General features: G+C 43.9%; 2 protein-coding genes and 1 pseudogene across 3 annotated transcripts in view; 2 read left to right on the top strand and 1 right to left on the bottom strand.

Moving 5' to 3' along the window:
• The window catches only part of NR2E3 (nuclear receptor subfamily 2 group E member 3), a 38,747-nt gene extending 37,724 nt beyond the window's left edge, over positions 1 to 1,023 (bottom strand). The window contains exon 1 of the mRNA XM_069067283.1: positions 59 to 1,023. The gene's annotated coding sequence lies outside the window, so the exon portion shown is untranslated. The remainder of the gene's footprint in view (positions 1 to 58) is intronic.
• Positions 1,024 to 30,251: 29,228 nt separating this feature from the next.
• On the top strand, positions 30,252 to 32,740 carry LOC138145487 (uncharacterized; annotated as a pseudogene).
• Positions 32,741 to 36,813: 4,073 nt separating this feature from the next.
• Positions 36,814 to 89,710, top strand: AP3B2 (adaptor related protein complex 3 subunit beta 2). Of its 2 annotated transcripts, none has more exons than XM_069067269.1 (26): positions 36,814 to 37,078; positions 58,805 to 58,880; positions 59,528 to 59,602; positions 59,879 to 59,974; positions 61,782 to 61,942; positions 62,202 to 62,268; positions 62,474 to 62,656; positions 63,051 to 63,337; positions 63,587 to 63,641; positions 64,669 to 64,740; positions 65,749 to 65,811; positions 66,284 to 66,416; positions 66,862 to 66,971; positions 67,163 to 67,339; positions 72,399 to 72,585; positions 77,974 to 78,092; positions 82,438 to 82,546; positions 83,165 to 83,330; positions 84,848 to 85,040; positions 85,200 to 85,260; positions 85,939 to 86,045; positions 86,331 to 86,562; positions 87,641 to 87,725; positions 87,995 to 88,092; positions 88,386 to 88,524; positions 88,760 to 89,320. In XM_069067269.1, exons 1-26 carry the CDS (start codon positions 36,966 to 36,968, stop codon positions 88,908 to 88,910), a joined length of 3,315 nt encoding a protein of 1,104 aa, XP_068923370.1. In that variant the 5' UTR covers positions 36,814 to 36,965; the 3' UTR covers positions 88,911 to 89,320. The 2 variants fall into 2 exon arrangements, with proteins under 2 accessions (XP_068923370.1, XP_068923369.1); XM_069067268.1 differs by lacking the exon at positions 36,814 to 37,078 and adding an exon at positions 41,726 to 42,134 and having other exon boundaries at positions 88,760 to 89,710.
• Positions 89,711 to 113,611: the final 23,901 nt, after the last annotated feature.

The following is a 113,611-nucleotide window of genomic DNA, read 5'->3' as shown; positions in this document are numbered from 1 at the left end:
TGGATCACAATTGAATCTACCCCAGAGTTACATCAAGTTTAAACACAGCACTTAATACCCAAATGGAGGTCTTTTCTTCATCTTGACACGAGGCAAGTTCTCAGCAATCTTAGTTCCTGGGGAGACAAGGCTTAGCAACGCCATAAGATACATTGCCAGTCCCTTCATGAATTTATCCTCTGTCTGTAGAACAGTCCTAGAACCCCTGAACACATTAGCAAAGCCCTCTCCCAGGATTTCTGTAAACATACAACAAGAAAATCCTTCTTCAGGGCTTCTGAACCAACAGAAAGGCTCCCAGACCCCTGCAACAACAGCACTGTCCTTCACCAGTGGACAGTATTCATTCTGTCTGCCGGACAGTCTCCAGACCCCTGCAACAACAGTACTGTCCCTCACCAGTGGACAGTATTCACTCTCAGTACTGTCCCTCACCAGTGGACAGTATTCACTCTCTGTCTGCAGGACAGTCTCAGGCCTTCTTAACCAAATGCCAGGTTCCAGGACTTCTTCAACAGGACAGTCTTTCACCAGTGGACAAATCTGGCAAAATAACATCAAAACAGACAGACAAAGTACCAGCAAAACAGCCATGTCTCCCCAGTCCTTGGCAGCTCAGGGGGCAGGTCTCAAAAGTCCAGGGCAATTCAAAGCGGCCACCAGCAATCTCTTAGTCTCTCTCCCTCCACGAGGTGCTGCTTCCGAAAAGAACTTCCGCCTCTCTCTAGTGTCTCTCCAAATCTACATCACCAGCTCCTCCCAGTCAGGACTTTCTTTTCACATCAAAAAGTCCATCCCACAGGTGGGATTAACAAGCTCTGGGTTTTAATACAATCAATTTGAAAACCAAGCCAATACAGGGGAATCTTTAATTGCCATTACTATCACAATACGTCAGGAAGTGTTGATGATTTAAAAAGAAAAGATATCAATTTTTTTAAAGTAAGTGTCATGCTTCAAAGCTGGTTAGTCATAGAACAAAGGCTAGAACTTGTATCTCTTTGACTTTCAACTCAGAGAGCTGTTCAGTACATGATACTGTTGTGTCTATATGTGCCTAAGGATCTGGGGACACATCCAGATCTTGGCAAATTAAGGGGAACACATCATACTGATCATGATTAAAAATGATGATGGCAAGGCTGCTAGGTCATTGCATGATGGGGGGTAGGGGGAGAAGAGTGCCAGGAAGGAAAGTGAAGAAATAAGGGAGTTGGGGGGAGATCATATGTACTGTTTAGGGGAGTTGTTCTAGGCCGGGGGCTTAGAGAGTAACCATAAAAAATCAAAGGAAGATAAGGAGGTGGTGAACTAACCACAAATATGCAGCTGATCCCAGCTATCCCTTTACAAAGTTGCATGACTGAATCAGAAGGAGACCCTGGCTTTTAGCCAGGAAGGATTGGTCACACCCCACAAGTGTCCTTTAAAAACTAGTTGAACAGTTTTAGAGTGAATCAATTTGAAAGCATGAAAGCCAGGAGAAATTCTGCAGACCGTGACACCTATGTCTATACCAGAAGGCAAAATAGGAAAAAGAAATTTGGTCTACTCTCCCACACACAGCAGCCTTGGCATGTAGTGGAGGGACTACTGGCCCATCCAGTAATTAAAGGTTCATTTCAATAGAGTTCAAGTTGAGGTGCATCCAGCAGAGAGTAGAGACACATATTCAGTCTAACATAAACACAGAGACTTGGTCCCTTGAGAGAGAAAGCAGTTTCAAGGAGTATGGTCCCTAGCAACAAAAAAGAGAGTTGACTATGGATTCAGAGGAGAATTATCCCTGTCCAAGAGATGAGCTGGGTAAAGATTCCATAAGCAGAGAAAGAACAGCAAGGTCCTGCAGAATTGGAGGTATTAATTGCCTTTGCCACACGTATTCCCTCAACGTATGCCTCGTTACCATTGTACTCTGTGCCTACTCTCCCCACAAATACTGTGTGTGTGCGTGAGAGGCATGCACTCCAGGTTTATGGGGGGAATGTTTTGTGGCTACTCTACAAATTATGCAATCTTAGCAAATGTCTTTGCCTTGAGCTAATTGTGTCTACCAGCTGACTGTTAATAGAAAGTTTACTTACTGGGGCTCATGAGCCATAATCTTAGGAGTGCAGACTCACAGGGTATCCTATAACCAGCTACCCTCTGGAGATCCAGCACTCAAAATGTGAGTAATAAATTGAGTAGGTAGCTCCCGGGGAGTGCTACAAGTGTTTTTCCCAGACTCTGGTTTGTCGTGTGTGTGTGTGTGTGTGTGTGTGTGTTAATACACAATACAGATTAATGATATATGTATATATAAACATACACATGCATATACTTGCACGCACACACGTTCATATACATACACATAGAGTACATAGGCCAGAGCCAGTGCATCATTCTATTTTTTGTAGTCTGTACTTCAATATTCCAACCTTTAAAAACAGTTTATCAACATGGGAGCTCCCTCCATCCATGCAACTCGTAACATCTCCACACCTTAGAAGATGGGTTCCAGAATAGTCACAGCAGCACTTTTTGCAGCAGCAAAGAACTGGAAACCAAGAAGATACCTATCAACTGTGGAACAGTTAAGCAAGTTGTGACACGAAGATGTGTCACTGCTCTGTAAGATATGGTGGGTACAAAGGATTGGGAGGAGCATGAGAAGACACTGTGTATGAACTGATGCAAGGTGAAATGAGAATCAAGAAAACAATAATAACATATTCAACTGAATGCTGTGTACCTACAATGACCAAAGAAGAGATAAGACTGCTCCTTGTTTCCACCTTGCCCTACTGGAAAGTCTGAGGGGGCTGGGGGAGGATATAGGAGAGAGCAGATTGTGGGACGGGGTATACAGTGGCATGGCTGTTTTGGGGTGGGGAGTAGGGGAAAGATGGGGAGAAAATTTGTAACTCAAAATCTTGTGGAAATGAATGATGTCAATAAAAATAAACATAAAATGTAATTAAAAAAAAAGAAAGAATGCTCCTTATTCCCTACACTAGAGAGATAAGGGTCTATGGCAGTGGAACATTGCATAGATTGCCAGGTTCAGTTGTGTGTTGGTTAGTTTTGCTGAAACTGCTTCTTTTTTTTCTTCCTTTTTCGCTCTTTGTTATGAGGAATGACTGTCTCAGTAGGGGAGAAGGGAAGGACACATTTGGGGAAAAAGGTCATATAAACACAAATGATATAAATAGGAAGTCCATAAAGGTTGTACATTGCACATATTTTCAGACTTTCTCAATATATTCAAATCAACATACAGATCAATTACACTAATTTTTCCCTTGTTCATTTTCCTTTTTGTGTGTCTTTATAAAATACTGTCTATTATATTAGATAGCTCTCTGGGGGAAGAAGAGACAGTGATACCAGGGAAAATTATGGTGATTTTTTAAAAAAGTATCAATAAAACATCATTTAAAAAAGATATCAATAACATTTAAAAATATGATTTCTGACAAAAAAAATCAGATAATGGCCAGCAGTCTGATGATGAGTCTCCCCAAATTTAGCTAAGCTGCTTCTTAGAGCACATGTATACATTTAATCATTGGGCTCATTGTTAAAGCCCTTTTAGCTGAGTAGGGCCTGCCAGAGTTTTGTGTCCCTTGGTACAGCATTAAAACCTAGGCTCACCTGCACACCATGATGAGGAATCAAAGGAAAAAGCTTACTTCAATGGAGACTATATGCACATGCATATAGTATGTTGTAGCAGCAAGCACCCCGGCGTCCCCAGGGTGGCTGCTCACACAGGTTCTTGGATCTGCTTTGTTAAAGGAAAGCAACTCAAAATGGGTTAACAAGCTTACTTTAATCAGTCAGACATATATCGTTTACCTTGTTCAGGAGAAAAGGTAAGCACCCCGAACTTCAAAGTATACAGGCAGAATTATCAAGACAGAAACAGATCAAGTAGACAGATTTCCAAACTGTCCAACCATTACATCCATACCCAGTCAACATCTGGGTTTCCACATCTGGGTTTTTCAAAGCCAGGGGGGCCCTGGACAACGGCTTCCCAGAATACAGATCAAATCACAGAACACTTCTCAAAGTGAGCCCCCAAAACAAAGCTACACATCAGGGCTTATATAGCCTTCCCCTGGCTCAGAGAATGTAACAACCTTATTGACCCACTGCCCAATCAAAAAGTATCTACTGAAAAACAAGCCTCCCACCCCAGGCTTCAGGTGCACTTTAGCCTAGGGGCAGGGAAGATCTTCCAAATTTGCATTCCCATTACATATGTGAACTTTGCAAAATGCACAATGGGGCCCATGTCACACATACACATACATGCATGCACTCATGTACACACTTGCACATATCTGTGGTCTTCTAAGCACACTGTGATCGGCATTCCTGTCATATCGCTGCCACAGCCTATTCACTGATCCATACACACTGGTGTATGTGCTACACATAAGCCACACAGTCTATAATCCCTACAGACCCTGCATGTCACAGGAATGCCATGGTTGTGTGTGCTGTTCCACTGTGCCCCAACTTACACACATGCCCCATATGTCCCCATGTCACAGTCTGTGCACTGTGTTATGCAGATACCTAGACATCATCTCCCAAGAACACTTCACTCTATACACAGTAATACATTCCTTTGTGAGAGCCCAGGGATAAACCAGTCAAGCACTGGCTTGTTCCGCTGGAATTCTCAACATGCTGAAATAACTTGAAAAAGGTCCCCCACAGGTTTTTGTTTGTTTTAATTTTTTTTTCACTTAATAAGCATGTATTTTCTTTCTTTTTTAAAGTTTTTGGTTTTTATTAATTTGTTCATTTACTTTTAGTTTACTAGATTCAGTTCCCCTGTTCTTTGAGTTTCAAATTTTCTTCCCCTCTCTTCCCTCCCCTCCTCCCCATGGCAACTTACATTCAGGTACAGGATCTGCAGATATTTTCACATTAGACATTAGTCAGGTTATAAAGAAGGATTGTATCAGATGGAATGAGCAGTGAGAAAGGGAAACAAAACCAAACAAGAAAAAGAAAGAGAGCAGGTAGTTTGCTTCAATCTGCATTCAAACTCTGTTCTTTTTAGCTCTTTCTCTGAATGTAGACATCTCTCTCCATCATGAGTCTTTTGGAGTTGACTTATAGCCCTGTATTGTTGAGAAGAGTCCAGCCTATCAAAGTTGGTCATTACACATACATTGTGTCTGTAATTGTGTACAGATTTCTCACGGTTCTGCTCTTCTCACTCAGCATCAGTTTGAATAAGCCTCTCCAGGTAAATATGAAGTTCATCTGCTCCTCATTTCTTATGGCACAATAGTATTCCGTTACATTAATATACCATAACTTGTTTAGCTATTCCCCAATTGATGGGTATCCCTTTAATTTCCAATTCTTTGCCACCACAAAAAGAGATGCTATAAATATTTTTGTACATATGGGTCTTCCTCCCACTTCTATGATCTCTTTGGGATGCAACCCTAGAAGTGGTATTGCTGGGTCAAAGGGTATGAAATTACTTATAACTCTTTGGGTATAGTTCCAGATTGCTCTCCAGAATGGTTGAATCAGTTCACAACTCTACCAGCAATGTATTAGTGTTCCAATTTTTCCACATCCTCTCCAGCATTTATCATTTTCCTGTTTTGTCATCTTAGCCAATTTCACTGGTGAGATGTGGTACCTCAGAGTTGTTTTGATTTGCATTTCTCTAATCAATAGTGATTTAGAGCATTTTTTCATATGCTTATAGATATCTTTAATTTCTTCCTCTGAGAACTGCCTTTTCATATCCTTTGACCATTTATCAATTGGGGAATGACTTGTATTCTTATAGATTTGACTCAATTTTCTGTATATTTTAGAAATGAGGCCTTTATCAGAGACATTGGTTGTAAAAATTCTTTCCCAATTTTCCACTTCCCTCTTAATCTTGGTTACATTGGCTTTGTTTGTACAGAAGCTTTTCAATTTCATGTGATCAAAGTTATCTATTTTGCATTTTATAATGCTCTCTAATTCTTGTTTGGTCATGAAGTCTTCCCCTCTCCATAAATCTGACAGGTAAACAATTCCTTGCTTTCCCAGATTGATAAGCATGTATTTTCTCTTCCTCCCACCACTACTACCCCTCCATAAAGGAAGGAAGGAAGGAAGGAAGGAAGGAAGAAAGAAAGAAAGAAAGAAAGAAAGAAAGAAAGAAAGAAAGAAAGAAAGAAAGAAAGAAAGAAAGAAAGAAAGAAAGAAAGAAAGAAAGAAAGAGAGAGAGAGAAAGAGAGAGAGAAAGAGAGAGAGAGAGAGAGAGGGAAAGGAAAGGAAAGGAAAAAGGAAAAGGAAAAGAAAAAGAAAAAAGAAGAATAAACCCCTCTGAAAAATATGCATAGCCAAGCAAAACAAATCCCTACATTGGTCATGTCCAAAAATATGTCTCATTCTGCATTTTGAGTCCCTCACTACTCTATCTAGAGATGGGCAGCATGCATAATCAGTTCTTTGGAAACATGTCTAGTCATTGGAATACTCAGAATTCTTAAGGTTGTCAGAGTTGTCTTTACATGTTGTTGCTATCCAATAAATTGTTCCCCACACCCAGTACACTGAGTAGGCTCCCTCTGGCAAACTTATAGGAGAGCTGTGACAAACTTAGGAGAGCTCCCCAGGACAGGCAGGCACGGATGGGTTGCCATCTGCCACTCAGTCACTGTGGAAATCCCAGATGCATTGGAGCATTCTCCATGCCTAGCACAGTACTTTGCATAAAGTGGGAACTTAATAGATGTTTATTGAACTGAACTGAATTTCAATTGCAATGACATTGTTCAAGTACCAGGCTTACTTTTCAAGACAGCCTCCTGAATAGGCCAATAATGTCATTTTAATTCCATTATATTCCCTTTCATCCCATTTCATTCCATAAGCATTGAAAAATTTTCTTTTCAGGTTTGGGGAGGGGAGAGGGGAGAAAACAGCGGAGGAAGCCAGCTGCCTTTGGCTACCCTGCTGATGAGTCTCTCTGAGCTTAACTGTAAAGTGGCACACAGCTCTGTGATGGTCCATTTTTGAAGCCTTTCCAGCTTAGTAGGACTTGCCAGATATGAAACTCCACTGATACAGTGTTGGTTGTCTTTGCAGTACTATGTCGCATGAGGGGGAGACTTTAGTGAAGTAAAAAGAGTTAAGCCTTGAACTGAGAGAAAAGTGAGCATAGATGGCCTGGCCTCCTTACAAAATAGTGCTGCTGGGTAGGAACTCACCAATTAGAGGAGGGACCACAGGGGTGGAAGCATCTTTAGGGCGAGAAAGCTATTGGCAAAGACTGCAGAATTAGGAGCAGAGCTGGTAAAGTTCTGTCTGTCTCTCTGTTTGCCTCCCTCCTCAGGGAAAAGAGGTAACATGTTTGTTCTTTCACCCCTGAAACTGAGCACGTCAAGGATGGAGAGTGTTCATGATTATCTTATCTGCTCAATCTATCACAAGCAATCACAAATATTCACTTGAATACAAGGTTGGGGTGGAGTGGGAGTCCTCACTCATACTGACCAGCTGGAGAGGGTCTGGAAGAAGGAAGAAAAGAAGGAAGAAGAGAGGAAGATAAGGAAGGAAGGAAGGAAGGAAGGAAGGAAGGAAGGAAGGAAGGAAGGACTGAAGGAAGGAAGGAAGGAAGGAAGGAAGGAAGGAAGGAAGGAAGGAAGAAAGGGAAACAAGTATCTATTAAGCATCTACTATGTGCCACACACTGTACTAAGCCTTTACAAAGGGCTGTGTGTGTGTGTGTGTGTGTGTGCGCATGTGTGTGTGTGTGTGTGTGTGTGTGTGTGTGTGTGTGTGTGGTGTTGTGCTCTGAAGTCCTGTTCTCATCTCTGGACAAATCCAGTGGTGAAAAGGGCTATCAGCTTAAAAATCTTATTCATGTTGTTTTTTTCCAGGCAGGATGGATTGAGAACAAATCCTCAAAGGCAGAGACTGTTCAATACAGGGGCAAGAGCACTGACTCTAAGGTCAGAGGATGTGGGTTCAATCCCAGCTCTGATTGTTACTGGGTGACCTCAGGTAATTTATTGAACACTCTGAGCCTCAGTTTCCTTACCTATGAAATGACTAGGTTGGACTTGACAGTCTCCTAAGTTGCTTCTAGTCTTTTATGTTCTATGACAAGGAAGAGATAGACAGACAAAAACATAGAGACATAGACTTATAGAGAGCTCTCTCCCAGACTCCTTACACAGGGAAGCTTGGTCTGATGAAGGGAGTTCCATAGTACAGGAGCCCCCAGGGACCTCGAGCCCATCAAGAAAGCACCACACTCGGTGGCTCCCATGAGCCACGCCCTGGAGCTAAGCTGAGCTGACCTCCTAGGGCTCTGATCTAGGGTCAGTGAGGGGGTAACCTCAGGGGGGAAACACAGAAGCTGACCCCTACTATGGATCAGCTCAAGTTAGGCTTAGAGATTGCTGGGGTGGCTGATGCCTTAGAGTGCTGACACCATTACTTTCCCAGCTGCCACCCTCTTCCCCCACTCCCAGCCCAGGGCAGTGCCCCTTACATAACCTGCCACTAAACCCTTGCTCTGACAGAGAAGCACTATTTGGGATTTAGAACATCAGCTTGAAGGCTTGGTACAGTAATCAGGGCTATGCCCAGGGCAGCTGGCTGTGTCTGCCCTGGAGGAGGACGGTTAACACTGATGCTTTAGTCCTAGAGAAGGTCTTTAAGAATATCACCTCATGATTCTACTAGCATCAGCTTCAGGAAGTGCCCACAGAACTGCCACCCCCCCCCCCCCCCCAAACTTGTACACACAGAGGTTCAGCTCCTGTCCTTGGAGGGGACTTGGTGTCTGGTTCCAGGGCTCCATTCTCTCCCTCTGTCCCAAGCTCCAACTGCAGAAACCCATCCATGAGAAATAGGGGTGGCCCTGGAACCTTACTTATGTTCATCCACATTTACTTTCTATGGACATTAGGACACTGGCCTCTGGGGATTAGTTGCCCTAGTCAAACTCAGGCCTCAGATATGACCATCTTCCCCAGCTTCGGGGTCCCAGTTGTAGAATACACTTATTCCTTTGCAGGTGGAGACCCAAAGGCCCCTGGGGTATGGGGGGCAAGGATTGTAAGCACAGGCTTTCTTCACAATTGAAAGCTAGATGAGGCCATCAAGGCATAAGATGATAGATTGAGATCTGTAAGAGATCTCAGTGGTCAGCTAGTCCAGTCAATGAAACAGAGGCTGAAAGAGATTAAATAACTCATCCAAGGTCCCACAGATCAGATTGTCACAGAACCAGGAGGGAATTCCGGTCCTCTGAATCCCCCACTTTCCACTCTGCCTGGCTGCCTTTTCCTCCATCTCCATAGAAGCAAGCTCAAAGGCAAGAATCCATCCAAATGGATCAGCCACTGAGCAGAGAAATGAACTACATATGCTTGTCCCCACCACCACCTCCGCAAGTATGTGGGGGGTATGTTCAAGGAGTCAAGTGATAGGAGAAGGCCGTTCTTGGGCCTCTGACAGTGACTCCTGAATAGTTCTGTTTCCACCCACCTGTTCAGTGTTTCTAACTGAATAGTCTACAGCACCTAAGATTATAGTGTCCAAAATGGCACTCAGCGCCTTTCCCTTACCCCATCCCCATTACTGACCTCCCTGTTTCTTCTCCATGGAACCATAATCCTCCAAGGCTCCTAGACTCAAAGAAGCAGAGCCATCTCTCCTACCCCCTCCCAAATATGCATGTATGCATCCACATAGCTAGGTGGCATAGACCATATAGTGGATAGACCTCTAAGCCAAGATTCAGGAAGACCTCAGTTCAAATCCTACCTTTGACACTTGCTAGATTTGTGACCCTGGCCAGGTAATGCCTCCTTACCTTGGTTTCCTCATCTGAAAGATGAGTGTTGAACTCAGGGACCTAAATCTATGATCCCATGATTCTGTCTCTAAAATATCTCTTTGTGTCTTTCCCCTCCTCTCCTACCATTGTCCCACATTCATCCAGGTCCTCCAGGAACTCTCTTCAGGTACTCAACACTTGTTGAGTGGCTTCAATTGAGTCTTACAATTCTTTGTGACTGCATTTAGGGTTTTTTTTTAGCAAAGATATTGGAGTGACTTGCATTTCCTTCTCTAGCTCATTTTACAGATGAGGAAACTGAGGAAAACAGGGTTAAGTGACTTGCCCAAGGTCACACAACTAGTAAATTTCTGAAGTTAGATTTGAACTCAGGTCTTTCTGACTCTAGGTCAGGCACCAATTGTGCCACCTAGCTGTCCTCAGGACCTCAGCCTTGAACCGTTTTAATTGTCTCTAAGTTCAGGGTTGTCAGCCTGGAGTATGTGTGTTCAACAGGGACTCAAGGAGCTTCTCAAAGGCATTCAGGGAATATTTGGTAAATCACTATATATTGTCCAGTTGAGTTCATTAACGTTTTCTTCTCTTAACATAAATACTCATCATAAGCTCTCCAATTTGTCAGCTTTCATATTGAATAGGGGAGTACAGGAAGGATTACTGAAAACCAAGGGGCACAGGGCCTGAAAGGGGTTGGGAACTCCTGCTCTAAATGATTTCAGCCCAAATAACTCATGCATCAAAGGAAAAATCAGAGAACAAGACTGTTAAAGAGAATGATAACAGTGAGTCCACACACCAGAACTTAGCAGACCTGGGAGGAAAATCGGTATCTCTGAGAACACATGAACAAAACAAAACAAAAAGGATTGATTAGCTAAGCATGCAATTTAAAATGCTATTTAAGCCACGTCCTGACTAGGCGTCCTCTTTCTCTAGCCCACCTTTCACAAAGCTAACACAGTCCTCTTCCTGATGACCATTTTCCTCGACTGCTCAAGGGCCTGTAACTGGATCCATCGGGGACTGTGGGCCCAGGCCCTACTCCCATGCCCCCACCCCATTACAGGCTACTTCTCTTAGAATCACTACGAACTCAGCCACTCTTCTCACCAGCCCCTCTTTTCAAAGCTATGCCCAGGGGCCCCCTCTCCCCTGCCCCAGGCCATGCCCAGCCTAAGAAACAGGCCTCCTCAATTCACCTCTGCTGGCTCCCCTGCCCAAAGCTGCCTAGCCTCAAGTCCGACCTAGATCTCTGACTGCCACCATCTGTGGCTACAGCCCCCTTCCTGACCTCAGCAGATTTATGGCCTGGCTAGGCTGAGCAGAGCACCGGCTGTCAGATTGCTCTTCCCCGATCCCTTTGATGGGGCTTAGCCTTCTTGAGATCATTTAGAATGTCCTGAGCTTCCACGCCATCCTTCCCCTTCCTCTGCCCTCCCCACCCCAAAGACATTCTTCTCTTAAGCCCTTCCACGAAGAGCACAGGAAGGTGTCTCAGTCTATGTCAGGGTATCCTTGGCTTCTCCCCAGGGGTCAATTCAACAATGCTACGAAATAGTATTTTAGCAAATGACAGAGGAAAGGATGCAGCAAAGTGGTTCAGAGGATGATACTATGTTAGATTTCTTTTTTTTTTTTTTGAGGGGGGGAAGGCTGGGAAATTGTAGTTAAGTGACTCCCCCAAAGTCACACAGCTAGTAAGTGTTAAGTGTCTGAAGTCAAATTTGAACTCAGGTCCTTCTAACTCTAGGGCTGGTGTTCTGTTCACCTAGCCTCCTCAGTATGTTAGATTTCAAGGTAGGAAGACCTCTATCCAAATCTTGCCTCAAAATTCTACTGGCTATGTGACCTTTGGCAAGTCACTTAACTTCTTGAAGCCTCAATTTCTTCATCTGTAAAATGGGGATAATAATAGCCTTTACCTCACAGGGTTGTTGTGAGGGCCAAACAGGAATGTGATGGACTTGATTTATTGTATTATGGATTATTTAGACTTAAAAATGTTAATAATAGCAAATAAATTTTAAAGTATATGTGTAATAATAAATTTTTTAAAAAATTGTGTATGTGCATACTTTTTTTTTTCAGAGAACAGTTAAAAATTTTTTTTTTTAGAGACCTGTTTGTTAAACACACCTCTGGAATTAAATGAGATAGTATGCATAAAACCCTTTACAAACTTTAAAGCCCGAGTAAAATGCGAGATAGTAATAATAAAAATAACAATTCTACCTAAATTAATCTATTTATTCAGTGCCAAACCAATCAAACCATCCAAAATATTTTATAGAGCTAGAAAAAATAATAGAAAATTCAGATGTAAGAACAAAAGGTCAAGGATATCCAGGGAATCAATGAAAAAACATGCAAAAGAGGGTGGTCTAGCTGTACCAGGTCTCAAACTATATTTATTGTATTATAAAGTGGTGATTATCAAAACAATTCAGTAATGGATAAGAAACAGAGTGGTAGATCAGTGGAATAGAGTAGGTACAAATTACATTATAGTAAATGACTTTAGTAACCTAGTACATGATAAACCCAAAGACCCAAACTTTTACAACGAAAACTCATTATTTGACAAAAACCGAGGGGAAAACTGGGAAACAGGATGGCAGAAATTAGGTGTATACCAAGATAAGATAAAAAAGGGATCATGATTTACACATGAAGGGTGATACCGTAAGGAAATTAAGAGAGCATGGAATCATTTATCTGTCAAATTGATTGATAAGGAAAGAATTTAGGACACAAAAAGATATATAGAAGATATGCATTACAAAATATAAAATAGATAATTTTGATTATATAAAATTAAAAAGCTTTTGTTCCAACAAAACCAATGCAATCAAAATTTATAAGGAAAGCAGAAAACTGCGGGGTGGATTTGCAACAAGTTTCTCTCTGATAAAGGCTTCATTTCTCAAAAATATATAAAAATGAGTCAAGTTTATAAAAATATAAACCAACTGATAAATGGTCAAAGGATATGAACAGGCAGTTTTCAGACAATGAAATCAAAGTTATCTATAATCATATGAAAAAATTCTCTAAATCACTATTGATCAAAGAAATGTAAATTAAAAGAACACTGAGGTACCATCTCACACCTATCAGACGGGTTAATATGACAAGAAAGGACAATGTTGGATGCTGGAGGGGATATAGGAAAACTGGGATACTAATGCACTGTTGGTAGAGTTGTAAACTGATCCAAACATTCTGGATAGCAATTTGGAATTATGCCCAAAGAGTATATCTCAAAGACATTCAAAAAAGGGGGAAAAGATGTATTTGTACAAAAATATTTGTAGCAGCTCTTTTTGTGGTGGCAAAGGATTGGAAATCAAAGGGATGCAAGTCAATTGGGCAATGGCTAAACAAGCTGTGGTATGTGACTGCAATGGAATATTATTGTGCTTAAAAAAATGACAAGCAGGCAGATTGCAGAAAAACCTGGAAAGACTTATACAAACTGATGCCGAGTGAAGTAAACAGAACCAGGAGAACATTGTACACAACAACAGCAATATTGTTTGGTGAAGAACTGTGAATGACTTGGCTATTCTCAGCAATGCAATGACAATCCCAGAGGACTAATGATGAAACATACCATCCACCTCCAGAGAAAATTGAATACAAACTGAAGCATACTATTTTTCACTTTCTTTTTTTCTTTTTATTTGATTCTTCTTGTACAAATGACTAATATGAAAATGCTTTTACATAATTGCACATGTATAACCCATATCTGATTGCTTACCATCTCAGGAAGGGGAGAGGGGAGGGAGGAAGAGAGGGATAGAATTTGGAACTCAAAACTTTAAATAAAAATGTTTAAAAATAGTAATAGTCATAATAGCTAACATTTATATAATACTTACTACGTGCCAGGCACTGTGCTAAGTGCTTTATGATTATTATCTCATTTGATCCTTATAACAGCCTTGCAAGGTGGATGTTACTATTATCCTGAGGAATTTGAGACAGACTTAGGTTAAGTGACTTGCCCAGGGTCACACAGCTGACCATTCAGTCACACCAGAGGAGGGAGCAATTGGGATAAATTAGTCAACAAGCTCTTGGTGAGCATCTGCCCTGTGCTAGGCAGGCACTGTGCCAAGGGCTGGGGTACAAAGAAAGTTAAAAACAGTCCCTGACCTCAGGGAGCAAACACTGACATGGAGTTAATGTGCAAATAGCCAGGTAATGTAGAATGTGAGTGGAAAATAATCTCAAAGTGAAGGCAGCAGGGGATAATGGTGTAATGGGGAAAATGCTAGGCTGGGAATCAAGAGATCATGTGTGGGTTAGCACCCAAACTGCCACTGAATAGCTCTGTGGCCATGTATGAGAACTTAACTTGAAACAGCTAAAAGGCACAGTGGGCAAAGTGTTGGGACTCGGAGTCGTCAAGATCTGAGTTCCAATTCTGCCTCAGAAACTTATTTTCAGTGTGACTCTGGGCCAATCATTTAAATCTCTCAGCCTCAGTCTCCTCATCTGTAAAATGGGAGCTATAACAGAACCTTCCTCATGGGGTTGTTGGGAAGATCAATCGAGACACCAGGTATTAAGGGCTTTACAAACTTTGAAGTGTCATATTAATGCTAATTATCACTTAATCCTTCCGACCCTCATGAGACTCCCTCACCTTTAAGACAGGAATGATAGTACATGCACTACCTACCACATGGCTCTGGCCTGAGGAAACTGTATACGGATGTGATTTCATTCATCCAGTGACCTGGGCTAAGTCACTTGGTGCTTCTGGACCTCAGTTTTCTGATCTGTAAAGTAAAGGGACTAGATCTCTAACGCTGCTTCTAGTTCTGACATCGTACACTTCTATAACTCAAATTCTAAATAAAAAAAAATATATTCTGATTTTTTTTTACAACATCTCCATTTCTTCCTTCTCAGTGGTTATTACAAACCTCATCTCTCCTCAAGCTTCCCACACTATCCCCTCCATTCACTCCTCTCTGCTGAGGATTTTGCCTCATGTTTCCCTGAAAATGCTATTCTTTGAGAGCCCCCACCTCCTCCTCCTTCATCATCATCTTCTTCCTCCTCTTCTTCTTTTATTCTTCTTCTCCTGTTCCTCAGACATCCTCCACCACCTCCTCTTTCACTCCACTCTTGGAGAATGAGGTGGCCCTTTTCCTTTCCAAGGCCCATACCTCTACCCTCAATCTCACCCCCGCTTGCTTTCTCCATCAGATTGTCCCCACTATCACAGCTCCCCTCCCCTTCATCTTCAGTCCTTCTGATGGGGTGTTTGGGGTGTCTGTGTTTGTAACATCAGTTTGTAAAATCAATTTGTAAAATCACATTCCCACCCACCCCCAGCCTCAGAGCATTAACTCTGCCCCTTCCCCCTGCCAGCACTCTGCCTAGCAACAATTCATGAACTGTTTATCTCCCCTTAGTATAATGGCCAGCTGCACCTATGAATCCTTCAATTCACTATTTGTAAGTTAACTCCTCAGTCAATTATACATATCCTGAATCCGTTAGCCTTGGGTCCCAACATGACACTGATGGGTGGCAGACTAGGCACTTCTCAGCCAGTCCTGACCTCTAGCTGACTTACTGACATTTCAAGCCTAAAACCACACCTCCAGGTAGCCCCCCACCTTGGGCTATTTCCCAGTGAATTATGGGCAATACGCCTGCACAGTTGATATTAAAAGTGCATGTTCTTTTAAGCACTGACCACTCCTTAACTCCTCCCTAATCCCACCCTTACTCATCTAGTTAGCAAATTGACATCTGATTTACTATTGTAACTCTTTATAAACTACACCTACCACTTCTTTAAGTTTGCAGGTTCCCTAAGAACCCCTGCCCTCTGTAAAGCGTAACAATAAACTTTTACAATCCTGACTTAAAAGATTGCTTGGGTCCTATGAATTCATTCCAGACTGTGCCCACTCAGGGACTCTGGTCACTGGAGCCCCTGAAACAATTATCACCCTCAGCCCTTGTCATTTCCAGTCTTCTGGCTCCTTCCCTGTTGCCTGCAGATATGATCATGTCTCCCCATGCTTAAAAACAACCCTCATTTGATCTGAACATCTCTACTAAGCACCTGCTTTATATCTACATCTACTAGCTACCTATATCTAGCATCAGATATATCTTGTCCCTCTCTCAGATAGACGCCTAAGCAACTAGGGAAAGCCACCTACAATAGTTGCCTCTGCTTCCTCTCTCCTTGCTCCTAAACTCCATGCAATATGGCTTCAGACTTCATCGTTCAACTGAAACTGTTCTCTGCAAAGTTAACAATGATCCCTCAATTGCCAAATTTAATGGTCTTTCCTCAGTTCTCATCCTTTCTGACCTCTCCACCACTCCCCCTTAGAAGTCATGGGGTCTGACCTCCTCATTTTACAGATAAGGAAAATGAGGGTCAGTAAGGTTAAATGCCAACTCAGGGTCACACAGCTGCCAAGCGTCTAAGGCAGGATTCAAAACCAGGCCTGCCTGAATCCAAGCCCTGTACGCTGTCCACTATAGACCACAGTCTATCACGAATGCATGAAGCCGTGAGGCAAAAGGTCAGAAAATGGCTAATTTGACTGGAACATAAGAATTTAGGATGGGAAAGAGAATGATAGAGAGTTGGAAAGATAGATAGGAGCCAGATTGGGGAAGGCCTTAAATGACAGGCCAAGGGGTTGTTTTATTCCAGGCCAAGGCTGAAGGGATCATGGGCTGATCTGTGACTGACATCTGCTGGGGCAGACGCCAAAGGATTACCCTGGCTAAAGCTTTGAATCTGCTCCTAAAAGCTGTCAGAGACCACTTAATTACTCAATTGCTAATTACCCAGCAGGTCTAGACATGACTTCCAGGAAGCCTCCCATATCTGGCATTTCTTGAGGGGCAGATGGTTAAAGACAGCAGAGTCAGCCATTTGGAGGATCCTTAGAGGGTCCCACTCATAATGAGCCCCTCCCCTCATGGTTATGGCCCTAGTCATCCTTCCCTTCCAGTCACAGGTTCATTCCTTGCCCCCTACCTGTTGATAGGGCCATAAGCCCCTCATCACAGGCTTCTCCTAGTTCTGAGCTCCCCTGGTAGCAGGTTCCCTAGCTATGTCCCCTATCAACACCCCCCTGTCACAGGCCACTTTGGTCATCCCACCAAATCGCAGGGCTTGCTATCCAGAGAACCACCCAAGTTATAACTTAATCTCGATTAGTATCTACCTTTCCACTCACAAATACCTCATAGCGACCTCATACCTGTCCCTGGTGACAGGTCATCCAGTCATAGCTTCTCCTGGTCTTCCCCTTCATTAGCACTCCCACCCCCAGCAAGGCTCCTTTCCCACAAATCCCCTCAGCTATGGTCCCCATAAGCTGTCTTCAGCAACTTTGTAGTCATAGACCATCTTGGTAACATATTCCCCAAAGTCATTGGTCTTTTCTAGTTATAATAATTCCTTGAAGATCCCCCCTTTACATCATGACAGTGCCCATTAGTTACCACTTAATTCATAAACCGGCTTCATTACCTCCCACCTAGTTATAAATGCCATCTGGCCATAAATCCCCCTGGTCATAAGTAGCACCATCATCTTTCCTTGCTCATGCACCCTCCAAATCAAGGGTCCCCTGACTGTAGGCCCACCACATGACAAACTATCACCACAGCCCCTGGTAATTCTCCATCCCCTCTTCTACCTGAAAGTCTCTCACTTAGATTGCCTGGGAAATGAATGCAGGTTTCAGCTTCTCTTTCTTGGCTGAGTGAGTACACAGCATGCATCAGTGTCTGCCTCCATACCTTGCCACCTTCTCCTTGGCATGCTGACATCCTACCTACACCTGGAAGCCAGGTGACATAACTGAATGGAAGTCACTCCAGTCCTAATGACACATCTTATTGAGGTTTCAAGGCCAAAGGCTAGAATTAAAGCTCAACGAGGAAGCTATTGCTGACTGACTTCTGGTCCTATGGGACAAACCTAGGAACAAAATATACCAAGCAGGGTGGTATAGTGGGGAGAGAAGCACTAGATTCACAGTCAGAAGACCTGAGTTCAAATCGGACTCTATTTCTGACTGCCTACAGGGGTGGGGAACAATAAAAGGATTTGTTCTGTGAAGTTTAGATTCAGTCAAAGAGCAGCACTTGAGGACCTAGAGGGCCACATGTAGCCTTGAGGCCGCTGGTTCCCCACACCTGCACGACCTAAGGGGAAAGCGTAAGTACTCTCATGATCTCATTTACAGAATGGTCTGGCCTAGACCAGAGGTTTGTAAGCTGTTTGACCCCTTTGGCAACCTAGTAAACTCCTAAGAATAGCTTCTTAAATAATTGCATGCACCCAGGTAGCACAGCGAGTAAGAGCACTGGCTCCAGTGTTAAGAAGACCTGGAGATCAAATCCCAGGCTCAGACACTTAACACCCACCCAGAAACACCTGGCCGTGTAACCTTGAGCAAGTTACTCAACCCCAATTGCTTAGGGGTGGCCAGGTGGCTCAGCGAGTAAGAGCACCGGCTCCATTGTTGGGATGACCTGGATAGAATCCTGGGCTCAGATACTCAGCACCACACCCAGAAATAACTGGCCATGTAACCTTGAGCAAGTTACTTAACCCCTATTGCTTAAAAAAAAAATAATAATAATTGCATGCTAACTTCTGGCTCAAGATTAGGGAGAATAAAGATGCCATTTTTTTTTCAAATCCAAATTTATGGGCCCCTTGAGATCTGAGATCCTTTGGGGTTTAATAGGAACCTTGTGGGTTTGCCGATCCCAGGCTAAGAACCCTTGACCTAAGTAATCTCTGGGGTCCCTTTCCCAGTTGTCTCCTGAGCCTCTATCCTCCCTCTGGTGGCCACTCTAAGCAACAGCCCCAATGTTCCTTGCTGATGTCCAACAGCGAACAATACTGCTCAGGCATTACCATTAGCACCCTGTTTTCACCCACATGGAGCAGGTCATGTTTATCAGAGGACTCTGGCTCCAAGCCATGAGTCTACCTAATTAGAAAAAAAAAGAAACAAGCCCAGCTTTAGAAGAAAGCCAGTTTCACGTCAGGAATCAGCCAGTCATTCAATAAGTGTTGACTGAGCCCTGGATACCCAGCTCCCCTGTGGAGGAAGCAGGAAGAGGAGGCACCCTGCCCCCCAGGGAGCTCAGAGTCTCAAAAGGGAGATAAGATTCACACTCATGCAAAGATAATTCCCAGAACAAGGAAATGTAAGATTAAGTGTCCAAAAAGCAAGTGAGATGAGACATCTGGAAAAGGGAAAGAGGCACGTGGGCTGGGGCGGTGGTCCAGGAAGCCTTCACAGAAGAGATGAGGCTGGACCTGAGCCCCAAAGGAGAGCTACTGTGCCTTAGTCTGAAAGCAGAGGTAGGACTTTATGATCAGCTCTGAGCGTGATTGCTTTTTTCCCTTAAAAAACAGATAATTGGAGTGGCTAGGTGGTGCAGTGAATAGAGCAGCAGTCCTGGAGTCAGGAGGATTTGAGTTCAAATTCGACCTCAGACACTTAACCCATAAACTAGCTGTGTGACCTTGGGCAAGTCACCTAACCCCAATTGCCCTGCCTTCCCCCCTCCAGAAAGCAAAAAAGAAGAAAACAAAAATAGATAATCAAGACAGTGCTCCAACTCCCACTGTTTCTAATCAACCACAGCAACATTAGTCTACATTAAAAAAAAAAATTCAAGCTCTGGGTTCATATTGGTTAGGTTCAACCTTGAAGGTTTCTCAATAGTAATTCTTTTGGGTTTTGTTCAAATTGCTTTTATTCACTTCAATATATATATATATATATATACTCTTTGCTACTTTACTTAGTTTATTTAATATCGAGGGTAAAATCACCTACTCTACTTCTCATTTCACATTCTGAAAATCATCTGAGTTCATTTCCAATAGAGAATGCCCAACCTAACATCACATTCAAAGTGTCCAAAACATCTTACCAGCCTAAGATGGCAGAAAGGACAGTGGTGATTGGCTAACCAGACACCCACACACTACAAGCCTCTGGTTATTGGATCTACACTTATTAAGGTTTTTACACACTTAGGTGTCTGGAGACGATTAATAGCATCAGTAAAGAATAGGATACAAAATAAATCCACAAAAATCAACAGCATTTCTATATAGAAATAAGAAAATTCAGGAGGATATAATAGAAAGAGAAATGTCATTCAAAATAACTACAAAATATGTAGAACATTCTGAGAATCAAGGCAAATTCAATAACTATACAGATACAAATAGAAGTCATTCTTTTAAAAAGTAAACAAATAATCAGAAGGATATTCAGTGCTCATGTTTGGACTTCTTTAATATAATAAAAATGAGGATTATGCTTAAAGTAATTTGCAGCTTTGGTGCTATAGTAATGATACTACCAAGGGGATACTTTACAGAATTAGACAGAAAAAAAATCACTGGGGGGGAAATGTTCAAAACCCCTTAAAGGAAATAATAAAATTGGTAAAGAAGGGGAAATAATATTTCACCATAAAGCAATAATCACCAAAACTATTTGGTATTGGCTAAAAAAGATCAGTAGAATATAGTCATAATCGTAATTGCAGCTACATAAAATTTACAAAGCCCTTTACAAACATTATCTCATTTTGTTCTCACAACCCTGGGAGGTAGGTGTTGTCATAATCCCCAATTTATGATGAGGAAATGAAGACAGACAGAGGTGAACTGACTTTCCCAGGGTCACACAGCTAATAAATTTCTGAAGTTGGATTTTTAATTCCGTTCTTCCTGACTCTAGCTCTAGCACTCTGACCGTGGGACAACCTAGAATTAGGAATGAGGAAGAATTAGAAATAAATGAACTCAATAACATAACCCAATGTTCAATAAACTTGATAACAAATTGGGTTTAGACCAATATTTCACATTGTACACGACAATAAGTTCACAATAGATATGATAGCTAAATATTAAAGATTATATAATTAAAAGGAATAAAATCATGCCTACCATAGCTATGGCTTGGGGTAGAATGCTTAGCCAAATACAAATTAAAGGTGTCACAAAAAATAAAATACATCATTTCAATTACTTGCAATTGAAAAGATTTTGCATGGATAAAATAAACAAAGATGGCATGGGGAGGAAAGTGGGCAACTGAGAAAAGATCTTTGCATCAACTATCTTTGATAAAGGTCTGATATGTGATAGATAAGTAACTGACATAAATACATAAGACAATGAGCCATTCCCCTAAAGAATATGACCATTTCTCAAAAGAAGTACAAACCATCAACAACCATGTGAAAGATTGCTCTGATTTATTAATAAGAAAAATGCAAATCAAAACCACTCTAGGTTTTTGCCTCACACCCAGTAAGTTGGTAACAACAACAAAAGTAAAAGTCAATGTTGGAGGAATTATGGAAATAGTCCAGGTGAGATGTAATAGCAGCCTGAACTATGGTGGTAGCAATAGTGGGTGAGATATTGGGAGAGAGATTATCTCGGCAGAGGTTTTTAATCTTTTTTGTGTCAGTCTGGTGAAGCCCTCGAGCTCAGAATAATGTCTTTAAAGACATACAATATAAGGCATAGGATTATGAAGGAAATTAATTATATTGAAAGACAGTTATACAAATATTTTTAAAAAATAAATTGATCAAACAAGGGTAATAACCTTTGGTTTAGATAAAATAGGTAGGATTGGGCTGCTGATTAGATGGTGAAGGCAGAGAGAGAAGGATTAATCAAGAGTGAGTCAAGAAGGCTATAATCTATCAGCCACAGACACAGCCCCAGAAATCCCTTGGTCACAAAGCCTCCCCTACAGGAAAATCAGAGGCTCTGCCTGTGGCCCTCCATATTCCTATAGGTGCTGCTGAGGAGGTAAATGCTCTAAGGAGGCCAACCTTCAGTCAGGTCAAAGTTTCACACTTGGCTTAGCTTTCCCATGTTGGCTTTTGCCCCTGATGGGCAATGATTTGTATGAACATGGCCTTGGGCTTTCCTGGTTTGTCCTCTTATCTGCTGCATCCTTGGTGAATCTGGCTTCACACTCAGAATTCTGGATCCCCAGGATATCGGTACAGCTCGGCTCCAGCTCCAGCTCCCTGTTTACCAGAAGGGGCTTCTGCAAGGCTTGGACAGGTTTGCAGACAAGGCCAGGGGTGGACCCCAGGGTTAGGAGGTTGGAGGAGAGGGGGATAGCTGGGATATAACTCGCTGGGGAGGGAGGGTTTCTGTAAGGATTGCTCCCAGGCTCAATGCTGCACCTGCCATACCCATGCTATGCCCTTATTCACTTGGATACTGCTGCAGCAGGCTGGTCTGTGTAATTGTGACTCTATGGGGAAACACTCAAAGTGAGTCTGTGATGAGACTGAGAAGGGAAGGTGATAGTGAATGCAGGAATCAGTCAGGGGGATAGAACCCCTGAAGTGAAAGAATGGGGGCCTGAGCTAAGGTGGCAGCAGTAGTGGGTGAGATTTGGGAGCAGGGAGAATCATTGCATGCAGACACTATAGACAAAGAAGTATTGGTTGATGGAGTCCAGAAACATCTGGTGTCAGCATTCATTGTCCCTGATGCAATGCATCCCTCTGTGGCGATGCCACCTTTTCTTCCCCTTAAAAAGGGGGAGAGTCAGCTGACTCCCTGGCTAAAATGAATGGGGTCATCCAGTGAAAACCAAATGAACCAGATGTTCCTCTACAGTACACAGAGAAGGCAAGAATAAAGGGCAAAGAGAAATCTTAGGAAGATCCTTCTCCATCCCTTGAGCAAAGAATGTAGCATATGCAGAGGTGGAAGAGACAGTCCTTGAATAAAGGCTTCCTCCATGAGACAGCCAGGTAGTGCAGTGGTTAGAGTGTTGAATGTGGAGTTAGGAAGGCCTAGGTTTGAATCCTGTCTCATTGCACTCACTAGCTATAAGTGCAGCCAAACAACCTCGGGCCAGCCATTTAACCTCTCTAAGCCTTGGTGTCCTGACCTGTAAAATAGGATATATTTTTTTAAGCAATTGGGGCTAAGTAACTTGCTCAAGGTTACACGGCCAGGTGTTTCTGGGTGGGTGCTAAGTGTCTGAGCCCGGGATTCAATCTCCAGGTCTTCTCAACACTGGTGCTGGTGCTCTTACTCACTGTGCTACCTGGCCGCCCCAGAACCTGTAAAATAGGGTGATAATACCACCCACCTCACAAGCTTTTTGTGAGGATCAAACGAGATTATCAATGAAAACTGCTTCTCAAACTTTGAAGTATTATGCAAATTCTAGCTCTTATCATTCCACCAATGTTTTCTACTTTTCTGTACAAATCCCACTTCCTCGTCTCAAGTCCGGGAGCTGGGACCGTTTCAGCCACTGGGGGGATACTGATCTCACTCCCTCACTCCCATATTTTTTCTTCTGAGCTTTAGCTGAGGCAGAATTGAGAGAGAGAGAAACCACAAGCGGTCAGCCCATCTTTGGTGTGACCAGTTCAAAATTGGGTGCATCAGAAACATGTGCTTTGAAAACTCATTTCTCCTTTTCCCCTGATTCCCTGTAGTTTGCAAGTAATGTTTTTGTTTGCTTTTTTGAAGGGGAAGAGGTGAAACAGGACTTAAGTTAAATAAAAAATCAGGTATCAATATAGAGGGAAGTCAGGGCTCCCCTAGTGGCCAAATATGGTAGTAGTTGCAATGGGCCCAATTCTGAAACCTCAAGGAAGGAAGCACTTATTAAGTGGTAACTACATGCCAGGAGCTGTGCTAAGTGCAAAGCTGTAGGGGTGGCAGGGATGCACAGTAGATAGAGCACCAGCCCTGGAGTCAGGAGGACCTGAGCTCAAATCCAGCCTCAGACACTTGACACTTACTAGCTGTGTGATCCTGGGCAAGTCACTTAATCCATTGCCTCAACAAAAAGGGATTGGGGGGATGAGGGGGGGATTCATAGATTTGTGCATCTAATAGTCTAGTTCAACTGTGGGGGAAGGATGGGAGACAGAGAGAGAAAAAGAGACAGAGAGAGAGAAGGGGGAGAGTGTGGGGAGAGAAACAGAGACAGATAGAAACATAGAGAGACAGGCAGAGAGAGAGAGACAGAGACAGAGAGACTGACAGAGAGGGTGGGGGGAGGAGATGTCTAATCTAGATCTAAGAGGGACAGCTGGGCTTGACACAAACACTGGTGTTTGTGCCTTCTTATCCCACCTCATGGACACAGGCCGAGGGTCACTCAGGAGACAGCCTGCTCAGCAGACATACTCTAAGGGCCTCCATGGGGTGCTGGGCCCCAGAGGTTATGAGAGAGGGAAGGCATGACTTCTCATGACCCTTTCCCCTCTCCCATCCCCTCTGTGATCTTGTGCTGCTGGAGGGGGCTGAAACTCCACGTGAGGTAGCACTAGTGCCCTGTGTGGCTTCATTGTTTGGCCCCTCTGAACCAGCCAGACCAATTTGGATGAAACAAGCCTCCCTCTGACCCTTCCTTCCCCCTTGGGACACTTTGTACCCATCCCAGTCCACTTATAATCTCTACCTAAGGCTGAATGAATTGACCTCGCCCAGCTCCCCCTCCCCACAGAGAGGACAGTGCAGAGTGAGCCGCTGCAGGTACACGGGGACAATTAGGGCACCAATGATGACAGAGCAGCTTTCCCAGCCTGGGATTTTTCAGTGTCAGCACAAGTTATGCCCCCTCCAGGGCTGGCAGCAATCTACGGTTTCACAAGTGGCCAGAGAAAGTGACTCTGCTCAACTTAGCTAAATTGCTCTTTGGACAGCAATCTGGCACGAGGCCATAGGACTGCTTAGAGGTTTTGGCACAACCTTCAAGAAGCCAGAGTAGTGGCTGCCACTCCAGACCGAAACATCAGAGACGACCTGGAGGGAAGCTACGCTTAATATGACTCAGTAAAGTGTTCAGGCACGGCGTTCATGGTCTTTCATCTGAGTATCACCACAGCCCTTCAAGGGAGGTAGCACAAGTATGACTGCATTTTAGACAAGGGAAATGACTTTCCCAAGGTCACATACCTAAATCCAGAAGTCACATCTTTTGACTGCCTGTATTCTTGGACATAGACAAATAATAAGAGCTGGCTTTAAGGGTGGCTGGGTATTTGGTCCTCTCAACAAGCCTGGGAGGTAGGTGCTATTATTGTGCCCATTTTACAGATGAGGAAACTGAGTCTCAGAGAGGTTGAGTGATTTGCCCAGAGTCATACAGCTAGGAGGTATGTGAGGCCAGCTTTAGACCTAAGTCTTTCTTATTGGAAGCCCAGATCTCCCTTCACAGTACCATGCTGCTTCTCTCTCTCTCTCTCTCTCTCTCTCTCTCTCTCTCTCACATACACACACACACACACACACTAGAAGATTCCCATACATATGCATGTATACAAAACGCTCAGATTTCTATTACTCTTGCCTATTTACAAAGCCCTTTATGCATATTCTCTCATTTTCTTCCAATAACTTCACCCCATGGATAAGGACAGGAGTGTTATTATCTTCACTTTAGAGATGGGGAAATGACTCGCCTATGCTGATATGATTCACCAAACTACTAAGGACTCCAACTCATCTTCTGACTCCAAACCCAGCACTTTTTCCATTATATGTCATGCCCTCCCTGACACAAAGACAAATTTACTTGTATTACTTGTAAATGTTTAACAACCGGCTCAGGGTGGGGTATGATCCACACACTTTAAAGTCTGAACAATCAACAAAACAATAAATCAAGTTTTGGTTTATGGCGCTTGACAAATTCCAAGCTACGAATTCTCAAATCAGAAATTTAACAATCAGCTCCCTTGGCTGGGTTTGAATTAGCTTCAGCACAGCCTTGCTTCTAACCCCCTGGAGGTAGGAAGTTAAGTAGCAAATCAGCCAAGAAGCATTTATGAAGTGTCTGCTCTATGCCAGGCCCTGTGCCAAGCACTAGGGATACAAAAAGAGGCAAAAGACAGTCCTTGCCCTCAGGGAACTTACGATCTAAGGGGGAGACACAAACAAGTATGTACAAACCATCTGCATACAAGATGAATAGGAAATAATTAACAGAGGCAAGGCACTAAAATTAGGAATTGGGAAAAACTTCCTGTAGAAGATGGGATTTTTGTTGGGACTTGATGGAAGCCAGGAAATCAGGAGGCAGACCATTCTAGGAATGCGGAACAGCCCAAGATGCCGCTTGGAGTCAAGGGATTGTTCAGGGAACAGCCAGGAGCCGGTGACACTGAATCAGAGTCCATGGAAGAAAGCAAGGTATAAGAAAAGCAGAAAAGTGAAAGGAGGGGCGCCCAGGTTATGAAAGGCTTTGAACACCAACCAGAGAATTTTATATTTGATCCTGGAGATAATAGGGAGCCAGTGTAGTTTATGGAGGGGAGCCAGGCTAGAACCCCTCCACTGGGTTAGAAGCAGGACTGGGGGGGGGGGTGGCTAGGTGGTACAGTGAATAGAGCACCAGCCCTATAGTCAGGAGGACCTGAGTTCAAATCTGGCCTCAGACACTTAACACAAAAAATAGCCGTGTGACCTTGGGCAGGTCACTTAACCCCAATTGCCCTCCAAAAAAAAAAAAAAGAAGCAGGACTGGGATGGAGCCAATTCAAAACCACTCAAGGGAGTTGATTCTTACATTTTTGATGTAAGAATCTGCATCTTGGAATATGTCAAATTCCATAAACCAAAGCTTGATTTGTTGTTTTGTTGATTGTTCAGAGTAAAGTTTATTGATGTCTTCTGTTTTTTGTTTTCAGTTTTTAAAATTTTATTTATTTATTTTTAGTTTACAACATTCAGTTCCACAAGCTTTTGAGTTTTAAATTTTCTTCCCCTCCCTCCTCTCAATTGTTCACACTTTAAAGTGTCCTGTTCGTTCTTCCACCCTTCTTCCACCAAGAGCTGATTGTTAAACATGTATCTAACCAGTACACCCCTGATTAAGAGTATTTATGTACAGATGTGTAATACAAGTAAATTTGCCTTTGTATTAGGGAGAGCATGAGGTGACAGGGTGTGAATGATCAGACCTGTGCTTTAGGAAAATAATTTTGATGGCTGAATGGATGATGGTTTGGAATGGGCAGAGACTTGGGCAGGTGGCCCTAACAGAAAGCCATGGCAATAGTCAAGGCATGAGGCAATGAGGGCCTGGACTAGAGGGGTGGGAGGGTCAGAAGAGAGGAGGGTCCACCATCTAGAGGTGAAATCAACAAGCCTTGGGAACAGATTGGATGTGGAGGGGGTGAACGATATTGAGGAGTGGATGATGCCTAGATAGCAGGTCAGGATGGTGCTACCCTTGAAGGTAAAAGGGAAGCTCGGAAGTAGGGAGGGTTTAGGGGGAAGGTAATGAGTTCAGTTTTGGACACGATGAGTTTAAGATTCTACTGGATATCTAGTTCAAGATGTCTGAAAAGCAATTGGAGACTGGAGGTTGGCAGAGAGGTTAAGCTAGGACCGATAGATTGAAGAATCATTAGCATGAGATGATAACTAAATCTTTAGGAATGATGAGATGACCAAGTGAAAGTGGTATAGAGGGACAAGAAGAGGGCCCCCAGGACAGAGCCCTGAGGGATGCCTCTGGTCAGAACTTGTGAACAGGATGAGGATCCAGCAAAGGAGACTGAGAAGGAGCCTTCTGAGACAAAGGAGATAGAGTGGTGTCCCAACAGCCCAGAGAGAGTATCAAGGAAGAAAGGGTGATCTGAAAGGTCAAGGAGAATGAGGGTTGAGAAAAGATCATTAGATCTGTCAACAAAGAGATTGTTGGGGGTGGCTAGGTGGTGCAGTGAGTAGTACACCAGCCCTGGAGTGAGGAGGACCTAAGTTCAAATCCGGCCTCACGCTTAACCTTGGGCAAGTCACTTAACCCCAACTGCCCCCCCCCAAAACCAAAACACGAGATTGTTAGTAACTTTGGAAGAAGCCGTTTTGTGGAATGATAAGGTCAGAAGTCAGACTGTAAACAAAGGGTTAAGAAGAGTGTGAGAGGAGAGAAAGTGGAGCCTCCTATTGTAGATGGGCTTCTCAAAGAGTTTAGCCAAAAAGGGCAAAAGAGTTATAGAACAATAGATAGCAGAAAGGAAAGGATCACTTGAAGGCTTTTTGAGGTTGGGGGAGACAAGGAAATGTTTGTAGGCAGCAGGGAAGGAAGGAATGAAGATAGACCATTGGGGTTGTTGCTTGAATTCTGCCTCAGATACTGACTGACTAGTGTGACTATAGACCAATCACTTAACTAAATCACTTAACTTGTTTGCTTCACTTTGCTCATCTGTAAAATGGAAATAACAACAGCACCTATCTCACAAGGTTATTTTGAGATAATATATGTAAAGTGTTTTGCAAATCTTAAAGTTCTGCTGTGTCAGTTATTATTTTTATATTATTATATTTTATTTTTATTATATTTTATTATAATTACCCACTTCTCCTTGCCCTTCATGCTGTGGTTTCAGGGCCACACAAAATGTATGGAAGAAGTGTACAGGGAAAAAGGCCTTTGGGCTTCACCTGCCCAGGTCAGGCCCCAATTCTCCATTCATCTTGTGGAAATGGTAGGAGGAAACAAATTTAAACAATCTGGAGAGATAACCTTAGCACTGAGGAAGACAGAGTGCTGGACTTCTCTCCAGTAGGAAATCAAGTATAGAAAGAGTCATTTCAAAGTAAGACAACAGATAATCTCAGCAACCACTAACTTGGGTTTTTCTCTTCTCCCCAGATGAGTTTTCCATCCCAGGTAAGTAACAATTGTCCCAAAGATTTCCCTAGCTTTTCACCTCTTCCCTTCTGTTTGAATAAGAGTCTGAGCTTGTCTGGGATGATCCAGTCTCATGCCCTCCCCCTGTGATGGTGTTAGGTCATTGCCAAAGGATACAGGCCTCCCTTAACAACCTCCAGCAGCTGGCTGGTCCCACAGGCCTCCTGGTGCTGGTCATGGGGAGTAATCCCGCCCTGCTGACCCAGATAACTCAATCGAATTTAATTATTCCAAAGTGGTAGAGCAGCTGCTAGTCTCCCCCCTTCCCCCACCCACATAACAAGCACACAGGAGACATAGAGTCCCACCTTTTAGTACAGGGTTCAAGGTACAGCTAAAAGCAGAATAAAGGGAGAGGATGGAATGAAGGTAGGGAGGAACAAAGAAGCCTTTGTCTCAGAGAAATGTGGTCATTGTCATTATACTCAGTTTCCAGCTATTAGCATGTGCAAGGCCATCTAAGGGGAGAATTCCAGGGGATGAACACCTGAAGACACACTGTGGTAACCAGATTTAGTATGCCCTGAAAGTGGAACAAGACTGCTTGCCCAAATAGAGAATACCAGAGGAAGCGATCAACCATCTGATATTTAATCTCTCACACACACACACACACACACACACACACACACACACACACACACTCCTTTTTACACTTTGTATCCTGTCCTGTGTTAGGCACTGGATGGAGAGTAGATACATTCACCACCTCAGGAGCTCATAGTCTAGATGAGGAAAGAAAACTACCTATACAGCAGGGGAAAAAAAGAAAAGAAAAAGAAGCTAATGTAAGGCTATATATAACTGAGAGATGGGTAGAGGATCAGTCTGGCCTTCAATAAAGGAAGGCTTCATGGAGGAGGTGAGCCTTTAAGAAGTGTTTTTCCCCATTAGTGCATTCCAACATCCAGTTGCTGAAGAGAAGTCAGAGCTGAGGATATACACAGCCTCTCCCTTCTTCCTGGCCACCCCAGTCCCTAGGGGGCTCACATCCAATCTAGTCACTTATATTTGTTTTCCTTCTGCCCCAGACACTACGTTTCCCCACCTAGGAAGCCTTTCTTTCCCTACTTCCCCATCCTCATCATCTATCCAGGCTGGTCTGGTCCTGACAAACATCTTCCTCTCCATTTAGATATCCTCTTCATCCAAGGTATTGGCAGTTGGACAGACCACCTCACTCTACCTCCAAAGAATGGCAAGACTGGGGGAGGAGGGATAAGAGAGGAGCTTGAAGACAGGGAGATGAGGAACCCAGGGTGGAGGCAAAAGGAAAAGAGGCCTGGAGATGGGGATGGGCGGAAGGGTTGGGGACTAGAGATGGGGACCACCACAAGACATGGAGACATGAAGAAGAGAGGAAAGGCGATGGAGTCCTGGGGATGGAAGCCTTGACCAGGTAGTGAAAGGGGAACTGGGAACAGGAGTTGGGATAGGGGGTGGCTCATAAGAATGAATGAGGTGAACAGATTCTACAAAGTTCCAGAGAGATTTCCTGACTGATGGCCAGGGAATGTGAGGTTTCCACAAAGGAGAAACTGGAGGCTTTACTTTTGAATATACCTTCCTGAAAGCTGACCTCCTAAATCATCATTTGAAGTCTATTCTGTCTCTGCTCACCATGCCCCCTGGCCCTGCCCCTGCCCCTCACAGTAGTAGTCCCATCCATGGGGACAGGTCTAAGTTCAAGAGGAAGGCAGGACCTTGTTTCTACCTAGGTCATGTCTGGTGCTCTCAGCACTGTCCACTTCTTCCTGTATGAAGCCTTCTTGGGTCAGCACTTTGAGGCTGTGGAACTGGAAGAGAATGATCCAGAACCTGGAGACCTCTTCTTGTTCCGGTTAACGTCACCTGCTGGAAAATGGCTGGGGGCCCACGTAGGTGTGTACTGTGGACATGGGGAAATCATCCACTTTGAAGGTGAGTGCCTCAGAGGGGCTCAGTCTGCTGGTTTAGAGCTCAGAAGGGAGGCTGGGAATTTAACGAAGCGGGGGGGGATTGTGAATCTTGTGTACAACTCTGTTTATTTCATGCATACATATATGCACACACCTACATACACAAGGCATAGTGTGGGCCCCAGAAGCCCAGCTTCCTGCTTAGGGGAGAAGAATTCAAATCCAATTTAGATAGTTATGTTGAGTGGCTAGTACTGAGCAGCTAGGTATTGTGGTGGATAAAGTACAAGGCCTGGAGTCAGGAAGACTTATCTTCATGAGTTTAAATGTTGTCTTACTAGCTGTATGACCCTAGGCAAGTCATTTAACCCTGTTTGCCTCAGTTTCCTCATCTGTAAAATGGCAAAACACTCTAGTATCTTTGCCAAGAAAACTCCCCAAAATGGGGGCACAAAGAGTTGGACTTTCCTGGAAAAAAAAGTGAATGATTGAATATGTGTTCAGCCCTGTTCTAAGGAGAAAACACTCCCCCCCCCCAATGATTCAATTCAACAAACATCTATTAAGTGCTGACTGTGCCACACGATGTGCTTGGTGCTTTTTTGTAGGAATCCCAATCTGTCTCTGGAAGACAAAACTAACACATGAGAAAACAAACAGGGCAATGTGTGATTAAGCGCCTAAATGGCGTAGACTATAAATACTGTAGGACTGAGGAAGGATGCAGGTGAGGGGGAAATGAGAGACAGGCAGGGCAGAGGGAGTGAGGAGGGAGTCATAAGGAAGTTAGGAGTAACAAGAAGGTGGTGGGGCAGAGATGTTGAGTGTAGTAGGGAGAGACATTCGGAGCTTACTGAGATGGGAAATAGGTTTGAAAGAAAAACAGAGGTTGGGAGAGAACAGAGAGTGGAGATGGTATCTGAGGATGGATTTTAGGGGGGGATGGAGATGGGAATAAGCCTGGTACAGGGGAATGGAGGAAGTTGGGTTGGGGAAATGAGGATTGGGTGAGGATGGGAGATGAGAATTCAGTTCAACACACATTTAATAAGGACCTGTCATGTGTAAGGCCCTATACTAGGCATGGGGGACACAGAGACAAAATGAAAAAGTTCCTACTTAGGTGGATAAGGTTTGGGGGGATACTGGGAGTTGGGGGTGATGGATGAAAATAATGAGGGGGAATGGGACAGGAATGAGGAGGTGGTCAGGTCAATGGGGGTTTTGTAAGTGACAAGGTTTGAGGAAAGCTGAAGGAAGAGATGCTGAGAAGGGATGGCAGAGTTTGGGGGAAGAACAGGGTTGGTAGAAGCTGAAGATGAATGAAGATTAGAGGTGATAGAAGGATGGGGATGGAGTCTGAGGACTGAGAGAGATTGCCAAGGACAGGAGATGGGGATGAGGAGGTTTGGGAGTGATAGGGGATGGGGATGATGAGGGGTGATAGGGGATGTAGCTTGGGGGAATGGCAGGGTGAGGGATGGGGCTTGGGAAGAGACAAGGTTGGAGCTTGATGGCAAATCCCACTGAAGGCTGACTGAATTGGAGATAACAAGTGGCAGTATAGGAGGGTGATACTGGTTAATGGGCACTGGAGGTGGAAGCAAGAGGGCTTGCCCCAGCCACACAAACGACATCTTTCCCTGCTTCTCCCTCCCCCAGGCAGGCCTCCCCCAGGACCCCAGGCTTTCTTGGGTCCCTGGGAGGGCCTGGTGTCCAAGCAGGGCCAGCGGCAGCTGCTGCGCTCCCGCTCACTTTGGCGAGTTCTTCGGTGTAAGGGCGGCGTCGACCGCAAGGCGCTGAAGAGGAGGGTGCAGGAGGCCATGAATGCGGACTCTCTTCTTTATCACCCGACCCACAGCAACTGTGTTCACTTCGCTTTGACTCTCCTCGGCCAAGGGACAGCGCTGCAAGAACTGAGTGTCCTGAGTGAAAGTAACAAGGTGGGATCCGCTCTCGCCCCCCAGGGGCGTGGCCCCACTTCCCACCTCCATCCTCCGGCGTCCGAAGGGCTGCTAGGCGAGGGGGAGATCTTGGGGGACGGAGGAACTCGTGCCCGAGGAGGCAAAATCAGGCAACTGAAAGCACCACCGAGACTGCTGCAGGCCAAGACCTGGGTTGGAACCCTGACTTTGTCATTACGACCTATGAGATTGGGCAAGACACCCCCCTTCTCTAAGGCCTCAGTTTCCAATATTTCCTCCTCCCGCTCGCGTCTGGTAGGTGGAGGGAGGAGTACTTGGGATCATAGACTATAAGGGACACAACGTGACTCAGCCCCTTCCTTTCCAGCTGTCTGTGGACGCGAAATTTGGACCTGGCTTTGAAGGTGACCTAGCCTCCGGATCTTAGATCTCTCAGGGGACCTGGAATCACCTCATGCTTTGTCTCCTGCGGCTGAAGGAGAGGCTTAACAGGATGTCATTAAACTGTTCTCTGCAGTCTTGGTGTGGGCTCTCCATTCTCAGAACCTCAAAGGAGCAAGGGGATCAAAGAAAAGGGCTGGGGTGTTGTGGGGTCCCGGCCCATTCCTTCATGCCATTTTTGAGGCAGCCAAGTGGGTACTTGGCTTTCTTTTCCTGGGCTAAGGCTGGTTGCTCAGCTGAGCTGCATCCAGTTTGGCAGATTGGGACCACCTGGTTATGTCCCCGTCTGTGAGCAGCTTCTCTATTCTCTTTGCCTTCCGTCCTCACTCTTGCAGTCAGCTTCATCTCTTGTTCCTATCTTCACCTAGTCATCCCATCTCCCTTGGCTTCCAATGTCCCAAATTGGGCCCTTCCCATAAATCATCTCTAACTTGTGATGTGAAACTCAAAAAACCCTACCTCTGTTAAGTATGACCTCAACAGTAAAGATATAATCATCATCTATTCCCCCAAACGGTTATTTGATTTATAATTTATCATCTCTATCTTTCCAAACCCTGAAAATGGTCATAGGTAAAAGGACTGATAGGCCACGATACCCTACAGCCATTTAATGCTGTTTACAAACAGGTCCTCTCAGCACATTTATATGATGGGTGTTTTTTTCTCTGATCCTCAGAACAGTCTGTGTCTTTCTTCAGGCATTTTTATCTAAGGGGCTTTGTCTCTTTTCAAGCTGTTTTTGTCAGAGTTCCTCATATAAATATTCTTTTCCATCCCCTTTTGGGAACCAAAATATCCACATGACAGAGGCAATACCTTACACTTCAAAAGGTGTGTAACCACCTCAGGCTGTAACTACCTAATGAGCGGCTGTGTCAAGAAAACCAATGAACTCTCCTTGGATAGTCAACCTTAGTACTTAAAAATCCTTCCAAATTCTACCCTATTCAATCAATCAGTCAATCAACCAGCATTCTCCATGAAACCTGGACCAGGGAACTCCAAGTGATAAGGTCTATGTGTCACCAGAGGGCATTGAAGCTCTTAGGGAAATCTCTATTTCCCAAGGGGTCATGGTAAGGGTGGAGAAGGAATTTGATGAACCCTTTGATTCTGAGGGATTGGGATTTGTTTGGGAGGGGTTCCAACGGTCAGATCAGTGCCCTCTAGTGCCAGCATGCTCAGCTATCTTAACCTTCAGTTTACTCATTGGTGCCCTATTTAGGAAATTAACTTGAATGTTAATCCTACTCATCCGGATAAATATGAGTGTTTCCACATTAGTTGGACCCAGGGACACATCCTAGGTAGGATATTTTGTTTGTACTGTACTTGGCCCTTAGCCAAGGACATTTTTCTTAGTGTTTTTGGGAACACACGTACACATGCCCCTCACATAATATGTGCTTAATAAATATTTATTGAATAGATAGATGGAGGTCCCTTGAAATTCTATTAGTTCATCTGCTGCTAGGACAGAGAAAAAGCTGAAGTATAGGGAAAACAGAGTGGGGAGGAAGTATCATTGAATCAAAGTAACAGGATGTCATGGAAAGAGCACTGGCTTGAGAGATCAAAAACCACCACCAACAGAAACCTCAAGATGTGAGACTGGGTTTTTCCATTAAGGAGGTTCTACCTCCTTACCTTGGGTAACTTACTTCCCCTCACTGTGCCTCAGTTTCCTCATCTGATCCTTTGGTTCTTCCAGGTCTATTTACATTAACATGGTTCGACAGAAGACCAACTAGTTGGCACAGTGGATAGGGCACCAGGCTTGGAGTCAGGAAGACGAATTCTAATCCAACCTCAGACACTTACTAGTTATGTGACCCTGGGCAAGTCATTTAACTTTGCCTCAGTTTCCTCCTCTGCAAAATGAACTGGAGAAGGAAATGCAAACCATTGTAGTATCTGCCAAGAAAACCCCCAAAAGAGTCATGAAGAGTGAATGACTGAACAATAAATCAAACTCAAATAGAAACAGGTCAGGATTGCTGGGGGTTATATTTTAATCTGAACTGTTGCCAGCAGCAAGTTTGACAGGTCTGAACCAAATAATCTCCCATGTCCCTTAATCTTTGGATCTATGTAACCCAGGTCCCCCTGACTCAGAAGAGGAAAGTTTAGAGAGCTGTCTTCATTTTCATCTCCATTGTCTGTCCATCCCCCATCCATCTCTCTTATCTTTCAATTTGGAATTTAGAGCCAGAAGAGATCTCTACTCCAGACAAGGAAAGGCCCCGGGAAGTCCAGCAATCCATCTGAGATCACATAGGGACTAAGTAGCAGAGACATAACTTGAACCTAGGCCCTCACTGCTCAACTATAGTATTCTTCTTTTCTCTGCATTGTCTCAGGAAGTCAACTTGGAATTCAATAAAGTTTCTTTATTTTAATATAAAATTTACTTGCATCTGTATTGACAAATACAGGTATTCCACTACAGAGCGAAAGAAAATAAGAAAAATGAAATGCAAACCGAAAGGGGGAGGGGAAGGAGTCCTCCTGCCCCCCTCCACCCCCAGAGTGTCAATGATTATGAATCCATCTAACTTCCACTATTTGACCATCTTAATTAGCTCAAAACAAGTGAATATTGACATGAACACAGAACCCATATCCTCTTTATTTCCCTGAATCTTTTTAACCTTCTATACTGTAGGGTATTCATGACTCGAATTTATTGCGTTTTACAAGGTAGTTCTGATCAATGTGCCTATTATTCTTTTGGCTCTTCATTCTTCAATAGATATGTATCAAGCACAGGAAAGCCCTGTGTAGGAAGTTCCCTTATCTAATATAATTTTATCTAATAAAAGCCCATGGAGTCCCCTTATCTAATGAGAAGGCACCCTCACTAGGTATATAGGAGCAAAGTCCTCAGGGAGGTCCTGACTTGGTGACTTGGGGAAACTGAGATAATGACCCTTCCAACCTGGTAGGGAGAGACCAACAATGAGCTAGGACCCCAGTTCAATGGCAATTAATCATTGAACCTGGAAGGAAAGGGAATCCTAAATGTAAGCATCATCTTTCAATCATATAACCTTTGCCTTCCCCCACCCTCACCCCCACCCCAGCAAAAGACAACTAAAATTTCAGTGTGAGTGCCTGGTTTTCATGGTGACGCTGAGATGGCAGATATTTTCTGTAAAATGAGGGAATTGGACTAGAAGACTTCTAACACCCCTTCCAGCTCTAAATCCTCGGATTTTCCTGAAGAGCAAAGGAAGCCTTGTTTAAACAGTGAGGGGTTTTTTTGCACTACATGATGAGGGACTGCAGAAGAAAGGTCCAGACCTTATCCCATACCAATTATAACCCTGAGTCACTTCTAACGAACAAGATGAGCTTCTCAAGGATGAAAGCAAATTGGTGAAAACAATCATTTGAAGACTGTTTTTCGTTTTGGTTATTTGTATCCTTAGCTGCCTAGCACATAGTAGGGCTAAGTGATAAGTAGGGGTAGGTGGATCTGTAATTTCATTGTTAGGAAACTCTCAGACGAGGGAAACTCCGATGCCAATGCAAGCCGGATCTTCTTTTGCTAGTCTTAGAAAGTTGTCTAGTCTACAGCACAGAGGACTCTCCTAAGGTCTCACAGGCAAGCAGGTGTCAGAGGTGAGACTTGAATCCTGTCTTTCTTGCATCACTACATCGCACTGCCTTCTCACACTTAGAAACTTAATCAATTCATGGTGTTCCTCTTCCCATGATCATAGGATAGCAGATAGCTTATTCTTTCCAAGGTCTCCCTTTCCCTTTCTCACCGGAATAAGTGAAGAAGCCGGTAGTTGGGAATGTTGGGAACCTCCTTCTATCACTTTAAGAGGAAGGGACGCCCTTTGGGGAGGGGGGTTTCCTTGTTCACGTGAGGATGACGTCACAGCTCCTCTGTTGGGGTGGGGAGGAGCCAGGTGCCTGCTGCAGTAGCCACACCCCTCCCCCCATATCCCCTTGCCCCCTCCACTTCCTTTCCGGGAGCCTGGCCCTTTAAGAAGCTCAGCCCTGATTCTGGATTCCTAAATCCCTGCTCCAGCAGCATCGCCCGGCACACCTTGCTTCCTTCAACCTCCTCCGGCCCGGCCTTGCTCCCCCGACCCCGATCACCATGTCGGCCGCTCCAGCCTACAGCGAGGACAAGGGCGGCTCTTCTAGCCTAGGGGAGCCCGAATACGGCCACGACCCGGCCAGCGGCGGCATCTTCTCCTCCGACTACAAGCGGTGAGGCGGCGCCCGGGAGGATGGAGTAGGCTGGAATGCGGGCCCCCAGCTCTAGAAGGGAGCCCTCCCTGGCAACGGAGCCCGGGATTTGTGGGGAGGGGGCGGGGCTACCAACCAGGATCCCCTCTAGCAAATGGGGCCGGGAGGGTGATGGTTTGCACTCGCAGCTCTTAGAGGGAAGGAGTCATTCTTGCCCCCAGATTTGCTACCGAATAGTGCACCGTACGAGGAGCTACAGAGCGCTTCTTCACACCTGTCCTCACCCCGCATCCTTGTCTCAGTTTCCTTAAGAGGCCTCCTCCTTCTTGGTGGAGGGAACACAGATCTCGGCCCCAAATTCAGGCCCATGGCCCGATTAGGAAAAGGGACAGGGAGGACTGGAAGAATAGGGTGAGACCCAGGGCCCAGACCAAGAAAAGATACTGCTCCTCTAGAGTGGGTTGCCAGAATCTGGGAGGATAAGCCTGGAGACAGGAGAGCGAGGAGATGTAAGGGCAGAGGAGAGAGATCTGGAGTGTAGAAGGGGTCCTACCTCGGGAAAGGCTTTGCGGGAAGGAATATATAAGGCGACCTGGGCAAAGGAAGCATGGGGACTGGTGGAACAGTTTGTGCTTTGGCAGAAAGGAGCCTGGGATGGGGATTTGGGGGAAGAAGACACCTGGTGGGGAGGATGGTTGAAGACCTGGTTGGATGGAGGTAAATGAAGACCCTGGGGAAGATCTGGGGGCAGGAGGAAACCTGGAGGCCTGCTGGGGGAGGAGCGAAGGGAACACTGGTGGCAGGAGTAGTCAGGTACCTGTGGTAACGTGACAGCAGAATATCTGAGAGATTGTGTTAAGACCCTAGATTGGACGAGGACAGGTGTGTACCTGGAGACTGTAGTGATGGTGTGAGGGTGAAGGGAGAGGGAATCTAGAAGCGCAGAGTTGTGGGGAGAAATAGCGGAAGATTGGAGATCTAGGAGCAGAACCTCATTTCATCTCTGGAGTAAAATACCTGAGCCCAGGGCGTGCGAGGGTCCTAGCGACTATCGAGAGCTATCTGTTTGGGGCCTATCAGCCCCGACCCCCATCGTGGCCACCCCCACCCTGAGGTCTTCCCGGCGTCTAGAGTCATCACCGGACCATGGACAGCTCTTCCCCCGCCCCCAGCACTCAGGCTCCACCCTACAGCTCTTCTGGCCTGTGACGTAGGGGGCGTGGAGAGAGAGGGGTAGCTAGGGGGTGATGTGGCTTTGAGGTGCCTGCTGTAGCGGCCTGCTTTTTGTCCTCCCTGGCCTTGAGTTCGGCTCAGCCTTGCTCTGGGTGACTTACCTGACTCTATCTCAGCCAGGTTTACTGTCGTGAGCTGGGACTTAGGATGTCTAGGTTCATAAGGAGGCGCCGCTGATTAGAGGGACCATCCCTCCTCTCACCCGAACTCGTTATCTTCCCCACCCTATGGAGGGCAGGGCCTAAAATGAGGCTGGTTTTGAAATCTTGGGATTTCTAGGCGACTCCACTCTACTCTGGGAACCCACACTCAAACTCCTTCCTGGATGCCTTCTTTGCCCTTTATAATATATGAACCCCATTCCCAGTTATTCCTCCCCCAAAACCTAAGAAAAATTCCTTCCAGGATCCCCCTACTTAACCTCGACTTCAAATGTCCCTCGGGATACCCCCCAGCCTCCATGGAGTTTTCCTACCCCCAGGAAACATCCTTTTTGCTTCTAAGATCATTCTAAGCAGTACAATAGAGTTGAAGGAGGAGCAGTGAAGGGAAGTTAACAAACCCCATTAAATGTCAAAAGTATCAGGCTCTCTACTATGGAAATCTCCATTCCCAAGCCCCCTAATGCGCTATTTCTATAAATTTCTATAAATTAAATGACATATATGTCATATTCTTTGCTTCTCTGACCACCCCACACCTCCATCTTGTTCATGCCTCTGGTTCAGTCAATCAATAAACATTTAAGTGCCTACTATGTTCAAAATACATAAATTCTAGGGATACAAAGAAAGATGAAGACAGTCCCTGTACTCAAGGAGCTCACAGATTAGACTGGGAGGAGACAACATGCCAACTACTATGTATTTACAAACAAGTTGAATATAGAATATGAATAGAGAATATATTAGAAATAATTAAGAGAAAAAAAGTACTCGAATTAAGGAGGACCAGGAATTGCTTCCTGTAGAAGGTGAGATTTTGGCAGGGACTTAAATTGGAAGCCAAGGAAGCCAGGAGACAGAGAGGAAGGAGGGAGACCATTTAAGGTAAGGGGGACAGCAGGTAGACATTACCAGAGTTAGGAGATGTAGTGTCTTGTTCTTGGAACAGCAAAGAAACCAGTGTTAATGGATTAAAAATACATTGTGGGTGAGGGGAGATGAGGTAAAGAGTAAGAAAGAGTAAGAAGACTGGAAGGATGGAAGAGGGGGAGGGCTAAGTGTGGAAGGGCTCTGAATGCCAAACAGGGTTTTAAATTTCATCCTCGAGGTGAGGGGAGCCATTTAGTGTTCACTGAGTAGGTAATAAGGTCAGATGGGGCAGTTAGGTGGTACAATGAATAGAGTACTGGGTCTGAAGTCAGGAAAACTCATATTCCTGAGTTCAAGTCGGGCCTCAGATACTAGCTATGTGACACTGGACAAATAATTTATCCCTGTTTGCCTCAGTTTCTTCATTTGTAAAATGAGCTGGAGAAGGAAATGGCAAACCCCTTCAGTATCTTTGCTAAGAAAACCAAAATGGGGACACAGAATGTCAGAGACGACTCAACAACAACAATAAGGTCAGACCTTAAATTTAAGAAAAATCATCTCAACAGCTGAATGTAGGATGGTCTGGAGTAGGGAGAGACTTGTGGCAGGGAGACCAACAGGCAAGCTATTGCAAATAGTCCAGGTTTGAGCTGTTAAGAGCCTGCACTAGGATGTCAGAGGAGATAAAGGAATGTATTCTATCCTTTACAAAGGTAGGATCAACAGTACTTGGCAAAAGACTGAGGGTGGGGAGAAAGGGAAGGTAAAGAGGAGAGCCTGTGAGCCTGGGTAATTGGGAGGAATGTGGTACTCTCAACAGTCATGGGGAAGTTAGGAAGAATGTTCCTTTGCAAATCCTTTGCCCAATAAAACTCCATCTTATCAGAACTCCTATCTACCTCATAGCTCCAGTTGGGAGATTAATTGTGCTACCTTATGATTCCTAAAGCTGTGTTCGTGTTCTGGGTTACCTACCTCGAAGGGTTGTTATAAGGAAAGCACTTTATAAATGTGAGCTATTATTATCATCATTATTGTTATAATGTTTTTATCCTACTAGTGATCTCTCTCCACTGCCATCTCCCACTTAGACTAAGGTGAGGTTATTCTGTTCTTCAGGACAGGAATAGCACATTCTCTGCTCATTTATCTCTCGGACCTTGAAATAGTCAGTTACCCCCTTTGAGCTTCCTGAGGGTTCTACTGTCCTTGACAACAGGAGACAGACAGGCAAAGATCATTTAACAAACAAGAGGAAAGTTGCAGACTAACATAAAATTTCTGAACTCTTAGAAGGCTCGAACTAAACCTGCCCTTTGGAATGTAAATGAAGCTTAGTCCTTCCTGGGGTCCTTTGTCCCCTCTGGAGCAATCAGGGGGAGAATTCTGGCCCCATCCCCCACGTCTTTTTTCCTGTGGTTAGTGCTCAGAGTCCTATGCCCCTACCTTCTCCTTTGCACTGAGCCCTTCTGGGGTCAAAGGAAAGGACTAGATGATAATGTTGGATCCTTGGTCTGAAATAAGATTCATCTGCAATTCAGAGAGAAATCTAAACTCAGTAACTGTCTCTCAGGTGTCTTCCTCACTCACAAAGGAACGCCAATGAGGGCCATGGAAACAGCACGGGGTTTGGGATTTGAGAGACCAGGGTTCTACTCCAGAGTTCTTCCACTAACTAGATGTGTGACTTCATGTTGGCAAAGCTTTCTAGGTGTCTGTAAAATGAGATAACAGGAGTTATTTGTGAAGTCCACACATTTCAGGGGATCTGTGTACTTGAACACAAAAATAATTACATTTTTATTTTCACTAACGTCTAACTGTAATTTAGGATTTTCTTTAATTATAGATTTAAAAAAATATTCTGAGAACGGGACCATGACACACAAAAAAAGAAGGCTAAGAACTCCTGATCTAAAGTCTCTTCTGACCTACAATTTTATGATTCACTAACGTCCTCATGGGTCATCAGCTCTCCTCTGCCATCATACCCTATTCCTCAGAATTCCCATCAATATCTCTACCCTAAACTCCCTATATACCATCTTGATTTCTTCATCCCTCATTACCATCCCCCACTTCTTCTGTCCCTCTTCTTATATCCCTTTTCTTCCATAGCAATATCTGCTCATATCTTCCATTTCTATTTCTCCCCCTTCCCCAAAACTCCCCCCCCAAATCTCATGAGTTTTTATTGGAGGGTACTTTAGTTACCGAATAATACTCACATTCTTCCCCCCCACCCACCACCCATAAATCTTCCCTCACAGTCTCAAAGAAGAAAAGGAGAAATTGGAGCTGACCCCTGCTGCCCTCTCCTCCCTCCCCTTCTCACTGCTTTACCATCCAGACTCCAGCTGTCCCACAACAGCATCACATTTCTGAGTTTCCGTGGAGCTTGGGTGGGTAGAGTATCAGTGAGGACTCACTGAAGCAGGGACTGAGTCACAGATCAGCTGGGGAGAAGAGAGGAGGGGAAAGAAGAAGGAGGCGGATTCTGTCTGCCTGGGGGGGTGAACTCTGGTGTCTGGGACCAGATTTAAGGGTCTCCAGGGAATCTTGGTATTGGAGGTACGAAACCTGATGACGCCAATGCAGCGGTTCCTGCAGCTCCCGCAGACGATGGTGAAGCCGCCGGGGAGCAGGGGGGGTGAGGAGGCAACCAGCCCTGTTCTAACCCCTGAGGGGGGCACCCCAGCCTGGTACCAAGCCCTGCAACCAGATGAGCTTCGGCAGCTCCAGACCTCTGAACAGGATGTGTCCCCAGAAGGTGGCTCTGATGGGGCCAGCCACAGCCAGCCTCTACGGTACGGAGAGGGACCACCCACAGGACCGCCATAAACCACAGGGGATAGCAAGGATCGCTTTTCCAGGCTATAAATCCCTGGAGCTGAGCTGATCTCACTCTCAAGGGGAATCTGGTTAGGATGTGTGAAGGGAGGAGAGAAGTGTTAGTTTGGGTGTGGAGGTGGGGGGGGGGGGTTTGAGAGAGAAATCCAAAGGGAAAAGGTGTCTGGGTACAGGGTTGTGTTAGAGGAATAGAACACGGGGTGGGAGGGAGTCCTGGTGTGTATATTTGTGCATGTAGAAAGGGGGCAGTTCCAGATTTGAGGAGGATATAGATTTGTCCAGAGTGTATTTGTGAAAAGAATTCTGAGATAGGAGTTGGGTTGCTCCTGATGACCTTTGGGGTTTCCCCATGTTGGACTCAGTATGAGGACTAGGGGTAGCTGGTAAAAGCTTGTTGCAGGTTGAAGGACTAAATTCTGGGGGGTATCTTTCAGAAGAAGATCTCAAAAAAATTCACAGAGAACCTTCTCCAACTTATATGATTGAGCAAGAGAGCAGTTGCTTGGAAAGGCTATAAGAGGAGAGTATTTACCTTGCTATAGAGAACAGAGAAGGAGTCTTGGGGAGTTGGCCCTTAATGTCCCTTAATGACCCTGTACTCACTGATATCTGTCTGGCAGACTCTATCTACCCTTTAGAAAAAGGACTAGTGATCTCTCTTCCCCCTGGCTAGGATGGGGTTAGAAGTCAGGAATGGAGCCAGAGAGCCAGGGGTCAATACAGGGTCAGACTGGACTGTAAAGTGATCCTTGTATAGGAGATTAATATTTCATGGCCTTAAGGGTATCACTGATTCCATCTCTCCCTCCTACATGACAGCCTACAGTAGGCAGCAACAGGAGGGAGGGGGAAAGAACTGGAGGATGTGTTAGGGGCTGCCAGATGGCCCTCCATCCCTCTAATAGACTGTGGCTATTGAGGAGGGTGGGCCAAGGGGAAATCTGTGCACCTGCTTCGACACAACTCAAGCCCAACAAATATTGATGAATACTTTACTACATATAAGGAAATGTGCTAAATTCTGGGGGTTGCAAAAACAAACATGAAAACCCATCCCTGTCCTTACTCAACAAGCATTAAGTGCCTACTGTGCCTTGGGGATAGATACAAAGAAAGGCGAAAAGCAGTTCTTGCTCTCAGTAGGTCACAGTCTAATGGGGGCGGGGGGAGATGACCAAATGCAAACACCTATGCACATATAAGATATATTCAAGATAAATAGCTTATCAGCAAAGGGAAGGTACCAGCATTAATAGGGCTCAGGAAGATTTTAGGTATGACTTTGAAGGAAGTCAGAGAAGCCGGCAGAGATTAGACATTCCATTGGAACATGTTGTTGTTATCTGTCTTTCATTCTCAGAGAGGACCAATGACATGATGTCATTGTGGGCTAACCACCCTGGGAAGAAACTACTAATAACGAGGGAGATTCAGAAAGGTTTCCACTAGAGGGGTGCTCATGAACTGAGCCTTGAAGGAAGGAAACCTGGACTTTTAAGAGGGAGGGATAAGGAGGGAGTGAATTCCAGACACGGAAAAGAGCTAGGAGATACATTATTGAGTTGGGGAATAGTAAATAGGTCAGTTTGACTGCAAAGTAGGGTATGTGAAAATGGAGTAATGCAGAATAAGCCCGGAAAGGTAGTTTGGCACCTGGTTATGAAGGGCTTTAAATACCAAGCGGAGGAATCTGCCTTTTATCTTGTAGTCAATAGGGCTCCCAGGGACTATGGTGAAGCTGCCAGAAGCGGGCGGGAGTAGGCAATAGGCAATCATTTCCACTGATGCTTTTTGAGCAGGAGAGGAGCATGGTCAGATCTTACTTTAGGAAGATGTTTTGACATCTCTATGGAGAATGGATTAATTTAAAGAAAGACTGGTGACAATTAGGGGGTTGTCTTTGGTCATACATCTAATAAAAGTCTGAGGTGTTAGCATCAATCAGTAAGTATTTATTAACTTACAAGGCATTGTGCAAAGTGTTTGGTATACAAAGCCAAAGATTAAAGTGTGTTCTTAAGGAGCTTACACTTTATCAATAAAGAAACAGAGGTTAATGACTTCTCCATGGTCACACAGGTTCCAAAGCCAGTGATCTTGTCATTGCCCCACCCCACCAGTTGCTATCACTCTTCACAGAGCTGCCAGCCCAGACAGTGAATCTTGTGGGCTTCCAATGTTTAGACTGTTTAGAGAAAATGATTTTGGGCAGTCAATCAGCCCCAGTAAAGTTCTTCTCTAATAGTTAGCATGATATAGAGGGGGCGCTAGACTCTCCCAGACTGCTCTGGTGGAGCAGGTGTCCTGACAGGCCTTCTAGTATACACCTGGCAACAAAATGTATACCTGTAATCTGAAGACCACCTGAGCTAAATTTAGAGAAGCTTCTCTCCACTATAACTTCCAGGGAATGACTAATTTTTAAGCAGCCCCAATAATCTTACACTATCAAGCTAATCCAGATGGATCTCAAACTGCATCTGTGGAAGAAAAACCTAAACCAACAAAATAACTGCTCCTTGGGGCTTTGTAATAAGAACTGAATCCATCAGGATTCTCAGCATCCTGATCTGGGCTCAAAATGTCTTAAAGCTTGATGAGCCCTAAAATTGGGTCTCCTTCAGCAGCAGAATAGGTCAAATTGGGACTGGCTGGCAGTCACACAGATTTACAGGGACAAGGCAGGTAGGTGATCACACATATCATAAGAGATGTCAGAAGGAAGAAGTCCAAACAAGCAGGTAGGTGGCATCAAGAAGTCCAGTGTAGGGAGGCAGTCAAGATGGCAGAGTAAAGGCAAAAAGTCCAGTGTCAGGAAAAGGAGACCCAGGTATAGGGACTGGGGTTTAGGGTGAGACTTTTGGTGTCTGAAATAATTTTAGGTTCAATAATATATTTGCTGTATTTGACTACATTAATTTGTTAAAAGGGAGGATGTAGGTAAGGAATATGCCATTGGGAACTAACAGTGATATGATTTTTTAAAATATCAATGAAACATCTCAAAAAATAACTATAGAGCCGAGGTAGGACCTTCATCCCAGGGAAACTGAATAAATTTAGGTGCAGGGGCTCACTAGATAAGACAAGGACCCAGTTATGCAATGTTAGATAAGGATTAGTCACACATATACAAGAGAAGAAAAACAAAACAAGTAAAGAATGCTATATAATTATAGGGAAGCTAGGAATTCAAAGAGGGAGAGGGAAGGAGGGGGTACATTTCAGACATGCAAGGGAGCTAGGAGATGGTATTGAGTTGGGAAACATTAGGTAGACTGGTTTGTATGTCACACACATACAAGGAAAAAAAAAGTAAAGAATGTTATATAATTATAGTGATTTTTGTTGGCCTAAAAAAGAGAGGGAAAAATGAATCTTCCTCCTTTGTTTGAAGAGGTGGAGGACTATGGACATGGAATGTTGTATGTGCTGTCAGATGCGTGCTGAAAAGTTTTTGTTGTTTTTGCTTATTATTTATTTGGTAGAGGGGAAGGGAGACAACATATTCAGAAATGATTATTATGTAAAAACAAAAGGCATTTTTATACAATTTTGAAGATTAAGAACTTAGTCACTAGAAGTGGGGAACAAGGGGCGGCCAGGTAGCACAGCGAGTAAGAGCACCGGCTCCAGTGTTGAGAAGACCTGGAGATCGAATCCCGGGCTCAGACACTTAGCACCCACCCAGAAACACCTGGCAGTGTAACCTTGAGCAAGTTACTTAACCCCAATTGCTTAAAAGAAAAAAAAAGAAGTGGGGAACAAATTCAGAGCAGGAACCAGCAGTGCAACAACTGGATACCAATCCCCAAACTAGCAGTTTGGGGTCCTTTATATTCCCCCCACCCCAACCAGTAACAGAATTCATTCCAGAGTCTAGAGTAGGAATGAAAATTATTATTGCACCTTCATGATCCCCCAAATCAAGACTTCTTTTGCCTCATGAAATTTATTATTAAATGTCTATTACGTATAAGGCACTGGAAATTCAAAGACAAAAATGAAATAATTCTACCTCTCAGAGAGCTTACAGTGTTTTCACATACATAATTAAGCAAATATTAAATATGTAACAAATAATACGAAGTAATTTTGAAATGGAGGGCATCAACACTTTAGGGTGTCATCAAAGACTGTAGAAGACGACCTCAGAGCTCTGTATCTCAAAGGATGCTGGGGTTCTTGGAGATAGAGATGAAAAGGTAGTATGTTCTAGGCATGGGGGACAGTGGGTACATTAAATGTCATATGTGTACCTGATCCCAGCTCCCTTGAGGGGACTTCCCTGGCCACCATTTACACCAATACAGACCTTTGTAAGAGGTATAACAGAAGTAAATGATACAAGCAAAACATGAATACTGAGGATAGAGTGATGCTGTCTGGATTGCGCAGGCCTCCGTTCATCTTACCACATTTTATGAATGGCTTACCATCATGAGTTGGTGTCAGTCAACTTGTGGGATATCATAGCCAATTTTCTTGACCATAGATGACATTATTCACGCATAGTTTTGGAAAGACTTAGTAACTGAGAGAACTAATGATATTCATCTTGGAAAAGAAAAGACTCAGTTGGGTGAGGATACAGTATCTTCAGGTATTTAAAGGGATTTTATGTGGAAATGAGATTCATTTTATTTTGCTTGCTTCCAAAGGGCACAGTGATGTTTACTGGATGAAGTAACACAAAGGGAGATTTTAGCTCAACATAAGGAAACTTTTCCTAACAATTAGAGCTGTTCGAAAATGAAATGGACTACCTTGTTGAGGACTGAGCTCTCCATCAATGGAGGTCTTCAAGTGGAGGTTGGGTAGGCCCTTGTCAAGAATGTCATAGAGGGGAGGGGGCTAAACTCTAGGTGTAGTCAAATCAAGTCAGCAAGCACTGATTAAGAGCCTACAGTATGCCAGGTACTGTACTGAACCCCGGAGGTACAAAGAAAGGCATAAATAACCTCTGTTTTCAAGGAGTTCATCATCTAATGGGGAAGACCACATGCAAACAATTATATATGAAATACATACAGGATAAATCAGAGATGACCTTAGAAGCACAAGAATTAAGGGTCACTGGGAACAGTTTCTGACTTGGGGCTTTATCTGAGACTTAAAGGAAGCCAGGAGGCAAAGAAAAAACGGGGAACACTCCTTACAGGCAATGCCGGGGGGGGGGGAGGGTCAGTCAGTGGAAATACATGGATTTTGGAGAAGTAGTGTCTGGTCTGAGGCTAGTGTTGCTGGATTGCAGAGTATATGGAGGAGAATAAGGAGTAAGACTAGGAAAGCAGGAAGGGGTCAGGTTAGGAAGGGCTTTGAAAGCCAAATGCAGGATTTCATATTTGATGGTGGGTAAAAGAGAGTCACTTAAGTTTATTGAACAGGGGGAGGAGGTGGTGTGACAAGATCAGATCTTTGCTTTAGGAAGATCAGCTTAATAGCTGAGTGAGTGGGTGAACTGGAGGGAGAAGAAACTTGAGACAGGGCAACCAATCAGCACATGACTGTGGTCTGCACTGAGATGGTGTTAGTGTCCCCATGTGGGAAATATGTTATGGAGATATGATGTTGAGAATCCACAGGACTTGGCAATAGATTGGCTATGGTAAATAAGCATGAGAAGCAGAGGAAGACAGCTAGGTTGTAAGTCTGGGGGATTGGGAGGATGGGGGTGCCCTTGACGATAGCAGAGAAGTTAGGACGAGAGGCAGATTTGGGGGAAAAGATAAAAGACATGGTGAAATTAAGATGTCTAGGGATTATCCATTTGAGGTGTCCAATAGGTCTGTCTGGAGGTCAGAAGAGAGATTAGGGCTGGGTAGATTTGAGAATCATCTTCACATAACTGAATCCATGGGAGCGGACAAGATGCCCAAGTGAAAAAGTATAGAAAGAGAAGAGGGCCCAGGACAGAGCTTTGAAGGCTAACCACAGGAAGCGGCCACACCCTGGATGAAGATCTAGCCAAAGAGACTGAGAAGGAGTTGTCAAATAGGAAAGAGGAAAATGTCAATAGTGTCCTGGAACCTTGAGAGAACAGAGTATCAAGATGTGGGCGAGCGACCAGGTCCACAGCCGCAGAGAGGTCACGAAGGATGAGGACTGAGAAAGGGCCATTGGTAACTTTGGAGGAAGCAGTTTCTTTTAAATGGTTGGAAGCCAGACTGCAGAGAACTAAAAAGAGTGTGAGAAGAAAGGGGAAGTAGAGACACCACTTGTAGGTGGCTTTCTCAGGGCCTTTAACCATGAAAGGGAGAAGAGGGAAGCAGGATCATAGTTAGGAGGGATTAATGGATCAAGGCAAAGTGGGAGATTCTTATGAGGGGTAAAAGCTAGTAGGCAGAGGGAAATTGAAGATTAGGGAGAGAGTGGAAATATTAGAACTATCTGCTGGAGAAAATGGGAAAAAATGAACTTATTTGTGCAAGGGTTTGCCTTGGCAAGAAGCTCTCCCCTAGATGGCCTCCGAGGTTCCTCCAACTCTGTAATTCTACGAATCCGTTGCCATGGTGACACCAGTTCCATGCCAAGCTAGGAGCATCCTCCAACAATCAGAATTTCTGGGTCACATCCTTTCCCTACTTGACAAATAGTAGATCTCGAGGTGAGCACAGAAATGTGTTGAAACCAATGGTAAATTTTCAGTGTGAGTAATTATACCTCAGAAATTGGCAAATGCTGTAAATCAGGGCTTGATTTGTTGTTTTGTTGATTGTCTCTGGGAGTAAGAAAGTGATGGAGAAAATGTTTAATAATGTGGATTAAACTTAAAAGTATGCCATGCTTTTTCAGTGTTCCACACTATTGCATGTTCCCATAAATTCCAAGGCCTCCCATGGTCCTTAGCTTCCCAAGGGTATTATTAAAAGCTCACTTCACAAACTGACAGAGTGATATGTAGTACTTGCGACAAGTCTTTCATTGAAAAGTCAAGCCTGGGGAACCTCAAAGCTCAACAGGCTTTATATTACATGAATAATGTTAGCACACACCTTCTTGGTATGCCTGGCACACAGTAGGTATTTAACAAATGCTTAATTGATTACTTGCTTAATGGCTTCTTGACCTTGTGTCACCCCAGTTCTTTTCTCCCCTAGGCCTCAAGGACTGGCCCACCTGCCTTTTTGTCTTGTCTCTTCTTTTCAACAGGGATTTTTCTCCTTGACCCAATGCGGAATGAGAATCAGTCCAATAGCTTCTTCCCTATGTTCCCATCCCTGAAGCAAGTCCCCCAACCCGTTCAAGGGTTTTTTAGGGCTTCTTATTACTAGTAACAATGAAGAAATAAGCACAAGCACAAATAACAAAATATGAGGAAAATTATGAAAAATCTTTATTTTTTTTCTCATTGACTTAGATAAGGGCATAGCTGGCATCCTCATCACATTTGCAGATAACAGAGTTGGAAGGGATATCTAACACAGTAGATGACACAGAGCCTTTGATCCAAAGGAATCTGGATGGCCTAGAATATTGGGCTGATATTTCACTCCAATAGGATGAAACTTGATAGGCATAAATATAAGGTCCTATAGACTTGGATTCAGAAAATCAACCTCACAATCATAATAATAACTAATATTTCTATTGTACTTTATAAGGCACTCTACAAACATAATCTCATTTGATTCTCACAACAGCCCTAGAACATATAGGTGCTGTACCTCTCCCCATTTTACAGGTGAGGAAATGGAGGCAAGCAGAAGTTAAGTGACTTGTCCTGGTTACACAGCTGGTAAGTGGCCGAGGCCAGATTTGGGCTAAGTCTCCTTTACTCTATGCCCAGTGCTTTATCCATCTACCTCTAAAAAGTGGGAGAGAGGTGTGGTTAGACAGTAGTTTATCTAAAAGTATGGAGTTTTTAGTGGCATGCGAACTCAATATGAATTAATGGTTTAATACAAAGCCCAAATCAACTAATTAAACCCTAGCCTGCAGTGTCTAGAATGAAAGGGATGGTAGTCTTGTGGTGCCCTACCCTAATCAGACCACATCTGGGCTATTGGATTGAATATGTTTAGTCAGTATTATTATATGCAGTTAAGAAGGACATTTGAGGAAATGCATTGGTAAACTGGAGGCCATTTAAAGGAGCACAACTGGGAAGGACCTTGAGATGACAATCTCTCAACATCATTATAAAGGAAGTGGGAACATGAAGCCCAGAGAAGAGAAGACTTGAAGGGCCTCCCCTTGACCATGTGGACATGATGTGGTCTTCAAACATTGTAGCCCTCGTCACATGGGAAAGAGATTCTTCCACTCGGTCCCCAGATGGCCTCTATTTCCTCATCTGGAAAATGGAGATAATGACAGTATCTACCTCCCAGGTACACAGTACCTGGAACACAGTAGGTGTCTTAGTATGCACTTGTTCCATTCCATTCCATCAGGATTGCTGGGTGTTCAGATAAAGCACAACAGAATTCGTCTTTAATACAAGCTTCTGTGAGTGCTGTCCCAGAGGTATCATCTCTGACACTTCCCTGCCCTCTCTCTGTTGGCCGCCATATTGGTCATATACTTAGGGAAATCTCAAAGATCGAAATTTATTTTTAAACTGCGCTCAGCTTGAGAAAAGAGACCTCTAAATCACAGGCATCTTCAGTGGCCAGGGAAATTCCTCTGGGGCAGGGAAAAATGTATTTGTTTTCTACAGGCTATCCCTCATCAAGATGTTTGGCCACATACTCCGCAGAAACTGTCTGGGGAAGCATTGGCTATCCCTATGTGATAATCAACCTTACTGTGTTTCAGCTAAGTCATCCTACGAGCATTCTACATTGGTCCAAATATGGACTTCACCTTATCCCAAATGTGGCTATAAAACTTGAATGCGTGCTAAAGGCTCTTTTTTTAAGCATGTGCATGTGTGCATGCACACACACAGGGTCCCCTTTTAAAGAGATACCAGTTTCAGAACATGGTCCATATTTGGACTACACAGATATTCCACATCCCACACTTTCTTCCAATGGTTTGTGGAGCAGGACACTGAAGTGCAGCCATACCTTCTGTTGTTCAGTCATGTCTGACTCTTCATGACCCACTGGACCATACTGTCTGTGGGGTTTTCTTTGCAAAGACGCTACAGTTGTTTGCTATTTCCTTCTCCAGTAGATTAAGGTTAACAGAGGTTAAGTGACTTGCCCAGGGTCACACAGTAAGTGTCTGAGAACAGATTTGAACTCAGGTCTTCCTGGCCCTGACTCCAGGCCCAACACTCTTGTGTTAGTGTCCCCAATTAATATGGAATTCACTGAATCTACATAGAAATTATAGAGTGTCAGAACAGGAAGGAACTGAGGGATCATCTTGTCCATCCCCTTATTTTTCAAATGAAGAAACTGAGGTCAAGACATGAAGTTACCTCGCTCAGGTCACATAGTTAATAGCAGAGCTGGGACTGGAACTCAGATTCCCTTGACTCCCATTCACTATATTTTGCTGTCTCCTGCAAAGCTCAAGAAATTTTGCACTTTTATGCTTGTTCAGTGTGTGTGTGTGTGTGTGTGTGTGTGTGTGTGTGTAAATATGCCCCCCCCCCAAACTTTGGTTACATATGTTTATATATGTCTAAGAAATTCTGAGCATACACATATGCTGTACATATTTTCAGTATTGTGTCAACTGGAAAAACCACAGGACTAAGGACTATTAGTAAGAACCTGCCAGTTATTTACATTTAGCCAGGCTGATCCAAGTTTTCATGGCCATCTCACCTCCTGGGACTGCACCATCAAGCCCTAAGTTCAAAACAGGGCTGGTGACAGATATAATGGACCAACTGAGGCTGGAAAGGGTCTGAGAGAGCATCTTGTCCAACTTCATTTTATAATTGAGGAAACCGATGTTCGTTATATATAACCTGTGAGTTCCCAAGAGTGGTTCTGTGAGAGGATCCTGGAATTGAATGGGCTTGTAATCTCCTATGGACCTCCTCACAGTTCATACCCTCCTGGGGACACTTCTGCTTTCTAGGGTGAATGTGAGCATACTTCACTGTCTTTTCTTCCGCAAATCTTAAAGCAAGCAGACAAATCCTTTTGTCAGACCTTGAGGATACTGTTGAAGGAGTCACATTGCAGAGGCATGCATTTATCCCTCAGGCTTGTCTATTTATGAAGGAATGTGATATGAATCCATCAGTGGTGTTAGATCTAGCAAAGAAATCAGCCCTTGTGTATGTGGAAAGAGGCTAGGAGAGTTAGCACTGGGACTCAGAGTATGTTCAGGAGACGCTGAGTTTGTTCATAAGAGGAATGTGTAGGTGCAGAGTGTGGAGTAGGAGGAGTAAATTGTGCAAGAGAATTGGCCTGTGTGGAGTCGGCAGCCCCACTGTGTGGGCTGTGACTAAGTGCAAGTGAGAGTGGATGCAGTAGGGGGCTGGGCTTTGTTCTGGGAGGTGGTACCCCCCTCCACACACAGTGATACTAGTATTAGAAAGCCACAATGAGCAATCCAGGCACATTCAGTATTGTACATATATCTGAATGTCAGTGAGCTCCCTATGTTTCCTTACAGTTTATTATCACCCAATAATTTACATTTTTAGAAAAGGACCTGGAAGAGGCACTTCAGGTGACCTGGGGTAGAGGCAGTGACTGGCAGTATAAGGCCCCAACCCTTTACTTTTTAGTGTTAGTCAAAAAGCATTTAAGTGCTTAGTATATGCCAGGCATTGCATTAAGTAAAGAAAGATAAAGGGGCAGCCAGGTAGCACAGCGAGTAAGAGTACCAGTCCCAGAGTCGGGATGACCTGGGATCGAATCTGGGCTCAGACACTTAGCACCCACCCAGAAACACCTGGCCATGTAACCTTGAGCAAGTGACTTAATCCCAATTGCTTAAAAAAAGACAAGAACACAGGAGCCCCCAAAAGGCTTACTTTTTAATGGGGGGAGACAGGATGCAAAGAAAATTGTACATATAGTATAGATATGGTGTAAATGGAAAGTAATCTCAGGGAAGAAAGGTACCAACAGTGGGGGAGAGGGGAGGAAGACCAACAGAAGGTGAGATTTGAGCCAAATCTTAAAGGGGGCAAAGGAAGCCAGAAGGGTGGAGGTGAAGAAGGAGAACACTCCAAGCATGGGTGACCATTAGTGAAATGATACTGGGTCAGGAGATGGAGTGTCCTGCATGAAGAACAGCAGCAAGAAGGTCAGCATGCCTGGATCATAAGAGTTCATGGGGTGACAAAGTGTAATAAGACAAGAAAGGTAAGGAGGGCCAGGTTGTGAAGGGCTTTAAATGCCAAACAGGATTTTATTTCTTATTTTGGATGTCATAAGGGGCTACTGGAGTTCACTGAGTGGAGGGAGGGGGGAGGTGATGTGATCAAACCTGCACTTTAGGAAAATCACTTTGCTAGTTGAGTGGAAGCTAAATTGGAGGGGGAGAGATTTGAGTGAAGGAGCTCAACCAATAAGCTATTGCAGTAGTTCAAGAGACAGGTGATGAGAGTGTAGGCTTTGTGAGTGGAGAAAAGAAGCTATGTATGAGTGATATTATGAATGTAGAAAATGCAAAACTTGGCAATGGATATGTGGAGTGAATGAGAATTAGGAGTTGAGGTTGACATCATGATTGTGATCCTGAGTTACTTGGGGTCATGGTGATATCCTTGGGGATAATGGGGAAGTTTAGAAGAAGGGAGGGTTTGAAGAGAAAGATAATGAGGTCTATTTTGGATGCTGAGTTTGAGAGAAGGTTCAGAATAGAGCCTTGGGGAAACACCTACTGGTTATTGGACATGACCTGGATGAAGATATGGCCAAAAAAGCTTGAGGGGTATTTAAATATATAGGAGGGGCAGCTGGGTGGTGCAGTGAATAGAGCACTGGCCCTGGACTCAGGAGGAGCTGAGTTCAAATCTGGCCTCAGACACTTGACACACTTACTAGCCGTGTGACTTTGGACAAGTCACTTAACCCCAGTTGCCCTCCAAAAAGCAAAAAACAAAAACAAAACAATAAATCTATAGGAGGAGAATCAGCAAACAGCAGTGTCATGAAGACCTAGAGAGGAGGAGGTATTAGGAGGAGAGGGTGATCAGCAGTGTCAGATGCTGCAGAGAGGTCAAGAGGGGTGAGGATTGACAAAGGCCATTCAAGTTGACAATTAAAAAGAAAAGCCTTAGAGAGATCACTTTAGTCAAAGCACCTCATCCCCCTCAGGGTCCCCTCATTCCCCTTCTATGACTTTCAGCTCTGCTTGGTTGTTCCTTTATTCTGTATAGAAGTCTCTCCTTAGTTCCCTGTCCTTATTTTAGGGATAGGAGAGGGGAGGTACTGCTCTCCTCCTAGGGGATCTAGGGAGAGAGGAATCTGGCTGAAAGAGCAGGTCTTTAGAACTGACAGAGAAAAGGAAATGAAGGCACTGATTCTAGAAGGCTTTCTCTAGGAATTTAGCCAAGAAGGGGAGGATAGATATGGGACAATAGCTAGTGGAAATGGATGGTCGAGTGAGGGTTTTTAATGAAAGGGAGAGATGGGTGTGTTTGTAGATAGCCAGGAAAGAGCAAGTAGAAAGGGGGAGCGAGGTGATAGAGTGGGCAATCTGAAGAGAAAACAGGGTGAAATGGGATCAAGGGTGCATGGAGAACCATTCTGAAGAACATTTGAGAGCTATGTCCAAAGGACTATATAAGGGTGCACACTTTGTGCCCTGTCAATGCCACTATTAGGTCTGTGTACCAAAGAGATCAAAGGAAGAGGAGCTATTGGCACAAAAATATTGATGGCAGCTCTTTCTGTGGTAGTAAAGAATTGGACATTGAGGGGATGCCCATTAACTGGGGAATGGCTAAACAAATTATGGAGTATGATTGTGATGGAATACTATTGTGCTATAAGAAATGATGGGCAGGATTGTTTCAGAAAAACCTGGTAAGACTTATATGAACTGACACAAAGTAAAGTGAGTAGAACCAAGAGAACACTGTACACAGTAGCAGCAATATTGCATGATGATCAACAGTGAATAACTTAGCTGTTCTGATCAATACAATGATCTAAGACAGTGCCAAAGGACTTATGATGAAAAATGCTATCTCCAGAGAAAAAAACTGATAGCGTCTGAATGCAGATTGAAGCATAATTTTTCTATTTTATTTTTCTTGTCTTTTTTCAACATGGCTAACATGAAAATATGCTTTGCATGACTTCACATGTATACTTGATATCACATTTTTTGCCTTCACTGGAGGTGGGAGGGAGGAAGATAACTTGGAACTAAAAAAATTGTTAAATTTAAAAACACATCACTAACATTTAAAAAAAGTTTTTTATTTTGCTTTTTAGAGGGGGGAAGGCAGCTCAATTGGGGTTAAGTGCCCAAGTAATTGGGGTTAAGCCCAAGGTCACAAGGCTACTATTAAGTGTCTAAGTCCAGATTTGAACTCAGGTCCTCCTGATTCCAGGGCTGGTGCTCTATTCACTGGGCCACCTAGCCACTCAGTAACAATTTTTTTTTATTTTAAAGCAATCGGGGCTAAGTAACTTGCTCAAAGTTACATGGCCAGTTATTTCTGGGTGTGGTGCTGAGTATCTGAGCCCGGATTTGATCCAGGTCATCCCGACACTGGAGCCGATGCTCTTACTCGCTGTGCTACCTGGCCGCCCCCCAGTAACAATTTTTAAAAGGATGCATATAGAGGTGTTTGCCTTGACAAGGAGAAAGGCCACTTCTTAAGGTGAGACATGAATCAAGGAAGAGCTAGTGGGAGAAGACATCTGAGCGATTGGACAAGAGGAGAAGTAAAGAGGAAGTGTTTGTCTAATACCTTTAGTGTTTCTATCAGCAACTACAGAATTATAGGATTCAAGGAAGCAAATATAGAGTGTTTGTGCTGATGTCTCTTCATGGTGTGGACATCAGGTTGTCAAAGGACAAGCAGTACCAACTCTCAGTGATGCAGTTGAGGGACAGCAGGCTTCTCATCACAGGATCACAGACTTCGAGTTGGATGGCAATGTAGAGGCCATAAAGCATGACTCATTTTTAAGATGAAGAAACCAAGGCACAGACAAGTTAAGTGACTTGGCCAAGGCCACACAGTTACTGACTGAGGGTGAAATGTGAATCTAGTTCTCCCTGACTCCAAGGTCATTGCCCCCTCCACTCTACCAGGTTACTTCCCTCAGTTTCAAGTATGGGAATGGCTATCTGTCCTCTGAGGACCAGCTGACCTGAGTTTAGAGACTCTTCCAAAGGACTGGCTACCAGGTGGTGATCTTTTTTTACATAGCAACTCTCCAATGGGCAGCTAGAGTGTCAGGTCTGAAGTTAGGAAGACTCTTCTTCCTGAGTTCTAATCCAGCCTCAGACACTTACTAGCTGTGTGACCCTGGGCAAGTCACTTAACCCTGTCTGCCTCAGTTTCCTCATCTGTAGAATGAGCTGGAGAAGGAAATGGCAAACTGTTCCAGTATCTTTGCCAAGAAAACCCCAAAATGGGATCACAAAGAGTCAGACATGATAGAAAAAAAACCACTGAACTTGAGAAGACCATGCAGGTCTTCATCACCACTCACTTGGATAGTACAATAGCCTCTTAATTACTCTCCTTACCTATGTCTCTCCTTACTTCAGTCCTATCTCTAAACAGCTACAGATTAGTATTCTTAAAGTCCATGTCTGACCCTCTCTCACTCTTCTACTTAAGAAGCACCAATAGCTTCCTATTATCTCTAGATCAAAAACAAACTCTTCTGTTTAGCATTTAAAGCCCTGTACAATGTCTCTGGTCAACTTCTTTAGGTTAATTATTTATCATTCTCCTTCATACACAGTGGCCTAACCACGGTCTGCTTACTGTTCACCAAACATGACAATCCACGTTCTTTCACCATTCCTTTGTTCTGGTTATCCCCCATGCCTGGAATGCACTTCCTCCCTCGACCTTCAGGAACCCCTCATCTGCCTCATAGCTCAGCTCATGTCATGTCCCCATCCTCTCCTTCCCTATTCCCCCATCATTGGTTTTTACCTTTTGTGTCTGTGAGTGTGTATCACATTCATGTTTACAAATTGTTTCCCCACATAGAACATAAACATCTCAAGGGAAAGTACTGTTTCATCTTTGTGTCCTCAGCACATAGTACCATGGTTGGCACATGGTTGGCAATGAATAATTGCTTATTGATTCATTAGTTGGTTGATTGCTGTACGAAGGCAGAAAACCGTCATAATCTGAATCGGTATGTTATGTACACCAATGGAATTATAAATTCTTGAAGCATCGACGTATAAGAATTAGACAGTGTTAAGATGTCTTAAAGCCCCCAAATCAATACTGCCAATGAGTTTCATGGGATCCTAAGTGATATTCAGGCTGATCTCTCTTAATTCTCTACAATGCCAATATTTGTCTAGAATAGAAGGGTCCCTCGTGCCCCTTTTATAGCTTCTAGCCCTGGCTTCTGGGTTTGCCCTTTATTCTATACAGAAGTCTCTCTTCCTAGTTCTCTGTCTTATCTGTTGTACTGCGTATAGAAATATTCAGAAAGCCCCAAAGGGACGTTGTGATTGTTTTATAGATAGGAGAGACAAGCACCAGGGAAAGAGATGTGTGGTTAGAAGAACAGGTGAGGAGGACCCAGAAGACAGAAGCCGCTGTAGCTAGTAAGAGCGCATAAAGGAACGTAAGGTCACGTTACCCACTAAGCCTCCATTTCCTTATCTGAAAAACTAAGATAAGACAGTACTTCAAAGGCTTATTGGAGGATCAAATGGTGTCCTATATACAACATAAAACACCTTGTGAACTTGTAAGTGCTAAATAAATATCAGCTATTTATGTTAAATATTCATTATCTCAATTATTATAGCAGTTTTAAGAACTTGGAGTTCAAGATTACAGAGTTCTTTATTCATTAGTTTAATTATTAATGTCCAATGCTATCTGGGATTTCTGGTCTTAGAATAATGCTAGAAGGAACTTTAGAGGTTATCTTTTCTAAGCCCTTCATTTTCCAGACAAACTAAAGAAGGAGACTTCCCAGAAGTCCGGTCTAGAAGCTATAGAGGGGGTCACCCCCTCTCCAGTCTAGATGAATATTGAAAATGTAAACCAAGCCTAGAGAAGTTAACTGAGTCACCCAGACACAGCAAAGTAGGATTCAAATGCAGGTCCTCTGGTACCAGATCCCACAGGCTTTTTGCTGTGCCATGATATGGCTGCTTTGGATGCTCAGGCCTCTTTGCACTTGCCCTGCTCCCTGGATTCTTGGTGGCTGACCCAGTCTGCTGAAGATGCCCCTTGCCTTGGTCTTGATGCTTAGTCTTTTATGAACCAGACCAGTGATCTGAGACTGAGCAACCCTTAGCCAATACCATTGGCTGATGGGTCCAGTTGCAAAATCTGCAAAGCCGATATTTTCTGCAGGATCTGTGAAAACTATAGGGTCAAGAGACTCTGTGAGGTCAAGGGTCTAAGGGCATCCCTGGTTTTGGTGGTGGGGAAAAGAAATGTCCTTCCCTTTTTAATGCTTCTATCTCCATTCCCTTTACCACCATTTCCTCTCTACATATTCATGTATGTCTTCCTGTGTTCCCCCCAACCTCATCTCCAATCTATTCTGTTTCCTTGACTAATCTCTCCCCTCCCATCCCTCCCTAGGCATGATGACCTGAAGGAAATGCTGGACACCAACAAAGATTCTCTCAAGTTGGAAGCCATGAAGAGGATTGTGGCGGTGAGGAAGGTGGAGGGGGAGGCCAGTGAGGGCAAAGCCTGAGAGGATGCCTAGGTTGGTGGGAACAACCTTCCTTCACCCTCTTGGGGTCCTACCCACTGGGTACCATATGAATCACTTAAGATCTATAACCAGGGGCAGCTAGGTGGCACAGTGAATAGAGCACCGGCCCTGGAGTCAGAGGGACCTGAGTTCAAATCTGGCCTCAGACACTTAACACAAAAACTAGCCTTGTGACCTTGGGCAAGTCACTTAACCCCAATTACCCTACCTCCCCCCCCCCTATAAAAAAAAGCAAAAAAAAAAAGATCTATAACCAACTAAGAACTATATTTCTGGCAAATTCATTAACAGAGGAACACATAGAATAAGTAAGGTACAAAGGTAGGGTGGAGAATGGAGCATAGGACAGTCTGGTGGAGGGTGAAGGAAGTAGCAAGGGAGGTGTCCCAGAGGATAGACCCTTTTCAGGTAAGGTCAGACTTGCAGAAGGCATCCTACCTCCAGAGTCCTATGGGAGCAGTTCTACCCTTTGCCTCCAGAGGGCGGTACTAAGGATGCATGATTCTTCATCTAAGAACAGGTTTAGGGCTAAGCCCTTTTTGTTCTCTGCTAATTATTGTTCTGGCCCCCTCCTCTTCCCCTAGATGATTGCTCGTGGGAAGAATGCTTCTGACCTGTTCCCAGCTGTGGTCAAGAATGTAGCCTGTAAGAACATTGAGGTGAGGGGTCACAGGGAGGGGCCCAATGGGGAGGGGCTGACCCAGGGTAGGGAGTTAGAGGGAATGAGAGGAGGGGTAGAGATGGGTCTCCCCAAATGATGAAGAAGTTCATGTATATTGTGCCCAGGTAGGAGTTGGGGAAGATGTGTCTCTATGACCATTTTCTCAGAAATGTTTCCCCTCCCAGATGAAAAATTCTGTATATATGTATCTCGGGTTGGGATTAGGGGAGTATGAGTCCCAGGAACCATCTGCTCAGGTAGTTTCTCCTCTCAGGTGAAGAAGCTGGTGTATGTGTACCTGGTACGCTACGCAGAAGAACAGCAAGACTTGGCCCTGCTGTCCATCTCCACTTTCCAACGTGGCCTGAAGGTCAGAGGTCACAATCGTATTCCCCAGGGTCCAGGCTATATGTGTGGGAGGAGGGAAGCAGGATTAGAAATGGGATGGGACTTTTCCCAGGAGTGAACAAGGTGGGCATGGGGGAGGACCCTTTTTTGTATTTCACATTGTAAAGAGTGACTCATAAAGTACAATGACTCCCACTCCTAAGAGTAAGAATTTCCTATGACATGATAGAAAGAACACTGAACTTGATGTCAAAGGGTCTGTGTTCAAATCCCAACTCTGACACTTGGTTCCTGCATCCTGTTGGGCAAATCTCTTCTCTGGACCCTCATGCCTTCATTTGTAAAGTGAGATGATACCCAAAGTTCCTTCTAGTTTTAATATTATATTTTCAGGAATCGCTGGAGGACAAAAGTCCTTCCTCTTGGAAAACATTATGCCTTACAATGTGCCTAGTTCTGTGCCAGACAAAATTGTAGGGGAGAAAGGGGAAACAGAGACATGGCCTTAAGCTGGGTGCAAGAGCCTCACCTGTATGAGAGAGTCAAAGTGTGATGTTCAGACTTAGAAGTCCTGAAGGAACCAGGGAATCATAGAGTTTTAGAACTGAAAGAGGTTCTAGAGGCCATCTAGTCTAGAGCCTCTACTTTCTAGAAAAGGAGACAGGAGCAGCTAGGTGGTGCAGTGAATAGAGCACTGACCCTGAAGTCAGGAGGACCTGAGCTCAAATCCAGCCTCAGACACTTGACACTTAACTAGCTGTGTGACCTTGGGCAAGTCACTTAACCCAAATTTCCTTGTCTTCCCCCCTCCAAAACAAAAGAAAGAAAAGAAAAGGAAAGGAGACAGAGACCCAGAAGGTTTCAATGCCTTTCCTAAGGTCAAGTAGCGGGGTACTTAAATAAAAATGCACTAAAATTGAAAATTATGAGGAAACAAAGAAATATTTTCTAATATAATCTAATCACATCTTACTAGAAGAGAAGAAATACTTTTCAAAGAATCCAAGTTTCCTTTGTTGCAGGGTTCAGGCTAAAGTCATGAGTATGATTAGAATGAGCACTGGACTGGTGGTCAAGAGATCTGAGTTCAAGTCTTCATTCTGCCAGTAATTGTGTGCCATTGTACCAGTTATTTTTACTCTCAGGTCCTAAGTTTCCTCATTTGTAAAATGTGGGAATTAGATTAGAAACTTTCAGGTCCCTTTCAGCTTCAAGATTCAATGACTTGTCACTTGAATTACACTTGCTTTGTTTGGCCTTGGAGAACAGAACTAAGAGCCAGAGGTGGACATTCCAATTTAGGCTTTAGAGTGGTCCCAAAGTATAATGGATGGCCCTGGGAGGTCATAGTGGGTTCCTCCTTATTAGACACAAATAGAAGCCATAGGACCAACCACTTGTTGCATATGTTGTAAAGGAGCATTCATTTCATTTCCATGTCAGAACAGAGCATAAGCATAGTACGTAGGTCCGCCACTGAAAATGATACTTAGTTGTTTTGGGTTTTTTTTTCAATTGGTCTTGAGGTAGTCTTACTAGCTCCTTCTACAAACTCCTCCTATGATCTGCTGTGAACACCTGTGTCCATGCCAATTCATGCTAATCCTGAATCACTAGATTTCTTCATATGAGACAGCGACCTCACATATGGGACAATTGGGCATGGACCTCCATGGTTATATCACATTGGTGCATTGTTCGGTTTCAGGTGCCAGAAGGAAGATGTTTAGGGGCCAGATATGGTCAGGATAAGTGTCGACTAAGGGCTGGGAGGGTACAGTGACCACAGAAGATAATTACTTCCTTCTGCCCTTGCCTCTACCCTGCAGGACCCCAACCAGCTGATCCGGGCTAGTGCCCTGAGAGTCCTTTCTAGTATCCGCGTGCCCATCATAGTACCTATCATGATGCTAGCCATCAAGGAAGCTGCCTCAGACATGTCCCCTTATGTGCGGAAAACAGCAGCCCATGCTATCCCCAAACTGTACAGGTGACCTCCTGGGACCCTGGACCTCATATCCAACTTGCCCCCCCCAGAGGTTTAACCATGGGTGCTTAGGGCTGTTAATGAATAAAGGAATCATGGGGGTGGGATGGTAACTGTGATGGAGAACTGGGGAGTGGAGAAGCCTGGGGAGTGGGGGTACTAAGGGTCAGGGGTCTGAGCATCAGAGTAGCATGGTATGGGAGGTCCCAGGTTCAAAGACTGGGAGGCTGCATCCCTTCCAGCAAGCCCTCCATCCCCCCAGTTTGGACTCTGACCAAAAGGATCAGCTGATTGAAGTCATTGAGAAGCTTCTGGCGGACAAGACCACGGTACGGAGGGCATAGGGGGATGTGGAAGGAAGAGGGTATGGATGTCTGAGAAAACACCGAGGGGTGTTGGGGGGGATGCTATAGGGTTTATGATATCCCCCCTCCCCTTGCCTGCCTTAACCGACTTTTCATCTTTGTTGCTCACAAGTGTCTGTCCATATCTTGGTCTCACTCTTTCCTCCTCTCCTGTCTGGGTCCTCTTCAGCTGGTGGCTGGAAGTGTGGTAATGGCCTTTGAGGAGGTGTGTCCAGAACGGATTGATCTCATCCACAAGAACTACCGTAAATTATGTAACCTGTTGATTGACGTGGAAGAGTGGGGCCAGGTTGTCATCATCAACATGTTGACCCGTTATGCCCGTACACAGTTCCTGAGTCCCAACAAGAATGTGAGTCACTGGAGAGTAGGCTTGGGGGAAGGTGTTAAAATAAATAGCATTTTCACCCCCAGGACTGATAAGAGAGAAGCCAAGTCTAATCAAGAGTCCCTTGACTGATGGAGAAAACATTATTTTGGCTCAGGACAGGCACCTCGGGGTCATGTTGGATAAGACTGCCAAGGCAGATTGTGTGTGTATGTGTGGGGGAGGACAAAGAAGTTTGGGAATGGAACCCCCAGAGCACTGAAGGCAGTTGTAGGAAGAACAGTGAAGAGGAGGCTAGATTCATGGAAAAGGGCAGTTTGGGAAGACTTCCTAGAAGAGGCAGATTTGAAGGATAAAAGGGGAGGGTGCCCAATTAAAGGCATTAAAGTCCTCTTCCCCTCCCTTGTTCACCCTCCAGGAGTCGCTCCTGGAGGAGAATCCTGAGAAGGCCTTCTATGGATCAGAAGAAGATGAGTCCAAGGGGTCGGGTCCAGGCCCAGAGGAGGCAGCTGCTCCCCTGGCGGCCCGCAGGCCATACATCATGGATCCTGACCACCGCCTGCTCTTGCGCAACACAAAGCCGCTACTCCAGAGCCGCAGTGCAGCTGTGGTCATGGCAGTGGCTCAGCTCTACTTCCACTTGGCCCCCAAAGCGGAGGTGGGAGTCATCGCCAAAGCATTGGTGCGACTGCTGAGGAGCCACAGGTGGGGCAGACCAGAGGGGCCCTGAACCCCACCCACACTGATGCTTCACCCCCTCCCGTCCTGATTCCCACCCCGACTTTGACCCTGCCCCAGCCCTAGCCACTTACACAAACCCTGGCCCTCTCCTGAGGCTGAGGTGGGGACCCTGGTGTGGCCATTGCAGAAGCACCGTGAGTGCCTCGCTGGACAGTGACACTGACCCTGCACACAGTGACCCCTGAGTCTCTCTTAAACTTCTTTTGTTCACAGTGAAGTCCAGTACGTGGTGCTACAGAACGTGGCTACTATGTCCATCAAGCGCCGGGTAAGTCAGTTGGGAATAAGACTTGGGGGCCACGGTAAGCATTTGGGACCAAAAGGGCTGAGGACTGCATCGGTGGAAGGGTGGTTTCTCAACAGGGATCTGCATAAGCCAAAGCAGAGGTGAAAGCACACTGCCGGGAATAGTGAGAACTCTGGCCTGTGCCAAGGGTGGTGGCCATGCCTGCCGTTCCTGCTGCCAGGCATGCTGGACTGGTGGATCTCTTTGACTTTGGGAGTCCTGCACTGCAGTGGGCCAACCTGATCAGGTGTCTCCACTAAGTCTGGCATAAATATGGTGATCCCCCTGTCTAGGGGGAGACTTCAGGGGACCTAAAGAGGGGCAAAGCAGTCCAGGTTGGAAATAAAACGGGTCAAAGCTCTAGTGCTGATCAGTAATGGTATCAGGTTCATGAATAGTCCTTGTACTTCCACCCCAGGTGAGAGAGAGAGACCCAGTCTTGAGGAAAGAGGGCAGAGGGAAAGAAAGAGAGAGGGGAAGAGAGAAAGAGGTGAGAGAGAAAGGAGATAAAGAAAGGAGAAAGAGAGGAGAGAGAAGGCAAGAGAGGGAAGGAGAGGGAGAAGAGAGAGAAAAAGAAAGGAGAGAGAGAGAGAGAGAGAGAGAGAGAGAGAGAACTATTTAGGGTAGAGGAGTGAGGTAAGGAAGGCTAGAAAAGTTAGCTGGGGCTAGATATTGGAAAGGTCTTCAATGTCAAGCTGAGAAGCTTTCACTTCAACCTGTGGGAAACAAGGAGTTGAAAGTTTTTGAACAAAGGGGTGACGTGATGAGAGCTGAGAATCGGGGATCGGGGGTTGATCTGGCACTAGTGTGTAGGGTGAATTGGAGAGGGAAGAGCTTTTAAGTAGGAATGCTGAAATTGTCCAGATATGAAGTAATGAGAGTCTGGACTAAAGTGGTGGTACTGGTAGAAGTGGAGAGTAAGGCACTGATGTGGGGGTGGGGGGGAAGCTTGTCCATGGACTGGGCTGGAGATGACAAGTCCCTGTTAATCTCTCTTTGTCCGTGTCAGGGCATGTTTGAGCCATACCTGAAGAGCTTCTACATCAGGTCCACAGACCCAACACAGATCAAGATTCTGAAAGTGAGTGATGTTGGTCCACATGACTTAGTGTTCCTGTAATGTGGTACACCTGGGCTCCAGTGGCGTTAGTGTGTAACCGCCATCAATACAAGGGCATACAGACCTCCCTGAGGGTCTTCCCCTGACACCTGCAGAGAACCCTTGCTGTCCCCTGATATTTGCACCTTCTGGCTCCTAAATCAGGTCTTTGTGCACAATTGGGATTGGAATTCTGATCCCCAGAGCATGAGGCTTAGGCAAGAGAGCAGCTGATATCTGAGGAGTTTATGGGAAATGAGGTCACTTGATTCCATTTAGAAGTTCATCTAGAGTAGCTTGGCCTGTCCCTATCTATAAACATTCCTATTCCCATAGCCATCTGTCCAGTCCCTACCTGTATTTCTATACTTTTGCCCATGCCCTCCCCTATCTCTACTTCCATCCCAGTGCCAATGATCCTACCCCAATCATGGGCATTTGGCCTGGCAGATGGGCCTGTACTGCTTAGTGTTCCACTTTAACACCAAATGTGATCACAATTCTGGAAACACATCAAAACTTCTCCTACACATAAATACTGTCATGGGCTATTCTCCAGCAAATGCATCCTGCCAAACTTGCCCGCCCTAGAGAAACCACATACACCAATGCAAACACATACATGTCATGCATTTATATTTGCATATACTCTTGGCCAGGTGCAAACACTTTCAGTCCCCCATACAAACACACATCCTCATTAAAGAGTAGAAAGAGAAATGGCCCCAGAGGTGGGAAACATGGGTTCTGATTTCAACTCTGCCACCAATTCCATGTGTTAACTTGGGTAAATCATTTAATCTGTGTTATCCTCTATTCTCTTATTTGTAAATAAAGCTAACCATCTTTTCCCTATATTTCACAGAGTTTTTGTAATGATCAAATGAGAGAATGGCTAGGAGAGCCCAAAATGCTACATAAATATAAGGCAAATAATAATAAGATTGTTGGTCTGTAGACATGACTTGCTTTCTCTGCTTCTCCCTGCAGCTGGAGGTGCTGACCAACCTTGCCAATGAGACCAACATTCCTACAGTCTTAAGGGAATTTCAGGTACAGGGGCATCTTTTGGCTAGAGTGGACTTTGTTCCCAGGGATGGAGATCATCAGTGGGATGAAGAGATCAGCAAGACCTTTCACAGGGCCCCAGATTCAGTGGAAAACAGATCAAATCTGCTTTAAGGAAGGGAGCACTTGTTCCCCCTTCTCCTCCTTTCTACCACCATCTTGCTTATTTCCCAACATCTCTGGCCTTCCAGACCCCACCACCTCCCAAGTCAAGGGGAGTCACTATCCTACTTGGATGATCCCATTCTGGCTACCCAACTTGGGAGACATGACCCAGTGACCCAGGGGTGGGGAGTGACCCACCCACCTGTGGGGGTGACCTTGAGGCTGCAGGTTTCCTATCCCTGGTCGTCCAAGGGGGTCATTTCCTTGCCTATGGAGTCACTGGTCCTGGAGATCTGTACCCAGTCTTAAGGGTCACTTCCTGGTCTCAAATCCCCCATGTTTGCATTCCTAGACCTACATCCGAAGCATGGACAAAGACTTTGTGGCCGCCACCATCCAGGCCATTGGTAGATGTGCCACCAACATTGGCCGTGTCCGAGATACCTGTCTCAATGGCCTTGTGCAGCTTCTGTCCAACCGTGATGGTTAGTATCCATCCATTTGTTCAGCCTCAATGGGGTGGATCAGTTAGTATGCTCAACTGGGATGGGAAGTGTCCATACATTTTCGCAGCTACAGTGGGCAATAGGGAAGGATCAGAGGATGATAAGGATTATGGAGCCAGAGAAGCAGTGTGATATAGTGGGGAAAGCACTGAAATTGGAGCAAGGAGAAAATCAAGGCTCTTTGTGACCAGGGGCAAGGGGGTCTTGTGTTTTTTCATTCGTAAAATGAGACTGAATCAGATTATGTCTAAAGTCCCTTCTGGTGTTCATTCTGTCATCTCTTCTCCTGACCCTCACATGTGTGTCTGTCCATCACATGAGTCCTTGTCCATCTGTCTCTCCACTTTTCCAGGATTCGCTGTGTCTGTCACCTATGGCCTGTGGGGGTCCACCAGACCCTCACACGTTGTCTCTCTATTTCCAGAGCTCGTGGTTGCTGAGTCAGTGGTCGTCATTAAGAAGTTGCTGCAGATGCAGCCATCACAACATGGGGAGATCATTAAACATCTGGCTAAACTGACAGATAACATCCAGGTGGGCATGTGACCCTTGGGGATGAGAGATGATGATCATGAGAGATGCATGAGTGGAACAACCCAGCTTAGGGCATCAGATACATGGAGAGGCCCCACACGGTCCCCTCAGAACCTTAGGATGGGGCAATGGAAAGACAAGCATCCCCTCCCCATGCTCATGTCCCTACCCTGGCCTTTCTGTGCCCACAGGTGCCCATGGCCCGGGCCAGCATCCTCTGGCTCATCGGTGAGTACTGTGAGCATGTGCCCAGGATTGCCCCTGATGTTCTGCGGAAGATGGCAAAGTCCTTCACAGCAGAGGAAGACATTGTGAAACTACAGGTTATCAACCTTGCTGCCAAGCTCTACCTGACCAACTCCAAACAGGTAGAGATCCCAGAAACCCCCAATGACCCACACCTGTACCCTGGAACACCCACAAATACATGCAGAGATGCACACCGATGCTCATTGTAGTTCATGGCAGGATAGGACCAGGGGAGGAGGCAGTGTGGTCTGGTGGATGAGGGGAAGCCTTGGAGATAGGAAGACCTGGGTTCATTCCAGTGCTGACCCAGATACACACAGCCAAGTTTCTCACAGCCTCTCAGTACTGCAGACAACGCTCCAATGTTAACTCACAGATAGCTGCTCATCTGCATGATTTGGGGGGAAATTTCACATCAGGGAGCTGGTGAAAGCACATGTATGGACCAAAAAAAGGTTTGGGGGTCAGAGGTCTCTAATAATGACTGTGGACAAATATAAGGTGAGTTAGAATTATATGTGAGCATCAACTAGAAAACATTTAAATGGTCTTGGTGATAGAGCTCTGGGGAAAGAGAGAGGACAGGGAGGGTGGAACCAGGGAAAGAAGGCTGGGTTTGGAGCCAAAGAACCTGCAGTCGAGTCCTGTTTCTGCCCCTTCCTATCTGGTGACCTTAGAAAAGTCACTTTCACTCTCTGACCTCAGTTTCTCCATCTTTATATAGTGTAGGGAGTCAGTTTTTATCTTAGCTTAATTGATGCAATCACAGAAAGAAATAAGCAGACTGTGGAGGTGCCTGACAAGGTGCTAATTAATATGTGAGAAGGAAGTGCAAAGATCTTGTTTCTTGTTATCCCTTTATGAAGTATGAAATTCTCCCAAGGGCCAAGACTTACAGGGCCTCTACTGCCTCCCAGGCTAGTGGGTTTCTCTTTGTAAAACCCAGGAATCTACTCTTCTAATTCTTTTTTATTTTTGCTTCCTTTTTTTTTGGAAGGCGATTGGGGTTAAGTGACTTGCCCAAGGTCACATGGCTAGGTTTTTGTGTGTGTGTGTTTGTGTGTGTGTGTGTGTGTGTGTGTGTTAAGTGTCTGAGGCTGGATCTGAACCCAGATCCTCCTGACTCCAGGGCCGGTGCTCTATTCACTGTGCCACCTAGCCGTCCCTACCCTTCTAATTCTAAGAGACTTTTTTTTACACACTTCTTAATGGAGGCAGCTAGGTGGCTCAGTGGATAGAGCTGGGCCTGGAGTCTGAAAAACCTGAGTTCAAAATCAGACTTCAGACATTCACTGACTGTATGACCTTGGACAAGTCACTCAACCTGTTTGCCTTAATCCACTAGAGAAGGAAATGACAAACCAGTTCAGTATCTTTCCCAAGAAAACCCATATAAGGTCACAAAGAGTTGGACACAACTGAACAACAGCAACACCTCATTAACTATTATCTGGTCCTTATTTTCTATGATTAATGTTTTATGAATAGGGGGAGAATTAATTGATTTGGAAATATCCTAATAAATTCCCCCCATCTCTCCTCTCTCTTTCTTCTACTTCTCCTCCTCCTCCTTCACCTTTCCTCTCTCTCCATAAAAAGTAAGGGAATTGAGCTGGATGACTTCTGAGGTCCATTCTAGCTCTAAATCTTTGAAAATACAACTTGTGATGGTAGACAGTGGGGCTTAGCCCAGAGTTTGCCAATCTCAGGAGTTTCCCCTACCCCTCCAGTCCTATATGTATCTAACTTTTAGGATTCACCTGTCTGTGTCTCCCTTCCTTAAAGCAGGGGTGGAAACAGGGAGGGAAGGGACAATCTCAGAGCAGGGTGAAGCCTGGAATACTAATATGACACTTGCTAACAAACCAGGCTTATGCTTCTAACAACCCACCTTTATCTCTCCTGGGGTAGAGAGAGGCCTGGTAGATTCCAGGACCAAAAGCATTGGGGAAGTTCCCCGTGGGTCCAGTGAGTTAGAGGGGGTTGTATCCTTAGGGCCTGGAGTTTTAGGTTCAAAGTCTTTAGGGCCTGCTAGACCAGCAGTGCCAGATCCTGCAGGCCACGTTATTGACTTGTGGGCCTCTGCAGGAGCCTTGCAGCCTTGGCAGCAGCTGTTTCATAAAATCTTGAGCCAGCTTTTTTGTCTGGATCCATGTTTCCATGAGAACAAGATACAGCACTTGCCTTCTTAGGACATTATGGTCTTTGCCAACCTGACCATACATACAAATGACCACTAGATTTGTTGTGTAAGGTCTGACATTAATAGGTACTTAATAAATGCTTATTGTTGGATCAATTGATTATTTGGTGTTTGAGAAAGTATAGGTGAGGGATCAGACCCTGGATTGTGTCCTACTGTTTATAGAAGAACAAAACTTGGGTTCTGTAAGGGTTTCCAGAGACAGTATCTGAGAACATTTAGATAGTTCTAATACCTACTTCTGGTGGAAGCACTTGTCTTACAAAACAGTGTTTTTTGAAACCAGTTGGTGAAATCCATTAGATATCTGGTGTTGGGTAAAAGAAAGGAAAGAAAGAGAAAGAGGGGGGCAGCCAGGTGGTGCAGTGAGTAAGAGCACCAGCCCCAGAGTCGGGATGACCTGGGATTGCATCTGGGCTCAGATAACTAGCATCACACCCAGAAATAACTGGCCTTCTAACCTTGAGCAAGTTACTTAACCTTGATCGCTTTAAAAAAAAAAGAAAGAGAAAGAGGAAGGAAGGAAAGAAGAATGGAAGTAAGGGGAGAAAGAGAGAGAGCATTTATTAAATGTGTACTATGCATCAGACACTGGCAGCATTTAAGTAAATGCTAGATTGAAGATGGCTTCAGCAGTACAACCTGTACATGCCTTGGGGGGGGGGCAGTGAGTGCACATTTCCCAGCAGAGGGCCCAGCCTTCTGGACAAGATAGACAGTCGCATTCATCTACAGTGGCATCTCTTCAGGCAGGCCCACTGACTGCACCAGTGGAGCTTTAGGGTCTATAATAAAGCCCTACAAGCCCCTCCCACCATACGGACCTAGTGATCGATATGCTCCTCATAATGGCTTCCCTGCTTAGACAGATCTATACCCTTGATGAGAAATCATGGTAGGTTCTGTGTGAGTATTTGCAGGAGAGCCTGCAGAAAGGTATCATTCCTCCTTCCCACTGGCCTACCGGGGCCCTATTATTCTTGGTGCCTAAAAAAATAGGACAGGGTGGGGCCATGTGTTAATTACTGGGGTTTGACTGAGATAACCATCTTCAATCAATACTGTCTGGTGGTTATATGGAACAGACTAAGGATAGTACTAGGGGCACGAATTGACATGGTTAGACCACCAGTGGTGACAATAAGGGCCACTAGGTGGCGCAGTGGATAAAATGCCATACCTAGAGTAAGGAAGACCTGAGTTGAATACATATTTAAACCATCACTACCAGTGCAACCCTGGGCAAATCACTTAACCTCTGTCTACCTTATTTTCCTCACCTGTAAAATAAGCATAATAACAGCCTCAGCCTTCCAGGGTGGTGATGATGATAACATGAGATAACATTTGTAAAGTACCTTGTAAACCTTAAAGTGCTATGGGAAAGACTAGTTATCATTATTCTCATGAATATAGTAAGGATTCATTCAGGAGAAGATGGAAGGTGACCCTCTGGATACACGAAAGGATTGTGAGTCCTGCATTACATCCTTCAGGTGGGCTGATGCCAGGAGTCCTGCTCCAACATGTCCTTAGTGACATACTGTTTCACTCACTAGACTTAAACATGTTACCATAGCTTAGATGATAATTTGATTTTTTTCCTCTCACCACACCAAGTAATATTTATTCCAGGTGAGGAAAAGGCTTTATAACATACCAGGCAGAGAAGTGTGACTTCCAGGACATCTGTCTTGTGTCACTGGGTTTTGTACCTTGCACATCTCCACATGGAGCCCCTCCGGCTTCTTGGTAATTCAACTGCAAACAAGGATTCAGCCTCCTCTTGGAATAAAGGTTCTTAACTTGGAGTGCATGAACTTGTTTGCTCTTAGACTAGGAGGGGGTAGTGTGATTTTACAAACTGGTTTTACAAATTGATGTTACAAAGTTTTACAGACTGATGTTACACACATAGATCCCAAGCACCCCATCCCTTCCTTCCGTCTTTCCTTCCCCCCCCCACTCCTTCTGTAAGGGTTAAGTGACTTGCCCAAGGTCATACAACTAGTAAATATCTGAGGCAGGATTTGAAATCAGGTCCTCCTGACTCCAGGACCAATTCTCTATCCAAACGAAAACATTTTGAAATGGTGTTGGGAGTCTCAGGCTCTTTGGGATACCCTAGTTTCAGTCTTAAGGCAACCTTCTACAAACATATGTGCTCTGAAAGCTTGGTTTCCCAATTTAGCATCTTCTAACAGGTTCCCCATCCCTGAATTCTAGAGAAACCCAATGGACCTTTTCATAGGGATACATAGTGAACTTGTATAATTTCACTGATACAGGGAACTCCATGATGAGAAAATTCCTTCTGCCAGCGAAAAACAGAACTTTTCTTGCAACTTCTAGTGTTAGAGAGTTGCTTAGAGTGCTAAGAGCTTAAGTGACTTACTCAGGTTCACACAGCCAGTGTGTGTTGGAGTCAGAATTTAAACCCAGACTGCCCAAGCCCTGAGACTGGCTCTATCAGCCATGCTTGTCTCTTATGAGTTTAGTAATCCACTCTCAATATTGTTTTCCCTCCCTGTATTCTTAGATACTTCTTACCCTTCATTCATACATGAGGTTAAATGGTTAAAACCAACAGACTCTTATATAGTTCCTCTGAAAGTCAGTAAGTTCATATATGCCAACTTATCATTGCAATTACTTCCTTTGGGATGAATTAATTCTTTCCAATAGCCTTTTTGTAGTTCTTGAGCAATTGAAATTGCAATCACATTGAAATCATGTCATAGGAGAAACATTTGAACTTGAATGCTTAGCCTCATGGAATTTCTGTATCTATTTCATAACCTCTAAAAGGGGCATTTCTACCTCTCTGCAAAATCTTTAAGCAGGATCCCCACCTCCTTTCCTCTCCTCCCCCAGTCCCTTCCAGTTTCACTTCCCTTCCCCCAGTAAAGCTGCTGATAGGCTACCTGGCCTCAACTCTCTTTCTCTCCTATTTTTCTGCACCCCTCTCCTCCCAGACAAAGCTGCTGACGCAGTATGTGCTGAGTTTGGCAAAGTATGATCAGAATTATGACATCCGAGACCGAGCTCGATTTACCCGTCAGCTCATTGTCCCCTCGGAACAAGGAGGCACCCTCAGCCGTCATGCAAAGAAGCTTTTCTTGGCTCCCAAACCTGCTCCTGTCCTGGAGTCATCCTTCAAAGGTAGGACACTGAAGAGAAGAGGATAGGGGAAAGGGAAAGGTCGGGTTTTCTCATAGAAAATGACAGGGATCATATCCCTCATGGGACAGCAGATTGTCTTCACATAGTGAAGCTTCCTTTTCATGGTACCTCTACCCCAGTGCCCCAGGATACAGCCCTCCCTCCCCACTTCCACTGGGCTACAGCCCTTTCCAACTTTAACAAAGTTAAAAAATTTTTGGCAAAGCTTTCCTCCATGACCCTCTCCATCATGGCTATGGACTTTCCAATGAAATGCTAGTCTGGCTCCTGAGATAAAGCTTCATTGGGCTTTAGGGATTGACTTTCCTACTTCTCTCTAGGCTTATTTCTGACTGGTCCTCTCTCCTCACTGCTTTTTTTAAATCAGGAGAAGTTTCCCATATTCTCTCCCACCCTACTGTTCTTGAAGCAAGCACCTTGAATTTTTCTACAGACTTCACAACTCGCAACACTAGGGAGTAGATAGGTTATGCCCAACGAACAAGGAGAAAGTTACAGATCTGCACAAAGTCTCACAATACAGAATTTCTCGTTTGAATTAGAATGTAAATTGAGCTCAACCCTATTGTCTCTTGGCTCCTCTGGCACAACCATTAGCTATATAATCTTTCTTGGTGCTTTAGAGTTTCCCATCTTGCCTTCTTTTATTTCTGGAGTTGATTTTTAGAACCCATACTCAAAGGAGGCCTGTGTCCTAGGCTCCCTCAATACCTTGTTTTCTTTGAGACCCTATGAGTTCAGCAGATATTTTCATATACGAATTGGGTTCTTGGCTAGGCAAAGGACTGCTATAATATTTACCTGCACTTTAGGTAGAAGCCCAGACACTATATTGTTCAAGTGCCTTCTTTGTTCACAAGGGAAGGTTTTGCTATGCTTTCCCCTTTGCCTCAAACCACTTCTGGATATTCCTCCTTCCTATACCACTACTTACTCCCACCCAGGTACATCTGCCCCTCTCTGGGAAACTTCTCTTTCTACCAACAAAGCCTTTCTTCATATAGATGGACACAGAAAGGAAAGAGTTCCAGTGTCCATAGCTGGCCCTGACTGTTCCTCCTGGATCTTCTACCTCTCTCCATCTCAGCCCCCTGGCAAACCAGGCTTCCCTCTCCCTATTGGGGAAAAAAAAACTTGGACTAAACCGAAAGTGACCTGAAGGTAGAAAAGGGGGATTTTACTAAGAAACTAAGGTCAACAGAACAGTCAGCAGAATAAAAAAGATGAGTAGCTGAGAGCGAGGTTCTACACTGTTATGGATACAGAAACCTGAGGTGGGATCAGGAAGGATGGGGCCTTTCCACTGGAGGCAATCAGGATCATAGCCTCAAGGGGAACCTGTTACCTTTCTTGGGAAGGATTGGCATAGCTCTCAGGTAGATAGATTCAGGTGGTCAGTCACCAAGTATTTATTAAGCCTTTACTATGTGTCAGGCATTGTGCTAAATTCTGGGGATACAAAGAAAGATTTAAAAAAAGAACATACATTCTAATGGGGGATACGTGAATATGTGAATAACTAGGTACATACACAGTATATATAGAGTAGGTGGAAAGTAATTTAAAAGAGGAAGCATTAGCAGCTAGGGCGATCAGGAAGGTCTTCCTGAATAAAGTGGGTTTTGAGCTGAATCTTGAAGGAAGCCAGGGAAATGAATGTATGGAGATGGGAGGGTAGAACATTCCAGGCAGAGGAAATAGTGCAGTCACTGGGATGGAAAACAGAGTGTCATGTTTAAGCAGCTGCAAGTATGCCAGGGTAACTGGATCATAGAGTGCAGAGAGTGAAGTAAAGTGTGAGAAGACTTGGAAGTATAGGAAGGGAACTGATTATGAAGAGATTTAAATGCCAAACAGAGGATGTCATGCTTGATCTTAGAGAAAACAGAGAGCCACTAAAGCTCACTGAGGGAGTGAAGTTGCTGAACTTGTGCTTTAGAAAAATCATCAGTATGGCGATGGATATCAAGTGACAAAAAAAATATATTAGGCACTGTGAGATACTAGTTGATTTTTTATCAACTCCTTTTATTTGCTGTGAAGATGATTTTAGGATAGTGGTCTATAGTTAAGATATAAATGTTTAAAAAAAAGGCAAAAATAAAATCATTTTTTAAAATCACGTTGACTGAGACAGTTAGGTGGCCCAGTAGATAGAGTACTGGTCCTAAAGTCAGGAGGCATTGAATTCAAATCTGGCCTCTGACCAGACTTGACACTTACTAACTGTGTGACCCTGGGCAAGTAAACCCCAATTGCCTCACCAAAAAATAAATAAATAAATAGATAAAATCACCTTGGCAGCTGAGTAGAAAATGGATTGGAATAGGGAGAAGCTTGAAGCAGGGAGACCATTTTGAAGGTTACTATAATAGGCCAGGTGAGAAGTGAATGTTTGTGGGTATGTTAATTGAAAGAAGGAGATGTCCATGAGAGACAGTCTGAGGTTCGCTACAAGAAGATCTGACAACAGGTTTGATAATGGCTGAGTGATAGTAAAGATTCCAAGATAATAACGAGATTAAAAGCCTGAGTGAGTTGGAGGACAGTTGGGTCTTTTATAGTGAAGGGAAGCTCCCAAGAGGAGAGGTTTGGGAGGGGAAAATAAAGACATGATGAATATGGCCATTTCAGACATCCAGGTCCAAGAGGCAATTAGTAATATGTGACTGTAGCTCAGGAAAGAGATTGGACTGGATATATTGATCTGGGAATCATTTGCATACAGATGGTCATTGAACCTGTGCAGGTTAATGAGATCACTATGACAAATGGTATGGAGGGAAAAGAGAAGAGGGCCCATGACAGGTTTGGGGAAATGCCCATGGTGGTACCACACAAGGGAGTATGGCAGGGATGAAGGGACAACAGAGAAAAGTGAGAAGGAGCGATGGGACAGAGAGGAGAGCCAGGAGAGAACAGTGTCATGAAAACCTAGAGGAGGGAGCATCTAGGAACAGCTGGTTATTGATAGTGTCAGATACTGCAGAGAAGTCATAAAGGGTTAGGATTGAGAAAAGCCCAATGGAGCTGGCAAGGAAGACACTTCTGGGAACTTTGGAGGGAGCAGTTTCAGACTAAAAACCAGATTGTAGATGGTTTAGAAAAGGGAAGGAAGTAGAGGCACTAAGTATAGGAGGCTTTTCCAAGGGCTTTAGCTATGAATAGGAAAAGAGAGAGGATGATAGCTGGTACAGATGGCTGAGTCAAGTGAGGTTTTTTAAGAAAGGGGGAGACTTGGTCATATTTATAGGTAGCAGGGAAGAAATCGGTAGATAGGGAGAGACTTAAGATAAATTGTATTCCAGTCTGGCCTCCTGGCTGTTCCATGAACAAAACACCCATCCCCTTTCAGCTCCAGACACTTTCTCTGGTTGTTCCCATTCCTATTTCCTCATCTCTACCTACTGGCTTACCTGTCTTCCTTTAAGACCCTGCTAAAACCCTATCTCCTACAGCAAGTTTCTCCCAACCCCTCTTAATTCTGGTGTCTTCTCTCTTTTAATTATTTCGTATTTATCCTGTATATAGCTTTTTTCTACATATGTTTGCTTATTGTTTCCCCCATTAGATTGTGGGCACCTTGAGGGTAGGCACTGTCTTTTGTCTCTTATTGAATCTCCAGGACTCATCACACTGCCTTGCATACAGTAGGTGCTTAATAAATGTTATGACTAACTGATCATGGCTCCCATGTCATCCCTCTTGGTTTGGCTATAACTTACTCTTCTGCAGCAGTCTTTGACCCCTCCCCGTCCCCACTTTTTCCCTGATCCCTGAATGAGGAAGGACTTTCCTTCTTGGCCCACCAGAGTCTTTCCAGCAGTTCCAGGCCATCTAGCAGTGACCCTGTAGCTCTCTTTTTCCCACTCTTCTAGAAGGGTCTATAAATCCAGGCTCTCAAGTTCTATTTTAGCTCTAATCCATTCCTTTTGTCCTGTTCAGTTGACCTGAAGCATATTCATTAAGCTATTTTTTAGTTTGTTTCTACTATTTAATGAAACCTAGCTTCCTCACCACTTGTTCTATGTTCGTATCTGGGTCTAGACCTTTTAGTGGCCATGAGTTCTTAATGGTGGCCATCTTCTTTCCTTTCAGCCTTTCTGAATCAAGTAAGCTTCTTTCAACAAGGAGAAGTGAACTCCCTGCTTTTTTTTGTTTTGATGCCTAGACTCTCTGTTTATCTGTCTCATAATTGAGAGACTAACTCTGATCATTTGTACAACAAAAGTGACAGGTATGCCTTGACCCCAGTGAGTGATCAAACTTGCTGGCTCAGATCCTCAGCTGTACGTACCCCCTGGATTGTTTTTGATTACTCAGTCATTCAGATATTCCTACAGAAGGGGTGGAACTTTTCCAAATTCTCATAATTCCATTCATACACTATGTGATGTACAGTATACACTTATTAAAACTTCATACACATCATTCCCAACAAAGTAAGAAGATGGTTGTTTTAATTATCCTCTGATGGGGGTGTGTCTTTTCCTTGCAAAGTCTCCTGTGATACATTCCTCCCCCAGAGTCATAACTAAGAATATTTTTACCTGGAGGAATATAGTTGGGGGGAGGGGCATATAAAAGGGCCAGTGGCACAGAGGACAGTCCAGCCATGATTCATAGCCATGTCAGGAGAAGGGGATGTCCCCAGCATTCACACACCTCCTTTAGGTGTTTAGGGCAAGAAGGCAGGTGCTAGGAAGGAGGTGTCACAGTGACAGGACCACTGGGGAGTTGGCCTGAGGGCATTTAGGCCATTTGGGATGTCCAAAGACTTCAAGGTGAGAGAGAAAACATTCTCTACTCTTTTCCCCAACCCATGCTTCTATCCTAGGACAAAGCCCCATTTGCCTTGTGCTGGTTACAGTTTTCCTTCTTTTCAACCTTTCCTACCCAACCCCCCATGTGAATTTTTCCCCTTAAATCCCATCATGGTAAAAATCATCCTGAATACTTCCCCATGGCCTCCTTTTCATCTCCAAACTCCTGAGGTATGTCCTTGTGCCTTCCCTCTGTATACACAGTCTGTTCCTTTATTCCAAACATCTCTTCCTGCTATGCCCCTTACCACTAAATTCCCCTACAGTGTGTCCCTCTTCCTAACAATTATCTAAGAACCCAATACCATCACCTATAGGCCAAGCAACCTCAGACTTCCCCCTAGAAATAAGGAAATTTGGGGTAGGATTCAGTGTGCCAACTCTGGATCTCGAGGCCTTTACTTAGAAATCTCCTGGAACAACATAAGCAGTCCTTTGGGGGAAAACCCCATCAAATTTCAACCATTTTAAATTCTGTTTCCTGTTCACTTTTACTTCTTTAACCCTGACCCCTGACCTTTACCACACCTCTGCCCTTTCATAGACCGGGACCACTTCCAGCTTGGCTCATTGTCTCACCTGCTTAATGCCAAGGCCACCGGTTACCAAGAACTCCCAGACTGGCCCGAGGAAGCTCCTGACCCATCTGTTCGAAATGTAGAGGTGATTGAGAAGACGGGTAGGGATTGGGGAGGGATCAAGAAGGCCGAATGAGAGAACAGAGGAGTGGAGGGGCATAGGAGGGTGGTTTGGAATGAAGCAGAGGGATGGGACGAAACAAAAGCTTGTCTACATCAATAGATACAAAACATGATCCATCCTTTCTGGGAGGTTGGGGAGAGGAAAGGAAATCTAATCCCTTGGTCTCTGTGGTGCTTGGGTCATGACATGGACAACAGCAGCTCAAAACAATGGTCAGCCCACACTCCTAGGTTCAGTGATTTCCCTTAAGCTCCCTTACCCATTTGATCCCTGCAAAATCTATCCTGTTCCTGGCCCTCCCTGGTTCCCTAAATCTCCCCAGACCCTTTCCAGCTCTTCTTCCTCCAAACCCTTAATGCTTACCTTGTGGTACCAGAGTCCATTAATGCCTCCTGGACTCCCCAAACCTCAGAGCCTGTTCAGAAGAGTCCTGAACCTTTTTCTCAGGGTATTTATCCCAGGGCTTTAGGGACAGCTTGGTTTTCTCATTCCTTCCTTATTGCACACAGCTTAATGCTTCTAGATGCAAATTCATGTTCCCCAGCCCAAGTGGTAGCTCTGGAGTACAGTCCTGGTCTCTTCCCCCTTTCTTGCTGTTCCTTAAGCACAAAGCCTTTGCAGATTTTCTAAGGATTTTTACGACTTGCAGGGGAACAGGTAGGTGGTAAACAAATGGGGGAAGTTCAGAGTTTCAGTCACAGCAGTCTTAAAGTCCCTTTTGGCTTGCAATCCAATGAAGCTAAATGCCCTTGGACCTCAAGCAGACTTTTGTACTTACTTCTTCCTGGTCCAAATTTGCTTTGGCTTCTACAGGGCCCCCCTTTAGAGACCCCTTTGATTCCCTGCTCCTTGTCTTTGACTCTGCCTCACCACTTCCATCCATTATCTTCAGGAAGAGTTAAACTGTAGTATAAGAACAGTTTCACAGCTTCCCCCGCCCCGTACCTAAAGCAAATACAGGGCCCTTTGAGGTATTTGTAAGAGTTTTATTGCTTGCAACAACAGGGGACCAGAACTTTCAAGGAGTCTCACAAATCTCACAATGGAAACTGTCTTTGGTGTTGACTGGAACCTAAATAGAGCTGGGTTTTACTCTCTCTTAGCTTCCACAAGCTCCAACAAGCTCTGATAACCTCCCTCTTCTTTCTTGGTTCCTGTGGTTCGTGTGTAACCCTTCACACACCTTTAATTCTCTGGAGTCCACAACCTCCTCCCCTTTGCAGTGAGACCCTTTGGGTCAAGGTCATACGAGGGCCGATGCAGTCACTAGTCACGTAAATTTCAGAGGGGAGCTCAGGTATCTGTTTGTTCCTCAAGGACATCTCTTCTAGTAGCTTCATACATCTATGTCCTATCCTATCAGAAGACTGGAGTTTTCAAAAGGCCATGCAGAACAGTTGTATAAAGGAAGCACCTTCAATCAGACAATTTGGTTTAGAACCAGCAGGGCTCTGAGAACAGAGAGCAAGATGCAACAGAAGAAGCACAGGATTTGGAAGCGGGGGATCTGGATTCAGTTCCTGGCCCTGCCACTTAGTGCCTGTGTGACCTAGGGCAAGTCATTTAACTTCTCTGCAGGCCTCAGTTTCCTTGATTATAAGAAGAGAAGGTTGGACCAGATGGCTTCTTAGGTTCCCTCCCATTTATGAATCTATAATTATTTACTTTGCAACAACCAATATTGGTTTGAGAGGATAGTTCATGAAATAAAATTTTTTTTGCTGACAGACACAGTTACTGTATTGGTTAGTTTCACTCAATTGCTTTTCTTTCTTACAAGGGTGGATACTGTGTCAAGGGTGATCTATTGGGAAATAATCGTGGTGCAAAAAACAAAAGACATCAATAAATCTTTTTTTTAATTAAAAAAATACAATTATTTAATTCAACTCCCTCATTTCATAGATGAGGAAAATGAGACCCAGAGAGGCTAAGAGACTTGTCTGATGTCACAGAATTAGTATGGCAGAGCCAGGATTCAAACCCAGAGCCTCTGACTCCAAGTCTAGAGCTTCTTATATCACACCAATGTGTCTGGCTCTAGTTTGTCTAGTATACTTCCAGGAAACTCTGAGGGCCTACTGTGTACCAGGCACCATGCTAGGTGCTGTGGAGCTACAAAGGTGAATGTAACCCTTACAGCCAAGTGGGAGAGAGAAGACATAAACACACACACACACACACACACAAACACTTAAAAACTGAACATGACAAATATACAAGGAGAGATATGAGCAAGCAATCAGTCAGTCAATAAACATTTATTAAGTGCTTACTGCATTCCAGGAACTGTGTTGGGATAGAAAGGAAGGTAAAAGGCAGTCCCTGCCTTCATGTAGTTCACAATGTAATGGGCGAGACACCATGCAAACAATTACATATGAACAAGATATAGGTAGAATAAGTTGGAGATAGTCAACAGTGGGAAGGCACTAACATTAAAGGGAAATGAGAAAGGCTTCTTGCAGAAGGTAGAATTTTATCTGGGCCTTGAAGAAAGCTAAGGAGGCCCAGAGGTGAAGATAAGGAAGGAGATGGTTCCAGGAATGGAAGACAGCCAGTGAGAGTCAGGAGACAGGAGATGGAGTGTCCTGTTCAAGGAAGAGCCAGGAGGCTAGTATCAGTGGATTGAATACTACTGGGGTGGGGGTAATGTAAGATGTAAGGGGGTGGGCAGTCAGGTGATGAAGGGTTTTAAATGCCTTCTCTGTACTATGAGAATTCATTGCAGGAAAAGATTAACATCTAGCTAAGGTGAACTGAACTTTAAAGGACTGGTAGGATTTGAAAAGATAGAGATGTGGAGGGCTCAGGAAAGAATAGGGAATACAGTGCAGTGGGTATGGCACTAGATTGGGAGTCAGGAAGGCCTGAGTAAAAATTCTGCCACAGGTATCTACTAGCTGTGTGACACTGGGCAAGTCACTTAACCTTGCTGTGCCTCTGTTTCCTTCTCTGGGAAAGGAGGGGGTTGGACTTGATGGCTTCAGATGTTCCTCCCAGATCTAAATCTGCTATCCTATGACCCACTAGGTGCAAGAAAAGGTGTGAGCAAAGTCACAGAAGTGAGAAACTGCTGAATGTGTTCAGGAGGTGACAAGTACCATTTGCTTTTTTGAGAATTAATAGATCAGGGAAATGTCTGTCAGGAATGTGCTATATCTGGATTTCAGCAAGACATTTTGACAGTCTTTCATGATATCTTTTGTGGACAAAGATGGGCAAATGGAAACTGGATAATTGAATTAAATGACTGAAGTTCCCCAAAGAATAGCCATTAATAGATATGTGGAAAGGCTCTGTCCTTGGTCCTGTGCTAGTCAATGTTTTTATCCCTGACTTTGGATAGAGACGTTTTTGCTTATTGGTTTTGCAAATGATACAAATTAGGAAAAAGAAGGAATATGTTAGATGGCAGCTAGAATGATGAGCAGAGTCTAACAAGATGATATTTCATGGGCATCATGATGTAAAGTCCTGTATTTAAGGATTTATTGAGGGGGGGTGTGGTTTAAGCCACTGAACAGTAAAGAATAGAAACAATGGGCCTGGGGAAAAACACACCAAAAAGACAGTGGGGCTCTTTTGGATTGAAGTCTGTAGTTCAGTGCAGCAGTGGGTGGGTGTGAGGCACAGTGGAGCTGAATGGTACAATAATACCTCATTAATTGGTCAATATAGTCTACTTGTACAAAGAAATCATTACACTAAGAATACACATGATCCCATCAGAGCAATTCCTGTTCAGGTCATTGATGGTCAATAGATCTTTTCATCCCCTCTTGAAAAGGACAAGGAGTCATTTCATCAAAGCCCCTTACTTTTCCTAAATGCTTTTCAACCCACAGGAGGATCTATCCCTGATTGAAACCCACATGGGTCTTTTGGGCGACTATACCCAGGTCCCTTTGGTGTGCCGTGTTCCCCTGTCCCTCATCCTCCCCATCATGTACAGTGCCCCAACTTGGCTCCTCTGTGTGCGGTGTCCTCCTTTCTCCCTGCATGTGCACCCATCCCATCCATGGGCATTCCTTTTCTGCTATGTACACAGTATCTGACATCCCTGATTTGTGTGCAGTGGTTCCCTAGTCTCTCCCACCTACTAGATCCTATGTCATATCCCCCGACCTCCAAAGGAGGAACCAGGTCTGGCCTGACTCTTAATCTGGCTTAACAGGACATAGAGAAGAAACCCTAATGAAGAGGGGTGTCACTGTGTAGAGAGGTAGGGGAGGAGGAGGACAGGCTGGGTTTGGCTTTTTCTTGCCCCTCTTTAAACTCCTCTCTTCATCCCTCACCCACTCAGGTTCCTGAATGGACCAAGTGCTCTAACCGGGAGAAAAGAAAGGAGAAGGAGAAACCATTTTACTCAGACTCTGAGGGAGAGTCAGGGCCCACGGAGTCAGCAGACAGTGGTGAGAATGGAATGGTCCCCCACAAAAATACCCCACAGCATAACGTGTTGCCCTAATCTGCACATGCATACTGTATTTCTACAAGTGTGTAGCAATTATCTAAGTATGCCTGTGTTTAATTAAGTGGATATTCATGTGTATGTCTGTGTCTGTGTGCATATATTCATAAAGTATGTGTGTATCTTTGCATGTATGTGTGTTCATGAGTCTAAACTCTCATGGGTAAATGTGTGTCCAATAGACATGTGCACACTGAAGTGTGAATTGAATTTGTGTCTGTCTCATGTGTGTCTGTGTCTTCATCCATTTCAATGTGTCTTGGCTCCTACATATGTCTGTCTGTGCATATAAGTGTATTTCAGAATGTGGGTTTGTGAACCTATTGATTCATATCTATGTGATTGTATGTATACATGCATGAGGGTGTGTATGGGTTGTGTGGTTTGAGCAGTCCAGGAGACTGAGATTTTAGGCTTCACTGAAAGAACCTGGGGTCAGGGAGCTAACTCAACCTGCAAGTGTTACTGCTTGAACCCTGGGCCCAGGGAACCTGGCCAGGAGCTGAGCAGTCACAGAGCCCTGGCCCTGATCTGGCCCTGACCCAGCCCTCCACCACAGACCCTGAGTCTGTGAGCGAGTCTGAGAGCAAGAGCAGCAATGAGAGTGGCTCAGGAACCAGCAGCGATGAAGACGAAGAAGAGGATGAGAGTGACGAGCCGGAGGCAGATGAGAAGAAGAAAGGGAGAAGAGGCGGCCAGGAGGCCTCCAGGGAGAGTGGAGAGAGGTGATTGGGGGGGCCTTCCCGGACCAGAAAGGACACCAAAGGTCAGACAGCAGGGCATGTGGCCAGATAACTGGCAGCAGCCTGCGGAGGGGACCACTACCAAAGCACAGGTCAGACACAGAGCCGAAAGGGACTTCAGAGATTGTCTAGTCTCATGTGCCCATTCTTGCCTTGTGATATATGACAAATCTGAAACCTTACTCACTTGTGCTTTAGGCTACTATGTACATACCCAGACCAGCGACTCTCCTCAGATGTTAAAGGTCAGAGCTGACTCTAGTCAATAGCTGGCCCTTCCTCAATGGAGGCTTCAGACTCCTTTGGTTAAGTATGTTGATCAGGCCTTCCCAACTTCCCCAGAAACAATTTAGAGTCAAGCTTGGGTCAAATAGCAATGCAAGGTCTTAGAATGCTGTTTGAATATATCAGTGGAAATTTTGTAGAGAACCTGAAGTGGTTTTTTATGTAAGCTTCTGGGCTCTATCTATATCCTTAATCTTTACTATAGATTTGTCCTCCTCCCAAGTACAAGCTGTGGCATTTGACTAAACACTAAACACAAAATCTGTCTGTCTGCTCATCCCAGAGAAAACTTAAAAGTCTATTTTAGAATAGTTGGCCAAGACTAGGTGGTCTTCTGCTTTTTGAGGATTGAAAGGCCTGTGAGGGATTCATGGCCATCCCTAGAGTAGGCTCTCATTGAAGAGACATGCAGAGGGGGCTGGGTCCAACTGGTTAGCCTCAGAATGTTGGCAGATGCTGAGTATAACATGGGAAGATCTTTTCTAAGAAAGGGAAGGGCCAAAGGGAAGTGGAAGGAAAGGTGATTTCAGGGCCCCTGAGACAATGATAATTGTGATAATTAGAACAGATGTTTTACAGTCCTTAAGGGTTTAGACAGGGTTTTACATACATTGTCTCATGCCATATGAGGCTAGGTTGAGGGAACTAGGGGTGATTCTCCTGAAGAAAAGACTTACAGGGGACATGATAACAGTGTCCATGTCCTTAAAAGATTAAAGTGCAGTCTGAGAGTTGGACAAAAGTGAGGGATAATAAAGTTATGGGGAGGTAAATTTTAGCTCAATAAGAAGAAAAACTTCTTAGTAATTGAAGTTGTCCAAAAGGTAGCATGATATATTCTGAGAGATTGTGGGATCCTAGAATTTGTGAGCTTCACTAGAAGATTCAAGGATGATTCTGGGCAAGTTACTTAACCCCAGTTGCCCTCCCCGCCAAAAAAGCAAAAAAAAAAACTTCGAGGAGATGCTGGGTGATGTCTTGTTGCGTATGCTTGTAGAAGGGACTCCTGTACAGGTTTTAGAAAAGTGGTCTAGGTGATTGATAAAGTCCCTTCCATTTCTGAGAGTCTTTCATTCTGTGAAAGTGCCAATGTCCATTTTTGCCAAACTGGATAAGGAACCCAGAAAAAAGCCTTCTTTCACTGTTTCAAAGGGCAGGATTTAGGTGGTTTTGAGCTCTGGGAATATGGTCTTGAGCCCTTTCTACCCCTCCAGTGACCAAAGTGAAGAGGAGCAGAAGAAGGTAAAGAGGAAGAAGAAGGCACATGAAAGAAAAGAGACATCTGAGTCCTCAGAGGAGGAGGGAAGTGCTTCAGACAGCAGTTCATCAGAATCTGAGTCAGCATCCGAATCTGAGGAGGAGGAGGAAGAGGACCAAGCAGAGCCTGACACTTGGAGAAGAAAGACAGTAAGAACAAGGGGTTGGGGAGAGGGAGAGAGGAAGGGAAGATACAGCCTATCCCAGTAGGGAGGTTACCCCCACAGGACTGACTGGGGTGTTATTATCTGCCTTTCTCAGGCACAGACTGTAGTGTGTCCCCTTTCCCTCTTTCTACCCTCTGCTCAGCCTCCAAGTAGCAAGATAACCCCCAAACCAAAGGAGATCTCCCTGCTTGACCTGGAAGACTGTGAGTAGGGAAGTTTGTTGTTGGGGGGAGGGACTGGGTGATGGAGGGGAGAGGTCACTCTCATAATGGGAGCTGTGAGTAGAGGATGCCTTTACTAAAGGTGTGGGTCCATGAGTAGCTTAAGCCCCATCAGTAGAATATGCACAGGGAGCAAAGTTGTCTTGAGACTTGGAGGCACCAGTTCTGGGGAGCACTCTCTAGCCATGTCTAGGTGAAGGTTCGGACCCTGCGTAGCCTCTGTATGGAGGCCAGCAATTCCTAATCTCTTTCTGGGAGTTAGCAAAGTACCACTTCTATTTGGTAATATCTGGGTTGGGATTAAATCCTAACCTCTATCCAGGAATCCATAGGTCTCAGTCTTGTATAGCATCTGTCTCTCCAGCCTCTGCCTATGGGCTGAAGAACCTGATTTCTGTCCAGCCCCTATCTCTGGGCTAATGAGGTCTATCCAATGTCTGACCTCTTGCTGTGACTGAATAGGGCCTGTTCAAGGCCAGCAAACCTACCCAGATCTGGTGGCTCTTGGAGTCCACTGTCCATGGTGCTGAATCTACTCTGTGACTAAATCTCATTTCTCTCCCCTCCCTAGTTCCTTCTTCAGGAATGTCCCATACCTTCCCTTTCCTCCTCCCCATCCCATAGGCCATCATTATGAACTGCTCCCTATCTCCTTCACAGTTACTCCTCCCAGCATTCAACCAGTATCCCCACCAAGGGTCGTTTCCAACAGCTTAGTCACTGATCTGGAAGGCTTGACACTCACAGACTCTTCATTGGCACCCTCGGTGAGAGTGGGAACCCTGAAAAAAAAAAAGGCACGGGGGGAATGGGTGGATAACAGGGAATTACTGTCCATTTCTGAATTCCTAAGTGACAAGGTCAAGCACAGGGGAGTGAACAGGGGTCTAATGTGTTGTCCTATTGTACTAATCAATTTCTCATTTCTCCATTTTCCTCCTCCTGGCCTGTTTCTGTACCCATTTCTTCTCTGGTCTCTCCTGTCTCCACCTTTATGCTCTATCCCTGCTCCTACACTTTACTCTTTTCCCCCTTCTCCTGCCCACCCACAGCTGCTCAGTCCTGTGATGGGCCCTGGGAAGCGGCAGGAGCTGCTACACCGTGTGGCAGGGGAAGGGCTGGCTGTTGAGTATGTATTCAGCAGACAGCCCTTCCCTGGGGATCCGCACATGGTATCTGTGTGCATCCACTTCTCCAATAGCTCAGAATCCCCCGTGAAGGGTCTACGTGTGGGGGTGACCCACCAGCAGTCTGGCATACGCATCCAAGAGTTCCCTGAGATTGGTGAGGGTGGATATAGGGGAAATGGGGGGAGGGCATCCTTGATAGGCTCAACCCTTGACCAGGGACTTGCATACTTTATTTACCAAATCTATGTCCCATGTTCATCTAAATTCCCTTGTGTGTCTGTGTGTTTATTGAGGATTGTGAACCATTAATTCATATGGTCCAGTGCCCAAGATATACAACATCCAAAATCAATGATGCTCCTTACCGACTAAGACTAGCACCAGTGGTACTTTACAAATTATGCCTAAAACACATAGTGATGTGACCAAGTGATTCTGAGTGTGATGTTGCCTGGTACAATGGTGCCCTAAAATGCTATTTGGCAAAAACAGCCTCGTGTAGGCAGTGCCTAGGAGTCAGTACCTGGCACAGAGAGTGCTTAGTACAGATGGCAACAATACAGACTATGCAGGTATAGACTATACCCTGAAGACAGTGCCTGGCACCAACAATGACTAGTTTAGACACAGATGGTGCTTGATATAATATAAATGATGCCCAGTACAGATGGTGTCTAGTGCAGGAAGATAGTGACCAATATACGAACATCCAGAAGATGGTGCTCTGAACAGATGGTGCCCATATATATTGTGCCTGAAAGACAGTGTCTGACAAACAGTACCAATATAAAAATTTGTTAAGTGCAGATGGGGCCAGTACAGACAGTTCCTGGGAGACACTGCTTGTCATGGATAATATAATCTTACTTGCTTTGGGAACCGTCTAGATTTGAGGCTGGGGATAGGCAGGTAGGGGGATGATATGGTAGAAAGATGAAGGGACAAGGTGATAGGAAAGGAAGACTCCTGGGCAAGAAGATTCTTTCTTAGGGAGGAAGGACCCTTTCTTATGGAAGGAGGGCCCTTAAGGAGGAGAGGAAAGCAAGGAAGAGAGGAAAAAGAAAGAAGAATCCTTGGTTAATCTTAGGGCTCCATCGAGGTTAGTGGTAGGGCGAGGAGGCAAAAACCAAAGAAATAATGGCCTCAATTCTTTTGAAACTTAATGGGACCCAAGGATCAGGTTCCTTTGGAAGGGATGGTGACAGCATATTTACCCCCTCTCTATATCACAGAATCCCTGGCACCTGGTGATTCAGTTACAGCCATCATGGGCATCAACTTCTCTGACTCCACCCAGGCAGCTACCTTCCAACTATGGTATATGTTGATTTTAGATCCCAGGAAGCCCTAGAGGAGGGAGGTTGGGTTCTTACCTGGAATAGAAGTAGGGGAAGGGAGAAGGGCCCAAGATCTAGTGGGTCTAGAATGCAACCCAATTCCTGGGACCCAACTCCCAACTCAACCTAATTTCCTAAGGCCCAACTCTCATGTCCAGGCCCAGCCCTTTGGGATTCTACTTCTTGAGATCAAGCCCTTGTAAGGAAGGAAGGGTGTGGTGTTGGCCTTACTTTCTTACTTTCCTCTAGCACTCAAACTCGACAGTTCTATGTCTCCATCCAACCACCTGTGGGGGAGCTGATGGCCCCTGTGTTTATGAGTGAAAATGAGTTCAAGAAGGAACAGGGTGAGTAATCAGGAAAGTCCAAAAGCCCAGGGCCCCTCATAATCTCTGTACAAGATCACAATGTTATTAGCTAAACTCTGCATCCTAGAAGTTAGTTACTTCTTCATAACCATGGAGAGAGCCCTGGGGTGGGCAGATTGAGGACTTGGATCTCACCTTCCTGGCATGCTTGGTCTGACGGGGGAAGACTCAGTTCCAAGTCAGAGAGGTTCTGAACAGGCCTAGGTTTCAGGTTCTTACCCCCATCCCACCTCACCCCACTAACACCAATTCTTTGACTCATGGGCCCACAGCAAAGCTGACAGGAATGAGTGAAATCACAGAGAAGTTGACCCTACCAGACACGTGCTCAAATGACCATATTATAGTCCAGAGGGTGACTGCCACAGCCAATCTTGGCCGGATACCCTGTGGGGCTTCTGATGAATACAGGTAAAGCAGGACCCTAAGTAGGAGGGGAGGGACCCTTATGGAATATGGGTCTAATGAGGGACTAGTTGGGGTGGGGAAGGAGGGAGTACTCGGACTCTGTGTAATTAGAAGGTACCCCCTTAACTTAGGACACATAAGTGACATTCTTCTCCCTATTTAGGACTGTGAGATCATGGCCATCTTACACTTCTTCTTTCTCTGTACTTATTTCACCTATTCTTCTTCTGCCCCAAAGGTTTGCTGGAAGAACGCTGACTAGTGGAAGCCTGGTTCTGCTAACCCTGGATGCAAGGGTGGGTGGAGCTGCTCAACTAACAGTCAACAGCGAGAAGATGGTGATCGGCACCATGCTGGTGAAGGATGTCATCCAGGCCTTGACACAGTGATTCTATGCACCTGCCACTGGTGCCTGCCTCATTAGCTTCTCCCCTTTCCTCTTGCCCCAGGCCATGATGCATCCACCCCTTTTACTGCCCACATCAAATCCCCACCCAGAGCTGCAGACTGGGTTCTGAAACAGTTTCTCCTCAATCCCTATCCTCTATTAGTTCCACACAATCCCCCCAGCTATATCCTTGGTGAGGGACTCACCTTGCTGGTTATCTACCTTCACTGTCCTCCCCCAAGGGACTCCTTAAGGGTGGGGAAGGAGAGAAGGGAGTAGCAGTTGCCTGCTCAGTGCCTCCCCAGTATCCTTTATTTACTTATGGAGAATCTCAATAAAACTGCCCCCCTACCTCTTCTCTCTGGGTTCTTCTGAAGGTGGTCATAGAGGAGGGACAGAGGCTGACCCAGGCCCTACAGAAGCAACTATTAATGAACCCATCAAATAATCATTATATGAAATTTCCCATACAACTCTTGAGAAGGAGCTAGGGCTGGTTCTAGTCAGGTTGAAATGGGACATAGGATACTGTTCCATGTCTGATGTCATAGCAGCATACCAGCCAATATAGCTTGCCTTAGAGATGGGAAGGAAGACAAGAACCCTAGGGAATTTTTGGTTTGAGGTATACACATAGACCAGGGCATGGGAACTAATTGTTCAAGGGCTATAAGCCTAGGAATCCCTAAAAGGCTCTGGAAGTTGATGGCAGGAAGAAAAATCAATAGTAGCTAGAGGAACAGAAGACAATATAAGAGAGAGTGGAAGAGAGACTAGCAATCCTGCAGGAGAAGGAAGGAGAGATTCCCCATTACTAGTATATTTTTATTTTATTATTTTATTTTATTTATTAGGAAGGTAGAGAATTTGGAAATCAAGGTTTTTTGGGTTTGGGGGGTTTTGGAGGGGGAGGGCAGGGCAATTGGGGTTAAGCGACTTGCCCAAGGTCACATGGCTAGTAAGTGTTAAGTGTCTGAGACCGAATTTGAACTCAGGTCCTCCTGACTCTAGGGCCAGTGCTCTATTCACTGTGCCACCTAGCCGCCCCTCCCCCCAGTTGCTAGTATAAACAGCCTAGGGAATGAGAGGGCAATGTAGGAGAGGACAGAAGAAAACCAAAGGAAAGTGAGGCAAGAAAATGAACTCTTCCAAGATTGTGCACTATGGCTTTGTCTTCTTAGACTTTTCTGTTCGGCCCACATTCCTCTGTAGTTACCTGTAGTACACATCTTTAGGTAATCCAAAAGAACTTGTGTTGAAGGGGCAGTTGGTGAAAGGTTATAGGTTAAGACTGCATTCCTTGTCCACCATTGGCTCTAGTCCCTAGTGTAGGTATTGTTGCAAGAGGAAAAAAAGCATGGTCTGTGCTATTGCTGGAACCCCCCCAAAAAGTACTCAGGGTCCAGAACCCCAAGACTGTGGGGTGGGAAGACTATACTTTTAAGACCTTCTTTTATAAAAAAGGAAGATGGGGGCAGCTAAGTGGCTCAGTGAATAGAGCACCGACCCAGGAATCAGGAGGACCTGAGTTCAAATATGGCCTCAGACACTTGATACTTACTAGCTGTGTGACCTTGGGCAAGTCACTTAACCTGAATGCCTCACCTCTCCCCTCCAAAAAAATCACTAATGTTAAAAAGGAAGATAATTAAATGTATTATGCATACATCAAAGAGCCCAGAGTTCCCTCTGAAATATAGATGAATGTTATTTCAGCCCTCTGGGTATTTGGGGAACAAAATGGTGTTCTTTACCAACTGTGTACTATACCTATGTACAGGGAGATCTGAATTGAAACTAAGCCTATGTAACAAAAGAAGAAGAATCTTGAGTCCTAACTCCAAAGATAAAAGGGATCACAGACATAGATGAAATCTTAGAGGTTATCTAATCCAACTCCTTCATTTTACACATGAAGTAAAGACGTCAACCTACAAAGTCATTTGCCCAAAACTGCATAAGTAGTACATGGGTGGGGAAAGGGGACAGACATGTAGTGACTACACCCCTATCATGTACAAATATCTCATTTGATCTTCACCTATGATCCTCACCTCAGTCCTAGGAGGTGGGTGCTATTATTATCCCCATTTTACAATTGAGAAAACTGAGGCAAAGGTTTAGTACATATTTCCACCAATGGTACAGATTGACTAGCCCAGGGTCACACAAGCTACTAAGTGTTTTAGGCCAGATTTCCACTTAGGCCTTCCTGACTTCAGGCTCTATACTTAATCCACTATTCCACCCAGCTGCTAAGGATTTAAAACCAGGTCATCTCACTCTAAATCTAGGGCTCTTTCCACTGGGATAAGAGGATGTAGGTCTATAGTAGACCCCAGGGTGAGTGCGGATGGGTGCTGAGAAGAAACCAAGAATCATTTAAACTCCAATTTAATACTGGGGTCAGTTTTTATTGTAAGACTGTAATTTTCCCCACGTTTGTTGGTTTAGCTCCAACTGCCCCCTTAAGAGTCTTTAGGAAGCCTCAAAAGGATTGCTTGCCTCAATTGCTTTGCCTCAGGGACAAAAGTCATTCTGAGAGAGAGCTCCCATTCTGCTGTAGCCAGGGGAGGTGACAAACCCTGGTCAGAAACAGCAAATTTTATTAGGACAACAAGCTCTGCCAAGCATGAAAGAAGAGAAGGGAAGCAACCTAGAAGCCCATTCAGAACTGGAGCAAAAGCTCCTTGGGGTTGATACTAGCAATGGGCTGTAGCCCTAACACCTAGAACCAGTGTGTGTGTGGTATCTCAAACTATTGGGACATGATAGAAGACTATATATGAGATACAAAAGTCAACTCAAGAAGTAGAAATGTCAGCTCAGAAGGAGACAGCAAGAGCTCCAAGGGCAAAGAAAGCAGTAACAGGAAAGTAGACCAAATGGGTAGCCTGCTAGAGTAAGTTCAGGTAATCGTGCAAGGAACAGCTCGCGGGGTTCTCCAAGACATAGCTGAAACACATATGCAAGGCAATCTGGCTGGAGAATATTCTTTGTGCTATGTGCAAGGCACATTCTAGTCCTTCAGAGCTTAGATGTTGGATGTATTTGTGTTTACCATTTGGAGGGAGTACATATTCTCTATCCACACACCCTCTCATCTCATGCCACACTTGTCATGTTCTCTTGTAGTTCTACCACCCAACATGCTGGGGACTGTCCTCCAACATTCCCTGGGTACCAGTGTTACATATGGGCTGTGTTATGCCTCACTCTTGTACATCTCTGACAGTATCTTAAATGCTGTTTCTGAGGAGAATTCTCCAGTAATAGTTTTCTGTAGCCTACTTGTATCTGCCATACTTCTATCCATTGCACCTTTGGGTGACTTTAAACTTAAAACTTCTTCAAAGACTGGTAGTATTCCATACTTTGCAGCCATATGGGAGGAAGGAAGCATGTATTAAGTGCCTACTATGTGCCAGGGATGGTGTTAAAAAGCATTTTGCAAATATCTAATTTAACCTCACAACCCTGGGAGGTAGGGGCTATTATCCCCATTTTACAGTTGAGGAAACTGAGGCAGAAAAAGGTTAAGTGACTTGTCCAGGGTCACACAGCTAGTATGTATCTAGGGGCAAATTTGAACCCAAGTCTTCCTGACTCCAGACCTAGCACACTGTTGACTGCACCATCTAGCTGCCTTACATCATGAATAGAACATTGGTGTCTAAAAAATAAAGATATGAAGATAAATGAAACAACACACATTCTCAAAAAGCTTATATTCTACTGGGTGGAGGGGAGAAACATCTTAAAGCTGAAGCAGAATCTGAAGGTGAAGCAAATAGTGATTCTGGAAAATCCAATGACATAGGACACTAAACTGGTATAAGAGACCAATATTACTCTTTCTTCAGGACAGCTTCTCATGAAATAGCTAAGAAAATTGGGGTGGTGAAAGGAGTGCCAGGGTTGGGTGGCCTCAGGGACCTTCCATGAGAAGGTCCCAAAGTTCTCAGCATGAATGGTAGAATATGGAAAGGAGGAAAGAAACAAAGTAATGGAATCTCTTGCCAAAAGTTCTTTGACTAGAGTCCTAGATCCAGGAGGCTAATTCCAAGGGTGAAAGAGATGTTTGATTTCCTGTCCTATGTTTAGCAAATGCTCTCTAAATGGATAGAGACATGGTAAATACTCCCTCTCATGATTCACATATATTCCAGTGGGTTTATTGAAGGATATGGCCCAGCTGGATAGTGAGCTCAGGGAACATGAAAAGCTACTACCTGGGTTCTTGGACATCAGGAACATACTTCTCTGAGTCTGTAAAGTGCCTGGTCCCCCATTAGCCTTTGTCATACTAGATCAAGAACCAACATTTATTTGAGGGTTATAGGAAAAATCTGCAGCAACATAACATGTGAAGCTGGATTTGCTCTTGTTTGTAATGATAGTGATGATATGCTTCAGGTAGTGTGTGGAAAAGAAGATGAAAGATGGTAATCAGGGCAACTAGTTACTCCGTGTTGGCCAGGACCCTCACCCTCATGTGAGGGCTTCCATTATTTGCTGCCTCACCCTTTAGTCATAACTTTTCTCCTGGTCAATGCCTTTGGCTCCACTCCCTGAGGAAATACGATTTTTTTTCCCCTTAAAGAAAAGCACAACCAAAAAAAAACTTATGGAGGGATAGAACAATAGAAAAGAGGAAAATTTCTAGAAGCAAAGCCTTGTTTACCAGATGCAAGCTTCACCAGTCTTCTGGGATCACTTAACATCTGCAATAGTCTGAATCGCTAGCTCTTGTCTGCTTTGAGGAAGCTGCAAAGATATGAAGATGTAAAATCTCTTCTCTAGCTTCAAACCCCCAATACTGGGAAATTTCCTCAGAAGTTAAAGAATTGACTTCTTTCTGGCAAATACACATTTCATTTTAAGAACCTGTTTCTCTCTTCTGTGCACCAGCCATATAGCCTTCTCTGAGCAAATGAAACACATACAGATCAGTAATGCGATAGTTAACCGTGGTTTTATCTTATTAGGTGATCAAAGATGTAAAATAAACTTTAAAGAAATAAAGATAAGCTTCAGTACAAATACAAGTTCTCCTATCAAGGAAGAGAGGAAATGGAATTATCATCTTGGATCTGCCCAGTCACTCCTCTTGGCCCTCCGGTGTGGTACTGGCCTCAGCAGCTCTGTTCCTGTGCCCAGGGTGCCATGGTGATGGTTCCCCATGCTTTCCATAGGTCTCAGTTTCTTGATACTTCACTCAGTCTCCTTGAGGTTGTTACTAATGCTCATTTTAAATTGTAGCAGCAGCAGCAGCAGCTGCTCAGGCATTGGGGATTGCCATAGTAAGGGCAGCTCGAGAATTTTCTTGGGCCAAAGTCCTGATGCCCTCTCAAAATCTCCTGATCAGCTGCCTCTCAAGAGACTTCTCCACCCCCTCAGGAAATGAGAGGGGCCCAGTTCTGCACAGATTGAAGTAATGAGCACTGGAGAATTTCTGTGTGCTGATGTCTTGTTACATTTATATATAGAAAAAAGCTGTATCCTGTCCATTACTTATCAGCAGTTATCTCACTCCCCCACCTCCTTTTTTCCCCTCACTTTTCAATCAGTCTTGAAGATTTAGGTGTGCTAATTAACCAGGACACATGTGACTAAGTTCACCAGTCTGTTCTGAACTCATTATCAGTCTTTGGGGTAACTCAGCCTTGACATACATACAAGACCCTTAGTGATCTGAGATGAAGGTGATTTATCTCAGGGAAGGCCTGTAACAGGAAGTTATTCGTAATTAACCTGCAGAAGAGACCTTCTGTGATTTTGGGGAGGCAGCTGTTATCTCAGGGTGGGCAACCTGCTGCCAGTTCAGGTATTAATAATTATCCTGGAAATGACTTTGGAAGAAGCTACTGTTTATCCTAGAAGGGTCTGGGGAGATGAGGAAATGTATACAGTCTGACTTCTTGCCGAAGCTACCAAAAAATTATTGAACTTTTAGCATGCAAATGATGAGGTCATAAGCGGCAATGCCTCAAAGAAAACTATTAACTCAGCATGAAAGCACAAAGAATGACAATAAACCATACTTAATACAAATGGTTTTTTCTGCTTAGGAAAGGAATCTCCTGAATTGGAGGTCAAGCTTGAAGTGAGGGTACTGGGTTTGAAATCAGGAGAACTTGGGTTCGAGTCCAGTCTTATATTAGTTATGTGACCCTGTGTAAATCACTTGATCTCTCTGTGCCTCAGCTTTCTAATCTGGAAAATCAGTTAGCCCTGATGAGGTCCCTTCCTGCTCTAAATTGTGATTCTGTGGATTAGGAAGTGTGTCACTATAGTCATACTGTCTGAAGAAAAATCCATCCAGAACCACAGTGAAGGAAAAGAAATTAGGGTTTTTTTTGAAAGCCAACTTACAAGTGGTAGATTGTCCATGAAATGAGGGCCTATAAAAAGAAGCCAAATACTTCACTCCCAGAGGATTTTCCTTCTAATGCAGAGAGATGTCAGGTCAGGAAGGGAGAAGAGCAGGCTCCCCATCACTTTGGGTCTCTTCTTTTTTTGGTTGATTAGTCATGTCTGACTCTTTATGACCCCATATTGGGTTTTCTTGGCAAAGAAACTGGAATGGTTTGCCATTTCCTTCTTCAGTTGCTTTTACAGATGAGGAAACTGAGGCAAACAGAGTTAAGTGATTTGTCCAGAGTCACACAGCTAGTAAGAATCTGAGGCCAACTGAACCAAGGCCCTCCTATCTCCAGGGCCGGCTCTCTACCCACTGCACAGCGATGGCCAAATCATTTGTAAGTGGTATTTTAGAGGGGATTTCTCCCCCTGCTATAAATGGACTAGATGATTTCTTAGGTCTTTCAACTGAATTTCTATTACTCCACAGGATTAGGATTGTGTACTGGGGGAATCTAGGAGTCAGCCTTTGTCACGGAGGCAGTATCCTGGAATCTCTATGTGCAATGTTCAAGAGCCAGCCTTGTACACTAGGACCCTTATGTACTAATGAACGGACTATAATTGTGTCCAGATCTCTAGGGAGTTGTGATCTGGGGACTGTGGTAGGAGGGCTGTGGGAAGTGGCAGCTGTGGGTGGTGGTGAGGGTGGTGGGTGTGGGTGTGAGGGGGGCGGTATTGAGAAAAGGCCAGTGGTTAGCTTCTTCTCTTCAGCCTATCAGGAAACTCTCGATTCAAGTATGAAGTCATAAACAGGAGGAGAAGGAGACAAAAGCAATTAAGTAGCAACTCTGGACAGATTTCAGGTCCTACAAAAGACAGAGCCTGTTCCTTACTGAGCACATTAAAAAGGGCGGAATTTTCATTAAAGAGTGATTGAGTGCCTACTATGTGCAGGGAAGGAGGATAAGAACTAAGTGCAAGAGGTGCAAGGAAGCCAATACCAGCCTGGTGCTGGTTTACAGAATCTATTTTTTTACCACTTGAGTTTCTTCTCTTAGAGGGTAAGAGAAGCTTGGTGCCTGACGTAGCATTCTATAGCAGCACAGGAAGAAGGCAACCTAAATTCCCAGGGCTGGGGTTCAGTCGCATGTTCTGAAAAACTGTAAGGACTGAGTAAACTACAGATGTGCCTGTTACTAAGCTACTTTAGTAACTAAGAAGTTACTAAGGGGATAGGTTCAGAGAAACCTTGTATGAAGTAATTAATGCAGAGTAAAAGTGAGCAGGGACCAGTTGAATAATTTATACCATTTATAATAACAATTTATAGAGAAAAACTATTTTGGAATACTTAAGAACTGGGATCAACAAAATGACCAACCATGATTCTAGAGTAATGATGAAATGCGCTCCCAATAGAGGTCATAGACACAGAATGAGACATTAATTTTTGGACTTGCCTTGTGGGAATTTAGGGCAAGTAGGTAGTGCAGTGGATAGAATGGTGGGCCTAGCATCAGGAAGACCTGAGTTCAAATCTGGACAATTAGGAACTCTGTGACCAAGTCACTTAATCTGTTTGCCTGTTTCCTCATCTCTAAAATGAACTAGGGAAGGAAATAGCAAACCATTCAGTATCTTTGCCAGGAAAATCCCAAATAAGGTCATAAAGAGTCAGACACAACTGAAATGACTGAACAACAAAATGTAGGAATTTGTTTTGTATGACCATGCATATTTATTCTAAAGTTTTCTTTTAAATAGGTGGAAGGGAGAGAAAAATAAATGCCTTTTAATTGAAAAAGGAAAAAAATAGCTTGTGTTGACATTAAGACTTCACCTACCAATACTTCTAGAACTGCTCATGTTAATTTATTGCAAGAAAGAAAATTCTGGCATAAGAAAAATGTCACTGTCAATGAAGGAAGATTTTGCCAGTTCTAATTCAGTTTCAAACTTTTTCTGGGGAAAAACCAAGTATAACATAGCTGGCTATCAACAGCAAAGAGACACCCCATGAGGATGCCTCCATTTGGGGTCGAATTATAAAGTCCTAACCTATTTCCCTGTGCTCCAGGTCCCTTTGTGCTTCCCCACCTCCTAGGCTCTCTCTTCTCCAGACAAAACTAAAAGAGCTCAGAGAACAGCTGATGTAGATCAGTTTTACAGGACTAAATCTAGTCACTGCTGGTTAATCATGGAATCGGATTCTGAGCTCAGACTCACACTGAGTCCCTCTCAGCAGAGGGTGCAGGGAAAAGCTGAGGCTCTGGGCTTACTTTATAGCCGCCATGTCACTCACTCTCCGTCCCTGCTGTCTCTCTCTCCTATACCACACATGGAAATGTGCTTTCTTTTTGAAAGAAACATAAATGTTTTATTGACTGATACCTTTTGTTTTGATGTCACAATTATTTTGGGATATAACCCCTCCATTACTTTAACCCATCTGAATTGAAGACTCAAAGAAACAAGAAAAACCTTACAATAGTGTCTTCTAATAATATCCACACCATTCTGCCTCTTATAGCCTTCCATCTGAACAAGAAAGAAGAAGCAGGATTGGCTATTGAGACCAAGATTACTGTTAGACTTCCTTTTAGTTTTCTTTCTTATTAATTGGTCTTTATTTTTACTTTGGGGCAGCTAGGTGGTGCAGTGGCTAAAGTGTCAGACGTGGAGTTAGGAAGAACTGAGTTCAAATATGACCTCAGATACTTATTAGGCTGTGAGACCCTGGGTAAGTCACTTAAACCTATTTGCCTCAGTTTCATCATCTGTAAAATGAGATGGAGAAGGAAATGGCAAGAAAACCCTAAAGATGGAGTCATGAAGAGTCAGGCACAACTGAAAACGACTGAATACACACATATTTACATTGTGGTTGTCATTGTATATATTGATATTCCAGTCCCACTTAGGATTCTAGATCTAGAGCTGGCATCAGCCCCAGATGTCATCTAGTCCCACCCCCTCATTTTACAGATGAGTCGCCCAAGGTCACAATGTAATAACATTTTATTCTGTTTTTTTTTTCTCCTTCTTTGGATGCATGCATTTCCTGATGTTTCACTAAATCTGAATCCTTTCTGAAGTTTTGGCCATTTGTCTATCATACTGATAAGGCTTCTCTCTTGTTGGAACTCTGATGTAGAATCCAGAATGAAGAATCATTAATTAAAATCTTGGCCTTCATGTCCCAGAGGTGAGGGGAGAATGATTTTTATGGTCAACTTGATACATTGCATGGAGAATGTTGCATGAAGATGTTAACAGTCTCCCTATGTGGCTAAAGCAACTCATGTTTCTGGAACTGCAGAGCCCCAAGGTCCCTTTTTTTCTTGTGAAGCTCCGTCCAGTCTTTGCTGGGTGAGTGGTCTCAGCTTGGCTTCCTGGATGTCTTCCTCTCTGAAGTTCTCCCCTTGACTGCCAGAGCTAGCTCTCTTTTCAGCCCATAGTCAACTCTCTTCTCTCCTGTCAAAAGTCTTGGGGCTTCCTGCCCAAAACACTGTTCTTATTCTGTCCCTCTGTCTCTATAGAGAACTATATGCCTTTCCTTCCAGATAGACGTGTCCCAACTGTGCACTGAACTCTAGAATTACGAACTCTGTAACTGCACCTCCCTTTCACGTACTCTGCAGTAGCCAAACTGGTCCACATGTTGTTCTTCACATGTAACACTTTGTCCCCATCTCAATACCTCTGCACAAGTTATTACCTGGGCCAGGAATGCATTCCCTCCTCACATGGGTCTTTAAGAATTCTAGGGTTCTTTGTCATTAGAGAGCATCCCTTGGAACATACATGAAGATGGGCCTATGTCCTGGTGCCGCCTGGTAGAACACATGTGCTCTGGCCTCTTGCTAAAGGACATGTGTGATCAGCAACTTCTAGTTAGTCCCCAGGTCCCCATGATAGGGGACTATGTCCAAGACGACTGGAAGATGAGCCAGGAAGAGCCATTCACTCAGCAGGCTATAAGAGAAACTGAGGAAGGGAAAAAACCTCTCCTCTTTTGGCTTAATCATTTGAGATTCTGCCAGTTTTCCCTTGAACTTCCCAAAAGGGGTGGTAGGAGAGGAGGCCCTTTCTGCCTTCCCCTTCCCAGCAGCAGTTATAGTAGTGGTATCAAGAGTATGTGTTTGTCTGGGTAAGCCTGAGAATGTATGTACCCCAAGTCTGTCTCTTCTTCTTTGTGTTTGTTTCCCTGAGCATAGGTATGTGGACAGTAAGGATGAAAAATAGACATTTTCTAACCCTGGTGGCCACTTCTTGAGTTTGAAAGGTTGCAAATTCATAGTTGCTGGTTGGGAGCAAGAAGCTCCCATCATCTCCTCAGAGGAGATGACCACTGTTGGCCAGAATTTAGGGTTCTTGAGTCATTTTGTAGGTAAGGCCAAAGCACTGGCTGCTGCCGATAAGCATCCCCAAGGTCAGAACATCAAGACCTTCATCAGGATGGGGATCCAGCTCCAAATGAGAAAGAAAAGACTAAGTTATAGCCCAGAGTGAAAATTCTTTCACCCTGGCAAGAAGAGGCAACCACCTCTGGCGATTTGTGTGCCTCCTTCTTCAAGGAGTCTGTGGATAAGAAGTGAATAATAAAAGGACGAGCAATTTATTGATCTTCCCTGAAAATAAATAACCCCCCGACATTTCACCTAAAAAAAAAAAGATCAGAAGGAAAACACATTTATTAAATGACTGCTATGTTCCAGACACCGTGCTAAGCACTTTACAAATATTATCTCATTTAATACTCACAACAACTCTAGGAGATTGGTGCTATATTATTTGCAATTGAGAAAACTGAAGCAGATGGAGGTTAAATGACTTACCCAGAGTGACACAGCAAGTTAAGTATCTGAGTCCAGATTTGAACTCAGGCCTTCTTGGCTCTATTCACTGTACCACCTAGCTGTGCTATTCAAGACAGTGTTCCCTTTAAGTATTTCATGTTTTAATTAGTTGTTAATGTGTGCTTCCGAGTCTTTTGTATTTTGAGCATTTCTTTTGTGACAGAAGAAATAAATAGCTGTCCTATACCTGATATTTACTTTGTTCATTGAATATTTTTCTAAAAGAAAACCTGTTAATCCTTTTTTTTTTAAATAGATCTTAGATATAAGTTATATCCAAGCTTTGTTTGAGAGATTTTTCCCCAAAGTTCTACCCTGGAGTGGAGGTATATGAACCAGAGAGTTTGAGGGAAAAAAAAGCCTGATCTTCTCTCTTGAGGGTAAAACTATGCACTAACTAACCTGAGTTCACTTAAGCCTAGATCCAGGACCTCTTTTTGCAGCCTCTCTTCCCTCTGGCTTTAGTCAACATCTGCAAAGGTGAGTTCAAATGCCACCTTCAAAGGCCTTTCCTGATTTTCCCCAGCTATTATTGATTTACCACAAGATTAATTTGTTTTTTTTATTTTGTGAATATTTGTATATATCCATGTATGTAATTGTTAATTCTCCAGAGAGAAGGTAAGTTCTTTGAGGGCAAGGTGTGTCTTTTTATCCAGGATTAATCTTTTAGATTGGGGAAGTTTGATGTCAGGGACTCTAATTTCTGAACAGTGCTCAGAAAACCATCAGGGAATACATGTAACTCCTATGCCTGTGTGCTGTTCTTTGTCTTCTCCTAGTTTCTGAGGACTGAGAGGGAGACATCTGTGCAAAGCACACTGCAAATCCACCCTGCTGCCTTCTGGTCCGTCTTCTGAACACAACAAAGGTGAACAGACAAAAAGGGGCCCAGAATTGTCCCTCCTTTCCATGCTGACACAAAGGGGCAGTTCCTGGGATAAGAGTCTATCCTGCTGAGTCCTAGCCAGCCAATCACCTTGGGAGCTGCCCTAATCAATAGAAACCAATAATGACTACAGTTCCCGGAAAGCAATCTGGAATTGTCAATCATTCTCTTAACAAAGTCTTAATGTATATGTCCATGCTATACAGGGAGGGGAGATATGATCATCCTGATGGCAAAGGCAGGAATCCCCATGATTCACACTCCTTACTACAGATTATGGGAAAATCAATGCTGTTTTCAAACCAAAGGCTAACATTGCTAGATTACAAAGCTGGACCCTGGTGAACAGAAGAGAACATACCCCTCCCTCCTTTCTTTGCAGAGGTGGGGAACTATGGGCATGGACCATTACATACACTAACAAACACAGTTGATGGATTGGATAGTTTTGCTCAACTGCTTTCTCCCCACTCTCTCTTCTTTATTCTTTGCTATAAGGGATGGCTTGCTGAACAGGGGATATTGTTAAGAACAATGGTTATAGGGGTGGCTAGGTGGTGCAATGGGTAGAGCACTGGCCCTGGAGTCAGGAGGACCTGGGTTCAAGTCCAGCCTCAGACACTTAACACACACACACACACACACACACACACACAACACCTAGCTGTGTGACCCTGGGCAAGTCACTTAACCCCGATTGCCCTCCAAAAAGAAAAAAAGAACAATGGTTCTATAAGAAAGATAACAATACAATTTTTTTTGAAAGAAGAAATTGCTGGGTTCAACTAGACTTGTCCAAGAAGAAATAGCTCCATTAGAAAAACAAAGAGTATTGCTTGCCATTCTGCAAGACCTTTCTTATTAAGAAATGCTGCAACCCAATAGTTGCCAGAAGGTGCAGAAACGATGACAGTGGCAAAAAGAATGAATCTGGAGTTAAGTTGTTGAAGAAAGAAATCTGTGGAAGAGAAGGAAATCCTGGCTGAGCTCTCACCTGGAGACTGTTCTGGCTCAGTCTGGGATTGGAGATGGAGCAGAAGGACAAACAGGAGTGGTAAAGGGGACTGACCAGAGTCACAATCAAGGAGGATCTGGAACTAATGATGGAGATGGAGTTCTTACCACCACCAACAAAATGGAGTCTGTGGGAACACATGGCCAATAGGGTAGAGGCTCTTATTACCCTTATCAGCTAAGGTTTACATGAATTTACTTTTTTTTCAGAAAGAGAGAGAAAGGAAGGGAAGGAGAAAGGAAGGGAGGAAGGGAGAAAAGGAGGAAGAGAGGGAAGGAGGAAAGAAAAAAGGAAAAAAGAAAAGAGGGAGGAAGGAAGGAAGGAGGGATGGAGAAAGCGAATACTTCAACCCCTTTCCTATGACTAATGAATAATTTTTTGCTTGAAAATAAAAGTCTTGAGGGATACATACATAGATGAGATACCCATTTTTTTTACCCAGATATGAAATTGCATCTTGGATACTTATATACTCCTTTATGTGTGATTCAGAAAGCTAGTTTAATTATATGATCCAGTAAAAAGTTTGAATTGTAGACTACAGAACGGGGAGTAGTAGAAAAGTGATCTTTAAAATAAAATAGAAAAGTAGAAGATTTTAAAGATAAACGAGATTTTTCATCATTAGCAGCTCATTGAACCCCCAAGTTGTAAAGGATTTGGGATCAATGAAGGCACATTGGTAGTTCTTAGTACTGCCTTGAGGTAAGGGCTTAACCTGAACACAGTGTTTATTATTGCAAACCAATACCCCACCTTCTCACTGTGTGGCCTCTGCTCTTGACTAAGAATGAACCAGATAAAGAAATCTGGACCCCCTTTGTGCCACAGGGCTTTTAACCAATTAAAACCCAGTTTGTCAAGGTAAACACCAACCTCATTGCCCTTGATTATTCTAAAAGGTTCTTTGTAACCGCAGATGCTTACAGCAGGGCCTGGGGATAGTGATGAAGCTTTCTTTAGCAGAAAATTGATATCCAGGGAACAGAGGCTGGCTGCAGTCCAAAAGGAATAATTTTCTATTGTCTGGGCTCTGGATTAATTATGTTCCTATCTGTGGAGTTGGTGTTTATTTCACAGATCACAAAGCCCTGAAATGGTCAAACACCATTAAAAAAACCCAACACCCTCTGCTTTTTGTGTTTAACAGAGATGTAGAACACCAACATACTGACAGATGCTTTAATAAGCATACTAATAGTGTTTTATAACACTTGAAGGTTTGCAAAGTGTCTAGTATATGTGATTTTATTTGATGCTCCTCTGAGGGAGGAACTATTTTCTTATGGAGCTAGTAAGGATATTTTACATAAGGACATTGGGAGAAGAGAGATAATTATCAAAGGAAAAACGTAAGAGATGGACTTTCACAGCATTCAATTCAGTAGACATTTATTGAGTGTCTTTTGTATGTAATACAGTGAGTTAGGAACTGAAGAATACAGTTAAATTCAATTTTTAAAAACTAAGTATCTTACTAGAACTTAACATTGGGGATTCTTACAAACAAATATATTTACTATTTTCATTATATTACTTAATTTCATTGAATAAAGTAGCATAATACTTTCTCAGTTACTCTACTCCCCATCAGGATATTCTGCTCATTCATTTATTTTTTCATTTTTATATCATCTGTAGTAGGTGTGCATCCCATTCCTCTGCATACTTTTTTCTTTTTTTGCTTTGTGTTATTTAATAAAGGCCTTTTCAGATTTATCTGTATTCCTCATACACATTAGTCTTGTGATAATCTCATTATAGCATTCCATTACATTTATGTACCACAATTATCTAACCATTCCCCCACTGTTGAACATGTAGGTCACTTCCAGTTTTGATTTGATTTCTCCCCCATCCTCTGAACATATCCCTAAGGGAGTGGGAGTAATTCATTACATTTTCAGGTTATATTCCCAACAATAGAATCCAAGTGTATGATAATTAAAAAAAAACCCAACTTTTATTAAAAGGAGTCTACAAGTTTCCAATTCCACCAATGATGAATAAATGATCCTATTTCTCCACAACCTAGTCAGCATTGTATTTCGTTGCTTGTAATTGTATTTGCTGATTTAATGGGTATGGGGTGGTACCTTAACATACCTTGTTTCTTTCTATGCTTTCCTCTTCCTTCCTCATCTTTTCTCCTTCTCCTCCTTCTTTCTCCTTCCTCTCTTCTCCTTCTGCTCCTCCTTGGTGGCTGAAAGTGCAGCAGCCACTCTCAGAACCAATTCTACAGCTGATCAGCATGGAAGCTTTTCCACCTGGGACTCATTTGTCCCTTCTTAAGCAGCCTAGTGGCCCCTGAGTCCCAGAGGCTCACCATATTGGTGATGGACTTAGTGCAGACCCTTTTTGGCTTTAGCCCCAATACAGCTCAGGCCTTCTAAGCTCAGGAGATCCATGAACCTCAGCCTCCCCAGTAATAGGGAGTACAAGCATTCACTACCATCCTGGGAAGTCCTCTTAACTTCTATGACACTATATCGCCATGCATCTCAGACTACTCCTTCTCTGTCTTCTTCACTGGGTTCCTCTCCCTTTTCCCATTCTCTACTTGTGGACATTACCCAAGACCCTGTCCTTGACGTCTTCTCCCTCTATTTCTACTCTCTGTCAAGGTCACTTGTTCCCATAGCTTCAAATGCCAACTCCAACAAGATAATTCTCACTTCAGTATCTACAGTCCTGGCTTCTCTAAGCACCAGACATACCTTTCCAATTGCCTTCTGGGTACCTCCCCTTGGATGTCCCATTAGCACCTCAGATTCTATATGGCAGGCCAGTGTAGTCTGGCGGAATGAGCACCAGAAGTGCCAAAATCTGCTCTGGGGGAGGGGGAGATGTACACTAACATTTTCCTCCATCACTTCTTGAGTCCAGACAAACAACAAAACAACAAATTAGGTTGTAATTTGCCCGTTCACTGATTTCTGAGATGTAAATGTTCCCACTGACAATTTAACAATGGATTGATGAGTACTGGTATGAGCTGGCTCTGGCATAACCCCGAACTGAGCACTGGATTTTCGTTCAGAAGAACAGGATTGTGGTCTTTGTTCTGTAACTCTGGGGAGCACACTTAACTTCTTTGGGCCTCTGCCTACTAATTCATAAAATGAGAGGATTGGACTATATCAGGGGTTCTTAATCTTTTGTGTGTGTGTGTGTATGTGTGATGGCCCCTCTGAGAATCTGGCAAAGCCTATGTACCCCTTCTTAGGATAATGTTTTAAATGCATAAAAGAAAATGCAAAGATTGCAGAGCAAACCAGTTATATTAAAGTACAATGATCTAACCCTAGGTAACTTTAAACAAGATGAATTAATATATACAGTACATACAAATATGTATATGTTTACATTTTAAAGATTAACCTGCACTAGTAACATTTTCTTCATCACTTTCTAAGGCTAGTCAAGCAATGAAACGATAAATCAGGCTGTGATTTGTATGCTCACTGATATATATACACACATATATCTATGTATATCTATCTATCTCTATCCAGGTTTTGAACCCCTAGCCTTTACAATCCCTAACACTTATAAATCCCATCAAATCTTTGCCTGATGAAATCCCTCCCATTCATTAAACCTCAGTTCAATTCCTAGCTCTTCAAGCAGGTTTTTGTCCCCTTCTGTTTTCCCCAGTCAGAACTACTATTTTCTTTCCTTAGACCTTGCTAAGTATTTTGTGTCTCTCTCTTGCAGCTGCATTCTCTATTGTATGGTGGCTATTTGCCACCATACAATATTTCCAGGTCATTACCCTTACTAGACTATAAACTCCTTAAGGGTAGGATTAAGTCCGGAAAGCTTTGTTTATTTTGCAATTGAATCCACAGTTCCTGCCTTCAAGGGTTTTCAGTTTGTTTAGGGGGAATAAAGGAGAGACACCGAGCAGGGTGGGAGCAGGGCGGAGCAGTTAGATACCTGGTCTCCAACTGGAATCAGGGTTCAAGCCCTTGTCTCTGACACTGACTATCTGACCCTACTAAGTCACTTAACCTCTCAGTGTTCCCCAGGCAAGTCTTTGAAATAAGTGGTTGAATGAATGAATGAAGCATTTATTAAGTGCTTACTGTATTGCAAAGCACTGTTCTGAGGAGACAAATAGCAAAGAGGACAGTCATAGAAAGGTATTTCTGGAGCACAGAGAAGCCAGAGCCAGTGATTTTAAAGTGAGAATCATCTGCATGGAGGTGTTAGTTGAAGCAATTGGAATAAACAGAGGAGAGAGGAGGAATAGAAGAAAAAGAGAGCACCAAGGACAGGGTCTTGGGTGATGTCCAGGTGTAGAGGATGAGAGGAGGAAGATGAGCCAGTGAAAGAGACAGAGGTGTGGTCTGAGATGATAAATTACAGAGAGGTGCAGCTCTGCCCTGGTAGAGGAAGTGCCTTACCGGGAGCTCCCAAAATTGAGGAAATCATAGGTCTTTGGTTGTTGCTGATTTTAAGCAATATGAAAACACCAACAACATAACATGGACTGTGAGCCGGCGCAAGGACTACCCCATCCCCCAAAATCAGAACAATGCAAAGAGCTATAAAACTGTGCATATCCCTTGACGATTAGGTCTGTATCCCAAATAGAGCCAAGAACAAAGAAAAAAGGCCTGTTTGTACAAAAATATTTATAGCTGCTCTTTTTGTGGTGACAAAGAATTAGAAATTCTTTGGGGAATTTTTATTGGGGAACAGTTGAACAAATTCTAGTATATAATTGATGGAAAACTATCGTGTCATAAGAAATGATAAGCAAAATGGTTTCAGAAAAACCTGGGAAGACTTATATGAACTGATACAAAGTTAAATGAATAGAACCAGGAGACCATTGCACACAGTAACAGCAATATTGTGCAATGATCAAATGTGAATGCCTTAGCTAATTCTTTTAGATCAATACAATGATTCAAGACAATTCTGAAGGATTTTTGATAAAAAATGCTATTCACCTCTGGAGAAAGAACTAATGAAGTCTGAGTGCAGATCAAAGCATACTTTTTTAAAATTTATTTTTCTTTTTTTGGTCAGTGTTTTCTTTTGCAACGTAGCTAATATAAAAATATGTTTTGCATGACTTCACATTTATATTCTATTTAAAATCACCTTCCCTTTCAAGGAGGGGGGAAGGGAAGGACAGAGAGAATTTGGAATTCACAATTAAAAAAAAGGAAGGATAAAAAAATACATGTAATTGAGAAATATTTAATGAAATATATATATATATATATACATATTTTTTTGGGGGGGGAAGACTTCAAAAGGACACCTGAGAAGTCTGGGCTCCTCTCTTAAATGAAGAGGAATCTTACCTCAAACCTTTGTCTATCATCCAAAAAGCATTCTCTAAACACAACTTGTCTTTTCACATTGAAAAGAACTAGAGAGAAAGCTTGAGAGCGGCAAGAACGGAGGGAGGGGTTGTGGAGAGAAGCATAAAGTGGAGTTTTCTTTGGTGAAGGCAGAGAGATTAGGGAGCAAGAATTGTAATTGTAATAAAGGTTGACTTGGGCATTCAGAAAAGAGGATAAACTGCAAAATTAGTTGATCAAGAGGAACTCAGAAAAAGCAGGATCAAGGTTCATTCGTGTTAAGTGAACACCAGGAAGTTTTTATTGTGAGATTTTCCCCTGTGTCTGTTGCTTTACCCCTGCTTGTTCCTTTGTTGCGGTTAGCTATAAAGGGAAACCACCTCTGGCGAGCAGATGCGGGGTGGGAAGGGAAAGTAGAAATAAAGACACGTATGTTTGAAGAGCAGAGGCTGTGTCCACTACATAAACACAAACTGGTGAAGTTCGGTCTCTACTTAGTCCATGAATTGGCGGAGCAGCTTTTGAGGCTCCCTCTGTCTACCTGGTGGACAATCGACTCCAGAGATGTTGATTCTCGGACTCTAGGAGGTATGCCTTTAGAACTGGGGCTCTTAACCTGGGGTGGAATTATAGATCTCCAGAGATCCATGGATAGATTTTAGGAGGTCTATGAAATGGGAAAAAAAATTACATCTTTATATTCACCAACTTCTACTTGAAATGTATCATTTCCTTCAATGATTTAAAAATGTCTGTCTAAGATAAGGCTGGCATGCTTCGCCAGAATGCCAAAGGGGTATTTGACATTAAGAAAGTTAATAATTCCTGCTTTATTAAACCTCATAGGGCTTTGGACTTGCTTTAGGGACAGAAAGGGTGGAAGAAGGGAGGAGGAAAACCCCTGTGAGAAGGAACGGGAGACAGAAGGAACAATATATGGGGGTCTCTGGAACAAAAGAGTGGATTGCCACTGTGGAGGGCTCCAGAGCCTGAGAAGCAGGCCTGGTGATTGTGGAAGAGAAGGCTACAGAGCTAACAATATATGCTCCTACAAGGGAATTCTAGAAATAATTACTCCTTCCCACTATTTTTGGTAACTAAGTCATCATCAAGAGCAATGGTTCTCAGCCTTTTTGGTCTCAGGATCTCTTTTATACTCTTAAAAATTATTGAGGAATCTCCCTTCTGCCACTACCAACTTCTGTTGGGTTCTATCTATTGATATTTACTGTATTAGAAATTAAAACATCTTAGTATTACTATAAAAATAGTTTTGACCTCGAGGATCCCTTGGAAGGGTATCAGGGACCCAAGGATCCTGAGCCCACATTTTGAGAACCACTGGCCTAAACTATCACCCCATCATCCCTGGTGTGACAAAGGGAACAAAAGAGAACTGAAATCAATAAACTCCAATTTCTGGACCCCTGTGTACCTGGCTTTGTGCTAGCTGCTGTGGGATGGTATGTTTTTCAGGCTCTCATCATGGAATCTTAGCATTGGAAGGGAGTTCACTGGTCATCAAAGCCAGAGGTGTCAAACATCTGCAACATCCTTGATTGGAGGCTGAGTCAGATTAAAATGTAATTAGGAAATATTTAGCAAAAGAAATAAAGATATAGTAAGGTATAGATAATATTACATTTTAAAACCACCAACATGTGGCCCACGGGGATCCCTGTCTATGGATTAGTACCCTCCCCTTTTCTATTTCTGAGTCTGATACCACTGAACTAGTCCAACTTGCCCCCAAGAAGGGATCCCCTTTATTCTCTTTCAGACAAGTGGTGATCCAGTTTTGACTTGAAGAATAGCAGTGAACAGGAACCCATTACCTCCAAAGCCAGCTGGTTGGGTCCACTGTAGGTTAGCTCTCATTACTAGGAATCTTTTCCTTATATAGAGCTGAAATCTACCTCCTTTTATTTTCTATCCTTGTTCTTCCCTCTAGAATCAAGTAAAGCTATCTCCCTGATAATTCTTCAAATAACTGAAAACAACTCTCTTGTCCCTTCAAGTCTTCTCTTTTCAGGTTAAGCATCCCAAGCTCACAGGATCACAGGAACTATTCATAGATTTTAAAACTGGGTCATCACGTCCAAATCCCTCAGTTTGCAGCTGTGGAAACTAAGGCCCTGAGCAGCAAATGGACTCATCCAAGGCCACAAACACGAGCAGTAGCCAAAACAAAATTTGAACCCAGGTCCTCTGATGACCAGTCCGGTGCTTTTCACTGCCTAACACTGCCTCCCCCTCCTAGTTTCCTATTGTGGACGTGCTACAGTTTGTTATTGTTTATTCTAAAAAACATAACTCCCACTCTTACCCTATAATGGCATAATATTCCAGAGAAGCACACCTGGTTTACAACATTTTTTCCTATCCTTCCTAGGTGGTGTAAGTAGAACAAGGGGATGGTGGAGCTGGGGCTATCTATAGCTTTGTGTTCCCAAAGGTCAAGCTTCCCATAGCACGATATGGCTGCAATTAACAATGTATTAATATTAATTCAACTCTATTAAGAGAAGAGCAGCAGAGTTTCATCATTAATTAATACTGGACCAGCAGTCAAAGATCCTGTGGTCTCTAATTCTGCCAGTAACTAGCTACATGAACTTCCTGGGGTCTTTCCATCTTGGTACAGCTGTTTCCTCATCTGTAAAGTAAAGAATGTGGACTCCATGTCTGTTAGGGTCATTTTCTAGGATTTTGTTCTTCTGTTAATATTAACATAACACTTATGAATGCTTAGGTTCAATCAGGCACCTTCACTCTGTGAGGGGGTTGGAGTTTGGCTTCAGCAGTTAAAGGTTAAGAGGAAAAGTGAGCCATTTTAGGTGTAAATAAAAGCACTCAGCACCTTAGTGCCCAGTCCAAGATTTGAGGAAGTAACTCAGCTGCATATGAGAAAGCCAGCAGAGACAATGAATTTGCCCCTTGAGTACAGACTGACTCTACACCTCTCCAGCTTTTTGCTTGGGAAGTAATTTACCTCCAAGTCAAGGAAATGAACTAGAGAGGCTTCTGTCAATCAATCAACCAATCAACATTTATTAAGCACCAATGATGTATTAGGCACCTCGCCAAATGGTAGGGATACAAAAAGGGGCAAAAGGCAGTCCCTGCACTGAAGGAGTTTATAATCTAATTAGGAAGGCAACACGCAATCCAAGACTAAAGGTATCTGTTCTTTCTGGAAAAAAGCATAGTAGTTTTCCAGTGGAAAAGAAAGAGCTCGGTACTACCCAGCAGAGTATGAAACCAGAAGCAGAAGTGACTATAGCTGTCCATCAGGAATAAGCATCTGATCCTCTGGGCACCTAATTTGCCAGTGCCAGTCCTATAGGGAAGTAGCCCAGAAGGGATTAATCATTAATCTTCAATTGTTATAAACTCTACCTTAGTCTCTAACCCACGCCTAAATGGTAAGCAATCTTCAGCTCACCCTACCTTTTCTTAGAGTCAAAAGCTATAGAATTCATACAGGAAAAAAGAGAATGGGTTTCAGACTCTGTCTCAAGAAGTTCAGGACTTCAGGGTAGTCATTAGAAGTGGCTTTCTTGCCACTTTTCATTCTCTCACCCTTGTTAACTAGTGCTCAGTTTCCCTTAAATCCTCAATCTCTCTCTCTCAAGTGAGGCAGAAATTAGCGTTCTATTCCATACAGCTTATTAAAAGTCTGAAGAAGAAGACATTACATTCACACCTTGCTTTACATTCTTGTGCCAAAGCGTGAGTTTGGGAAAGTTGATGATTCAGTTTTAAGAGTATTTTCTTTCCTTGAAGTCAACAGTTAGTGTGAAGTCCTAATTTTTATCAAATACTTAATGTTCTTCACTAACCTGTTTCTTGGAAGTTCTATTGCCTTCATAGAGCAAGTCACCCCCTTGAAAGGGCTCTTTAGAACTCTCCTCACTGATATACTCAGAATTTCTATTTTAAAGAATGTTCAAACAGAGCATTCAAGGGTAAAAATTGAAAACTACAAACAAAAGGGAAAAAAAAAAACTTCTCATCAAGGATAGTGGAACCACTCCAAGAGCAGGTCAAAGCTCCCTTGTTGATTACAGCAGGCCTGGGCCCATCAACAGTTCCTTCACTTCCACATGAGTTATAACATTATGGTCCCTGAGGTGCCTATCTAGAAAAGAGATATTATAGTAAAGAGAATAAATATGGGGAAATTGATGGGTTGAACCAAGTACGTAGAGAGAAGAGCTGTGCTGGAGGCCATATAATTGTGAGGGCATTGAGGGACTGAATTACAAGTTATTTTAAAAAGGGAAATGCTAAATGAATAGTAAAACAATCTCAAACCTCATTAAAGATGACTGAGAGAAGGTTAACAGTTACAGACCTATATGTCTACATATATATTGTTTGTATGTACGTGCCTGTGTGTGTAAACATTTTTTATGAGAATCATTTATACACAACCTGAAGACATTTTCAATGACAATATGACAGGGAACAAGTAGACTTTCAAAAAGGATATTTCACAACAGACTGTATCTTTTTGCTTTTTGGAGAGGGCAATTGGGGTTAAGTGACTTGCCCAAGGTCACACGGCTAGTTTTGTGTTAAGTGTCTACAGTCACATTGGAACTCAGGTCCTCCTGACTCCAGGGCCAGTGTTCTATTCACTGCGCCACCTAGCCGCCCCAACAGACCATATCTTTACCATTTCACAACTAGCTGAGAGATACAGAAAATAGAAGATACTATTGTGTTTATTGTTTGTTGATTAAAAAAAAAATCATTCCATTTGGAAAAACCAAAATGCCACCTTATAGACTTATTTATAGCAAGGTATCTTTCATCCATATATGAAGACTATTCAGAATATATAACTTACCAAACAAACCCTGTTCAGCGACTCTTGGGTAGTAGACTTTAGGTGATGAATAAAGCAGGGACATGATGGGCATGGTGTGGGAGGGCCATGGTGTGACTGAAGCTGGCCCTTAGAAGCTCTGAGCTGCAAGAAGTTAAATCTGGTCAAGTGTCTGCTCTAAGTTTAGCATTACTACAGACTAGAAGGACCACCATATTGACTAAGGAAAGGGCAATTCTTCCAGTTTGGAAAACAGAGCAGTTCAAAGATCCCATGCTTACCAGAGCAGGCCATGGCCGACGAGCAGCTCCTGAACTTCCAGCTTGTGCCCAGTTTTTTGCTTTTGTTTTTAGAAAGGGGGTGGAACTGATGGAGTCTGAATGCAGATCAAAGTATATTTTTTACTTTATTTTTCTTGTTGGAATTTTTTTGGTCTGTGTTTTCTTCCACATTAATAATAATAATAATATGGAAGAAAGTTATTTTATATCAAACTGTTTGCCTTCTCAAAGAGGGAGGAGAGGAGAAGGGGGAGACAAGTTCCCTTAAAATTTTTGTTCATTTTGGACTTAAATACAAAAAGACAAAAAAGGGCACATTTCCATGTACACATAACATAAAAAGAGGATTCGATATAAAACCATCAAAGCTATCTTGCTTTTCTGGTCTTCCTTATACGTTTTCTTTTGTTCAAAGTAATTGCCCCATATCAGGAAAGGTTTATCTTTTAATGAATATATTTTACTGGTGCTACTATAATGCAGCAAGGCTGGAACACCATTGCCTCAGAAGAAGAAAGATGAGCATTGCAGGAAGGGCTATGGTCTGTGGATATGTGTATGCGTGGATATGGCTGCGTGCTAGAGAACAGAGCAAAGAATATTGTCAAGGAACTGTATCACAGGAAGAGAGGATGAGTTGGTAATGGGACGAGAGTGAGGGGATGATTGGTGGACAGGCAGAGTGCTGCACTGGTACTTTCTCAATGTGCGAGAAAATGAGGAAGGCCTCGAGCATTTTGGGTGAACCCACTGTGATGAACTTTTTTGAGGATATGGATGAGAATTTCACAGGATGGGAGCTGAGTTCAAACAGAGTATACTAAGGATTTTAAACCAGGAGATACACAGACATACACACACACACACACACACACACACACACTCACAAAGGAATACAAGAGAAGACAATGCCACCATTTTATTGGGATGAAAAGACTTGTAAATATGAACAATTAGAGAAAATGTAGGGTAATATAACAAGTGGTTTTTGAGATTTAGAAGAAATACAGGGTAAGGATAGGACTTCAGAGAAAGGAGAGATTTCTTCTACTAGAATAGGAGGGGAGGGTTTCTTCAAGAAGCTTCAAGGGTTTCTTGTAACTTTGGAGTAACTTGGCAGACACAAGAAACATACAT

Source organism: Petaurus breviceps, unplaced genomic scaffold, assembly GCF_028583685.1.
Source record: "Petaurus breviceps papuanus isolate PSGF00001 unplaced genomic scaffold, PetGlider_PUasm1.0 90740, whole genome shotgun sequence".
NCBI classification, from domain to species: Eukaryota; Metazoa; Chordata; class Mammalia; order Diprotodontia; family Petauridae; genus Petaurus; species Petaurus breviceps.
This window is presented reverse-complemented; position numbering and strand designations above follow the sequence as displayed.

What these genes read in the sequence shown, in the direction of transcription:
- AP3B2 (XM_069067268.1), top strand. Translation starts at nt 41,911, where the DNA reads ATGACGCCAATGCAGCGGTTCCTGCAGCTCCCGCAGACGATGGTGAAG. An exon ending in GCTATCCCCAAACTGTACAG is followed by an intron (nt 61,943 to 62,201) that starts GTGACCTCCTGG and finishes CCATCCCCCCAG; the next exon opens with TTTGGACTCTGACCAAAAGG. An exon ending in ACTCTTCATTGGCACCCTCG is followed by an intron (nt 86,046 to 86,330) that starts GTGAGAGTGGGA and finishes GCCCACCCACAG; the next exon opens with CTGCTCAGTCCTGTGATGGG.